This window comes from Sciurus vulgaris, assembly GCF_902686455.1.
Source record: "Sciurus vulgaris genome assembly, chromosome: 15".
NCBI classification, from domain to species: Eukaryota; Metazoa; Chordata; class Mammalia; order Rodentia; family Sciuridae; genus Sciurus; species Sciurus vulgaris.
Genome location: NC_136476.1, coordinates 57,061,219 through 57,202,622, shown reverse-complemented (window position 1 = coordinate 57,202,622; position 141,404 = coordinate 57,061,219). Strand labels below are relative to the sequence as shown.

Below are 141,404 nucleotides of genomic sequence, written 5' to 3'. Positions count from 1 at the left end.
AACAATGCTTCCTCTGAATCTTTATGCTGAGTATATTGTTGCTTTTCCTTCTGGATTATTCCCTCAAGTAGAATGCTTTCTCCAAAATAGAGAGCAGAGGCTGCTAGTTGCCTAATCCGTATTTATTCCTACATTTGCTTTATAACAGAATACTAATTTCTTTCAGGAAAGAAATTCACCCAGGTTAAAGGAAAAAAAAAAATCTCAATTTCACAGGCCCTTGCACCTAGGTAGGACCATGGCTGGTAAAATGTGAGCAGTTATTATTATTATTATTACTACTACTACTAATAATAATAATACTAGTACTATTACTACTACTGAACTGGGAATTGAACCCAGGGCTCACAAATACTAGGCAAGCACTCTGCCACTGAGTTATAGTCCCAGACCTTTTCTTTCTTCGAATTTATTTTGAGACTGGGTCTCACTAAGTTGCTGAGGCTGTCTTTGAACTTGCAACCCTCCTGCCTCAGCCTCTCAAGTAGCTGGGATTACAGGTATGGGCCACCAGGCCCAGACAGAAGTCTACTTTCTATGAAACAGAGTTTGTTTCCCCATAAAAAAAAAAAAGAAACAGATTCATCTCATTTTCACTTTCTTTCTGCCTAGAACACAGTTGCAATGAATGCCTAGAGATACACAGCCTATGATAAATATAAGGGTGACATCAGAAACTAGGGATAGTGGAGAGAAAAAGAAAGTCTTGGTCCTTGATATATTCCTTGAGCAACTGAACCAGCTCTGAAATTATTATTGCTTATTATATGAGAAAAATGAACCTCTTATTTTTTTAACCTTGGAACATTTCACTTCTAGTCATAGGCCCATTCTATTGATTATTGTGTATTTATATCTTAACCTACAAGGTATTATTAATTTATTAATTTATGCCAATATATAAGCTACTGCTAACTCTTGGTGCTCTTAACCAAATAACAATCCACCCCAAAGTTTGTAGCTTATAATAATAACCGTGTATTATTTTTCACGAGACTGTGGTTAGGCTAAGCACTTTCTCTGGTCTCGGCCAATTTAAGCTGATTTCAGCTGAGCTCTCCCATGAATCTGCTGTCAGGTGACAGGTTAACTGGGGTACACAGGTCTGTGATGGTCTAGATCAGCTCCTCCAGGTGGTTTTTTTCATCCTCCAGCAGGCTAACCTGGGCTTGTTAACATGACAGTCCAGAGACCCAGGATAATGAGAAAAAGTGTACAAAACCTCTGGAGTCTTAGATTTAGAACCGTCCCATCATGAGGTGCATTTCCACCACACCTTGCTATTTGGATCATGAATTGAGCCTAGCCCAAATTTAAAGGGCAGGGGTAATATTAAGATATATATATTTTGGTTTTTATCTACGGTTCCTGGCTCCTCAGGGTAGACCACAGAAACTAGAATTTCTCTTCCATGAAACTGGTCATAAAACTAATCTTCCCCCACCTTTCTGTCTTGGAGCTGGCCATAAAGAAATTCCCTGACCTATCTTGCTTTGTAGCAGATCATAAGGCCCCCATTCAAGAAAGGGTCCTGCCCTGCACCCCAGGAAGGAATACTGCAGAATCTGAACAGATAGGCCTTGTTGAGTTTTCCCACCCAGTCCATTAGCAGTGGGTCAGACCTTTTTTGTCCAATCACATTGTGAATAGTTGTTCATGCTTCAGTCATGCCTTTCTTATGAAGTTTCTAAATAACCCCAAAAGACAGGATTCAGAGAGCTTCTGATAGCTGAACACCTGGAATCCTGGAGGGTGGTGCTCCCAGAGAAAACATGGTAGCGCCAATCCTTCCCTCACACCAGGGGCGGGGCCTATGCATCTCTTCATCAGTATCTTTTGTAATATCCTTAAAACAAACTAGTAAACACCATGCTTCTCTGAGTTCTGTGAGCTGCTCTAGCGAAGGAAGGGGCTGGGGAACCCTAATTAATAGCTGGTGTGTCTGGAGCCTCGATAAAACGACCTGGGACTGGGACTGGCATTGGAAGGGGAAGAGGGTAGCATTTGTGAGGACTGAGCCCTCGACCTGTAGGGTCTACTTCTATCTCCCTGTAGATAATGCAGAACTGAATTGAATTAAAGGGCACCCAGCTGGTATTCAGTGCAGAACTGAAGAGTTGCTGGGCGTTTGGAGAAACCCTATACACATCAGGCATCAGTAGCGATCGGAGTAGAGTTAGACTACAGTAGAAACTGCAGTGGAGTTAACTTTTTTCTATTCAATAGGGAAACAGTCCCAATTTTTAAATAAAAAGAACTGAAAGTCCACATTGCAAAGAGGCATGGATGTCAAGAAGAAATAGGTATGTCCACTTTCTTCTGATCTTTATTTCTTTTTACCTCTCAAACTTTCCATCTCAAATCATTTCCATTGGGCCTGAAGTATGTCCTTTCAAATTCCCTTTAGTGGGAGTCTACTAGAGGCATACAATCTTGGTCTTTTAAATGTTAGAAAATCATTTATGTATCTTCATTTTTGAACAATGTTTTTACTGGACATAATTCTAGGTTGGTAATTATTTTCTTTCAACAATTGAAGATATCATTTCACTGCCTGCCTCCATTATTGATGTGAAACCAGGTAATAGTCTAGTGGTTTCTTATTTGTAGGCAATCTATCTTTTCTTTTGAGTGGCTTTTGTTGTTTATTTGTTTTTAATAGACTTTTTTGTTTTTAGCGCTGTTTTAGGTTCACAGTAAAACTGAGTTGAAATTATATAGCATTCCTATATCTCCACTGCCCCTACCCACACACAGCCTCCCCATACTGACTTCCCACACCAGAATGATCCATTCATTACAGTCAACAAACCTACATTGACACCTGAAGTCCACAGTTTACATTTGGGTTCACTCTTGGTATTATAAATCTGATGGGTTTTGACAAATGTAAAAGACACTTATGGACCACTGTCGTATCACATGGAGTACTTAACACCCCTACTCTTAATCAGGAGAATGTCTTCCTACATGTTCCTCTATTTTATACTTTTAGCTTTTACATTTTAAGTCCTTAAGCTATCTTGAATTAACTCTTATGTAAGACATGAGGCATGAATTCAGCTCTTTTTATACTAACATTCAGTTAATCTGGCATGATTTGTTGAAAAAACTTTCCTTTCTCCCATTGAGTTATAATCATTTGTGTAACTATGGGTCTATCTCTGGACTTCCTTTTCTTATCCACTGATCTACTACCTATCTTAATATTATGGTTTTGGCTACTGTACTTTATCATAAGTCTTAAAATCATTTAGAGGATACCCTCCAACTTAGTTCTTCTTTGTTGTCAGTGTTGTTTGGCCTATTCTAAAATATTTATAGTCCCAGGTAAACTTTAGTGATAGTTTTTAATCTTTTCTATTAAACTACAAAAACCTGCTAGGATTTTTATTGTAATTATATTGAATCTATTGAATTTGGGGGTGATTTATATTTTTATAATATTAAATCTTTACATCCATGAGCATGGTACATTTCTTCATCTATTCTGATATTTAATTTCTCTCAACAATATTTTGCAGATTTTATAAGTAGAAGAATTTCCTAACATTTGTCAAAGCTGTTTCTCAGTAAGTTTTTAACCTATAAATAAAATTTTAAATGTGGTCTATTATTAAATTTTATGTTCTGTTTTTTTATGAAGATTTAATTTTAATGATTATATATTGTCCATGTATAGAAGTTTTATTTGAATCTTTCCCAAATCTGTTTCATCTTCCTTTATAGGTTTCCAACTTACCTTGTTCAATTTGACCTTTTTAAAAGACAGTCTAGCAGTCATAGTTATTTTCTAGTTATGTCCATGTGTGATGATTCCAGTATTTGAATTCATGTAAGCCTATTTCTGCTGTCTGTCCTTTGCCATCCACAGTGCGTCTGCATAACTACAGTTACTTTTTACCAAAAACTGCTTATTTTCTTTGAGATTTTATTTGTGGAAATTCTCTGAGCTTTTATATAAAAATAAGTTCTTCTACCAAGTCTTTGCATTTGTGTTTTGCCACCTGGACAACCACCAGTCTCTAATTACTCTAAATTACATTACTGGCTTGAGTTTTTTTCCACTTGTTTGTTGTTTGAACCACATAGGTAATATGAATTTGAGCTTCAAACTCCAAGAGGGACAGATAACTTGTAGTTCCAAATTTTCACTGATGACATTATTTTTCCTTTTTGGTTCAGCACATAGATTCTTGCAATCTCCTAGGGGTAGATGTGGTTAGTAGTTATTTCTGCTTCATCCCTTCATGGGAGTGTAGACCTTTGGGGTTCCGTCTTTAGCGGGTAAGTATGCAGGGGCCTTGGATGGCTCTGATCATTGCCTCCTGATTCCTTGTGCCCTATGAAACCACACAACAGAAACTCAAGTTCATCTGGTTGCATAAATACCCTCAAAGCAACAGCCAGCCCGCCGCAGCGCTCGATATGCCCTGATGAATTCCTTCTTTCACTTAGATTTTTGGCCTGAGAATCTCTTATTTCTTGCCAATTCATAAATGCAGTTAGGAATATATTTCTCCTGTAGTTTCAGTAGTCTGTTTATTTGTAGGGCTTGTTTGTTTGTTTGTTGTTTTTTCATAGGAGAGCCAATCTACTAATTCCCAGGAACAAACTTCTTACTACCTGACCTCCTGCTTTATACAGACAAATTAAAAATCACTACCAGGTTCATTGTTACTGCAGAACACAATTGTAACTATTACAGCGATCCAAGAGGATTGAAACAAAAGCTATTTTGCAAAGAGAGTACCAGAGAAATTCAGCTTCTGGCATTGTCTCTCTGCTTCTCTAACATTAGAAATACGCTCACAGACTGTCTACCCCCACTCTTGTTTTTCAAGCTGGTTCCCCAAATGCTCGCTTTAGGAAAATGTTTTATTTTCTTTTGTTTTGTGTTTTGTATTGTTTTGTTTTCACATACACTTTTGTCATAAATGTCAAATTTTAAACACACTATGGATAAAGAACATTACCTGTAGATAAATATTTGTTTGCTTTAGGAAATTAATTTCTTTTTAAATTTACATTTATTTTTATCAATGTCCAGTGGAAAATAGAAAATGGAAGTGGACCCTAATTTTTGTACATGTGATTTTGTGTGTGTATGTGTGTGTGTGTGTGTGTGTGTAAGTGTACTTAGTCCTGGGAGTTAATTCTTGCTTCTTTTTTGCCTGGTTGATCTGTCAAAGACAGAGGTACCTTAAGCTATTCCTACTCCCCATTGCTTTCCCCATTTTCCTTGGAGGCACATCCTCTGTCACTATCTTCCCTACTCCACTGGAGAGCTAAAGTGAGATGTGGACTTCCTGTCCCCTCTGAGTTAGGGTTAGGGGCCAGTAGTTTGAGCATCTTCCCTCTGGTCCCCAGGGGTGACCCTACAGCTGTAGTGTGTGTCTCTGCATTTCCCAGTGCCAGTTTTGCCTTTGGAGCCTGGACATTCTGCCACCCCAGCCTCCCGTCCTGAACACAGTCTCTCTAGACACAGCCCATGACTAGGTTTCAGTCTTAGGCCCAAAACTACTCAGCCATCCCCCATGTTGTCAATTCTTCCTGGTCAGGCCCAGCCTCCCTCTTATTGTTTCCACTTCCAAGACAGAAGTTTCAGGTCCACACTCAACCCAGAGGTTGAGTGATTTCTCTGCACAGACCACCTTCCTAACAAAGTGTCTCTCTGCCTTTCAAGCACCTGCAGCCGCTCTCCATCAAAATATCTTGCTTCCTCATTAGAGACTCCAAAGCTGACTGCCTGCATGTCACCTGTCAGTCTTCCCTTGTTTGTAGCCTGCCTGACTGGATGCCTTGTCTCACTAAAATCCTACACCTTCACTCCATATTGGTCTGCCCCATACAGTGGCATTGTCTCCAGTAGAGCTTGGCCTTTCTCCTAGTCAATCAGGAAGACTCCTTTATGGTCAAAACAAATTGAGAATTTTCAATAGGTTGCCACTGTTCCTTCCTCTGGCTCAAATTTCCCTTTAATCACCATGTTCTGAAAAGCAGAAAGGGGCACAAAGAAAAAGGGACGAGGAGAGGCCTGTGGCCTCTATGCCAGAGACGAGCACAAATTTAATTTTATAAACATACACACACACACACTCACATGCATATTCAGAATTATACAAACAGCACTGTCTACATTTGATGGCTGAATTTAACAGAAGCACAGCCGACCACAGAGAGATAATCTGCTCTGCTTGGCTAGTCCAGCAGTTAAAAGTAAGCAAGGATAACAATCAAGATACACACGCACAGATACACACTCTTACACGGACAGAGTCCCCTTCTGTTTTCCAGTGTTTGTGGAACATTTACAAAACTGATCATAAATTAAGACAACTCAAGGAATCCCTTAGAAGTAGAGACAGTAATGGACAAATCCGTAGTTCGAGTGAAAATAAAAGATTCGCAAACACTAAAAAGGATCTCTCAAAGTCTCAAACATTTGGGGATACCTGCTTGAAAAAGAGAGGAGGAGAAAATCCCATAGAGCACATGCTGGAATTTAGAGAAGTGGAAAAAAACTCAGAAGCAGAACATTTCTGTAATAACGTGTTGCTGAACAGTTTTTTTGTTTTGTTTTGTTCTGTTTTGTTTTGTTTCTTTTTGACTCCCTTTCATACCCACAGCAGTTAAGCCTGTATTGTGCTGCAACAAAAATTTGACAGTGACTTCATGTTTGTCTGCGCAATGGGGTTGGGAAAGTGGGAAGGAGGTGGGCGGTGAAGAGGGGGCATGAATGAGGGTCCTGGTGTGCCCAGCAGTTCTGTATCAAGGAAACTTAAAGGTGAGCAGTCTCCCCAGCTCCTCTACATCAGGCAAGTCCCAGCCTTCTAGAAATCCTTCCTGCCTAACAAAGGAAGGACAAAAGATCTCATCTTCAACTGATCATGGTGTTCTGGCCACAAGGAGCTTCTAAGAATGCTTTGAGCTCAAGAGGTATGCCAGCTGCCCCTGATGGGCTGCAGAGGAGATCGGAGCTCTCAGGGAAACATCATATAACCTCACCTGAGAAATCAGCCAGAAGGAGAACCAATCTCAGCAGCCTGGAAATTCTCTGCCCTTTCGTTTGTGTGTCCTGAGTTCTCAGTTCGGTCGGCACATCCCACTTTAAAGCCAAATCAACAGGATCCGGCAGTTAAGGGGCCCCACCAACTCGCAAGTTCCCCATGACCTGAACCTGTGCCTTCATGGACCTCAGCATTGGTCCTGTGCAAGATGGGGTAGTAAGGACATGGTCGCAACTCCACCCCAGTGAGAGGAGCTTAAATTCGACTTAATTAATGCCAGGCATGCTGGTTGAGCTGAGATCCTGACTTCTTGCCTGGCCTCTTCTGGACAGGTTTCTCTATTTTTAGGAAGTACAAAGGGAAGTGTGGGAAGAATAGAGTTAAAGCCACTTTCTAAAACCTGGGTTGCTTCCATCCATCCTGAGGAAGAGGCATATTGCTTTCTGAAGGATCAGTGTGGTCAGGATTCCTTAGGTGATGAAAGAAAGGAAGCTGAATCAAAACTGTTTAAGGAAAAAAAAATTGGCTGTCATAACAGAAAAAGACAAGGGCAGATGATGTCACCAGCTCTCTTGTGCCTCACCATTTCTCCCTCAGCCTTTCTTGGAGTGGCCTTGCTCTCTCCTTCAGACGTTTTCTTGCATCTCTTATGGGTAGGAGGAGTGACCAGGGGGCTTCAGGTTCACCCAGGCTGGGGAACTCAGGGAAGAAGACTTTTCTTGCCAGACATTCTTAAATATAATCCCAGGAACAGACTCTGATTGGTGTCCATTCTTAGGATCAGGGTTTCTCCACAAAGAAGCCAGTAGTCTCTTGAGTAAGAGAATTCCTTGTCAGAGGTCACAGTCCTGGGTTATGCTGATGTTCAGCATAACTGGCCACTAAATGCCAGAAGTGCTTCCAAATCATTGTACAGCAACCATCCCAAAAGGAAAATGCCTGCTTCCCATTTCCAATGACAGGGTACGGGATGCAGTGCTGCCTTATGCTGAGAATCATGGCCTTGGATCTGCTCCAGACGCTGGGGTTTTAGGGAACTGTGACTGGCTAAACCTCTTCAAGTGTCTGCCTCTCCTGCAGGGAGGTCAGGACAGGTGGGGCACTACATTTGGCAGCCCCACCAGAACCATATAGCATTGGTGATTAAGGAGAAGTCAGAAGAAGTTGTTCCCAAAGGAACTGTCACCAGGTTCCTATTACCAGAAGGGTTGCTTCGCAGACAGAGAGCCACAGCTGTTGATTGTCACCATTCCTGTTGGGAAAAGAGAGGGATCCCAGGAGGCAAGGATTACCAACCCTCCTCCACCAACAATCCTCCGTGTCTCAGCTACTATGTCTCTTAATCTCAGGATCTATCTTTAAAATAACCCTCAATGATGGGGCATTTAGGTCCTCTGATCTCTTATTTTGTCCCCTTGACATGCTCTCTGAACTACAGTCTCTAATAGAGTCAAGGGCCCTTTTATCTGTAGAGCTCTGCACTGGGGACTCAGCCCAGAAATGTGTTGGACCAAGCAAGAGCCCTAAGGGAATATACGAGGACTCACTATACCCAGGACAAATGAACCCATCATAAGAAGTCACATGACATTTCCAGGAAAGATATGAAAGGCCCAGAGCCCTGCCATCTTTGGATTCTGAGAAGAAAAGGAAGGCAGGATTGTTCTTAAGAGCTCCAGTATCTTCAAAGCATCGTAACTGAGCTATACTGACAAATCATGTGGCTACAGAAGCTGGACTCTGGGATTTATCTCACATGAATCAAGGACAGAGCCCAGGATGCAGTTTTTAGGAGAGATTTCACAGTGCCTGAGCAATGGATGAGCCCTACTTCTGTGAGGTAGACCATGCCAACAACCCCAACTCTGCCCACCAGCCATCATTCACAACCCCACAAAGGACAGTTCTCAGATCCTCCCTTGTGTCCTAGAATGTAACTCCAGCCACTTCCTTGTTTGTAGTAAGATAGTTGAGACACTTGGGTGCTTTCCAAAGGAATTGAACTGCAAAGCTAAGGAAAACAGAAGAAGAAATTGTCTAAAGTCCACCAAATTTACAGAATGAGTGTCTATGCTTTTGGAAGATTCTGCTCTGTACCCACTTTAGAGTTCCATTTACAGAGGACTCCATATTACCTCTTTTTTTAATTTTTAAAATTTGTCCTTTTTAGATATATGTGACAGTAGTGTACATTTTGACATATTATACATATATGGAGTATAACTTATTCTAATTAGGATCCCATGATGTGGAGTTTCCCCGCAGTGTCTTCATATATGAACACAGGAAAGTTCATTCTACTATCTTTCCCATTCCCATCCCTCCTCCCTTCCCTTCATTCCCCTTTGTCTTATCCACTGAATTTCTATTCTTCCCTCCCCTCTTATTGTGTGTTAGCATCTGCATATCAGAGAGAACATTTGGCCTTTGGTTTTTTGGGATTGGCTTATTTCACTTAGCATGATAGCCTGTGAGTCCATCCATTTACTGGCATAAGTCATAAAGTCATTCTTCTTTATGACGGAGTAATATTCCATTGTGTATATGTACAATATTTTTTTAATCCATTCATCTGATGAAGGGCACCTTGGTTGGTTCCATAGCTTAGTTATTGTGAATTGAAAAGAAAAGGCTATAAACATTGATGTGTTGCTGTAGTATTGATTTTAAGTCCTTTGGGTATATACCCAGGAGTGGGATAAGTGGGTCAAATTGTGGTTTCATTTCAAGTTTTTTGAGGAATGTCATGCTGCTTTCCAGAGTGGTTGCACCCATTTGTAGTCCCACCAGCAATGTATGAGTGCACCTTTTCTCCCACTTCCTCACCAACATTTATTGTTACTTGTATTCTTGATAATTGCCATTCTGACTGGACTCCATATTGCTTCTGAGGTGAATTCTTTCCTCCCAATTCCAACAAAAAAACAGAGTGGAGTCGATATTCCCTGGATATACTGCTTTCCCTCTCCTGGCCTTCAAGAGCAGGGTTGGGTGGGAAAGGGCAGGTACCCCTGGAGGGACTGGACAAAATAAAGGATGAATTCTTTGCTGCATCCCTTCTTCTTTCCTCCTTCAAACATTAGTAGAGCCTCTAGGCCTCTCTCTCTCTCCCTCCCAGAAGTTCACAGTTCAGTGAGAGAGAAGGCCACAGTTCGTCACCTGTTCTAGTGTTTGTGATTCTAACATAGCCAACCACCTCCTAGCACCCTCTCATCACCAGGTTCCATCCAAAGAAATGATAGTCAGGCTCCCCTCCAAACACCAAAGGTCATTTCAATTTGGGTTGAAAAGAAAACTTTTAATGGTACCAAAAGGGTTTATAGTTAATCTTCTCTCCAGATGTGGTCTAAGCCACCCCATCCTCTTTCCTGGGTGTCTTTTTCCCTCCAGAGAGGCCCTTGGCCCATTCCAAATAAAATATATCCATCTGGTCTTCTCCTTCCACTTCTCCCACTACCCAGAGCTCCATCACAAAAAGCATGGGAATCTGGCAAGTGAATGGAGACCAGGTCTTGGCAGGCTGCCAGAGGGGAGCAGGAGGGAAGACTGTCCCTATGTGTGCCCGCCATGATGCAGCAGGTAGCCAGGTCTCACTGCCTGCTCTTTGTTCTGATCACGCCAAGCATTAATGCTCCCCAGGCCATTTTTATTTGGCTTATGTCTCTCCCTGGACAACCACATGCTTGCCTGGGACAGACCTGCTGAGGACACCCAAATCTCTGTTTCCTTAGGAACCCAGCCTCTGAGTACCCAAGTGTTTCAAACACATAAGCCGCTGCTTGGAGGGGACCTAGAGCTTGAGAGGGAGACTGTGGTCACCCTTTGGTGCAGCAAAACCATGACTTTCATAAGTGGGTTGCTAATGATGTTACTTAGAAATTACCCTGTGTCTTATCCAGATTGTGGGGGACTCATCTTCTCCTTCCACAGCAATTTCTTATCTGGGGTGGGAGTGGGGTAGACAGAGAATAGCCCTTTTGTGTCTCAGACCAGACTGGGCTTCTCCAAGGCATCTATTTGTGAGATGTCCAGGCCTGTGAAAGAATTTGGTTGGAATCCATGAAAGTTGAATCTCTAGATTGATTGGGTCATGTGCCCTCACCCTCTCACTGTGGCCAGGGAATGACAAGTCCTACTTGGTCCTACTGCCCATCCCTGAATCAATCACGGTGGCAGTGGAGTTGGGACTATGCTCACTGGTTTGGTCCATTCATGGCCACTCCTAAAGGCCCAACCAAACCATGGACCCTCCTGCCATAGGGGAGAGATAGGATAGATGTAGGTGAGCACGCAGCCAGGGTCCTGCAAAGCTCCGCTTGGGCAGTGGCTTACAAACACGTTTTGATCCATAGTACTAAACACATTTTATACTGTGGCCTAAGAAACACACACACACACACACACACACACACACACACACACATGCACACACACCCACACACGACTAAAACAACATTTTCACAAAATATTATTTCTCTCTTGCTCCTCAGAACACGTTCCTGTATTTTGTAACCCCGGCCACTTGACAAGGTCATGCCCAATTCTACTTTTTAAAAAAATTCTAGTCCAAACCCATTGAATTGACTTTCTAACTCATGAATGGGTCATGACCCACAGTTTGAAAAATGCCATCATTCATGAGTGTGTGCTGGGGATTGAACTCAAGCCTTGCGTGTTCCAGACAAGCGCTCTACTACTGAGCTACACACAAACCTCTAAAAATGCCTTTTGTAAGGTTCGAATAAACTACTTGCATTGTCGGAATGGTGGTAAATGTGATCCAGGAATCTGAGAGGGAAGTGTGTAAGGGAGAGGAGGCTGGATTTACAGAGGGCTCTTAAGGGGACAGGAGTGGATGGTGCCAGTCATCAGGAACTCAGAAGAAAGAACTTGAAAGAGATTTGTTGAGCTCCAAATGGGACTGCAGCTTCCTGTAGTAAGGCAGCTCATTAAGATAGTCGCATGCTCCAGGGTGTTTTGTCCCCATGACTTTTGTTACCCAGAACTCAGCTCTATCCTCTAACCAAACTACGTCCACTCCTTGAAAATGATGATGAGCAGGCTGGTTGTAATTGGTCATGTCAGTTTCAAGATGGCGGCCTAGAGGGTGGCTGCATTTCATGTTGCTCCAGGACTCAGGATTCAAAAGAGGAGAAATTGAGAGACTTGGGACCAACTCAAAGCAGCCAGGTGAGTCTCTCCCATTGGGGAGGCGTCCAGGATGGGGCAGTAGTCCCGGAACTCAGGGAACTTGTGAAGTAGAGCTGCCAGCGAGACGCCCCTCCCCCCGCTGGAGCAGTGAACTCGGACAACTGGGAGCGTCGTAAAGGAGGCCACGCAGCACAGCGCTGGGACTCGGAGCAACCACTGGGGCTTCGGCGGCTGCCCAGGGGAGGTGCGGCGAGGAGAGCTGTGTGGACTCAGGACACCGGGGCCTGCCCTGAGGAGGAGGAGGAGGAGCGTGGCCGCTTGGATTTGGAGTGGCTATACCAGAGCTACAGGCGGTTGCCAGAGGAGGGGCTGCGTGGCGAGCTGTTTGGACTCAGACCACTTCTGAACACCGGGGCCTGCCCGGAGGAAGAGGAGGAGGAGGAGGAGGAGCGTGGGTCGTGTGGACTCGCAGTGACTGCATTAGCGCTCCAGGCGGCTGCTCAGAGGAGGAGGCGATTGGTGAGTTGTTTGGACTTAAAGCCACCGCTCCTGAACACAGGGGAGCTGCCTGGAGGAGAAGCGCGGTGGGTCGCTTTGTCTCGAGTGGCCACACCAGAGCTCCGGGCAGTTGCCCAGAGGATGCATGCAGCAGGTCACGTGGATTCAGAGCCACTCAGAGTGACCGCTCCTGAACACCTGGGGGGTTACCTGGAGGAGGAGGAGGAACAGGGAGGGTCATTTCCACTCGGAGTGATTGATTGCCCCGGGCTACGGGTGGTTGGTGGGTGGAGGCACGCAGTGAGTTGCTTGGTCTCCTAGTGACCGCACCGGAATACTGGGCGGCTGTCTGGAGGAAGAGGTGTGTGGCGAGTCTCTGGGACTCAGAGCGATTGTACGGGGCCCCAGGTGGCTGCTCAGAGGAGGGGCTGCATAGCCAGGCGATTAGGTGCAGAGCAGGGTCCCAGGATCTAGGAGGCTTCTTGGTGGAAGAGCCGCACAGAGACAGGCTTAGGGGCGGAGCGAAGGTTCCAGGACTGCGGGCAGATTCTCTGAGGAGGGGCAGCCTAAGGAGATTCATCTGCGAAGGGTGAGGCTCCCAGGCCCAGGAGGTAGGGCCGGGCCTCTGGGAACTTTGCAGAGGAAGGCAGCCCAGCCCAGGCGGTAGCTGTAAATTGAGGGGAACCTCTAGGAGGGAACTGATCAGCGAGACCTCCCCACCAGGTGAGTCTTCCCTGCCGGGTGAGGTTTCCCCACAAGGACGGTAAAACCAGAGACACAGGCCCAAACAGGCCTTGCCTCAGCCCGCAGCCTAGTTCCCCTTTGGATGACCATTGGTCAACAAGTGGAGGCACCTCTGCCCACTAGCAGGGAATATACCCCACCTGAAGGCCACCACTCCTAGAGAGGCAGATTCCTTGTGGAGCACCGCATTATCAACTTCCTCCAAGACTTCAGCCTAATGAAGGCTAAGAGGGGATATATATAGAAATCTTCAGGGACATTGTAAGTCAATAAAGGAAATCTGCAATATCTCAGTGGTCCACTGATACCTGAACAATATGAGAAAACAAGGAAAGAAAATGCTGCAAACAAATCTAGATGTTACATCAATAAAACCCAATGACAGCATGGCAGAAGAAATGACAGAAAAGGAGTTCAGATTGTACATAATTAAAATGATCAGGGAAGCAAATGATGAGATGAAAGAGCAAATGCAGGCATTGAATGATCGCACCAATCGACAGTTAAAAGAGCAAATACAGGAAGCAAAAGATCATTTCAATAAAGAGTTAGAGATATTGAAAAAAAACCAAACAGAAATCCTTGACATGAAGGAAACAATAAACCCAATTAAGAACTCCATAGAAAGCATATCCAGTAGGATAGAACACCTGGAAGACAGAACCTCAGACATCGAAGACAAAATATTTAACCTTGAAAACAAAGTTGAACAAACAGAGAAGATGGTAAGAAATCATGAACAGAATCTACAAGAACTATGGGATATCATGAAAAGGCCAAATTTAAGAATTATTAGGATTGAGGAAGGCTTAGAGAAACAAACCAAAGGAATGAACAATCTATTCAATGAAATAATATCAGAAAATTTCCCAAATCTGCAGAATGAAATGGAAAATCAAGTTCAAGAGGCTTATAGGACTCCAAATACACAAAATTATAACAGATCCACACCAAGGCACATTATAATGAAAATGCCTAACATACAAAATAAAGACAGAATTTTAAAGGCTGTGAGAGAAAAGAACCAAATTACATTCAGGGGGAAACCAATACGGATATCAGCAGGTTTTTCAATCCAGACCCTAAAAGCTAGAAGGGCCTGAAACAACATTTTTCTAATTGGTCATGTCAGAACCAGACTAGCCTGAGGACCTACTATGTGTAAGACGGTGTAAATGAAAGATGGGGGGGGGCAGATGAGGATAAATAAGCCAGGGAACCATTTATATAAAACCAAATGACATACACAGGTGAATAATATGCTCTTAAGAATGTATTCAGGCATAAAGACAAAATTCAGAATAGTGGTTAAGGGACTGAGAAATAAAGATAAATAGAGAAGTGTGGAGAGAAGCTTCCACAGTAACGGTAACCTTGAGTTTCCTAGTCTAAGTGGTGAAACACACAGCCAGTTGTTTCAGTGTGCACCAACCATGAAAGACATGTGGTGCCCACATATACACACCTGTCAGTGTGTATGACAAACAATTTAATAGGCCACAGACTCTATGCTTGATGAGCTCACAGACTTTGCAAGGCAGACATCATCACAACCAAAATATTACACAATGAAATCACAACAAATACCAAGAGGCAATTCATTCTGGCTGATTACATGACCTTGGGTGAGTCGTTTTATTTGTTGAAGCCTCATTCTTTCTATACATTTTACACACACACACACACACACACACACACACACACACAGAGACATGGATGTGTCTATGTTACATATGTATTTTATATATAGTATGCATATACACATATATAATAGGTTTATTATGAGCGTCAACTGGTATACATAATGCATGAGAAAATGTCTGACAAACTGTGAAACACTGCAAAAAATGTGAGATAATATTATCACTTTGGGTATCTTTGCAACTGACTGTCTATTACTTCTGCAAAACTGCTATCCCACACAGTTTTGTGCTCAAGTGGCAGTCTGAAACAAGCAGGTTGTAAGTGACTGTAAATTATTCCCAATCTAACATATTTTGTGTCTAGCACGATGGGGGATAGAAATAAAGATGACGGCCGGCTATTCACACCGGCTATTGCTGAATAGCTCAATTTTCAGAACAGGGACTTGCAGCTTGATGACTAGACTTGGGGGACGAGGACTTTGAACTTATGGGTCTTGGGGGGAAAGGACTAGTGCTGGGAGTAAAGTACTGGGTTTCATTTCCCCGAAGCCCTCAGTGTGGTTAGCAGACCCCACTACCACTATCACCGGGGGCCTGGTGGGGGCTGCTCCTTCTTAGTGCTCAGACTAAGCATGGATGTAAATCCCTTCCCTGGTTCTCATCAGCCCAGGAAGAAGCCCAGGAACCATCTACTTCTGATACCACCGAGGTAGGTGCTCTTTCAAGATCACCAGACCCTGTCCTTTTCCCTCTGCTGCATGAGACACCCGTGCTAGCCAGTCAGCCAGCCAGCATAGCTCTGTGACCTCCTTACTCAGAGTTTGATTTCCTGGCTCCTGGCCATCTCTGTGAGGGGTTCTGCCTTAAGTTCTCAGAGGCTCCATCTCAGGAATAAGGTAAGAACTTACTAGGATTTAGGAGTCCAGGTTCAAGAACCCTGCAGACACACTGATGCCTAAAAGTAGGATCTGAAGAGTCTCCCTCTTGGGGCAGAATATCATCCAAGAGACGGTGGGGCACTGAGACCTAGGATGGAGCCACGTAGTTTACCAGCCAGAGTCCCAGCTGCACAGGTGGCACACTCAAACCAGGTAATTCCAAGTGAGTTTAATAAAGGGATTGTTTTTGAAAAGGAGAGCAGGGTGTGGAGAAGCCTCAAGGGGGAATCCAGAACCCCACAGGACTCATCAGAACACTAGCATCTGCAGGTGCTATGTCAACCCCTGACCAAACAGGTGAGGGGAGGGATGAGTACTGGGCCCAGGACACAGAGTTCTATGAAGTGCAGGAGCTACGGTTTTCAGTGGAGGGATGCAGACAGCATTGGAGGGTCCCACAGAGTGGGAACTGGGCAATATGTACCTGAGCCCACTCTCCTTCTTCCCATCTCCCTGCCTCCAGTTGGCTGAATGCAGGGCACAGCCAAAGGGCAAAGGAAGCCTTTGTTTTAGTCTATGTGGGATAGGTTGTGGGGACAGAGTCCCGGGGGGATGTGGAGGAGCAAATAACCTGCTGGCCTCACGGTGCTGACGAGGACATGGGGGCCAGACTTGAGCAGCACAGCCCAGCAAGCACAATGGGGAAACCCAGAGTGTACCAAAAATGATAAAAACTACAGGTCAAGTAGTCTCCTTGGTACAAAAACGTCAGACCACAGGAATTCAGAAACCAAGAAATCCACCGGAAAGCAAAGGACTGTCCGCAAAGGGATGACCTTGGTGTCTGAATTCAAGACCCCCATTCTTAAGACAGGACAGAGCCACATCTTTACATTATTACAGCTTTGTGGAGATATTTTTGGCAACCAGAAGTGAATTGATGTAACAATTCAATTCAGCACCAGGTTGGAATTTCCCATCAACTGCTTTCAAGGATGTTTAGAAGCAAATTTGCAGCAGACACTCCTTTATTTACTTCATTAAGCCTCATGGAATGACTTGATGACACGATTCTGTGCAGCAATTTAAAAGACCTCATCGGCAGTCCTCACTCTGCCTCTAACTCATCGGGCCCTTTAAGTTGCTCCATGCCCGTCTCTGGGCTGCGATTTCCTTCTCTGGAGTGTGAGAGGTTGGCTGTGATCTCAAGGTCCCTTCCGATTCTGGCACACTAAGACTAATAAAGACTATGATCAGAACAAGTCACGACATTTTAGTCCAGCCGGCTTGGCAGGCCCTACGCTGGTTCACTTCGTACTCAACAATATTGCTTCTTTGAAATCGCCCTTTAAAATTGCCCCATTCCTCTGATGCAGTAAAGAAGCAAGGGAAAATAATTGCTTTCCAGTGGCCGCGTGCCCACAAAAACAAACCCGAGCGTACCGCTACTAAAAAGAATCTGTCTGCCACACTTCCTATTTATTTGGCTTTGGCGAATTGGACGGCACAGGACCAAGGAAGGCGTGACAGGCCGCGCTGAGTCATCACCTGAAGAGGCCTCCTTCTCCCAGAGCCTCTGAGCCCCCTGGACAGGGTAGGGCTGGCCCCACCCCTTCCCCCTTAGTTCATTTCTTCACAAAGGAAGATGTTTGCGCTCATGTCAGTGCAATCCTAGGCCACCCACTCCATTTCTTGTTTAAGTTAGAAAAGAAAACAAAAGCCAGCCTCTGAACACTCGCCTTTTGGGTGCTGGCCTTCCATCTGATTTGCCACAAAGGGACCTGTCCAGTCTGCCCACAGGGCTTCTCACTCCTACACCCTCACCTCCCTGTGGAGACCTGCTCCCCCCCTGGGGAGGTACGACTGCCAATCACAGGTTCCTGCTGCCAGGATACAAAGATGACGACAGGGCCTGGCCCTGACCATGGCTGGCCTGTAGACGTGGTGGAAAACAAACCTCTGATTGACACTCATCTGCTCCTACTATGTGCTCCACATACAGATCACTTCTGTACCCCCAAAAGGGGCGGGGATTTCTCCCCATCAGGAAACAAGCATTTAATTTTTGCAGAACTGGGTGTCCTCTAATTCAGTTCTGTTCCGAAGCTTTCTCTCTGGAGATAATGTGAGGCCCCACAGGCTGAGAGCTCAGTCCCTCAGCCCCACCCTTCAGATGCTAGTTGAAAGCCCTAGGTCATGTTACCTGTGCTTCTGACCATCTGGCAATATATTGGGGTTCCCATAACCCCCTCCTGCAGGTTTGATTATCTGCTAGAGTGGTTCACGAAAGTCAGGGAAATACTTATGTTTACTGGTTTATTACAAAGGATACAACAAAGGATGCAGAGGAAGGGATGTGTATGGTGAGGTTAGAAGAAAGGGACACAGAGATCCCATGCCCTCTCTGGGAGTGTCACCTCTAGGAACCTCCACCTGTTCAGCAAGTCCCTTCTGTTTAGATTCTTCTTGGTCTCTGTGCAGGATTCCTTCTTGAAGGATGTGGGGCAGGACCACACCTCAAATGGGGGGCTTATGGTCTACTATCAGTCAAGAAAGGTCAGAGCATTTCTTTATGGCCAGCTCCAAGCCAGTAACTCAGAGGAAGATTATTGTATCTGACCTGCTTTGGGGAAGAGAAATTCTAGTCTCTCTGGCCTGATATGGGGAGGGACTTATGACCCAGGAACCATGGACAAAAACCAAATATAGTATCACATCCAGCCACTGCGACTGAATGAGGACACTCAAAGCCGGGCCAATCAGCTGGGATTTATATCCAGTCAAGCGTGGGGAGGAGACAGAGAAGCCCTCTTACTGCTTTGGCAGAGCTGAGCTAATAATATGAGCCAGGAGCTTCTGAGGACCACGCCTCCCCTGCCTGTCCTTGCCAGGATGCAGACAGGGAAGTAAGAGACCATGAGGCCCAAGTGCTGAGAGAAGTTGAAGCAACAATGGAGGGTGAGGGGCAAGAGAGGGGAGGAGAAGGATTTGACGATATTATATGCTTATCTGGACATGGAGATGCCCAGCCCAGGTATACCCCCCTCCTTTTTTTTTTTTTTTTTTTTTTTCCTTAGGAAAATTAATTTTACTTGGTTTTCTGCCCCATAATTAATGAAATCGAAATAATACGGAAATTAGTACTTGCAAACAGGAACTTGTAGGTAATTGGAGTGACTAATGCTAGGTGGGAGGAGTCACATGGGGTCTCCTCCTTTTTGGGTGAAGAAGCTGGCAGCCCAGTGAGAGTAAACTGCCACACAAACCTGCAGCAGCTGCTTCGAGAGGTCTAAGGACAAAGATGTGGAGAGGTTGAAGTGTGTTGGCCATTTCCTGTGTCCTTTAATGAGGAACTACCAGAAAGGATGTTTTCATTGAAGCTGGGCTGTTTAAAAGTGAGTGGAGCAGCAAGTGGAAAAAAGAAATTCCTTCTATTTGCAATAAGATCCCAAGAGTGCAGAGGGTTTGATGGCCTTTTTCTTTAAAGAATTGCAAAAGCACCCCTTGCTGACAGGATGCTGGAGTACAGACCTGGAGAAGGAGCTTTGACTGCAACTTAGCCCAGCGCTGGTGTGGGCCTTCCTCATCACTCAGCTGAGTAGCTGGGAAGCAGACAATCCTCTGGGCCCGTGGGGAAGAGCAGAAGTCACTCGGAGATGGGGCCCGTTTTCAGCTGCCTAGTGATTCTCCCATGTGTCTCATGGCAGGACCCATAGGAGAACAGGAAGAACTTACTCCTCTGCCAGCAAAATGCATTTTACTGTCCCCATCCAGAAGGAAAGCATAGAGGTTCTTGGCTGATGACAACTGGAGACGCTTCCCCTCTCCCCTTTTATTTATGCTGATGTGTTTATTTTAATTTCGTTTGTTTTGTTTTGCAGTGCTGGGGATGGAACCCAGGACCTCATGCCTACTAGGCAAGTGCTCTGCCACTGAGCCACATCCCCAACCCTTCTGGCAGTTTTAAACAGAAATTGGGTAAATACACAGAGTGGTCTGAGGTATCACTGAGTCGCAAGCGGCAAGAAGCGCATGAATAGGTCCTTCAGGCTTCTCATCTGCAACCTGATCAAAGGACTGCCTTTTCATTTATTCACCATATATTTAGTGAGCAACTGCTAAGTGGCAGATACTGTACTTGGGACTAGAATAATGAAGAAAACAAAGGCTCAGAAACAAATCTTGCCTTTATGGAGGCATCCCCACACCAGGAAACAGCATCAGTGTCCAGGCAGCAAGCCAGGCTGAAACCCCAGGAATCATTCTCCCGTAACAGACTTCCTGCAGGGCTCCTCTTCCCAGGTTCTTCCTAATCTGTCTGCTCCTAGCCACCTCCTCTGCTTCATCCACGCCCCAGAGGTTGTCTTCTCTCACTACATCATTGCCACAACTGCTCCTTTTGCTCCCCAGTCCTGGCCGCACCCACAAGTTACAGCGGTTCTTCCAAAACAAGGCTTGGTTCACATACTACTAAACGTAATAGATCTGCCAAGAACTAACATCTAGATGGGAACATGTATCTCAATAATAAAATTCATGAGCTGCAGGAGGTAAACGGGTTTGTGAGTCTCTCTTGGGGTGTATGAAGAGTCAGTTTGGTTTTGTGTTTTCTGACAGGGGAAAATGCCATGATGATACATCCAGTTATCTAATCTGCTATCTCCAAAAAAAAAAAAAAAAAAAAAAAAAAAAATCAGATGGGGTTGTGACTCAGTGGTAGAGCACTTGCCTAGCATGTGTGAAGCCCTGGGTTCGATCCTCAGCACCCCATAAAAACATAACTACAGAAAATACAATTGTGTCCATCTACAACTAAAACTTTTTTAAAAAATCAGTTAAATTATAGAAACTCTAGCAATCTCTCAAAGTGAGCAGACATAAAATCTAAAGAACCCATGCTCTGTGGCTGCCTGCTTGCTGAGTTCCCCTCATTTGCTCCTGTTCCAGCTCCTGCTACTTCCTTTTGCTGCGGGGTCACACGAGGCTACTGTGCCCCTCAAGGCCTTCCTGGGACACTCTGCCCAGATTTCTATGAGCCTGCCTCCTTTGCATTGTTCAAAAATAACAGGATGTTCCCTGGGATTTTCCTGTTATCTGAGGATTCCAGCTAAAGCCCAGAGGTGGGACAATAGAACTCTAAGCATGCCACCTTCTCAGAGAGGCACACCATGTCACCCCCACCCCAAGCCTTACGTACTGAACGGTATCGGATATATCCTTTCCCCCTTCCTGCCTCCCTAAAGTTCCTGAGATGGTTGAGAAGTGGGGGGGAGGGGGGGAGTTAGGGTAAGAAACATCTGCCCTGTGGGGACTGCAATGTCTGTGGTAAGGGGTGACCAGTCCCAAATATGTGGGAAGAACAGGACCTTGAAGAGGATGTGGTGGGGGGATCTCAGGCCTGGATCATCTTCCTTTCCATCTTCCTCGAAGTCAGGATCCCAGATGAGGGCAGAGCAAGAGAGAACAGCCGAAAAGGAGTCTGAGATTGAAGTCTTAGAGGGGTGGACTTTCTATAACCAGGAAGCTTCACAATCTTCCTGTGTCTGTCTTGGGCCTCTATGCCACCTCTCCTTTCCACCTTGCTCTGGGGTGGCAGGGACTGTTTCCCAACCTCTGGCTCAGCTGACTCCTGGCTATATGGTCCGAGGCAGGCACAGGCAAGGAACTGGACACAGAAGGAAGGAAAGGATCAAGATACTGCTCCTCCACCCTCTATCTCCAGTGGCCTTGCTGACTTGGGCTCCTCCTTTATGTCCCCAGACCTAGCTCCATCCAACTCTTGGCCTTTGATCCCAGCCTCCAGCTCCAGTAACACATGCTCCTCTTGATAATACCTGGATAGACTTTCTTTCCTCAATTCATTTATTGGCTTTTCCATCACCATGTAATTAATTATCTGCATTGAATTTCCTCTGTTTCAATTACTTAAAGTGCCTTCTGTGTTTTGACTGGATTTAACAAATACACTTCCCTGGATGTCTACAAGGATCTATGCTATACGGGACTATGCCATAGAGATAGCAGAGTTGGGAACAACAGTTACAAGAAATCAAATAGTGTTAAACTTATCCCTAATCCAGACACCTTAGTAAACAAACAACAAACACCTCAACTTAAATGTCATCTCTTCTGAAGTGTCTCTTCACACTGGTGAAGGTAGCTCCCCTGCCCCCATTACACTCAACCCGTCACCTGTCTGTCTTCTTTAGCAGTTTTTGGTATGACCTGAATTCACCTCATCTATTTATTTGTTTGCATGTTTATTATCTATCCCTGATGCTGGAATATAAGATCTTCAAGGGCAGTTCCTCCATTTTTGTACATGTATGTGCTCAAGATATCATTGATAATTGCCAGGCTAGCATCAGGACCTGATTGGTTGGAATTGACACAGCCCCCTCCCTCCCCCAGATGCTGGGCTTGCAGCTGGATGAGAGAGTTGGCTCACTTTGGTGGTCAACCCCTAAGAAGACGGTGAGTGTATTTTTCTTGTCGATGAGTTAGAGCATTCTTGAAATTGTGTTTGTGGAACTGTGTACGTGGTGTTGTCTGTTGAACACCTAAGTGGTGGAATGCAATGACATCTTTTATTTTCACTTGTCAATTCTTTTATCTTGTTTCTGTAGCATCCTTCTTTCTTGGAGAAGTGACTCTTATCCCATCCATAAAACTAGCTAAGAATGCAGAGTGTATGTTATGTCAGGGGAGGAGATTTTTGATATTCTTTTAAATTTCATACATGATTAGTAAAATACTCAGGTTTTTAATTTATTTGTGCATCAAATTTTGATCATCACATTTTTCATAACACATTATCCATTGTGTCTATATTTTAAAATCTAAGTTTATATATTGTATATAGAATATTTTATATTTCAAAATGCCTTCTGTACCCATGGTTTATATCTTTTTCATTATAATTTTATATGTGTGTGTGTGTGTGTGTTTCTTTTGCCAGAAGCCTAGTTGCCAGGTTTGACAGAGGTCTCCTGTATTTGGGGTCCATTTTAAAGTCACCCAAGCCCTGAAATACTGTGGCAGTTGATCTGATAACCAGAGTAGCTACTAAATGACTAGTGGGTGTGCAGCGCATACAGCACTGATATGCTGGACAAAGGCACCATGCACATCCCAGGGGATAAAGTGGGACGGTGTGATATTTCATAACAGGGCAGAATGGTGCACAATTTAAAACTTAGGAATTCTTTGTTCTGGAATTTTCCATTTAATACTTTTGGACTGCAGTTGACCCTGAATAATTGAAATGGCAGAAAATTAAAGTGCATATAAGGTGGAATTACTGTCTAGAACACATGGGGACTTGATAAGAACGGGGGCGCTGGCTGCAGAGTGGGATTATAACAGGTGCCTCCTAGATATGACTCATGCCCCTCTGAGGTCAGCCATAGCTGTGACAAAACAGTTGATTCTCCTCTGGCTGCCAGTGTTCCACCTCAAGACTCACCTCTGGTCTTTCTCCCATTGCCAGTGCAGAAGCGCAGAGGAGTTGGTACTCTGTGGGCAACTCACAAATGCTCCAGGGCCCTGTTCATCAAGTGGACGCTTCGCGAGATATTCTGCACACTTCTCTGAGGTCCTATTGGAACTTAATGCCCACTGCTGACAGTTTGACCTCAATAATATGTCCATAGATGAACTTGTCCTCTTTCTCTGGTTCGCTCTTGCTATTTCCTTACTCTTGTCTCCTATACCAAGACCTTGACTTGGGCTGTGCCTTGGGGGACACCAAGACACTCATCACCACAGCCTGGGAAGGGCTCGATGTGGACACACAATAGGGTTGGTAGTGGAGCTTCCATGCCAGCTGCTCTCCTGCTGGTGGGGGTGACCTGAAGATAACTGCAGTTCAGAGACAAGAGAAGACCCTATACAACTTAGGAGCAACTGAGACCAGGCTGTTTTGCCATGGGCTCTTTGAATGAGAGAGACACCATGAGAGGAAGTAGCCTCCTTGAACTTAAAGAAAGTATTGGGGCATCAATTGGCAGAGACCTGAATCAGAGGTCTGTTGGTTTCAACACTTCAAGTTGGGTTCAAGCATGTCAGAACCCATATCTTTAATACTGCCATGACTTCAGCAGAGTGCTCAGCAGCACCAGCTCACCACTAACAACCAGGGCAGCATGGCCGTCCTGGAGGGGATCTGGCCACAGGGGTACTCCTGGGTTACCATCTCCTGTTAGTTAATTTCTGAGTCAGTATAAGCCATTTGTTTAGCTATATGGCATCCCCAAAAGTTCATTGAAAGAAAATAAAAGAATGTTCAGAAATTAAATGATTGGGTGGTAACTGTAGGCACTCAGAGGAGGTGGTCACCGGAAGTGTGCCTTTGGGGCTAATATATCCTTCTTGTTGAGAGAGCACTCTCTCTCTCTCTCTCTCTCTCTGCTTCCTGATGACCACGTCCTGAGCTGGTTTCCTCCACCATGCTCTTCTGCCATGACATTCTGCCTCACCTCCAGCCACAGCAAAGGACCTGGGTGTCTAGGACTGAGACCTCTGAAACTGTGAGCACCAAACTTTAACATTTCTAAAATTGTCCTTGTCAGGTCTTTTGGTTGAAGCAGTGAAAAAACTGACTAAAACACAACCCTAGAATATTTGATGGAAGAAATTTTGAGTGACTGGACCTCATAGTAATTTCACACCCAGGGGACCAAACTTTTAATTTGGGTTTTAAAAGAAGCATGGATCTGTTTTATCATCACAATTTGGTAAGGTCTGGAATATACTTTACAACAGCATTATTTACAATTATTTGGTTCAACATTTCCCCAAATTCAGTCACTTACTACTATCTTAATAATACACCATTTATACTATTAGTTACCTGGTATTTTTCTTTCAACTAACACATATTTTTTAAAAACTTAGGTACTTAAACTGCATATTAATAAAAATGAATGTGAAATTATGGATTGGGTATCTGCCTATATTTTTTCTAATACATGTTAAAACAAATATATAACTTAAAATAATAACCACTTCAACTCAGATGTGGTACACAGACTACATACTGGCACACATCAGTGTGTACATAGCTACACAAAACTCTGGCATTGTTTCTCATTAGATTTCTAGTATGTTATGATGTTAGATTTTAGTTCTCTGTCAATTTCCATTTGGTTATAATTCTTCCACAATTTGTTTCTTAGTACCTGGGGACTGTGATTCTGAGTCTCACCAGTCCTGAAAGTATCTCTTTTGTTCTCAGATAACAGAATGGGGAGAGTTGTGGAATTTTAACATGATTCTTAATCAACAGGATTATTTATTCATTGGCCCATTATCTAATTTTTATTATTGCAAGTGAGAATTCCAATGCTAGTCTGAATTGCTTTCTGTGTGGAAGTTTGTATGACTTTAAGATTACCTTTAAAATTCTACCAGTTTTGTCTTTGGGTGGATTTTTTTTTGCAACAATTCTTCCCAGGACTCAGTGAACCATTTCAATCCATAGAAAAAGCTCCTTCTCCAGCTTAGGAAACTTTGTTTCATTATTTGGTTAATAGATACTTCCTTCCATTCTTTCTTACTCTATGACTTCTATTATCACTATTGGAACATTGTATCTATCCCTCTTCTTGTTATTTATCTCATGTTATCTTTTTGTCTGTGTTCTGACACAGGCAAGCATGAGAAAATCATATTAATGCTTCTGATTTTTTCTAAGAATTCACTAAATCAGGTTTCAATAGCATAGATGCTGCAATTCTATTTTATTTTGGTTAAGTATGCAGGCATTTTTTTATTTTTAAGGCGTGTTCTAGTATCCCATTTCATGCTTCTTTTACCTTCTGAAATTTCATTGAAAATGCAAATGTGAAGTTTAAAAGGTTCTCTATTATTTTCTGGCATAATTCTTTTTAAATAGAAGCCATTGCTCTCTCAATCTTCTATTTCCCACTTTGAGGCTGCTGGACCCACTTCAATGACTGCCTGGTGCTTGCTGCTATTTACGATTCTTCATAAATACGAAGCCTACACAGACAAGACGGGCAGCCCTTCCAGCGCTGTCAGCAGTTGTACAGGTGTCTGTGAGGGTCCCCAGCTCTTCCCTAGCTTGTCATTGCCTTCAGCCCCTGCGGGCAGTCCATAAGTCACAACACAGTCAAACATAGGCTTGTTCTTTGCTGTGGTTGTGGGATAGCATCATACCAGGTTCATATGCCCCGGAAAGCCCTCAAGGTTTCTGCCTGGTAGATGATGGTCTTCCTTTTTTAACAGCCACATTATAGATTGTCTTCCTTCCCCCTCCTTCCCCTCCTCCCCCTCCTTTCCCTCCTCCCCCTCTTCCCCTCCTCCCCTCCTCCCCTCCTCCTTATCTCAGTAAGATCTGAGGATGTTGTCGTAAGTTCAAATTGTTATCTTGATATCAGGCCTGGTGGTTTCCTGTCAGATTAAGCCTGAAGCAGCAGGCTCCAGGGTGCCCTACCCAAACACTTCCAAATTCGGACCTGAGAGTGTTCTCTGGCAACATGAGCCCATCTGCCAGTGAGTAGCAGACTGGAATTGGAGGCAGTGTCCTGCCCTTTCCTGCTTTTCAGTGACTGATGAGGATGAGCATGCAAGTACCACAACGCCTTTGGCACAACTCTAAGGTGCCAAAATACATGGATCCCAGAGTCTCCTCAGAGGACGGTATGAGCTAGTTACCCACCATGGTAACTCGATGCATACTTGACAATCTGTCTTCCCTTCCCTGTCTCACTTCCTGGGTGTTTCCTAGGATTTCCTCCCACGGAAACTGCTTGTAAAGGAATTCCCATCTAAAGGGGAACCCAAATCAAAACAGATGGAGTGTGTCAGACTTTTTAGAAAGCATCTCTCATGGTGTGGAGAATGACGGAGCAGAGAAGCTGGAGCACAGGAGATGAGTGGGAAGGTATGGGCAGCGGAGCAAGCCACACAGGGTGGGAGAGAAGCCAGTGCCACGTTGTCTCTCAAGAAGACCACCATGTGCAGCAAAGCTAGAGCATCCCAGAATGTCTTATGACATTTTGACATTTAAGAATCAAAGTGGACTGGGCACGATGGTGCATACCTATAGTCCTAGTGGCTCTGGAGGCTAAGGCAGGAGGATCACAAGTTGAAGGCCAGCCTCAGCAACTTAGTGAAGACCTAAGAAACTTAGCAAGACCCTGTCTCAAAAAAAAAAAAAAAAAAAAAAAAAAAAAATTAAAAAGGGCTGGGAATGTGACTCAGTGGTTAAGTGCCCCTGGGTTCCATTCCTGGTACCAAAAGGAAAAGAAAAAAAAAAAAAAAAAGAAAGAAAGAAAAGAAAAAAGAAAAAAAAAAAAAAAAGAAAAGAAAAAAATAATCAAAGTGGTTATTGTGTAAATATCCCAACTTTGCTGGACTCTCTAGCACTTATTTTGGGATTTGTTGTTGTTATTACTAGGACGCACTCAGTCCATATTTGTTGAGTGAACTGACTAGGAGACAGGATTTTGAATATTCCCAGCACAAAGAAATGACAGAAAGCTGGGCGCTGTGGTGATCGCCTATAGTACCAGTGGCTCAGGAGGCTGAGGCAGGAGGATCAAGAATTGAAAGCCAGCCTCAGCAACTTAGCGAGGTCCTAAGCAACTCAGTGAGAACTTGTCTCTAAATAAAATATAGAAAAGGGTGGGGAATATGGCTCGGTTAAGTGCCCTGGGTTCCATCCCTGATACCAATTAAAAAAAAAAAAAAAAAGAAATGATAAATGTCTGAGTTGATGGATATGCCCATTACCCTGATCTGATGGTCACACATTGCATCCATTTAATAAATTGTCATCATATCCATAAATATGTATAACTACTGAATCAATTAAAGATAAAGATTATATATTAAAATATTTATCAAATGAATGAGTAAAGAACTGACTCTTGGGCCCCTGGTTGGATGGTGGTGTCATTCACTGAGAAAAGGAAAGGAGGAAAAGGAGCAAGTCCAGAAGAAGAGGAAGGTGAACAACTTCCTTTTACCAACATATCAGACAACAGGGCACCCTGCCTCCTCCTGGAACTCATGCTCTGAGCAGACTTTTGCAGGGGGGCAAGTCTATGTAGTAATCATTGTGGTGCACACAGCTGCCATTCAGAAGGAACTGAGCCCTGCCGTCAGGGCTGAGTCCTGAAGCCCTACTGGGCCACATGGAAAGAATTTAAATGGTGGATTATAGGAGGGTGAGCAGAGGGTCAAACCAGCCAGGGTGGATCTTGGGATAGTGGATATTTACCAATAGCAGGCACCATTGAGGCCATGTTGAGTCACATCCCTTGGCTTGGAGGTAGGTGGAAAACCAGGCAGACTGAAAGGCACCATCTAAGAAGACTGGAGGAAGAACCCCTTAGCTACTCCCAGGGATACCTGGACAGGCCAAAGTGGGGAACACTGATGAGATGCTTACTGAGAACCAAATCTCATTCCCAAAGTTTCTAGTAAGCCAGCTCAAAGGAGAGTAGCTTCCATGACTGTCCCTATTTTACAGATGAAGACACTGAGCCTCAGGGAAGGGTTGAGAGTAAGGGATTGTTTTCAGTTACATGGAGATTCTTGGTAACTTGCCCATGATTATGTGGCTAGCAAGTGGCAGAGTCAAATTTCAAATAATGGGCATGATGGGTTTAAAAAGTGGGAACATCACTTATCTTTGTACCTCCAAATAGAAACATGGTCCTGGATACAAAATAATTATTCAACAAATATTTCTGGAAGGATGAATGAATAAACAAAAGACCTTCTTGACCTTTCTCAAACATGAATTTGTCCCATCTCTTGCTTTCTTAAAATCTTCTCAAGATGCCCCACCAGTTGTTGAGTGAAAGTCTAAATGTTTTCATTTAGAATTCAAGCCATGACCTCAACTCTGCCTATCATTCTACTATGACAACCCCCATATTCAACCCTTCCCTGAGTGTGGTAGAAATTTTGTTTTTCATCTTCTCAACTTTCTATGCCCTGTTTTCTGGTCATTTCAAACCTCCATGCATTCTGGACATTATTCTTCTTTCTAGTGGAGCTGCCAATCATTCCTGGGCATACAACACAAATGGATCAATAGGAGTCCTTTCCAGGAGTTGATGTAATCCCAGAGGGGAGGGGAAGATCTCCCTTTCCTCTGTAGCCACTCTCTAGGGTAAGACATGTTGGGAGCAGCCTGCAATCACCCCTGACACACAAAGGAATCTTATCCTCTGTTGGAGGGAGGGAACCAGATACTGACAAAAGCAGAAGCAAGCAAAGCAGAGAGACAGGCAGGTAGGTGGAAGCATGTGTGCACATGCACACACACACACACACACACACACACACATAGAATAGACAAAATGACCATGATGACCACATTGCTTGAGTCTCTGCATCCCCCATCGTTCCTGGAGCTAATACATTCCTTTCTTCTTTTTTAATTTTTTTTTTTTTTTGTTACTTTGGGTGTGTTTCCCTTGTTGGCTAATACAAAGTGTTTTGTCTAATACTTAGCTATACAGGGTTGCTGACGGTTTCCAGAATTTTTCTACTTACATCTCTTCGTGATTCAAGTGACACAGTGCAAGCCACATGCGGTCCAGGGAATGTGAGAGCTTCAAAGCAGGTTTTTTTTTTTCTAGTTTTCCTGGTTTTGCTTCAGGCTATACTTTGTGGCCACATCCCGGATGCAGGGGAATTCCGCTAGACCTTCTCCTTCACAATCTCTCCCCCCAACCCCCATAGCTTCCAGGTTCCTTTGCCCCTGTGCCCCACCCAAGTCTGCTCCTCGTGGGCCCTGGTCCCTGATATGAGTTGGTAGTCACTTTTGTCCTGGTACTGTTACTGGATAGGAGACTTTGGAAGCTTGAGGCTGCAGCCTTCAGACCTTGGGGGTCTGCAATATGGACCCAAGGCAAGTCCAAGAGAACTCCAGACCCGGCTCGGCTTCCCAACTTTACGTACACTCGCGACTGTAGGCAGAGGGGTGGCGTGAAGGTGTAGATACCCTTCACCATTGTCTTTGAGTTGTGTGACAAGATTCAGATGTGAAGCAACCGGTGTTTGGAGGGGATGTTGGAGAAAAGGCAGGCAGATTTGGGGGAATGGAGGTGTCACAGATGCATTGCCATCAGGGAGGAGCAGGTCAGACCCAGTGATCAAGACCTTGCAGAGGCAGGGCAGGATATGAATCACACAGCCCTGCAGAGAAGTCAGTGTGGCTTGCCTCAGTGACCACAAGGGCACCATGCCCATGTGACAGGCATGTGACAAGAGCGCTCAGGTGGAGGCCTGTGTTCAGGGAAAGGTTTTAAATAGCAAGCCAGGATTTCCACAGTGGTTCTGAGTCTGTGTGGTGCTGAGGTTGACCCAGGCCTTTCTGTGGGTGTGTGTGTGTGGGGGGTCTGTCTCCTCCAGGGCATGAAGAAGACTGAGAGGCAAGGTCATGAGTCTCATTGGCCTTTCCTGGGGTAAGCACAGGGGGATCTCTTCTCTCCCTGGCTCCTCCCCCAAATTCCATCCCACCTGCCTTTTCAGTAGCCCTGGGCCATGTTGGCTCTGATTAAAAAATGGGTGGCTCCTGTACTTCATGACCATCTGAGCCTCCTGTCCCCCCTCCCCATGAGGTTTCTGTTCAAAACCACCACTGAATGACCCCCTATCATTCCATGGGTGGGCTAGTCCTCAACCATCTATCTCAGCGCTTCCCAACTATAGCGGTCTTCATTCCATGACACATCAGGAGGATTCTCACTGCGCTTCCATTTGTGAAACCCCTAAATGGAGATTCTGGGCTGCCCTTCCCTTTTTTTTTTCTCTTAATTTCCTTTCTTGTTCAAGGATTATGAGGGGGAATTCACTTTGCCAAGTTTCTGGGCCAGCCCAGATGAATAGGAGGAAGTATCCCAGCATGCCTCTTGTCTGGTGACTATGTTTCTCCTAAGAGTCAAACCAGAGCCAGTCACACACTTGGAGCTGGGAGGAGGCAATCAGGCAACCCTGCCCTGTGGTTCCTTGGAAAGATCTTGGGTAGTGGAGTTGGACAGACACTGGGTCTGAAACCGGCCCCACCACACACCAGCTATGTGACCTGCAGCAAATAAGGTTTTGAGTTTCGGCAATTTTTTTTTTTCACTTGTAGAGATCAAAATACCTCCTTTGCAGAATTATTATGAAAAGAAAATGGGAACTCTAATAAGTCTGATGTGTAATAACTGGAGCCAATATTGTGCCTGCCTCATCCCAACCTCCTTGAGAGACAGAGGCAGCCACGTTCACAGTCACACACTGTGGCGGGGCAGATTCACAGCCGGTCCTGTTCCCATTCTGGAGCTCTTCCGCCTGTCCCCCACAAGTGGGAGACAACAGGCAGGAGCAGATCAGCATGATGGGAAGAACTTCAGTTCTCTGATCACCACCTGAGGGCTAGCACAAGTGACAGGATTAGCAAAGCCACCCCAGGTCACTTCCACATCAGTGGAGAAGAATAAAGGAATTAGGGGGGAAAAGTCAAACAGAAAAAAGTGCCTGGAAAAGATGTTTTTATGTTCACTTACATGGAAAAAAATCAAAGTATACAGCATGAAGATGTACGTCACTCAGAAAATTCATCTCTATGAACCTGTTTGTTTCAGTTGTAGTTATAATTCAAGAACTGCCAAATGGAAGTCATAAAACCAGCAGTGGGGGATGGGGAGGAAGGCCACCAAGGGAAAGGTAGTAATTTTGTGCTATTTCTTTTCTAGTTTCAGATAATTTAGAGCTTCAACTTTTCCAGCAACTCAGAGTTATATAAACAGATGCCATACTAAAACATGGTTGGGTGAAAATGTGAAACTTCCACAGCACAATGGCAATAATATTATAGGAGGAAAAGCCCATTAAAGTTTGATACTATAAGAAAGACTAATAGGAATATTTGAGCAGTTCTGTTTCTTGGTATGAACAGCAGTTGCAAATGATGGGTGTACATGAAATAATAAAGCATTCAGTTTGCACATAACTTAGAAAGGGGTAACATTTCTAAACACTAACTTTGCAAGAAAACATGAAGGACATCTTACACTCAACAACCATGGTTAAAAGAAGGACATAATTTCCTGAAGGTCACAGTGGGCAAAAGGCTTAGCCTCTGGCTTTCAACTTGCTCTTAACCTGTGTTGGAATATGTTTACGCTGCACGAAGTTCACTGCAGAATCTAGCACCAATAAATGGATCAGATTTGGTCTTTGATCTGAGTCCTTTCTGTCTTCAGTTTTGAGTGTATTGAGGTATGTTTTCTTTGGTTGTTTGTGAACAAATGTGTAAATTTTAAAAACTGTAATATTTACAACGTTTAAACATTTTAGATTTCAGTGTCAACTCTTCACATAAGAAAAATTGGAAAACTCTTTAACCATCATCAAAAGGTCACTACTTCCTAGCGTCTGTCAAGAAACTGTTTTCGATACACAAAACGATGAGCCTATTAGCACAGCTATATGCTTGCTGGTCCAGAATCTTCCCAGTGCTCAGTGGGGAGGCGAATCCTGTGACTGTCATGTCTGAAGTTCGCCATGCTTCACAGTATTTATCCACAAGACGGACGCCATGGGTGTTGGAGCCATGCCAAACGACCTTCTGGGGCCTAAAAAGTAATTTTGTCATGTTACCTTTTTTAAAAAGAAAATATTTTGTTGTAGATGGACACATTTCCTTTATTTTTATTTTATTTATTTTATTTTATTTTATTTTTATGTGGTGCTGAGGCTTGAACCCAGTGCCTTATATGTGCTAGGCAAGCATTCTACCACTGAGCTACATCCCCAGCCTCTGTCATGTTACTTTTTGACTGACACATCTTGGTAAGCAAGTTAGCATAAGTATAGCGAATCATCTCAAACTCCTTGGCCCCCAGTGATCTACACCAGATCATCTCTCTATCTCCTCAGGGCGCTTTCCCACCTTCTAAACACACTCTAGTCCAGTTGCACCCAGCTTTTGTGAAGTGAATCTGAACCATGGTTCACGAGGTCCTTTTGTCTACAGTGGCCCTGTTTTCATTTTTAGACAAGTGACTCCTCATCTTTCAAAGTCATGTAATGTCTCCTCTTGCAGGAGGGCTAAGTGAAAATGAGTGCTTCCTCTATGTTCTTTTCATCGTATCTGTTTCTCCAGTTCACAATCACAATAATTCGTCTACAAGCACAGTTTACTCTTGTGTCTGTCTTCCTTTGCAGACTGGGAGCCCTTTAAGGGTAGGGGCCGTGTAGGTTTATTACTGTGCCTTCCAGGCCTGGCAGGCCCTGTTCTAGAGTAGACACTGAGGAAAGGTTTGCTGATTTGCTCTATTCTGAAAAGCACACATAGTTGGAAAGAGGTAATTCATAGTATAGAATTATCAGATCACCAGGAGTTACATCACTTATCACATAAGTGCCCACTGCACAATGCATTTTCACACATATTCATTTTATCTGCACAACAGTCCTGTGGTATAGACATGGTTATCTTGCCCATTTGAGAGGCAAGGCAGCTGAGGCTTAGAGAACTATAGCACTCTGCCCACCATCTCAGATTGAGCTACTGGACCCAGGTCTTCTGGCTCTAAGGACCGGGCTATCTCCACAGTCCTCAGCTGTCTCACTGTGGCTTGACATTGGCAATAACCCAGGGGGACAGTTGATAAAGGCATCCTACTGTTAGACTGCTGCCTAAAAGTGTCTGTGGTACTGCTTAACAGGGCCCACCCCACTTACCAAGAAGGATCTGTCATCACATCCCGACCATCAAAGGAGTATATTGGAACATGTGTATTGAACTGACCTCCTTGGCCAGAAAATATTGAGTCCCAATTATTAAAAAGTACTTGGCCCTATGAAGAAAAATAACACATTAGAATTATTACACATACCATTGACCTGCAAATGGACTACTTTTTACTCATTCTTCAAAGCCCAGATGCCACATTACACTGAAGACCGAGCCCTAATCCCAGAGCCTGGATGGAACAGGAACTTAAAAATGGTTGTGGTTTGACTTTACTATTGGTCCTTGGACCCTTCTGGGTTTACTGTCTTGTTTCATGAAGCAATTTCTCTTATTATATGTGTATGCAAATCTCCCCCTCAACAACAGTCTGTCTTAGGTCTTTATTTTATCATTGTTATTCAAAAATTTGTGTACTGAACTTTGAATTTGTGCCAGGCCTTTAGCCAGTTTCCACTGGGCATGACGTGGAGATGAAGCTCAGTTCTTCTCCTGCAGGAAGGAACCTGGCCTCTGGTGGATGGAGGAGAGAATGGCCCCGGTGGGGAAGATGGTAGGAGAGGACCTGGGCCAGGGGATGAGGGTACTGGCTGCAGGGTCCACATGGAACTTACCAGCCTCCAGGCTCCAAACTGGGAAACTGGGGTTACATGGACCAAAGGGTCCTGAAGAACTTTAGAGAGTTAGTTAGTCACCAGGATGTGTGTGAACAGCAACAGAGCTGTCCCTCTGTGGCCTTAAAGGACTCAGCTATTTCTAAGGAATAATCCAGGGATCCTATGTGTCTTGCCTTGCCATCAAATGGGGTGGTGAAAGATATGCCAGGCTTTGGCAGGCTAGGTGCTCAGAGAGCACCAAACCAGAGTCTAGGACAAAGCGCCTCTGCCTTGCAACCAGTGCCCCCACTGTGCGCGAGAGGTGCGCATCAGATGCCCTAAGAAGCATCTGATTTCATCTTCCTCAGGTGGAACCAAGAGCCCCAAGCAAGGAGGTTGACTATAGTTTGCAGTGACTTCCGGCAAACTTCTTTCCTCCTCTGAGTCTCAGTTTTCTCATATGACAAACTGGGAAAAGAGCAGTGCCCATTTTCATTAGAAGTACCCAGTCAGATAATAGAAACAAAGTGTTTTATAAACAAACAAAAAGCTGTTTTAATGAAGAGGTTATAATTCTTCTTCCTGTCTACTCGAAGAGCCAAAGACCATACAAGCAGGAAGGAACACTGTGTAAACTGAGGGTAAACTGAGGTCCAGAGAGAGGAAAGGGACCATTCAAAGTCACACAGACAATCAGTAAAAGCAATGGGCCTTCATGATTGATGTCATGGGATGGCAACTGCCTTGGTCCCTCTGGAGTTGGCTGCATCCACAGGCAGTGAGACAGCACTGATTTTTACCTTGAGGTTCACTATTGGAAGGTTGTATCTCTCTGCTTTCCTTACGATTGTGGAGAGATCTTGCAAGTGGGAAGATAAGAATGCTCGGAAGGTGGACAACAGTCCTGCAGCTCTGGCCTGCTGGAAGCACTGAAAATCAGCCCGAATGTCCCCAGAAAATGGTGTGTTCAGAGCAACCAAATGTAGCTGGGGGAAAAAAAAAAGAGAGAGAGAAAAGATGGGTCATTAGAGTTGCAGGCCAACTCCAAGTCCTTGGCCATCTTGGGTCCTGAAGACCCTGGCCGCCTTCAGATGGGAGGCAAGTCCCAGGTAGTCTCAGTCTGTCTCTGCCCCACATTGCAATCACAGTCAGCTGGACCCTCCCCAGGGAAGGAGAGCCATGCTGTCCAGAGTAGTCTCTTTCCATTCTCTGAACAGTCATATGACTGGAAATGTCTTCCTTAGATGAGAAAAGAAACCAAAAAGTTGCTCAAGTCAATTAAAGCACTTCTGAGACCTGCTTCCAACCTGAGGAGCACATGTTTGAGACCTCTGTGTTCGCCCCTAGCTCAGTCTTCAATGGGGACTCTAAGCTGGCCTTGGTCCTGGATCCCAGAGCTTCCTGCTACCAGTCCATCCTTCCTTCTCCTGGATGGCCTGGGGCTGACCACAGGAGAGCCAGGGGAAAGGCATTGAGGAGGGAAGGACATGGCTTTATTACAAAGGCTGCTTAGTCTTGGATCGGGCCTTCTGGAAAGTAGGGGTCATAGAGCAATTCCAATCTTACATCCTTAACACCTTATTCAACAGCCAAAAATAAAGCCCTTCTGTAGCCTCCCATGCTTTCTCTGCCCAAACTCAGCATCCTCTGCTGCCCTCTTTCCCAGCCCTTTCTGCAACCCCTCTAGAATACATTCCATGACTGAGGAACCCTCATCTCATGCTAGTCCGTCAGTCTCATCTCAGGACTAACTTTCATCTCAGCACCATAGAGCTGGGGAAGGCCAGTGCAGGACTGGGGCCCAAACCATCAAAGAAGGGAAACGTTTTAAAATATCGTAAGCCAGGGGACATGACATGGGCCTTGCGTGGTGGGAAGGAGGGGGCTGGTGTTTCTCTCCCTGTTTCTGTGCTACCTCTCAGTTCTGAACAAAGCCTCTGCATGTCACAGCAATCTGTGTCACCAGTTGGTATCCTAGTGGTTTTCAAGTTCCCAGCTAGTTGGCCACAGTAAGCCATGAGCTACAGCGCCCAGAACGCCCACGCTGTCCTTCCACTTCTCTGGACATTTCCCTCCAATTGCCACCCCTCCCATTCTGCTTACGACAGATCCAAGTCTGCTGCCTCCCTGACTCTACCTCTTTATACTCCTTCCTGATTCTGCCTTCCCCACCATGCTAGATGGTCTGCCCTGGTGGTAATGAGGCTTCCCCAGCTGGCCTCCCAGAAGGAGCATTTAATGGTGTACATTCCCAGCCATTAGGATGGGGAGGGGCCTTCATCAAGCCGCCCACCATGACTACTTCTGGGTCCCCAGACTTCCGACCTCACCCCACACACAGCCTGGCCTGCAGATGCTCTCACCATCTGGCTATACTGTTTTTCTCCTTCTCGTACACCTGAGCCTCTGGCACCCGAGGCAAGGACACTGTGGTCTCATCATGTTATTCTTTAGAAAGCAAACGTCCCCCCCAAAGCTCCTGTGTTCATTCAGGAATGTGCAGAGTTAAAATGATTGGATTATGAGAGCTATAGCCAGATCAGTCCATCCTAGTTTGAATGGGCTGAATGGGTGGCAACTGTGGGCAGGAGGAGTGTGACTGGTCACTGGGGATGTGCCTTGGAAGGGTGCATCTTCCCTGTGGTCCTCCCCCCACCCCCCGCTTCCTCTCTCTCTCTCTCTCTCTCTCCAGACCCCACTGTGAGCTCAGCAATTTTCCTCTGCTGGGTCCTTCCCCCATGATGTGCTACCTCAACTGGGGCCCTGAGCAATGGAGTTTAGCTGTCTATGGACTGAGACCTCTGAAACTGTGAATCCCAAATAAGCTTTTCATCCTCTAAGTTGTTCTTTTTGGGAATTTTGGTCACAGTGACAAAAACAGCAGACTAAGACGCATCACCTTCTCCCCAGAGGGCTTCTGGTGCTACGTCAAAGGGCATTCCCAAGAGGCCTTGATGGAAAGTCTTCCCCCTTACCAAGGGTCGCCTAAGAAAGATGCAGGGCAGGTTCAGGGCTTCCCTGTTGCACCTCTAAGCCCACCCTCTCCTCTGTCCTTAAGGAGACACAAGAAAGAGGTCTGGAATTACGGTCATTTGTGAATGGTGAGGCTGGGGACTTGTGCCCGCCTCTTTGTGTTTCTCTAATTTCTGGAGCATTTTTGTAATGAATAGTTACCACTTTTGTATAGACAATGATGTTACAATCATCAAAAACGTTAAAATGGCTATTTTGTGGGTAGTCATAGTTTTGGCAAAATTATAGATAATTTACTATTTTGTTCATCCTTCCTAGAAATTGTCAAAATTTACTACAATAAACACACATTACTTTTGAATTGACAAAATACTACTTCAGAAACCTTAGTCACTGCCCTAGCTTTTGGGGGCTCGTTGAAGGGTTACTTGTGCTCCCTTCTCTCTCTCCTCACCCCTCATTTAATAATCAACTAGGATCTCATGGAAATGCTGTATTTTTCTAAATTCAAAGGACATCTTCTCATTCTTTCTGTGTGCCTCCTGCACCCTCTGACTCTGATGGCTACTCCCTGGCTGGGCCGCCTTCCCCTCTGGCCAGGCCATCTCAGTTTCCTCCTCATAGTCCCTCCTTTGATTCCTTTTTGGTCTTGCTCTGTATAGTCCCAGTCCATTTCACTATCTGGTTTCTTTTTCAGGAGCCCTACATCCCATAATGGTTGCTCTACTGAGTACTTCTGAGTCTGTCTCTAGACCAGATCCCACTGCAGGTATTGGACCTTCATATCCCACTTCCTGTTGGTCATCTCTACTTGGGGTGTCCTGTTAGCACCTCAAACTCACCATGCTTCTTCAGTGCATTCCTCCCTGGTGATGCTGGCCCTGCAGGAAGCAGGTTTCTGGTGTCTTTCAAGTCCCTGCCTGGTCTTTGACACAGCCACACTAAAAGAGTGGCCTTGGGCCTTTGACCTCATTCTCCTGGTCACTTTTAAATGGACTGAGAGTGGTCAGTTGACCCAAGAGAGATCACAGAGACTATCTCTCCCAAGACTCTGAATTGAGTCGGGTGTTGTTGGGCTCTGCAGCCAGAAGACTTGGAGCAAGGACAAATGCCACAGCCCCCCAGGGCTGCATGACAAGCTCATGCAACCTTTGTCTCTGTGTGGAGAGGGCTGGAGGGGAGGCAGGGAAGAGACTGTTGCAGAAGAGGTCTGTGGAGAAAGTAAAGCAGACTAAACATCAGGGACAAGAGTCCCCGGGTCTGGTTACACTTCCTGCGATAGAGTTCCATGAATTTCCTCTATGATGAACCATGTCAGTTATCCATGTTCTGGTGAGGCAGAGAGTATCAAAAATCAAATAAGTGATTGTTTATGTCAATCAATGAATAAATGAAAACTTATGTCAAGCTTTTAATTTAAATTAACCAAGGAACAGAGTGAGGGTCTCTAATCTGAGCAGTGCCAGTGATCTCTGGGAAAGGCCCTATGCGTAACTGATAACCCACGCAGAAACCTGGGCCTCGTTCCTAAGCTCTCCCATCCTCACTGCACCATGACCAATTGGTGACCACACTGGTCACTCCTGTTCCCTTCAGGTTTCTCTGGCCTGCCACTCTTCCATATATTCACTGTTGTGACCCCTATTCAGATAATATAGGATTCACATAAAGGGTCTTTGGATGCTGGTTCCTACACTTTCTGGTTCATTTGTACAATGTAACCAAGGTAATTTCTGAAATGCCAATCTTATCATACCCCTTTCCTGCTTTAAATCCATGATTAGTTCCCCACTGCCCACCAAAAAAGGTCAAAGTCCTTATCTTGGCTTACAGGCCTTTGATGACTATCTCTAGCTGACTGCAGACTAAACTTCTCCCTTTTCTGCTTTGAACTCTTATTATTCCTTCAGCCAGACCGAAATACTTGCAATTATAGGAATGCATAGCACTTCCCTGCCTCCCTCTGTTGCATCTTTCCTGGAATTCCTACTCTTTTCCCCACCAGACTCACTCACAAACTCTAGTCCTTTAGGTCTTAATTTAGTGGTCACCTCCTCTAGGTGGACCTCTTTGACCTTCCTCTTAAATCCAGCATCTTGTGTTTGCCTCTTGCAAACAAGCTGCTACACTGTATTGTAATTGTGTCTGTTTTATTTGCCTCTCTGGCTAGTCTAGAAGCATCTGACAGTAGAAACTATGTACTAAGTTCAGGGCCTAGCACACTGTAGACAAGCAATCAGCATTTGAATTGTACTTACAGCAGGATTCTCATAATTGGCACTTAAAATAGGGTTCAGTGGAGGCTGGTGCTGATATGGCTGTTACATAAAAGAGGAGAACAAACAGTTCAGAATATGCATTCGATCTGTTCTTCAGAGTACCATGAGGTGCAAGTTCAATGTTTCTTGGGAAGATACTTTAAAGAGCCTGACTTTGTCTTTAACTGGCTCTTAACTGTGAAGAGTGTCATGATCAAATGAAAAAGCCATCCTCAGAAAAGTAGAGGATGCCTTGAGCCAAGGAAGCAGAGGACCCATGCTTAACAGCCAGTGGGTTCACTTAGTAGAGCAAGTCACATCTTCAAAGCCTCATCATCTGCAAAGCAGAGTTGGCAGTAGCAACCTCACTGGGAAGTAATAGGGATTAAAAATGAATCATGTCAGTTACCCATATTATCATAAGGTGGAGAGTATCAAATATTAAATAAGCGATTTTTTATGCCAATCAAAGAATAAATGGAAGCTTATGTCAATCAGTGAATGCCTAGCCAATTCAAGAACTGAGTAAGCCAAAGCTAAGAGAGGGAAGCCCTTGCCCAGAAAGATTCAACTGCTCGGCAGGAACAGGAGGTGTCCAGCCAGTTCTCCTTGCACAACGGAACATGAGAACATTCTGTTGGCACCTGGTAACTTCTGGGTTTCCACCAGATGCTAAACCATGCTCAGCTGGTTGTTAAGAGTTTGGAGAGCTTGCTGTTGGATACCAAGGGGGACTCGGGAAGTGCTGATGAATGCAGAAGCAAGCAGCAAGGCAGAGAAGCTACTCACATTGCTGGAAAGTGCTGGGGGTGGAGGGCTGTCGGCAGGAATGGGGATCAATTCTCCCAGCTTTACGGAAAAGAGTACATTGAAAACGAGACATCAGTTAGAAACTGCTTATCTTTGAAACAGAAAAACGGTATTTAGAAGAGTAGATTATTATTATTAGAGGGTATTTGTTAAAGGAGTTTTAAGAATTACCTGTAATTTCTTCCAGCCATCTCGAACGCGAATGAAAAACTCAGCGCTGTCCCTCAGATAGATGAAAGTCCCTTCTATGACCAAATGTGCTTTCTGTAGCATGTCGTTCATATTGCTGAACGCGGTGACCTGTCAGATCATTTTAAATTCCAAACTCTGCTGTTATCATGAGAAGAGTGGCACAATTTGATAAACTGGCCTCTGTAAAGCCAAATGGGAGCCGTCCCCTCAAATTCAATAAAAAGGCTATTGTGCCATATAGAAATCTACAGCTTCACTAATAACTAATAGGCATTCTTTTTTATTTAAAAAAAAACATATCACTTTGAGACCCAAATCTAGATTATAATAAGTGAATTAAAACACAGAAGATAATATTCTATGAATGCAAAGATATAACAGAGTCATCTGTGTTGTTGGGCTGGGGTATTAGCAAAATCATCAGTGAGTTTAGCCATTTCCATTTGTTTTCATGCTTCTTGATGGTGTCCTTCCATACCACTCCTTAATGAATTTCAAATTTACTTTCATTTATAATAAGAAATACAAGCAAGTGGGCAATTACACTTAGGTCTTAAGTTTTTGCCTAACTGGGTAGTTACAATATTAAATACAGAACAGAAAACATGGACTGTGGTTGTGGCTCAGTGATAGAGCGCTTGCCTAGCATCGTGTGAGGCACTGGGTTTGATCCTCATAAATGAGGATCAAATGAGGGTTTACCTCATAAATGAGTAAAATTAAAAAAAGAAAACAGGGGCCAGTGATTTTTCTGTTCTGAAAATTACCAAAGATTAGACAGCCATGTAGCATATTTTGAAGCTGACTTAGAAGCTGCAGAATAATCTATCAATTGGCATCCCACTCATCTGAACAGATAACAAATTACCCTCTAGTGTTTGTGGAGTTGCACCAATTCTGCTGCCATGGAGTCCTAATTCCAAAATAAAAGGAGTGCCAGCCCCTGAACATTATAGTCAAAGTCTTAAGTAAACCCATCCAAAGAGGGATGATGATCACACAGTGATAATGATACTGACCAAGTTTCTGGATCCTGGAAGCCCTGGCTGTCCTGGAGGGCCGGGTGGACCCGGAAGAGCCACGGCTAAAACAAAGCAGAAAAGAGAAGTTACAAAAAACATACTCTGAAAAATGGCCCAGGTGTCAGCTCATCATCCTCAGCGTTCACAGCCCTCTCCAGTGCCAGAAGGCATCCCACACTGCAGCTGTGTCCTGGTGCTCTGGACCCTGCATGTAACATAGGTTTGATTGGTTTGGGGAAGAACTGAGAGTCTTCACTGTCACCCTGGATTGAGTGAGGCCTAGGACTCTTCAGGTTTATACATGAGTCAATCCTGTTGTTGTTGTTTGTAAAAGCCAGTTTAAGTTGAATGGTCTGTTACTTGCATCCAAAAATATCCTGATTCATACAATGTGTTTCACCCAAGAGACATGCACGTGACTTCTAAATAGAGGAAGTGGACTCAGAAAGAGGAAGAGAAGGGGTAAGGCTGTGGGAAGAAGCTAGGTAATGCAGTAACAGGAGCCTGGGCCTTGGGGCCAGGAGTCATAGACATGTCCCTGCTGTGCAGCATTGAGCAAACTGCAAGCTCTCCCAGCCCACTTCCTCATCTCTGAGATGTAAATAGGCATTTCTTCTTTATGGGTTCTGGCAAGAACAAATAGAATACAGACTAGAAATATGCTTTGCAGATTATATAGCATTAGGCCAGGGATTTTTAGCTTTTGAAGAGTCACAGTGCCTTAAAAATCAGATCAAGATTACTGCCCTCTTCCTCAAAAAAATGTGTGGGCGCAGACACACATGCATGCATACACAGTTACACCAAAAATGTTAGTGGATGACAACTTCCTAAGGCATATCCTCGAACTCTCTAGGAGTCAATGATTCTGCAACCAAAAACCCCTTGCTTTAGGCAAACATAAGGAAGTGTTATTACAGCTATTCCTTTGTTCTTCTACCTTTCTAAGCCCCTGCCAGCTCCCCACACACACCACCCCAAATCTGCAAAGCCCTTGGCAGAATTAAGAATGTTTTTGCAAGTCCTAGTAAAATTATTGTATATGACGCTTTAGGTCATTGCAAGCAAACCTTCAGTTCTAATATAGAACTTGAACATCCATACAAGTGTCTAGTGGGCAGAGGTCAGAGGAGAACTTGCACCTGGATCCCAGCCAAGACTCCTTAGTATGTGTGACCTTGAGCAAGTAAGTCTCTTCTCTGAGCTTCAGCATCTTTAGCCATGGAATGAAGGTCATAATAATATCCATTCCATCTCCCTCCAGGGATAATGACTATGCAAGTGTATTTTAAACTGTGACTTGCCATATATTATGTGAGGGGCAACCTTTGTTCAATGCAGCAAGGTGTCTTGGGGCCCACAAGTGTAATATTAGATGGACAACAGACTTTGTATGCTACACTCTGTCCTTTGTCTCCGCCTCCTGCACCTCTGGTTTGATCCACCCAGTACCTTCTTTGCAGGAGCAGGGTCCTCATCACCTTCTCTGGAGGTCCTCCCCTTCACCTCCTCCAGAAAAAGCTATGGTCTCATGTGATTCTACCTCCTGATCACAAGTGATTTGTTTACAATTGGCTCCTAGCTCAGAACAGACCAATGAGAATCCTTCCCTGGACTTGCCTCACCCTGAGACTTTTCAAAACAGAGAAAGAAGGTCAAGATTTCTAGCTGACAGTGGAAACTATAAGTTGTCAGTGACCATATTTCTCTCATGCAGAGGATGTGGTCTGTGGTGAGGAGTGTGAAGTCGGCACAGAGAAGAGCCCAACAAGGGTGGCTAGAGAATCCTTGCAGGGGTCCTGGTTTCTCCTGGGCTCTGGCTGTTCTTTATCTTCCCTTCCCATGAATCGAGGGCTCATCTTCTCTTTCACGGTCAATACATTTTCTTTTTGCTTGAGCAGTACTTTGCTGTTTCTTGCTTACAACCAAGAAAGCCAAGGCTAAGTCAAAGCCCCAACCTCAAGGTCACCTGTGTACAGCTCTTCCTGCTGGACCAGACTGTGGTCTCTCCCAGGTGTGCTCTCAGCACACCTGGCTCATGCCCACCCAACCAACAAAAACTTATACATTCATGCTGTTACTGCTGCTATAGTTTGAGCATCTCACCTGAAATGCTTGGAACTAGAAGTATTTAGGATTTCAGATTTTTTTGGGGGGGGCGGGTTTTGGGGTATTTGCATGTACATAATGAGATATGTTGAGGATGGGACCAAAATCTTAATATAATATTCATTTATTTTTATGTATATAGACTGAAGGTAATTTTATATAATATTTTACAAAATTTTGAGCATTAAACAAAGTTTCATGATGTGGAATTTTCTACCCATACCATCATGTCAGTAATCAGAGTTTCAGATTTTGGAACATTTCAGATTTGGGGTTCAGATTAGGAATTCTCAACTCATACTAATACGTTTCATCATGTGCATAATAAGAATAATGTAGGCTTTGGAGATACACCGATTGAGTCCTAATCCTGTTGGTGCCACTTATTGGCAGTGTGACCTTGGAAAGTTTTCTTAATGTCTCTGGGTATCAGTTTCCTCACCTGGAAAAGGCGGGTGCTAGTACTTTTCTTGAAGCATTGTTGTGAGAATTCAACAAAACACTGTAGTAAAGTGATTAGCAAAATGCCTGACATGCTCAGTACCTGGATGTTTTCTTCAATTTCAGCCACTTTGCATTTGAGGAACTGAGGAACCAAGGGATGAATAGATTTTTAACATTGACGGTTACGATCAACACTGGTTCTTAGCTGGTCAATTCCCTAAGGCATCGACAACACAGGAAGGTTCTGCTCTACATGAAAAGATGCTCAAGGTCATTAGTTGTTATCAGGGAAATGCAGACCACAACCATAGTGGGTACTACCTCACACCCATTAGGATGGCTGCAATAAAAAGATAATAAGTGTTAGTGAAGATGAGGAGAAATTGCAGTCCTTGCACACTATTGGTAGGAATGCAAAAAAGTGTGGGTGCTTTGGAAATGGTTTGGCAATCCCTCAAAAAATTAAACATAGAGTTACCATAAGATCCAGATTTTTTTTCTTTTCCTTTTTTTTTTTTGGTACTGGGAATTGAACTCAGGGCACTTGACCACTGAGCCACATCCCCAGCCCATACTTCATATTTTATTTAGAGACAGGGTCTCACTGAGTTGCCTAGTACCTCGCCATTGCTGGAGCTGGCTTTGAAGTCTCGATTCTCCCGTCTCAGCCTCCCGAGCTGCGGGGATTACAGGCATGAGCCACCCAGATATTTTATTCCTAGGAATATGCCCAAGAGAACTGAATACTTACATTTATATAAAACCTTGTTCACAAATGTTCATAGCAACATTATTCATAATAGCTGCAAAGCAGAAGCAACTCAAATGTCCATGAACAGGTGAATGAATAAACACAATGTATATGCTTCAATGAAATATAAAAAGGAACAGAGTACTAATACACACTGCAGCAGGGATGGACGTTGAAATCATTAGGGTAAGTGAACGCAGCCAGACACAAAACCTACATACTGTACGGTTCCCTTTGCAAATCCAGAGAGAAAGATCAGTGGCTGCCAAGATCTGGGAGCGGTTGTGGGGAGGGACAGGTGACTGCGAACTGGACCATTTGCTTTTGTTGTGATGAAATGCAGAATCGGTGGTGAGGGCTGCACAACCTTGTGACTGTATGAAACGCCGCCGATTGCACCGTTTCAGCGGGTGAATTTTTGATATGTGGATTATAGCCCAATTTTTAAGAGAGAAAAGAAAGAAGGCTCCACCCAGAAAACAGCCTGCTGTTGGATGGTGTGGCACCAACGTGCCACCCAGATGGTGACTCAGAGCAGAGGTAGGGACCACAAAGTGAGGGCACCACTCACAATACTAACCTGCGCCCAGGATCGCCGGAGGTCCTGGGGGCCCCGGGGGTCCTGGTGGCCCAGGAGCACCAGGTCTTCCAAAGCCAGGGGGCCCAGGCAGTCCAGGAACTCCTGGGGGTCCCTGGGGTCCAACGACAGTCTCCCCTTTCTGTCCCTGTCAAGGCAAACACACAGGAGCGGAGGAAAGACCATTAACCACTACAAGTCCCACCTACTGCTTTTCCGTGAATTCCAGCTATTGTCATCACTAGTCACAATCCTGGGCACAAGTCCAGATAGTATAAGCCCCAAGGAGCAGCTGTGCAGTCATGTCACCAGAAAGCACGCAGAGAGCCCTGGAAGGGCCCCTGGGGAGCATCTCATCCGGCCTTTGCACTTCACAGGCGAGTCTTTGAGAGGGGAAGGGACTTGCCCTAAATCACAATGCAAATTAGGGGCACAGCTAGAAGTGGAACCCGAGTCTCCAGCTCTGCTGGTTCTAACATCATAGTGAGCTCGAGTCAGCGTCAATAATCTGGTCCCCAAGGTCAATAATCTGGTCATATTCTCATTGGGGACGTACCATGATTTTCTCTGTGTTGCTTGGAAAACTTTAATCCTAGGAAGCCCAAGTTTATCTAGCAACTCCATCTTTAGTAGAAATAAGTTCCTCAAAAATATTATCCACACCTTCCATTCTGCTTCTATCACCTGCTGTGCTCACCATCTATTGAATTCTTCACCATGTGCAAGAGGGAGGCAGTGTGGATAGTGCCTGGAGGTTCACTACCTGCACATAGCCTGGAGGTTCCTTCCCTCTGTGGGCCTCAGCCAGCCTCCCCAGCAATCAGCAAGTAGCAGGGAGAGCAGGCCCATCCCTGGGTCCTGTCTCCCCCTGGTGGTCCTGTGACTGATCCTTGACTTTCCAAATGCCTAGTCATATTGGGGGCCTTAGGGAAAGCTGAAGTTCTTGGGGAAGATGACATGGAAGGATCACTACTCACAACCAGGCCTGGATATCCTGGCAGTCCTGGAGGCCCAGACACAAAGAAGTTGCCATCAGAGTCTCCTTTTTCTCCTTTGAATCCCCTGTCTCCATTCTCCCCCTAGAAGAGAGAACATGGGAATAACTCAGTAGGACTGGAATGAACTGTCTCTAGCATAAACCCAAGAAATTGGAAACACAGGCTCTTATGATTTCCATGTGTTGGAAACTTGATTCCCCAAATCATATATTAATGGCATTTGGAGGTGGGTCATGGAGGGCTCTGGATTAGTGGACTAATGGATCATCTAGGAGTGGCTTCATTGTAAAAGTAAGCCTGTTCTGGCATGTGTTTTATTTTCCATATGATGTCCTACACCACCTCAGGGCTCTGCAGCGTCCCTACCAGCAAGAAGGCAGATGCAGCCCCTTGACCTGTCAAGCCTGTAGAACGGTAAGCTGAGTAAACCTTTAGTCTTTGTACATTACCCAGTCTGTGGCATTCAGTTATAGCAACAGGAAACAGACTGAGATAACATGCCAGATACTTAGTAGAGGATACCCACCTTCAAGCTATTCAGAAAATGTCTCAGGTAAGTTGGATCAACTGGAGGACCTGAAGAAGAAAGGCTTCATGAGATTCACAATCATAATTTCAAAACAAGAGCCTCCCAAGTGGTAACCATGGTTACTTCCTAATGGAAGTGACTCTGCATTGGTTCAGTTAATCAGGCTGGTAATGGGCTTGCTTGGAAGTGGCTACAGCCCTAGTCTGGGCCCAGTCACCCAGAAACAGTGGGATTCTGGACAAATCCCTGGGCCTCTCTGGGTCTCATTTTGTATACAAAACATGAAAAGTTGGAAATTCTGGTTTTTCTTGACAGTGTTCCATCTTGAATATGCCATGCCCATGACTGGGTCTTACTAGAATTCAGAGAAGCTTATGGCCAGGGTGGGATGTCATTAGTCTTACTCTGTGATTCAGCTGCATTGCTCAGGAACAAAGATCAAAGACAAGACTAAAAGAACAACAGTTGCAATACCTGGTGGTCCTTGGGCTCCTTGGTCACCTTTTTCTCCTTTTGAGCCAGGAAGACCCCAGGATCCTTTCTCTCCTTTAACACCTGCCACCAAACACATGCACATTTAAGAAAAAAAAAATAGTGGAAAATCACCTTTATTCTATATAAAGCCTTTCATAGAACAAGTTTTTAAACTGAGCCCTTTTGCAAAGTCTACTCAAACAAAGATAGGCTTACTGAGAAATCAGCAGGTATAAAATTCTTTGGTAAAGATGGGGAGGACTGAGGCAGATGCATTGGACACAATTCCTGGCCTTGAGGAGCTGCAATGGCTGGGGAGACAGACCCAGTTCCTAATAACACAAGGCAGGATGCAAAAAATGCTATTGTGGAAAGGTCAACAGGTACCACAGGAGCCCAGCAGGGGCCACCTAGAACTCTCTTTCCTTGGACGGTTTCATGAACATAGACTGAGGCTCAACACTGATCAATCTTCCAAGCTCTTCCCACCCTGGCCTGTGCAGTGTGGGGGTGTGGGGAGCAGAGGAATCCCCCAGGAGAGCTAAGGGAAGACCAGAGTGGGGACTAGGGTGCTAAGTACTCTTTCAAAGGTGGGAGAATGAAACCAACTGTGTGTGACACCCCTGCAGCCAGAACAACAGGAAGGGCCTCTTCAGCAGCAGCGGCCGCACACCCCAGCCTTCTCTTTCAACTCTTGGTAGGGGTGGAGCAGAGAAGGGGGCCTTGGCAAGGGAAGTGATCCCGAGGGGTTAAGGACTATGAGCACCAGAGGTGGACAGTGCCTGGCGAGGGTCACAGGGAGGCGTAGCCACATCTCTCCAGGTCTTTCCAGTGCTGAGGAAGCTACCTGAGACTGTGGGCCTGAGAAGTGGGGACATGGGCCACCACTGTCCCTTATGAGACTGCAGCCAGAGGTGACACAGACAATGTTCTGGTTTAGATCTGGAATGTCCCCCAAGAGTGCACGTGTTGAAGGCTTGTTCTCCAGGCAGCCATGTCCACAGGTGGGGGTTGGGGAAGTGATTCATCACAGCCTCATCAGTGAATTAATCCATGGGTAGCTGAATGGACTACTGGGGGGCGGTGGAGGCGGCACAGTTGAAGGAAGTAAGCCAGCTGGGGCATGCCCTTGGGGGTCTGTATCTTGCCCCTGACTGCTGCTCCTCCTTCTCCTTCTTCTTCCTCTTTTTCTTCTTCCCCTCCCCTCCTCCTCCTCCTCCTCCTTCTCCTTTTTCTCCCCGCCCCCTTCCTAACTGCCCTAAGCTGAGAAGCTTTCCTTCACCACGCCCTTCTGCCGCGGTGAAGTTCGACCTCACCTTAGGCCCAAAGTCATAAAGCTGGTCAACCATGAACTGAAACCTCTGAAACTATGAGCCAAAATACACCGTCCCTCCTCTAAGTTGTTCATGCAGGTATTTTGGCCAGCAATCAGAAGCTGACTAACACAGACGATGAGCTCACCGCCGCCGCCAGGGCTGCGCACCTGAGGGAGCAATCTCTTCCACAAGGAAGCAGGAGGATGACCACTCACCCACCAGGGCTATCATGTCCAGAATGTTCTCTTCCCTCCCTCCTCCCAGAGGGGTCCCACAGGACAGAGAGAGCAAATCCAGCTCCTCCTCCTCCTCCCAAGGTCCACCGGGCATCAAGAGAAAGGAGGGCCTTGAACAGGCTCTGAGCACCGAGTTTGAAAACAGGTTAGACTCAGCAACTGGAAAAACCATAGGGCCAGACATTGTCAGGGTCAGGGTGACCCGAGCAAGCCAGAGGGCGAGTACGGGGGGCAGGGAAGGACCTACTAATTGAGCTGCAAGTGTTCAGACTCCTCAATTGAAAGGGGGACACAGGGCCATTCAGAGTGTGTGGAGGTCAAGGGAACCAGAGTGACCTGCAGGCCCCCACCTACTGGGCCCTCTCTGATGTGCCCCCAGAAGCTCCCATATGTAGCCATGAACATGCAGACATTTACTAATCAAGCCCTCAGGTCAGCGCTCCTTATACTTTCCCGCTGGTGAAACTCAGGTTCTGATTGGGTAGGTGCAGGGCGAGGCCTGAGGGTCTGCCTTTCTAAGGAGCTCTTCCTGGGAGATGTTGATGCTGCTCCTTCACAAATGCTCTGAAGCAAAGGTCTCCTGAGCTCTCAAAGTTCTTCCCTGTATTAGTGCTCGGTATATTATGCTACCATTAATTTTAATTTTTTTAAAAAATTTTTCGACACCTTTATATTATTTATTTATTTTTATGTGGTGCTGAGAATCGAACCCAGGGCCTCACGCGTGCCAGGCAAGTGCTCTACCACTGAGCCACAACCCAGTGCTATAATTAATTTTTAATAGTTGCTTTCATCTCACACATTGTAAGGGCCTGAGAGGCAGGAAGAGCACAGAATTCATCTGTCTCAGCCCAGGGCACATGATAACACTAAGCAAGGGTTGGCATCAGTAAATGCCTTACGAACCAGTGAACAGATGAGTGAACCGGTGGAGTGCTTCATGCTACCTAGGAGGCTCCGTCAAGTCATGCAGAACAGACAGATGCATAACAAAACCAAACAGAGGTGACCGTGTGGCCTTGACTCAGCTGCCGCCCCTCCCACCCAGTCACACATCCTTGACCACCTCCTCTGAAAGTGCCCAGTACTGGATACATGCAAACAAGCCTCTTCAGAGGCACTAAGTCAGGAAATGTGTCAGAGAAGCACACAGTGAAGAAAGGAGTGTGTACCATGGAAGGTGATGAGCTCTGAATCCCCAGGATGAGTGGTACCAACCTGGAAAGAGAGAGAGACTGGGTCAGACACTGCGAACCCTGTCCCAACATGTGCACACCCACAATCACTGCCCTGGGGTCATGTGGCAGAAGAGGTGATACCATGATTCAGACCTTGCTTTGGCTCTGGAGTCCCTCCTCCAAAGCCCTGAGCTCTCCAGTAGTCCTGAGCACACAGAAATCCCTGGACTTCAATTGAGAGACCCATTGTGTACTTGGGCTGGGTAGACAGAATCGAGACCCACAGGCCAAAAATCTCAGCAAAGGAGAAGTCCAGGGTTTTCAGATGACAAGTCATGGCAGCGTTGGTTTGGCCACAGATGAACTCTCTTGCCTCCTTTCTTATCAATTAGGATTGACTCAGACAAGAGATCAAGCAGCCAAGCCACCAACGCTGAAGCTGGGCCAGTCATCAGAGCTGCTATTGTGCCTTATCAAAGATGAAAGTAAGGGACGGGGGCTGACAGAAGTGAGAGTCAGTAATAGGAACTCTCATTAGATCAAGGATTATTCTGGACTCCCTAAGTGCCAGAGGGCTGGGATGCAAACAGCTCTTTCCCAGAGTCCCATATTCCCTTGTCTGGTAAGTCGGAGTCACCTGCAGCCTGGCTTTTAGTAGCCCACTTTCACTTTCTCCCCAGGTGATACATGGAATCAAAATGATCCATCTGGCACCTGGATCCTTCTGTGCTTATGTGTGGGAACACAAGCTGCTCAGGAAGGTGGAAAGAGGGAGGAGGGACTCTTCCAGCATTTCTAAGTTAAGGTGGAAGACTGAGCACCAAGGTGATATTTGCGGCGATGCTGCTAAGTTACCCTGCTGCAGGTGTGAGCTGCAAATCGTTATGGTGTTGGAAGGGCTGAAATCAGAAGGGTGGGTGAAACGCTGGGTATGAGAGGAAGCACTTCTTGAAAGTGGCCACTCTGATAGGAAATATCCACTCCCCAACCCCACAGTATCCAGCTAACAAACAACCGAACAAAAATGCTCTAGGCCAGTCTTTGGCTGAAGTGGCTCCATGACTCCTAAAGGCCATGGTTACTGCAAAGGGTCCTAGAACCGGTCATGGTAATCACTGCAGCATTTCCACAGCACTCTACAGTTTGTCCAGTGCTATCCCAAGGCTGGCCCATTTGAAACCTGCAATCATGTGTGTTGGGAGGGGCACTCACATGCTGAGGGACCTGCCTCCCAAGGCTGTGGTCTCTCCTGCGTGATAAGGAGGTGGTCCTGGTGGTTCCTCAGGAGAGCCTCTCTAGCACTGACACTTCCTGGTTCTCACTAATGTGAACACACACTGGGCTGGGTTGTCTTCACAAGGACCCAGGAGCCAACGGTTCCCTTAATCACCTTTCACAGGGGGATCCCACCTCTGTCTTCCAGGCCAGGGCTACTAGGCTCTGGAGTATACAGCTGGATGCCTCAAAGTTCAAACACAGATGCTGGGAAAAACTGGCTAAACTGCGTCATTTTGAAGCCTCTGAGCCCAGTCTCATCGCCATCTCCAGCGGCATCAATTATGAACCCACTTCAAAGAACATTTTTAAATTGTTATTTGCAAACCTCAGGGAGCGGAGGCCACGCCTGTCTTGTTCACCCCTGTTTCCCCAGGGCCTAGCGGAGTACTTGGCTCCAGGTACGTGCTCAATAAATATTTGTTGAATGAATGAGAGACTCGTCATGCACAGTTCTGTGACTCAGGACTGCACAGGCCACCCTCCAGGGCATCCCCACAGAAACATAAAGTGGGTGAAACCCCAGAGACAGTGCTGACTGGCTGGGGGACCAGGCAAGGGCCTGACCCCTTGGAATCACAGCATCTACACTGGCTTCCGGGGTGGTCAGATAGGAATTGTGGGCCCTACTCTATCATGTCCCGAACGAGACCTTGGACAAACCGGTGAGCTTCTGTGAGTCAGTCTGCTTCCTCATTACAGAGTGGGAGGGATTAGCCCTACCTCTCAGGGCTGTGTGCTGCGCTGTGCCCTGGTGGATTGCTGGGAGGAATGGAAGGCGGTAGTTACAGAATGTAGTCCTAACTCCTAGTGCAGAACCCACAGGCTGGCTTTGCATGAAGCTAATGTGATTGTACTAATAAAAGACACTGCTTTATTGATGATATTAAAGACCAGTGTGAGCACCCAAGACAACCCTGAGAATTTCACTGCCACAGTCTGAAACCTAAAAGCTTATGTCCTAAGTGATAGCAGACATCAGAGGATGCTCGCGGGTAGAGGGCCCAACACAAAGGCTGATCTTCTCTGAGATGCTGTCTGTGCAAAGCCCACCCTTGAAGGCAAGGGCCACCTGCTACTCACCGGTGTTTTGCAGTGTGGTCGGGCAGGTACTGGGAAGACGGCCTGTGGGAAATAGGAGAGAGGTGAGGCCGTCAGAGCACTGAACTCCAGCTTGGCAGGCCTGCTGCCCCCACCAACTCACCCCTTTGATGTTCACCACAGCTCCAGGTGGTCCAGGGGGTCCTGGAGGACCAGGTAGACCAGGTGGGCCCTGAAGGGAGAAAAGAAAAGCCATCGCTGAGATGGGACTGCTGAGCAGGTAGAGGCAGCTGCAAGACACTTCCTCCAGGCTTTGGGCACACAACAAGGAAAGCCACCAGCTTCTATCTCAGACAGTTTGACCTGTCCACAGAGCACTTCTACAGCTGTGACCTCACTGCATCTTCACAGCAAACCACCAGGGAGACAGCAGTATTGTCCCTGGCTGATACATGTAGATAAGGAGGCCCAGAGAGGGGAAGGCACCTGCTCAAGACCACACAGCAGCTTACAGCAAATCAAGATTGGAACTCAGATTCTGACTGGCAGAGAGTGTTGAGCTGATATGAAGCCTGCCACCTCTCTGTCAGTGCATCCCGAGCATGGAGCGGGCTGGAGGAGAGCCTCGGAAGTGCAAAATTAAGGACAAAGCTCATGTTAAGCAGCAGAGTCCATTTCATCCTGGCCTTAAGATCATGCAAAGTCTTCTCATCCCAGCCTAGGGGATGATGGGCTGCAGGGCAGTGGGTGCTGATAGGCAGGTGCCAGGTGGGCTGCATATCCTCTAAATGAAGGCCTGGGGTTACCAATGGCTCCAGGGCTTGATGAGCAGGAGACAGACCCCTCATACTTTAGGAAAATCGGATTTCTTAACACATAAAGTGAGACGGTATGGTATAGACAGAAGCAGCAAGGGATGCAGAGCTCTGTTTGCCTCTTGGTTTGGTGCTGGGTGAACTTCTATGGGAGCCTTAACTTCTATAGGCCCCAACCTCCTATGTTCTTTAAAAAAAAAAAAAAAAAAATATATATATATATATATATATATACACATATATATATATACACACACACACACACACATATATATATATATTTAGTTGTAGGTGAACACAATACCTTTATTTTATTTTTATGTGGTGCTGAGGATCAAACCCAGGGCCCCACACATGCTAGGCAAGCTCTCTACCACTGAGCCACAACCTCAGCCCTACCTCCCATGTTCTTGAATAGGCAGAATCAAAATTATTAAAATGGCCATACTAACAAAAGCTTCATACAGATTCAATGCAATCCCCATCAAATTGCCAATGACATACTTCACAGAACTAGAAAAAGCAATTTTAAAAAATTTATTTGGAAAACAAAGAGACCTAGAATAGCCAAAGCAATCCTGGGCAAAAAGAGTGATGCTGGAAGTATCACAATATCTGACCTCAAAATATACGACAGAGTTATAGAAACGGAAACAGTATGGTACTGGCACCAAAACATGAAGACCAAAGGAACAGAATAGAAGACTCAGAGACACACCCACGTGAATAAAATTATCTGATACCAGACAAAGATGCCAAAAACATTTGTTGAAGAAAAGATAGACTTTTTAACAAATGGTGCAGGGAAACTGAAAATCTAAATGTAGAAGAATGAAACTGACCTCTATTTCTCACCCTGCAAAAAAGTGGACCAAAGACCCAGGAATTAGACCTGAAACTGCAACTGTTCGATGAAAACATAGGTCCAACACGCCAACATGTTGGAAGAGGAACCAACTTTCTTAACAAGACTCCTAAAGCACAAGAAGTAAAACCAAAAATCAATAAGTGGGATGGCATTGAATTAAAAAGCTTCTGTACAGCAAAGGAAACAGTTAAGAATGTAAGAGTGAGCCCACAGAAAGGGAGATCTCTGCCATCTGCTCTGTAGATACGGTGTTAATATCCAGAATATATAAAGAACTCAAAACACTTGACACCAAAAAAAAAAAAAAAAAAAACCAAAAAAAAAACAAAAGACCCAAGTAACCCCATTAATAAATAGGCAAAAGAACAAAACAGACACTTCTCAGAAGAAGAAATAAAATTGGTCAACAAATACATGAAAAATGTCCAACATCTCTGGCCATCAAGGAAATGCAAATCAAAACTACACTGAGATTTCATTTCGCTCCAGTCAGAATGGCAATTATCAAGAATGCACATAATAACAAGTGTTGGCAAGGATGTGGGGAAAAAGGTATTCCTACACTGTTTGTGGAATAATGTATTAGTAGCTACATTAATTTGCACTAATCACTCTGGAGATTTTTCAGAAAACTAGGAATGGATCCACCATGTGACCCAATTATCCCACTCCTTGGTATATATCCAAAAGATCAAAAATTAGTATAGGGATATTGGCATCTCAATGTTAATAACCAAGCTGTGGAATCAAGCAAGACACCCTTCAACAGATGAATGGATAAAGAAAATGTAGTCTATATACACAATAGCGTATTACTCAGCCATAAAGAAGAATGAAATCATGATGTTAGGTAGAGAGAGAGAGAGAGAGAGAGAAAGGGAAAGCAGGGAGGATTCCGTCAAAAAGGAAGGATGACCAGTTGGCTAGATGCAGGGAACCGAGGGGGAGGGAAAAGAGAGAGACGGGCCAAGGGAAGAAAGAACAGAGGAACGAATCCAACCTGACTTTTTAATGTACATATACGAATACACAACAGTGAATCTCACCAACATGTATATCCACGAGAAACAAGAAAGTAAAACGTAAATAGCAAGATCAGTGAAGTAGAGGGAAGGGAACAGGGAGAGGGAGGAGGAGAGGGAAAGGGGAAGTACTGGAGACTGAATTTGAGCAGATTATTTTCCATGCCTTTAAAAAATTTGGTCAAAATGAGTCCTATTGTTATGTATAACCAAAACAGAAACCTATAGCTATGTATAACCAAAACGAAACAATACAAAAAGGGAAAAAGAAAATATTTAAAATCTGTAGAAAACAGGTTTTGAAAAAACTGTATTTGTAAACCAGCATTTCTTCTTTTGTGACATACTATTAAAACACATTTTTGGAAAAAAAATTTCCCCTATGTAAAAACAAAGACCCTGCAGAGTGTCTCACGGGATGGTTAGTTATCACCAAGATGATGCGAGCTACTGCCCTTCAAACACTTGGCGCACTGTCTGGCACTCCAGAGGTGCTCAGTGAACACTGTCTTTCTTGTCCCAGAGCCTGGATCCTGCTGCCGCCCCCAGCATCCGCCACCTTGTGAGGTCCGAAGTGGCTGGTCTGCCTTCCATAATCACTCACAGGCATGAACTGAGCCTAGTGATATGAGCTGTCCCTGGACTGTGTTCAGCGGGGAAGAGCGGACACCACCCTGGAGTCAGAAGCTCTGGGATTTGCAATCGCATTTCCTGAGCACACCCAGACCCCTTTTCCCTGCCCTGCCTTTGCGGTCTTTACAAGGAGACTGATGGCCCACTGAGATCTCTAGGTGGTGGGACCTCCTGAGAGTGCACCAGAGGACTGTGCTGTGTGGAGGACCTTTGGAAATGGCAGTGGAGACAGAAGAAAAACGTTTCTGAAATGTCAGTTCCTCTCATTGAGCACCAGCTCCCAACCTTGCTCTGGACACCAGTTCCCAAGCCCCCTGCTCCATCCCTGGGGTGACACAGGAGGGGACAGTGGTTGTAGCACTCACCGGCATCATGATCCCTCGATCTCCCTTGGCTCCCTTGAGGCCGTTCAGTCCTGGGCGACCCTGAGACCCACAGGAAACACTTTAGTAAACCCCTGGCCACAGGCCAGCCTGGCCACGCACCCCCTTACCTCCAGGCTGAGGAGCACCCAACCTACCGGTCGCCCTGGGAGGCCAAATTCTCCTTTGTGTCCTGGTGGTCCTTTGGGTCCCTAGAGGCAAAACAAACCCCTGACTAGAAACTCCAAGTGCAGAGAGATGGGGAAGGGAGGTCGCAGCCTGCCTTTGTGGGGTGGTCAGGATGAGCAGGGGAGGCAGGCAGGCAGGGAGCAGTTTCGAAGCATCCACCTGCCCAGCTCCTTGTCTCCTGCCTCTCCTCGGCCAGAAGCACTTGCTCAGTCCCCACCATGCTCCACTTGCCTGCAGGCTCTGCCCCAGCCCAGACGCTGGACCCAACTTCTCACAGTCAGGGCTAACTGCAGAGCAAGAGATCAGTTGCTCAGGGCCTCAGCGCTCACAGCCAGGACCTCAGCCCCAGGTGGTGTGTCCCAGGGTCCCCACAGGTCCCACTATGAGTAATGCAGCCCACATCCCCATCAGTGGGCCTGCTTGGTTACCTTCTCCAGGACTTGGCTCCTGCCTTCTTTCTACCTGTCCGGAGGACCTGTCTTGGCCTGGCACCCCACTTCTTTGCTTGGTCCCTGACCCAAAGACCCTATTTCAGTGCTGGCTTTCTTAGTCCATTTCTTGAGCCACTGCCCTGTTTCAAGCCCCTGCAGGAATCACCGTGTCTTCGAGCATCTGAGATACAGGCTACTTAGCCTACAAAACCATCACTGATGTACCTCTTCCTGGAATATGCTCTCCCTCCTCTTAAGGCTGGGTCTGCTCTTTCTCCCACAGGAAAGGCAGGTTTAAATCCAGGGCCCTCCAAGTACGTCCTGCCACCATTAACATAGATAGTCATGCCCCCAAAGGTGGCAAATAAAGACTGCATTGAAACAGGGTGCACATAAAGTCCCTGGTCCATATTGCTCTCACAGAAGGAAAAGTGAAGAGAGAGTTAATGGCACAGGTCACTTGGTTGGCAGGTGGCAGCGCAACACTTCTAAAAGTCCACGTGCACAGGAACCACCTGGGTCTTATTAAAATGCAAATCAAGTGTCTGGGCTGGGCCAAAGTTCTGCGTTTCTAATAAGTTCCCAGGAGAAGTTGGTGATGCTGGTACGTGGACCACACTTAGAGAAACAAGACCCTAGTGAATTTGAAAGGAGATGGAAGTTACACTAATCACTAGGACCACAGCTAGCCCATATGGCATCTTTATGCAAATTAAAAGGTGCCCTTACTGACTGTCTGGCAAGCTGTGAGCAAGCTGGCCTTCAGTGGGACAATCTCCATGCCATCTGCAGTCGCCTGCTGGCTCCCACTGCTGTTTGTATTTCCCATGGTATTGGAGGTTACTGAGTTGTGAATGAGACTCTCTCAATTAGCCTTAGCTCTCAGCTACCCTACTCCACAGTGAGGTCTACCTGACTTTAGGGACCAAAGACCTAGAAGGTCTTTATGTTTTAATTTGTTCTTATTAGTTATACATGACAGTAGAATGTATTTTGACTATTATACATACATGGAGTACAACTTTCCATTCTTCTGGTTGTACATGATGTGGTTGTGTATCCATATATGCATATAGGAGAGTAATATCCAATTCTACTGTCTTTCTATTCCCATTCCCCATTCCTTCCCTTCCTTCCCCTTTGTCTAATCCAAAGTACTTCTATTCTTCCCTGCCTGCACCGCCCCCCTTACTGTGAGTTAGCATCCATATATCAGAAAGAACATTTGTCCTTTGATTTTTTTGGGATTGGCTTATTTCATTTAGCATGATATTCCCCAGTTCCATCCATTTACTGGCAAATGCCCTACTTTCATTCTTCTTTGTGGCTGAGAAATAGTCCATTGTGTATCTCTAGCAGGTTAAGAAATGCAAATTAAAGCTACCCTGAAATTTTATCTCACTCTAGTTAGAATGGCAATTATAAAAAATACAAGTAACAATAAATGTTGGTGAGGATGTGGGGGAAAAGGTACACTCATACATTGCTGGTGGGACTGAGAATTGGTGCAACCACTCTGGAAAACAGGATGGAGATTGTTTAGAAAACTTGGAATGGAACCACCATTTAACCCAATTATCCCACTACTCAGTTTATACCCAAAGGACTTAAAATCAACATACTACAGTGACATAGCCATATCAATGTTTATACAGCTCAGCTCACAACAGCTGAACCATAGAATCAGCCTAGATGCCCCTCAACAGATGAATGGATAAAGAAAATATGGTACATGTATGCAATGGAACAATACTCAGAAGGTCCTTGGAAGGATGCACCTTGGAGATTATGAGTCATTCATCAGGGACACATGACTTACACAAACATGTGATTCTCTCTCCTCAGGTCTGAGATCCAACTTTACCCAAACAACCCCATGGACAATGCTGCTGTCCACAGTGTTTGAAAGAATTCAGGGCAGCTTGCTCTGTGGAAACAGTGGGGCTCAGTGGAAGGAGTCTGGATGTAGAGTCTGAGAGGCTGGCCTTAAATTCCCCACCTGCCACTTAAAAGCAATGTGACAGTTCCTTAGCCTCTTGGAGCTTTGGTTTCCTTGTCCATAAAACAGATGCTATTCACATCTTAGGGTTTTGAGTGTGAAATGAGATGAGCCATGTGAGAGACCAGTATAGTGTCTGACCCAAACAAATGTTCTCCACCTGAATTTTCTCAATTTAGAGGGAAGAAATATGTGACAGGGAAGTTTAGGGTTCATCCTTGAGAGAAATAACAGCTAGGAAAATAGTGCAAGTCCAGCTGTGTTACAGATCCCTAGAACAGAAGCATCTAAAATACTATCTAGTCTTAATCCCATTACTTCCTCATACAGATGGGCAAACAAGCCCAGAGAAGAGGGCATGCTCAGAACAAGAGAGTAGCAGATTCGGGACTAGAATCCAAAAAGCCCACAGAGATATTGAGGAATTTCCTGGAAAATTGCAATTTTAGGTTAACAACTGTGGTATAACTTTGAGCGTTCACCACCATCTGATTCCCTCTCTTTCCTGGACACACAGCTTTGCTACATGTCTGAAGCCCCAGGAATCTGAGTTGTGGCCCATGGAGTGCACTCAAAGTTATGTTCATTATCCTCCAGTCTTCCCTGACCCCAAACTCAGCCTGCCAGGTGGAAGATACTGGTGTAACTTTGAATCCACAAGGTCGTAGAGTCACAGCATGGACTCTCCTGGGTCCCTGAGTCACTGCCTGGAGGAGAGAGGCCCGATAGGAAATAACCACAGTGCACTTGGGAAGAGTGAGACTCAGCTGCTACTGTGCTGGGCCCTGAGATGCTTATGCCACTGCAGTTCACTTTTCTAATATGAGGATGCTTTGCATGTCCTTTGTATTTTTGCAACTGGGACAACTACTTCTAAGTAAGGAAACTGTGATCACTTTGTCATACCCCAGTCCAGGCTCAGCTGAGAGACACTGTGGCTTACCATGGGTCCTGGAGTCCCGTGCATTCCAGGTTCACCCTAAAATAGGGAGATACATACTTGTCACTCAGAGGAATCTGTTAGAGGCACAAATATGGAAAGCCAAAGTAGATTCGTGGCTTTAGAATCTGGTGACATAATTACCTTTTTTCCCTTCAGCCTTTCCAGAGGAATATCTCCTGTCAGGATGGCACCAGGCTCTCCCTTCTCACCCTGCAATGCAGAGAGTCTTTCAGTGAAGTCATGCCTCCTCCTGCCATCTTGTCCAATCAAACACTAAGACCTCTCAGTCCTGCCCTCGTGATTTCTCACCTTTGTTCTACCTTCACAACACCCTTCCAGCCTCCCGCTCCAAGTTACCTCTCACTAGAGTATTGCAATAGCCTCCTATGTGACGGACACTCCTTCTGCCAATCAGATCTATGGTCCCGTAGCACAAGCCATAGTCTTCCATGGCCCTCCAGGGCTCCCACTGATAACAGATCTGCACCCATTCTCAATCCTTCAGGACCCAGCCCACCCAGCATGGTCCTGCCCACCTCTTGCAATATGATACCCCTCTAGGAACTTCTGGCTCCTTATACATATGGTGACTCGACTTCCTAATGACTTGAGATCTGTCCCTATCAAGTATCCTCATTCTTGTTAAAAATTCCTGAGATTGAGAAAGAGATGAAGGTATAAACTCTAGATGCCTCTCTCAACACAGGGGCCCCATGTGTCCATGGGCAACTTTGCCTCCAAATTCTGGGCTTCTATGAAAAAAACTTACTTGGTCAGGCAAAGCTATCCCTGACAGACATTAGGGAAGAGGAGATGGGAGACCTGGGGTAAGGATGGGGAATCCCACCCCGAATCCTGTCCTCAACAGAGCCACCCACTATCCCCAGAGGGTCCTGAGAAGACATAAGTCCAGAGAGCAAGACCAAGTAGAGAAGCCTCTGTCTCCCTGTGAAGTCTCAATGTTAGCTCCTGGGGAGCTGGGCTAGGCCACCCCAAAGCCTCCTTTCAACAGGGCTGGAAGCAGCCAGGCCAGTGGTACCAAAGCGAGCAGCGCAGCCTCTTGTCTCCATCCCCCAAAGCCCATGCATGATACTAGGGTCTTACCACTCCGCTGGTGAGGAAAGGCAGTCCTGAGCACGCCAGCAGCGAGAAGAAGCAAGCACAAAAGCATTAGAGGCAAAGTGAGAGGAAGCACGTGGGCTGCAATGGCTGGAGCAGGGCCAACTGGGGCATCTGTCACAGCGGCAGAGAGTTAGGTCCTGCTAGGTCCATCTGACCTTGTCACATCGGAAACAGCACCGAAAGCAAGAACTGCTCTTCTCCCAAGCCAGAACTGCCCTGGCACTGTTATTTCTGCAGGCCCTTGGCAGCAAAAGCACCCAAGTTATTGACACCATGTGGCTCCAAACCTCTGCACAGCATGCCAAGCCCTCCACCCCTGGAGCTGTGGTCCCATAGACACCGGAGCCTCTCTCCTCCTCTTTGGAAGCCAGTGTGGCATGATGGAGGAGGAAGAGAGATCTTAATCCTCTCTTCTCTCAGAGAGCACACTACTGACTCCCCACAGCAGGCTTAGGGGATGCTCAGGGGCCCCTGGCTCTATGCAGATCTCCATCATAGGAGGGCACGTGCCTTCTGCCATCTCTCCTCTCTGTTCCCCAAGTCTTATTTCCACACCCCTACTGCTCAGTATAGGAAACTGCTGGCACACCTCTGTGGGTAGTGGATGAAAAAGAAATGAAAATGTAAATAAGCGGGCTGGTGATAACTCAATCTAGATTCTTTCTGATCGTTTATGGATGTCACTCTCCCCCTCATCTATAAAAATCAACTGGGAAGTTCATTCTAAGAGGCAAATGTGGACAGTACAATGACTGGTTCTGTACCCTGGGAGCTCTCAGGAAGTGCTCTGCATGTTAAATATTTATCTCAAAGATTGTGGACCAAGACCGTCATCCAGCTGCAGAATGCCCCAACTCATAATTTCTAAATATTGGCATTCATTTTATTCATGAGCTATACACACTTGGATCCATCAAGTGCTGTGAGTGTCATCTGTGTAGCAGGTCTGTGCTGGTATCAGAGCTGGAGAAAAGCCTGTCCCTGGGGAGTGTCCATGTTCCAAGGAGGACACCCAGCAGGTGATCAGACCACCCACTGCATTCAAGGGGGCGCTGAGTTGCATTCTTCTTCCAAATTATGGTGAAACTCAATTTCATGCCCTCCTGGCTAATCTGTGCCATGAAGAAACCCTGAGATAATAAAAGGTAGGAGCTGGAGAGTGACAGCTAAGAGACACAGCATTTCTTTTGGACATGGTGGTAACGTCCCAGAATTAGATAGCGCTGATGGTTACGGAACGTTGTAAATCTAATAACCATTGAAGTGTATGATTGAAAGGAATTAATCTTATGGCATCTGAATTGTATCTCAGAGAAGAAAAGAGTTAATAGCCAGTCATGTTCAGCCCATTGGAAATGGTTAGCAAATTCCAGAGCACGATCCCACCCAGACACCTGGGTCCCCCTCACCTGCTCTCCTTTTAGTCCTGGAAATCCAGGCACACCAGTGTCACCTTTTGGTCCTCTAGGGCCCTGGAAGGAATTGTTGGAGAGTATTGTGTTGTTTGTTAAAACACTTTAACCAATCAGAAAACTTTTCCCCCCAATAGTAGAAAAATGGAACATGCCATTCCCCAGGTAGGTAGAAGCCATGATTAGCCGTGAGATTTTCTGAAATTTAAGAGGTCCAGAAATTGTGGTCTAGAGAAAGTGACCCTGAGTGGGAGAGGCCTGAGGTCCTGGGCTTCTTTGAATGTTGGTTTCCTCCAGCAGGGCAGCTGCTTCTGCTGGCGCCCTGCTCCCCTGGGCTGCCCTGCTGCCCACTCACCCAGCACTCACCCTCCACGACGCCCACCCTTTTGCTCCCTGTGAGGTGGGACCCAGCATCCTAGCCTGACTCCCAAACCCATTCCAGCAGGCCTCACACCTCATCTTCCACACCACCGGGCGACCCCTTCCCTCGACCGCCCTGCACCCCCATTGCTTCTGTACCCGTGTTCATGCCACCCCTGCAGGGTTGGCATCACCCCTCCACAGAACCAAATTCCACACACCCAGCCAGAGGTGACCTCTCAAGTCCCACAGATACTAGATGTCTGTGACAGTGACAGTGACTCACCACAGCCTCTCCAAAATGCACTTCAACACTTTACTGCTAGCTTTTCACAAGCCCTGTCCAGCCTTTGGGGTGAAAGGGTGTTATCTAGCGTAGCAGAGGCCTTCAAATACTGGCTATTATTATTGTTTAACAGTGAGGCTCCTTTCTTTCCTTTCAAATAAAGTCTTAAATAAAAGCTCAATATATAAACATGTCAAGTGGAGCTTCCCTTGGCAGAGGTTGGCAGCTTGGATCCTGCCTATCTGGCCCCTCCTTGTGCCCTGTGGTGGTAAACAGGCTCTTTCGAGGAGCTTGGGGCTCCCTCAGAACACGCAGATACTCTTGAAAGGAGGGTGTGTTCTGGAACATGCTTTGGCTCTGGGCACAGCGGAGCTGGGGTAGTGCTCTGGACTCTTCTGCTCACCAAGGCATTAACCAATGGCCAGCACTCCCTACTGTTTTCTAAAGTCTAGGTAACATGTATTTTTAGTATCACAGTAGCTGATGCTCCTTTAGAAAATACAAAAATGCTCCCAAAAGTAAAACAGAGATGACCTATAATTCTCCTGTGAAGAACACATTTCTATTACATTTTGATAAATTTCCTTCGTTCGTCCTAGAAGCAGTGTGTGTCACCTGTTGGCATTAGGACTTTCAGAGCTGCAGGGTCTTGGAGAAATGATTCACCTCCTGCCCTGGGGCCAGACTTCAGCACACGCTTAAACTTTCAGATGTAACTAATCACTCTTGATGAAGAAGTGGAATTCCCCCTCCCGTGCTGAACGTCCCATAATGGCAGACGCAGACTGTTAACCATCGGGAATCCTATTCCATGGTTTCCCTCCCTCCCCCACTTTCCATCACCACCATCCTATCCCTTCAGGGACTTCATCTACTTGAACTTTTTCCACCTGGAATGCTGAAGCACCCACTCTCATTCATGGCCAGCCAACCACTGGCTCAGGCTTGGGTTGGTCCTGGGGTAAGAAGACATGAGTTGGACCCAACCCTCCACAAGGCGTTCATAGACCAGCCAAGAAAAACCAAACAAGACAGAAAAGGGAACAAAAGACTATTACTTAAGGCAGAAAAGAATCACAAGAGTGGTGATAATAAAGCCCCATGAGACTCAAAGGAGGGGATCCTCCAGGTGGGAGCAAGGACACAAAAATTAATGAACAAGATGGTGCTGGAGCTTGGTCAAGCAGAGATGGAGGAAAATGTCAGTCCAGGTGGAAGAAACAGAATGAGCACAGCCATGGACACAGATGGAACTTACTGGAAATCCAGGCAGCCCAGGCAAACCATCCGGTCCCTGTGAAACACCAAAGACAAAGCATTTCCAAACTCAGCAGGGATACTGTGCCCCAGTGCTTTCCCAGGACCTGAGCCTGTCCCCCATGGAAGGCTTAGTAGTCTTGCTGCCCCATTGTGCAGAAGATGCTGAGTCTGGGAGGGAAGGAACCCTACAGTCACACAGCTAGTTAGTGCTAGGGCAGAAGCTGCGCTTGGACACCCAGAGTTCCACTCTGTTCCCCAGAGACAGAACTCTGCAGCTTTCTCCTCTCTGAGATCCCTCAGCACTTGAAATCCTTGGGGGTGATGAGGACAGCATGGGGACCTACACAAACAAACTCTGAAGAGTGGGTCAGGAGGCAAGCTGGGGGGCTGGGAGGATGGGGATGCACGCTGGTGGGGTTTGCTATTTTCCCTTAACAAGAGAGAATTATAAAGGACTAGCCATTTAAAGGACCTGAGATACCGAGCGTTTGTGCTGTACTATGCTGGGGGCCAGGTCCCTCTTCTGTCTCCTGACAACTTCATATATATATGATGATGCAGTGCAGAAGAGACAGTGAGACAACCCACAGACAGACATGGCTCCACGGGAGAAGCCAGTGGCAGAGGAACCTCTCAGATAACAACAGAAATCTTAGGGCAGGTACTGGATTTTTCTCTAGGGCATGGATGGACAGAAGTTGGGGCCAACTTCCCTGGGATCTGTAGCAGCAGCCCAAGCAGCCCTGGGCCTTATACAGCTGCAGAGGTATAAGCCTTGGTCTCCATGGGACTCACAGTGCCAGAGTGCACAAAGCAGCTTCACATCCCTCACCTCCTATGAGCCACTCCAAGGTGGCAATTTGCTATCAGAGAGGAGGATCCAGAGTTCAGAATGGTGTGTGGTGGAGCTGGGGCTGGAACCCCAAGGCTTCTAAGCAAGAGCTTCCCTCCTTCCCAGCTGCCAGCAGATGCAATGAGGATTTAATGCACAGGAGGGAGGAGGAGGGAGCTTTCTTCCTTTTAGGTCCCTCCGTGCCATGGTCAACCCTGCAGACTTGCAGAAGTAATGTCACTTCCTCCTGTGTTAATTTCCTCATCTCTAAAATGGGATCAGAAAGACTGAAGCAAGTCACATTCCCACCTCGTGCTTCAGTTTCCCCATTATCACAACCATATGTCTCTCTAGGCTCTTCCTAGAAATGAGACGATGCGGATAAACGCAGGCCCAGAGCCCGGCACAGATGGCAATTTCTCTGTTACTAGGATTCCTTGATTTCTATTACACATATTTCTGATGCATAGAACTAGAAGCTTCCACTGCAGTGGACACAACTGTCTGCACGATCAAATTAACATGAATGCAACTTTTCCAAAATGCAAAGTTGTCTTTCCATTTTACTCTGATATATTCTAGCTCAATTCTTCAGCAGCTGAAAGGACCCCAAACCAACATGACATTGTTTCAACAGGGCATCTGGGTAGGAACCTCGTTCTAGGGCAGCTGTGGATACAAACCGGAGGCCCCATGAGCTCAGGAATGTCCGATAAATTCATGGATCCATGGGTGATATTGATCAAAGACTGAAAAGAGAGAAACCATACCATGAGGACAAAGGTGGCATGTGCTCTGTCTTGCTTCTGACTGTGAGGTTTTCATTGAAGTCACCCAGTGCAGCACATATTGATAACACCCCAAGGCCCCTGTCAATCACACCCATCCCTCCTGCTTCCTATCACACAGCCCTGAGCCACCTTGTCACTTTCCTTTTTTAATTAACTTTAAAATGGCACAATAAGCAAATGCCTTCTCTCTTTTAAAAAATTTAAATATATATGTGTATATGTCTACGTGAATATGGATGTCTATCTCCCCACAGAAGGCATACAGTGCTGGAGGTGGGTGTGGGCATGTTTGCTCATGTGGTTACTTTACATAAATGGCATCAGGTTTTATTCCTGAAATTTGCTTTATCCACTCAACCATATTGTGTGGAGATCTTTCCATGTGGAAATTTTGTAGTATGCCTATTTTTAGTTTCAACAGATTGCCAAAGAACCATTCAAAGAGGCTGCACAATTTACACTTCCACAGAAGCACACAAGATTACTTATTTTCCCACATCCTTACCCACACTTGATTTTTTAGTCACGGTACTTTTTTTTTTTTTTTTTTTTTTTTTTTAACTCTGGCAATCCTTTTCCCAGTTATTTGGGACTTTTCTGTCTCTCTGCTGTCCATCAGCATGACGCTATTTCTCCCAGAAGGGTCACTGTCTTGTATGAATAGGATGATCTACTATTAAAGGGGCCAGGATCTGATCCCAGACACATTCCAGTGTCCTCTCCAGGTTCCCAACGCTCACCCAGGCCTGCTACCCTGTCCATCAGCTCCCTGTGTCTTGGGCCAATTGCACAGTGCTACTCTCTGCTTTGACTCAGGGCATTGCTGCCACTTCTCTGTTCCAAGTCTACTTGGTAAAAGCCCTTCCAGTTTTCCAGGCCCTACCCAAGGATACTTCCTCCAGAAAATCTTCCTTGATTTCTCATATCCCAAACCAGCTTTCCTCCCTTGTTCCCCTACTTATGTTCCTTGGCCTCTGAGTTACAGCCATTGCCCTGACTGCACTGGGGACCCTGCCTCTTTAGAGTCACATGGCTGACATAGGAGCCGATGTAGTGTGTGTGTGTCCTTGATATCTATGCCAGCGTGTTGATGATAGAAATAGAAAATTAAATGACAGCCCAGGTCTCATCAGCTGATGCTGATGAAGCCTGCCCCATGTGCCAGACCACGGGGATACGAGGAAGACAAAGAGCCCCATGGGCCAAATGGAGGAGAGAGACATGTTACCATGTCATTACTGGACAATGAGGATTTTCATGATGTAATTAAAAAAAAATTACATGTCACTGATTTCCCTGTCAGTGGGGGTCAGAAGGGAAGGGGACACTTCCTCCACTGGTATGGAGAGCTTTCCATGTGAAAAGTATGGATATTTTTAGTTTTAACAGATGGCCAAAGAGCTTTCCAGAGGGGTCATCCAAAAAATGTTTCCTAATGAAGGGGGTTCATTTGGTGTAATCCTTGGCCTCTCTTGATCCCTTTACTCTGGTCCTGGAAGGAAGAGGGACCTTTCTGATAACAGTTTGGGACACCTATAGGGACATGCTCAGCAGAGCACCACCCTTCTTTCTTTCAGATCTTCCTGCTTCTAGGAAGCACGCCCACTGACTGGTAGGCAAGTCTGTGGACTCCAGGGTTAATGAGCAGGAACACCTGGCCCACCCAAGGGGGCCTAGGCCTTCAAAGTGACCTCTCTTGGATGAAGTCCAGAACAACCTGGTTGTGGAAGAGGGGAACTGCTTAGCTGGGGTTTCTTCAAGACCCTAATAGCTCTCGTGCTCCTAGGCTGCCTTTTGAGTTGACCACAAATGCTGCCAACCAGAAGGAAGGGTTCTGGAGGGGCTGTGTGAGGCAGTGGCATTCAAGCAGGGCCAGTCAGGTGAGGCATGCTGGCAGGTGGAAGCTCCCACACCGTAGGCTGGCTCTGTGCCCTGCGTCCCCAGCAGCCCTGAGGCCCTGCAGGGGAAGACTACCTTGATCTCTCCTTTGCAAAGGCAGAAAATACATAGCCAAGCTCCGATGTGGATAATACTCACACTTGACAGGACCTCGATACGCCCAGGTGGCCCCCGGGGCCCAGGGGGTCCCACAGTGCTGGCTCCATCCATCCCTCTTTCACCCTGGTTACAGCAGAGAGAAGTGGGGGGATAGTTCATTGGGCATGGAAAATGCTTCTAGAACCAGGTTGGAAAGTTCTTCCCCCACACATCTGTGACCTTACCTTGGGTCCCTGGTCTCCTTTTTCCCCTTTGGGACCCTGGCAAAATACACAAACAGGAAGATGAATGGACATTCTTTGGCTTTCTTGGATTTGCTTTGCTCACTGCCCCAGCCTCGCCTTTTCATCCCATGCAACAGGAGCAAGGGATGAGGGGAGACATGCCCCTTCCAGAAGGAGAAGGAAAGAACTCCTCACAGAGAGGGAGAGACTCCGAGGCCCTCTCCCAGCACCAGCTGAGTGTCCCTTTGAGACCCCTGCATCTGGGGGAGGTGGGAGGTTTGCATATTCGGCCACAGGAAGGGCCATGCTGCTCCCTCCTAGTGCTCAGTTCAGGGTCCCATGAGACAAAGCTAATGAAATCCAGGGGGTGGGCCTCATGAGAGCATCACAGTGGACATGGACAGTGCCTCTCAGGAATGGACGCAGCAGGGAGGATTGCCTGTCAGGAGCACAGGGTTTTGAAATGGGCCGAAGTATGAAGCTTCAGTGGGGCGGCTGGAGGGAGGCAGGCAGAGATCTTGTGGGCAGGGGAGAGATCAAGAGACAAAGATGAATTTCAAGTTTCCCCAAGTGATATTTTGGGCAAAACTGCTTCTCCCTGGAAAAACAGGCTATAAAGAGCCCCTTCCAAGGTGCAAAGCTTCCCCATTGCCCAGGTGGGGGCTGAAGGATTGAGAGGGGCAGAGCCAGGATGCACCCCCGACACAGCCTCCTCACTCCGGTGCCACAGCAGGACAATCACCAGAAGAAGGTGTCAAAAGTCAACCTACACTTGAAGCAGTTGGCCTGGAGAGTCTGGGCTCACTCAACAGCTGGATACTTCCTGAGCCTTCAGTATCCTAGGGAAGGAGGAAGAATGGGATTTTCAGATCTGATTCTGGAGCACTCTCTTATGCCAGGGGCGATTTGGGGTGCTGGTGGCTCAGAGGCAAAGTGGACCAGCGTTCAGTGGGCTGGTCTTTCCAGTGGCTCCTAATGCATATCATTCTCTAACCATAGAAAGGGCGGGGAAAGTACCTCAAATCCAAGTCCTGTTGTACATCCAGGGCCTGGGGGTCCAGGAGGGCCAGGAGGCCCTGGAGGTCCCATGACTCCAGGGGTGCCCACTTGTCCATTTTTCCCAGGGGGCCCTGGTAAACCTCTACTGCCGGGGTCACCCTGTAAGGAAGAGGGTAGGCTCGTGACAGGCCCCGGATTCCCACATGGAAGGAACAATGCACACACATCTGAGTCAGAAAAACATTCACAGAGGTTAATTAGGTGGATGTATTCTCTGATCTGTGCTTAATAGCACAGAAACAGCTGTCTGGCTAGTTGACATTTCTCTTGGAGAGAAGCTGACAGGCCCTTGGCAATGAGTTTGTAGGTGGGGGTGAGGAAGGGGAAACATGGCAGGTTTCTGTTCCCCCCTGCCCCTCCCCGAGCCATTCCTCTGAGTGTGCTTCTCTCTGCTCTGTGACATTTATGTGTTGGATGCTCCAGCCCAGCTCCCCAACAATTGCAAACCCAAGGAAAGGGGAAGAGGGAGGAGACACTTGCTTTCTCTTACCTTTTCACCAACTGAGCCATTAGGCCCTCTTTCACCCTGGAAAACACAAACATCCAAGAGCATATATTTCATTAGATATGTTCAGAAAAAAGTGCAGAATTATTTTCCCTTCAGTAACAGGACATTGCAAGGGGACCCATTCTGTCTTGGTTTGGCTGGTGTTTCTAAGATGAGCATATGGCCCAAGGGGGCAGTCTGCTAGGTCAGTCATGCCCAAGCTTGTGGACCCATTCTTCAGCCATTAGCTTATTCCCTGCCTCCAGAGTAAACCAGAGAAGTTGGGAGAGATCACAATGTCCTTGGAGGGTCCTCGGCATTGGAGACAGTGTCCTTCCCCACCCCTTCCATGAGAGAGGTAAAGGGGTACTTCCCTACCTAAACCAAGGGAGGGCTTCAAGAACTTGACATGCATCTCCTAGACTTTGAGAGATTTGGTGGATAATGACTGACTCTCTGAAAAATAAGAGTAGAGAATACCTTCCACCAAGAACGATTAAGGAGGAAACGCAGGATGCAGGGAACAATTAGAACGTATTCTCAGACTTCTGTATAATTGAAAATTAATTTTAAGGACCATCTAAGGTGGGATTGCCCTGTCCTCCACCTCGCAGCCTCATGGCACTTCCACAACGTCCATGGCTCTGCCAGATGCAGGAAACCAGGAAGCTAAATAACCTTTGTTTAGGTTCTTTGCAGCTGGGACACTTTGGGACTGTCATTGAGGATGAGCCTAAACAAAGTTCTGGAGGTTCATAAGAAAGGTAAGGCCATGGTATGTCCTGCAGAAAGACCTGCGCACCTGGGCGACCAGCACACCACAATCTCCCCTGTCCTTTCCAGAGCTGGAAGAGTGACGGTAGAGTGTCCCTGAATTGCTACACTCAAACTCCTGTTTAGAAGCACCTTAGGTGCCTCCTTGACCTGGGAGCCAGGGGGGACACACTAGCTTTCTGGAGAGGTGGGAGGAGGGTGCTGGAGGAAGGAGGAGTTGCAGCTGGGACCTGTCACCTCTTTGGCGAGACCTACCAGGGAGAAACTGAATATGACCTTCCACCTGGGGTGGAAACAAGACTCAAATAATTTGGGCTCCCATCATGCTGCCTACAGTTTTTCTGTCTTCCTCTCTTGGCAGTGGGATCATGGCCTGTTGCCTACTACCATCCCATCTTGAGGGAAGTGCAGACATTGTGCATTTTCTCAGCAACAAATCAAACCACCACCAGGGCTACTGTGAGACAGAAGCTAAAGTGGCCCCAGCTCTGATTGCCTTACAGCTGTGCTGCCAGTTGACCCTGTTCAAAATTTGTTCACAAGTAAAGGACTATCTTTTCAATTGCCTTTCCTAATTCTTTCAAGTCAAGAATGCATCTTAGAGCAGTTTCAAAGAAAGTTCTAGAAGACACCTTGGATCTTGATATCTGCCTCAGAAATGATTTCATTCAGCTTATACAGGGTGGAGATAGAACTTGGATCCATTTACTGGCTCAAAGATATGTAGACTCAGTGCAGAACACGAGGAGATTAGCCTGGGGATAAAAGAATTCACTTACTGGAATTTTTGAGAACAGGTAGGGTTAAAAGTGGGAGCTTTGATGAAAAGGTTCAGGAAAGACTCCATACCTCCAAAATGGAGATGGTGGAGGTACTTCACAATTAGTGAGAGAATTTTTGTGTGGTGGGGCCACACACTATCCCAGAATTCCAACTCGCAGAACTGCAAATTTGGCTGTGAGTGAAGAAAGAGGGAGAGCTCGGCTGGAGAACAGCCACGCCTTAAAGGCAGGAGCTGTAGTGGTGCCCCGTGCTGTAAAACCATCAGATCAGAAGGCTGTCTCATCAGGATGAACTGGATCTGGAAGGATATCACTCGACTTCAACATACGAGAACTTCAAAGAACTAAACAGAACCGAGGATCTCTCTCTATTGAGGCCTCTGAGATGCCTCATGGGTGTCTGCTGGCTTTGCACGGGGCGTTTGCAATCCTGATCACTGCAGTGTGTATCCACTGCCATTGACCATGGTCTGTTTGGTTTTATGGAGGCCTGTTATCATCTAGATGATGTGCCAAAGACATCTGATAAGATATAAAGCAAGAAATCAGGCAAATACTGTGAGGTTTCATTTAACATTTAAACATGTTCTAAGCTCTAAACCTATAACTGGATCCTAGGTAAAAGTAGCTCACTGCTCAGATCCTTTTTTTTTTTTTTTTTTTTTTCAGTAGAGATCAAACCCAGGGCCTTAGAGAAGATGGTAAAGATTTAATTGCATTTCTCTTACATCTACAGAAAAGACAGAAGCTGATTGTACAATGCCATTTTGGGCCCAGTGAAATTAGTCAATGTCGATTCTGGGAGCTCAAGGTTCCTCAGCAATTCTGGGTACAAAGAAAATTTCAGACTGACTCTTTCCTGCCTGGCTGTCCTAGTACCTTCTGAGACTGAAGAAGAAGCTGAATGACATAGACTCTGAAAGACTACCGTTAATCCTAGGAGAGCTGGAGGGCAGAATAAGCAGTGTAAAAAGCAGAGAGATGGTTTTCAGAGGGTCACGTTCTCCAACAAGTTTTGTGGCATCCTTTCCCGAGCATTCTGCAGCTGAGAAAGCAGGTCACTCCCACCCACCACTTCTTGAGCTACAGATCTTAGAGTTAGCTCCTCATCTTAATATCATTGAATTATTCAATGACATTCAAATCTATCATAGAATATTTGATACATTCTTTGTGCATATGTGTGTAATATAAACCTATTCTGTGACATTTTCTTCACTGGAATATTTAAAAATAGATGCAAATACATCAATATTTCATGAGAAATACTTAGATGAATCTAAATAATATTTATAATAAAAACAATTGGACCCTGAATAATCTATTTTTTCATCTTAAACATCATTTTTTAAAAAGCAACATAAAATGATAAGGATTGCTATATTCGTCACATATCCTGAGTCTCATAAATTGAAAATATGAAACACTTCCCAAATTTGCATATCACACAAGTGTAGGGGCCATGTTCATCTCTAAATGGTTCCAATTTTTAGCACTGTGCCACCCAAGTGAGCACTATTTAATACATTCTTAACATCCATTCACACTTAGATGACAACATCCACATTGAAAACAATGATTACATATTTTAAAAATTTCTAGCTAAATAAACTGAATCTTTTTCTTTGGGGGAAATCCCACTTTGGGGAAGTGCCTAGATTGGTCTCTGTGGCCTGCTCACGGCAAGGGTGGCTGAGGAAAGGCTCCCCTACACATGGATCCCTCCAACTGTGTGAGCCGAGTCAGGGCAGGGAGTGAGGTCCCTATACTCTGGAGGTGTGTAAGCTGACGGGCACTCTGGTGAGTCAAGGATCAAAGGTGTCATTGGACAGTAAGTTCTTCAACATCCCTGAGCTGGCTTATCTCCTTCAGCCCATTTTTGTTATTTTACATTCAGTCTGTGCTCCTTGATTTATTTTTCTTTTCTTTTTTTTTTTCCCTTTCTTTTTTGAAGGTAAATGTCATGTGTAAAGTTTCTCTCCAGCTGTCCAGATGCAAAGTGCAAAGTCCCTTCTGCTTTTACTTGACCAGAAAGTATCATAAACACACAGCGCAAAAAATTGGGATGTGGAACAAATTTCTGGAACAAATCAATAAACATGGGATTGATCTCCAAGTCATCCAACTGCCAGTCATCCTGGGCAAGCCTGCCCCCTGCTCCTCCTCCAGAGCGCTGCTGAGTCTCCGCATGGCAAAGCACCCTCTGTGCCTCTGTGCAAATGTGGGCTGGGTATGGTTAAGTTCCACAGTGTAGGACTGTGTGGGGGTCGGGGAGGTTGCAGGGGAAAGATCAGGCAAGATAGAGTGTGGGTCGGTGGTGGTCTCCTGCGAAATTTAATTGCTTATGAAACAGCTGGTACATGTAAAATGAGTTCTCTAAAGCTCAACAGTTGATGCTTTTTCTGAGAAATGTGCTTTCCACGAAAATCGGGTTAGCGCTTCAATTAAAATAAACATACTTGAGAGCTGATGGAAACAGGAAATTTAGTTCAGTGACGCTGGTGTCCAGGCTGTTGACATTTCCACGTTCATGAGGGAGGAGGTGCACGGGGGCCCTCAACTCCACCCAGGAGAGAGGGAGGGACCCTCTCTTTTCTCAACACTAGTAAGCCCCCCTGGCCACATTACTAGTACAAGGTTCCTTGTCTTTATTGCCTCCCTTTGCTGGACATGGCTTATCTCATAAAGCAGGCCACACCCGCACCAGCATGGGGCTTCCAGTTGGGAGACAGGACAGCCTATGGACAGAGAAGGAGGGATGGAAGGGAGGCTAGATTTCCAGAATGGCAGATTAAAATGGTGTCTGAAGGAAGTTTCCTTCATTCTTCAAATGCTCATAGAGGCCTGTGCTAGTTTCTAAGGGCACAGAGACTGTGCTATGGGCTCCATGGCCAGGTGGACATGGAGGACAAACAAGGACGCTGACATCTTCAGTGTCATTGGTTCAGAAGGGTCCCTGCGGCATAGATATTGTGCCAATGGGAAGTGGAGGAAGGAGGGATGCTTCTGCTCATAAACCGGCCGGGAGAGCTTCCCAGAGGACACTGGTGCCCCCCCCTGTGTCTGATCCACTACCTGCAGTTTCAGTCATCCAGTCAACCATAGTCTGAAAGTAGTGATTGGAAAATTCCAGAAGTAAACAATTCACAAGTTTGAAATTGCATGCCATTCTGAGCAGCATGATGAAATCCCACTGTCCAGCTCCATCCTGCACAGGACATGAGTCACCCCCTTGTCCAGAACATCCATACTGAATACAAGGCCCACCATTAGTTGTGTAGTCAACCATCTTGGTTGTCAGATCTGCTGTCATGGTATCTCAGAGCTTGTGTTCAAGAAGTGCTTGTTTAACTTAATAAAAGCAAAGTGTAAGAGTAGGAACGCTGGCAATTTTATTACAATTATTCTATTACTATTTATTGCCATTAATCTCTTACCGTGCCTAATTTATAAACTAAACTTTATCATAGATATGCAGAAAAAAACCAGTAAGCACAGGGTTTGGTACTATCCATATTTTGGGGCATCCACCGGGGTCTCAGAACATACATCCATAGGATAAGGGGGGACTACTGTATCTGAACTGGGTCTTGGAGGATGAGAAAGGACTTTCCTAGAAACAGTGAGGGGAAGGTAAATTATACTACTTCCTGCCAGGAGCCATGTGAGGGGGGAGCAGATGATGACCTAGAAGGGCCTCTGGTGTAAATGGGGAAGGGTATCAGGACTTTGCCCTGCAGAAGAGAAGTCACTGATATTTTCTCAGTTGACAGGGAAGCGACTGATGAGGGCCCACTAGGGGAAGGTGCACAGGGCACCGGGTGGAGGATGGACTGTGGCTGGAGAGAATGGAGCCCAAAGTCCCAGTGTGGATGAGAAAAGAAGAATGTCTGATCAGGGTGCAGAGAAAGGTCGGTCTTGGAAACTGACCTTTGGTGGCAGGGAAGGGAAGGAAAGGAGGAACTGAAGAAGACTCTGTCTGAGTCCAAGTCACTGGGTAGATGGCGACATCATTCACTGAAGCTGGGGTAGGAGAGATGCTGAGTTGGGCATAGTGAGTCCCAAGATGAGGACATCCAGCAGAAGTGACCAGCAGGCAATTACAGAAGAGGCAAGGTCAGGATTAGGGATTGGACAGTGGAGCTCTGGTGTTAGAATCCACCCCTCCCTTCTCCATACCTTCTCCCCTTTCATCCCTGGAAGACCAGAAGCTCCACCAGGTCCAGGCTGTCCCTCAGGACCCTGCAGAACATCAATGACAACCAGTCACATTTCTGCTAAGAATCACACACAAACCCATCCTGGAAAGGAGGGCAGGGTCCAGAGGTGGGGGGAGGCCAGTGGGTCCAGGTCCTTGTTCCAGGGCCAAGACAGGAATGCCATTCCTGGTCCCAGCTGGGCCACTGCTGGCTGTGCCACCTGGACCAGCATCTCTCACTCTCTGGGTCACTTTCTGATTTCCTCTTCTGTGGGGGTGTCAGGAGCAGGACTAGACTGAATGGTCTCTGGGGCATCCACCCAGGCCCGGATCTGGGGTCCTCTGGTTTTAAGATCTCAGCAGTCTGTACTTCTTACACTGGCCATGATAGAGCAGTAAAACGATGCACAAGATGATATTCTTGGCGCTACTTCCTGGGAGTCTTAGCGATGGCTCAGATGCGGAGGATTTTGCTTGCAAACCTTAGCTAGCTGCTCTCTCCCCAGTCTTAGACAATGTGGTGTCTGCAATCTGCACATCCCTCCCATGGCCACAGAAACAGGCACAGAACTTCAGACACTTACTGGGGGCCCAGGTTCACCAGCAGCTCCATCCTCTCCAGGAGAACCAGGGGGCCCATTAAATACATCAGTTCCTGGTTTTCCTGGAATCCCCGGCGGGCCTGGGGGACCTGGAGGGCCTGGTGGACCCTAGAAAGCAAGGAATTCTGTTAGAAACAGTGAGGGGAGGGTAAAAATGTACAGAGCATATATGTTCATACCTTCTTTTCATTCCTCAGAATGACCCTACATGGAAGGTTTGATGTTCCCACAGCAGATGGGGACAGCCAGGTCCACGAGACCATGTGACTCACACATACAGCTAATCCATAGAAAAATCAGGATTTGAATCTAGGTCTTTCCAACCCAATTACATCATATTTTCTCCCAAGCGCTGTATATAGTAGAGGTCCAATTAGCTGGCACGCCTGAAGAGCTCTGGTTAACTGAGTCTTCTTATTAACCATGAGGTCTATACTACCTGTTGCCTGAAACTCATCCTAAAGTGAACTGCTTAGCCTCTTGTGAGTTGGCTGGTCCCACCAGCCTGGAGGTCCCAGGAAGATCCATTCGGCTCCTGCTTGACTCACCCAATGAATCCAGAGCTCTTTCAGCCCTGGTCGCATGGTCATGAGGAGTGGGCAGTGGGCCAGCTGAGTGCAGCTTCTAACTGGGGGTCCATGTTCAGGGCTCAGGGGAAGGACTGGGGATGAGGCTGGGGCCTGGGGAAGAGGCAACAGCTGCAGCTGGAGAAGGGAGGCGCTCCCCTGGGGGCCATTTACAGAGAGACTGGTGGAGCCCAGCCTTGGGCAGGAGGCCAGGGAACACAGGCGCCAAGGAGGGAGAAAGGGCTGTCTGGAGAGCTAACGGCATGGGTGGGGGTGCCTGAAGGCAGGGAAGACTTCAAGAAAGGTCTGGAAGTCAAGGTGTGACAGCTATTTAGATAGGGAAGAGGCCAGGAGAGACGTTTCTTGAACAAGAAGTGATATGGGGGCAGTGGGATCAAAAGCCAATGGAGGAGGTGGAGGTCCATGGGCAAGCCTGCCCAGAGCAGCCTGCTGCAGAGGGCAGTCAGGGAGAAGAGGGGAGGGGAGAAGAGGAGGTTCTGAATATGAACCCATTCCATACTTACTTCAAACCTAATGAAAAAATGACCAAAGTGGAAAATGTCAAACACATAGGAGGAAAAATACACCAAGTCCCGTGGACTCTGCCAACAGCCCTCAGCCCCTGTGCTCCTCCCTACCACCCACCCCTGCACTCCTCCCTCCTGGTCGCAGACACCAGGCCATGTCCCTTCACACTCACTCTTAATAGCTCCTCACTGCCCACGAGGTCCCCGGAACCAGAACCAACATCCAGGCCCCAGCCTAGGCCGGAGCCCTCAGCCTCCGCTCCCACCTGGAGAGAGAAGAAATCCCCAGAGCTTGGATTCAACGGTCTCCACAGACGCCATCACCCTGGAAACTTTCCCAGATTCTATAGCTGTGTAACCTCTGATGCCAACTTCCCCTTTCTCTGGCTGCCCCTTCCTACTTCCCTCCTCTCTTGTAGCCCCCTACCCATCCAGCTCACAGGGGGCCCCTTTCTCAGCCCCTCTGCCTGCCTTTCAAACCTCTCTCATCTTCAGGCCTCATTCTGCAGTGGCCTCCTCCATGAAGTCCCCATTTCGCTGTTCTCAGCAGAATTCCCCTCTCCCTCCTCTGTTCCCTCGGGGCTCTGCCAAAGGCTCAATTTGGTGCTAGGACAACCTGACCTAAAGTCAGCTGCTTATGTGTCTGTCGGCCCCTCCAGACAAGGGGCTCCTCAAGGGCAGGCCCAATCATGAGACTCCCTGTGTGTCCAGGGACCAGCATGAGACCTGGCTCCATGACACCACCAAAGGCCTCCAAAGAGGCAAAGGGAACTTTCAAAATACTTCCTGGTCCCTAGTTCCTGAAGACAGAAACCAGGTGAGGCTTCCTTCAGTCATTAAATGGATGTGTACCAAGCCTGGGAGGCTCCAAGGAGCACTGGTTTGGGGTTAGAACTGGGTGCAGGAAAGCCACGGTGGGGATGGGGGTGGGAGGAGAGGACTGGTGATGGAGGCTGTGGGCCTCATCGGAGAGAGGAAGAAGCAGCACATAACTATGATCAGGGGACCTGGGGACTGCCTGGGTAGGGAGGGGGAGGAAAAGAACCTCTTGGGGAGGTTTCCTGGGTTTTCTCTTGGTGGCCAGATAAATAGGGTACCATTCCCCAAGATGGTGAACTCAGGGGGAAGAACAGGACTGGGGCAAGCGGGAGTCCCGTGTGGGATGTGCTCAGTTGAGGAACCTCTGGCCATTCAGGGCACAGGACATAGATTGGACATAAATGAATCCTGATGCTGAGCACCCTCCGGGCTCCTCCTAGAGGCAGAGAGCCCTGAGGCTGATGGGATGGTTCTTTGGGGGCGACTAGGAGAATATCTTCAGCCTGTGGTGTATCACACCGTGTGTGATAAGCTGGATGGGGAACCTCACGGTGGGTTCAGGAGCCCCAGAGGGTCCAGGAAGCCCTGGAAGGCCCTCCCCAGCACCATTCGGAAGAGAACACGTGGTCAGTGAGGTTCCCCTCCAACTGATGCTTTTCTTTCGGTAGAAACTGTGCTCAGTGTCAAGATCTGATTACACAGAAGTGAAGACAGACATCGTTCTTTAGAGGGACAACCCATGGGTCACCCTGCCCCCTCAGAGGTCAGGAGTCCTGTGTTCCTGTGCCATCTGGTGGGAGGAAAGACATTGGGGGAAGAGCTGAGCGATGTGGACATGCATTATGTGCAGCTCCTTATCACCCGGGGCTCCCCCAGTCCTGGTCTGGGCACTGCCAGAGTCCTGGCATCCAGCCAGCCCAGCCTCCCGAAGCCTGTCCTGCCCACCTGCTTCCCCCACCAGCCCCTGCCACCGTTATGGGTCTTTATCATTCAGAAGCTGCTTCCCTAGGCTCCTGGCCGCCTAGGACACAGGCGCATTGCCGGAATCACCTCCAGGTCCCAGCTCCCTGCACAGGGCTGGTGCTCAGGAAATACCTTTAGAATGACAGAAGCACCCATGGAAAGGAGGAGGAAAAGAAATCAGAGAGCTGCATCCCAGGACGCGTCAGCTGCCAAAAAGTATCCAGAGAAATGGCTACCCTGGCAAATAAGGCAACAGAATGGTCGAGCGACCAAAAGAGGGGTAGGAACATTGACAAGGAAGTCCCCAAATATCAGTGCTGTGACACAGCCCTCAGAGTCACCAGAGCCCTGCTGTCCACTGAGGTAGCCAGAGATAGCAGCTTCCCTTCCCTCACTTCAGTGTGCAGATCTGGGGTTCCAGGGCTGGGGCATCTGCCTGCAGACTGCCTCCATGCAGCCCAAGGGAGCTAAGCAGGGACAGAGGGCCAGGGCCACGTGGAGATGGGAAGGCCCCCAGGGGCAGCTGGATTGCTGCCTATGGCCAGGCAGGCTCCCTGAGCAGGCCTCCTCGGGAGCACAGGCCAGGGTCACCGTGCTGCAGCCGCTTCGCCAGACTTTGCCATCAACAACCATTTCATTGAGAGGAACCAGTTCTCTTTCTGTGGTGACTGACATGAGATAGCATTTCCATAAACATCGCCTCATTTTGTCTGGGCTAGGGTAATCACCATCAGCTCCATTTGACAGATGAAGAAGTGGTAAAGAACTGTCCTGGGGGCCTGCAGCCCTGAGGCAAACCCAGGACCATGGCCCAACACTTTCCCAGGAGGAAAACCAAGGGCAGAGCTTAGACAGAACGCCTGAATGGGAAGGAGCCTTCCAGGGCAGACAGGCAAACGGAGGCCCGGGGAGGACAAGGACTTGGACAAGGTCACCAGCTGGTAAGAAGAGACCACCAGAACTGCCCCCTGCCATCTTCATGATCCCCCCTCCCTGGAGCAGAGCCTGTGAGTGCCCCAGAGGTCCCAGCACAAACCTTTTCTCCTTTGGGCCTTGCCTGTCCTTCTACTCCCACATGAACTCGTTCAGCCTAAAACAAGAAGATTTGGTTAAAACTTGGTCACAACAGGGGCTGGGGATATAGATAGTTGTAGAGTACTTGCCTAGCATGTATGAGGCCCTGAGTTCCATCTCCAGTACCACCACCAAACAAACAAACAAACAAACAAACAAACAAAAACAACCAAAAAGCCCAAAAAGAAACCCCCAAAGCACAATATCTTTGGGACATATGGCTGCTGAGCTCTGATGATATTCCTGGGCGTGAGCTGGTGGCCAGTGCTGGGCTAGAGTCCGCAAGCCCATGGAGGGGATGTTGGCAGATCACAGGTCTCAGTTCCTACGCACAAGCGGCTACCAGGAAGACCATGGCATTTGAAGTCACCCAGACTTGAGAGTCAGTCCCATGTTTTGCTAGCGTTCCACAACACAGATTTTCAAATATATTAGCTCATTTTAGAGGCAATGTTCTTCATATGTTCTAGAAAAGATTCTAATATCTAATCAGTCCTTAGAAATGGGATGACTTGATTTCGACCACTGTGGCTCATGTCTGAAGGTGGTGACTGTGGACAGTGCAAAAAAAAACCAAGACAGAAAGTCCAGAGACCAAGGCTGCCACCTTTACTTGACCCCTGGGAACTGTGTGACCTTGAGGAAAGCTGTAATCTTCTCCGGGCTTCATCTGCAAAATAATCTGTAGCTGATTTATTGAGTGCATACTATGTGCTAGGCAAAGTTCTTCACATATTAACTCCTTTAATCTTCATGACAAATCAAGAGATAGGTACTTGGACAATGACTCCCCCATGTGGTGCAGGAAGAGGTGAAGAAATGGGCCACACACGTGTGGTATGCTGCCTCTCACCCACTAAGCTACACTGCCTTAGTGACTCTGAGAGTCAAAATCATCCTAAAAATGTTCCAGAGGGGATGCCCTCCTGACCATTCTTACTGTGCTTTTAAACTACTGCTCAGGACCTGGGCTGTCCACTTGAGTTTCCCACAGGTCCCTAACACAGGCATGGGGTGGTGATCTGTCCTCATCGACTGTGTGCTGAGATGACATGGTGGATTCATTCATTTCTCCCTTCCTTTCCCTCTCTCTCTCCCCCTGCTCCATTCCCTGCTTCTTAGAGCTTTCCAAAAATCAACTGTAAAAATCATAAGCCCCCATGCAGAAAACTCCAAAATGTATCAAGGACCTAACAATCTTCCAGTTTTTCAAGGCAAAACTGAATATTTAGGGAAGGTATTTCCTTTCAGGGTTCTTTTTTTTTTTTTTTTTTGTACCTTAATATATTTTTTATATTTTTTATTTATTCTTTTTAGTTATATATAACAGTAGAATGCATTTGGACACATCACACATAAATGGAATATGACGCCCCATTCTTGTGTTTGTTCATGATGTGGAGTTACACTGGTCGTGTATTCATATATGAGCATATGAAAGTGTTGTCTGATTCATTCTACTTTCTTCCCCATTCCCATCCCCCTTCCATTCTCCCCATCCCCCCCATCCAATCTGGTGAGCCTCCACTCCTCCCTCATCCCCACCTATTGTGATTCAGCATCTGCATATCAGAGAGAACATTGGCCTTTGGTTCTTTGGGATTGGCTTATTTCACTTAGCATGATAGTCTCCAGTTCCATCCATTTACTGGCAAATGCCATGATTTCATTCTTATTTAAGGCCGAGTAATATTCATTGTGTATATATACCACATTTTCTTTATCCATTTATCTGGTGAGCGGCACCTAGGTTGGTTCCATAGCTTAGCTATTGTGAACTGAGCTGCTATAAACATTAATGTGGCTGCGTCACTATAATATGCTAATTTTAAATCCTTTGGATATATGCTGAGGAGTGGGATAACTAGGTCAAATGGTGGTTCCATTGCAAGTTTTCTAAACTTCCAGGGTTCTTGCATGTGAATATTTTTAAATAGTTAAGACCACACAAGTTCATAACCAGCTTCTTTCACTTAATGTATTTCCCCATTATTAAATATTAATAATAATGTTAATAACTGTTTGTATTCCATTATTTGAATATACTTTAACTCAATCCCCTATTGTTGGCTAATTAAATCATGCCCAATTTTTCTCTGTTGGACAAAATTGAGATCAACACCCTTCTGAACAAGACCTTTTTTACATATCAAACTATCTTCATTAGAATGGATTCCTAAGATAGAAGTTTCTGGTTGTAGTTTCATGGTGGTTAGTTTATGGTTGCTAATATGTAGTTTCATGGTCATTAATAGATGTGGACAAAGTTTCCCAGAAGTAGTAAATCCTCAACACTGCCAAGAGCATGGCTGGCCCCACCACACCAGTTTCCTACAGCAGAAAACACAGGATTTAGGACAACCAACTCAGTTTCTTCAAGAAATCAGCAGCAAAAAGAAAAAAGAAGGTGGGAGATAATCAGAGACTAAAAGACACCTGAGACACTTATTAACCATATGCAATGTGTAGCCTTGGTGAAAAAAAAGGCATTAGAAAAAAAATAACTAGCGTATTAGATAATATGAAGGAACCATGGTTGATTTGTGAATTGAGCTGCTATAAACATTGATGTGGCTGTGTCACTGTAGTATGCTATGACAATACAAAACAGAAAGGTTCCAGATCAATCTATTAGCAATGTGCGCAGAATTGTTTACAAGTTAAATGATACGATGTTTGAGATTTTAAAAATATAATCCAGTCCTCTGCCCCTCTCCCCTCCCAAAAGATGGTGGCAGGGGTGGAACAGATGAAGCAAAACTGGCAAAAGTTCAGCGATTGTTCAAGCTGGATGATGGCTATGCAGGGGTTAATAACGCCATTCTAAGCCCCTTTGTGAATTTTTTAGATTTTCAAAAATAAAAAGTACCACAGCTCGTCTTGCTCTGAGGGCTTGTCACCTGGGACCATCCCCTGGGGTCCTGGATGCAGACTCTGGTGCTAGAGGCTGCCTGGGTGTGTCTATAGCACAGCTGGGTTAAACCTGGAGTCCCTTCTTGCCTCCCGCCTTTACCAGTGACAACGAGGAGGCCTGGGCCTCCAGGAGTCAGGGGCATCGCTGTCAGGAACCTCACCCTCTAGCTTCCCACTGAAGGTCTTTCCCGCTAGCCATGCTCCCATGGATGAGAAAGGTGGCTGAAGCTTAAGGGCAGGACTGTGTAGGCAGCAGGCCTGGGGCCAATGCCAGCACCACCCCTGGAGGCCTCCACAGCCACAGGTGTCTTGACCTCCCAAGCGCCTCCTCCTTCCTGTAGAATGGAGACGGCTCACCTGACACCAGAGGCTGAGGTGTAAATAGGATCAGGTAAGGGAGGCACAGGCAAACTCCACCAATGTCCCTTCAGGAATCTTGTTTCCTGCCCCCTGACTGTGAATCCCTCAGGGACAGGAAGAAGGTCAAGTTCCTCTGGACTGAGGGCCCAGAGATGCCATGTGCCCAGGCAAGGGATAAGTCAATGACTACCGGAGGGAGGGACATGCTGACTATAGGGATGGGACCAGAGGGTCATTGGAAGAGGCTCTTGACCAAGGGGCCTTCTGGACTCCCAGCAGGCTCTCTTGCCACACCTGCTGCAGCCCCTCAGATTCCAGGTCAGCCCTGGAGCACTGAAGCAGATGGGCCATGTGACTGGACCTTCAGCCAAAGGTCACTTGGATAACCGAGGCACCCAAGCAGGTCAACAACTGGGGGCTGCAGCGGGGAGTCCTCTAAAAATATATTCACCTTTGAACAGTAATTTCATTTCCTGCTTCACATACCTCCAAACTGAGGCCCAGCTGTGGTTTTCCTATTTCTAAAAGACAAGTTACAGCCCTTGAGTGGTGACAACCTCATGTGTGGGTACAGTGTCCCAAACACACGGACTTGACCTCACTGCTACCTTCTTTCACAGACAGTAAACAGTCTCAGAGAAACTAAAGGATTTGCTTCAGGTCACATAATGGCAGTTCAGAATCCTAGACGCTTGTGCTGGAAGGGACTGGAGGGTCCCACAAGGTCCATGCTTCCATCCCCTCTACAGTCCCCAAGTCACACAGTCAGTGTGTGCGTCTTCCCACAGCACCTGTTAGAAAGGTCTCGTTTCAATTAAAAAGGGCAGCAGGGACCAGGGCTAGCTCCACTCACTTTTTACTTCTTGCTCTTTCCTCCCTAGGTTCAAAGCCCTCAAATGTCTAAATGTACAACCCGAAATGAGATCCCAACTCTGAAAAGGCCCGGGGCTGCCCTTGCTCTTCCCTGAAAGAGCTCCAGTCACGTCTTCACATCTCCCAGTCACTCACCGGAGTGACTTCTCTCTCGGGAGCCGTCGTTGTGGGGACCGGGAGCGGCAGCCCCTCAGGGGGAGCACTGCTGGATCCCTCACCCCCAGTCACGGCAAGGGGCTCCTCTGTGGAGGCTGTTGCCCAGTCTTCATCGCCAGGTGCCTGGAAAGGAACCCCGAGGAGTGATGCTACCCCATCCACGTGGCTGTGGTCACTGCCATTTCTACAGCACTAGCTCAGTTTCAAGGAACCTTTTCACCGACAACCTCCATTAAACACACCCCCACACACATACACTCATACACAGGCTCAGCAATCTGTCTCCTCTCAGGGCTCAGCTTCCCACACCGGTTTCCTGACCACTCATCTCTGAGAGAGTTCTTTTGGGCCAAAGCTGGGAAGTAGCAGATTGGGACAATGTCCAACCTCTCTGTCATGCTGCTGTGGCTGCATCCCACCCACCCAGGTGGTGTCCCCCCAGACCCTTTATAATGAAGCTGAATGTGCCTGTGTTTCTGCAGAGGCCACTAACTACCCTGACCTAGGATGCTGACCTCTCTCCCCCACAAGCCAAAGAAGACACTAGAAGACACTTACAGGAGTGACCACTTGCCCAGGGGCCACAGTGGGTGTGAGGGTAGCCAGACCCTCTGTGGGGGCACCACTGGCTTCCTCCTCCTCAAAAGTGCCAAGCGGCACTTCTGAAGCAGCTGCGGCGGTGGTTGAATGTCCTTCATCCTTTGGACCCTGGAATGACACTGGAATGAGGGATCAGGTGGTGTTGCCCAGGCCCCTGCTTCAGTGGGTGCACATGTGGCCGCAGGGAGGAGACCCCTGGGGCCATCAGACAACCAGCAGCTCCTTACCCCCTTCCCTTTGCTTATCAGGAACTGCACCTGAGCTCCAGACTCTTGGGGCTTGGGTTAGAATGCAGCTCTCAGGGCATCCCCAGCTTGCCCCAGGAAGCCCTCTAGCACGTCTCTGCCAGGGACTTACCTGGTCTTGATTGGCATAGCTCCAATAATGGGAGCTCCTCACCTCTACAAGCAGGCCTGAGCTCACACAGTCCTGCTAGCCAAGCCCGCTTTCTACTATGCTAAGACTTGGTAGACCTGACCCGGTTTTCGCCTCATGATAAGTGCTTTGTCTTTAAAGAAAAGGGAGGAGGAGAAAGGGAAGCGGAAGAGGGAGAAGACCACTTTTCGTTCACCAAAATGATCCATGCAACTGCCAAGTGGCATGGAGAGCTCTGTCACTTGACAGTGCACATCTTCCCACTGTGGTTTCCCTGCATGGACGGCAGACCAGAGCTGGACACTGCCAGAGCAGCATGACACAGCCCAGGAAGCACAGTGTGGACGGCCTCAAGGCCGGGTAATGGGCATTCACTCAGCAAACACTCGGCGCCCGTCCCTCGGCAGGAGTGATGCACACCCAAGAACAGGGTGCCAGCGAGCCCTGTCCTCCCTGAGCCTGTGATCTGCTAGGGAGCCAGGCATGAACTAGAGAGCCGTTTCACTATGGATCACAGTGATGATGGGGCCTTCCAAGGGCAAGGATAGCGCTTCCTGAGGAGGTAGTGCGGGAGACGACCAGTGAAGGACACGCAACAATGGAAGGGACCAGGCTGCCAGCAGAGAGGGGTGTGCGAAGGCTGCGAGCAAGAGGGACAGGCCAGCTCAAGAGAATGGAAGAAGATGGGAGCGGGAAGCAGGGGCCAATGCATGAGGGAGGGGAGATGGGGACCAGAGATGTGATCAGCAAGGGTAGCTGGCTAGACCCTGCAAGGCCTCTCAGCTCTGTGGGTCAGGATGATCGGAAGCCTCCAAACATTGGGCTGATACCCCAGAGAGGACTGGAGAGAGAGGACAGGGAGGGGCCTGGGAAACACCTGAGCTGGGGACACAGTTTAGTCCAGGGGCTGGCACTGGAGGACAGTCCAGGGAACTGGCACGGGAGGACAGAAGTGCATGTGTTTATAGGGATTTAGGTGGAAAAATCACGTAAGACTCCATACTTGATGGGATGTGGATGTTAGGAAGCAGGAAGGGAATTCTGCACTAGGCCACTGGGAGATGAGACGCTGCACATCCTGTGAGGTAGAACACAGGAGTGGACATGGGGAGTTGGGTTTGAATCCACCGAGTGAAGAACTTGAAGACATCTAGCATAGGGACGCTATTGGGACAGTCTTGCCCAGTGCCCTGGAGGGCTCGTGCTGAGGCTTCCGGAGCTGGGCAGTCTCGGCTCTGCAGGCAGATGTGGCTGAGGAGGACTGGTCATGCCCTCCACCCCTGCTGGACCTGGTGTGCCCGAACCCTGACACCCTGCAGCCCCTGCTGACAGCCAGCTACAACTCCATCTCCTCTTGCACTCACACCTGGCCACTTCCCCGCTGGCCTCCCGGGACCATGCCATACACCCACTCAACCTGGCAAGCTCCACCCCTGAGCAAGCACGTAGTCAGAGAACTGTCCCCTCCACACAGGGGGTTTGCTGAGTGTAAGACCCATTGAAGAGTGGGTGGGGGAAGGCCAGCACCTGCTCCCAGCACTTCATGCTCCTTACCAGAGTGGCATCTTCCCCCGAGTCTTGGGTGAACGTGGAGAAGGCCGGCTCCCCAGTGGGCACGCTGCCAGTCTCTGCTTCCCTAGCAGTGCTGACGGGCACCTCAGCCTCCCCTGTTGCAGTTATTGCTAAACTTTCATTATCCAGACCCTAAACAGAAAGACACGCTGGCAGTGACCCATGGCAGTGACCCTGATCTGAACCATGGGTCTGTTGCTGGAGGGAGCGGTCAGATGGGCCCCTCTTGCACCTGCATCCTGTCGCTCCCCTTCCTTCAAAGCAAGTGCACACCCAAGGCGGCACCTCACGCCCATGCCCTCAGTGTGGCATCAGTGTGGGACCCTGGACTCCCACCCCCGTCACCCGAGTTCTGAGCCGTGATATTCATTCAGCTCCCCTTGCTTCCCTCGGGTGGCACTTGCTCTCCAGTGTCCCTCCCAACTTCTGCCGCCAGTCCTGGGTGCAGAATTTCCACTGGTACTGAAGTCCTTGTGTGGGGGTAAAAACCCAGGCCTTGGGCTTCTTGGCTTTCTTGGTGAAGGAGTCACTTGACCACTCACTGTCGCCTGCTCTTCCTGGCAAAGTGCCATCTGGCTTCTGCCCCTCCAACATTCCAAAACTGCTCCCCCAACCTCACAAAGGGTCACATTTAGAATTCGGTAGAGGCAGGATGCCCCCCATTCTTTCTCCACTGGGAAGGCGGGGTGGACTTTCTAGATTTCCAAACTGACTACATCTCTTCCTTGTTTCCTACTTTTCAGTGGTCCCTCACTTCCGCTGGATCCTCTCAGGCTCCTTGACAGAGCCCCAAACCTGTCTCAGGAGGCCTGCAGGCCTTGCTTCTGTTGTCCCCCTTCCCATCTGCCCAGTTACTTACTTCCTCTCAGCCTCCCAGGTTCACCTTCTACCTTCTTCACCCCAAAGCTGGTCTCTGGGCACCTATTCTGTGCTCATCAAGCAACCTGGGTTTCCTCTCTTGAAGCCCTTAATACTTTGTTTCCGGGAACCAGGCCTACCTACTTACCATCAGACCCCACTCCAGGGCTGAGAGCCCAGCAGGGCCCAGCCCTCCACAAACATTTGCTGAATAAGTCAAACGGCACCTCAGCCTCTTACTCAGATCCTCCCAGACTTGGCCTCACAGGGCTTCTCTCTGCACTTTGCTGAGAGATGAGGAAGGCTAGTGTCTGCTTCAACTGGGATGACCCCCGCCTGCCCCGCCGACAGCAGGTGAAGTGCAGCATGCACTTGAGTTACTTACTGAAGTGACCCCTTCCCCGAGATTCTGGGTGGACGCAGGCAGGGTGGATATTCCGGTGGGTGAACTGCCGACCTCTGCTTCTGGGGGAGTACTGACAGGCACTTCGGCCTCCCCCACTGCTGTTGCTGCTAACCCCTGCAAACAAGGACATCTCAGGAGACCACGTCACTGGGCCCTTGGTCCTGATCAATGTGGACAGAACAGACAGCCTGCTCCCCTAAGCAACCTGCATTTCTGCAGCTCCTTTACCCGGGGCACTTCCACATCTATGACTTCACCCCAGCCCCATGATGGTCACAGACCTGCAGAAGCCAGGGACAGGAGAGATTGCCTGGCACCTGGGTCTTATGTTTGACTCAGTGTCTTTGCCCTCTGGTGAGGAGCAATCGCTGCCTTCTGAGTCCATATGCTCTGCCTCTGGATGTTTCTGCCTGAACACAACAACCTTCTGCCACCCTTGCCCACACATGCCAGTCCAGACAAAATGATGGCTTTGCCCCGACAGCTTCCAAGATGTGCAAGCAGCACCTGCGTCCTCCTCAGCCTTCTCTAGACGCTCCTCGGTCCTCTCTTTCCCATGACTCAGTTTCCCTTGGGCAATACAGAGGCAGATTCCCGGAAAGTGACACAGCAAGTGGGGCAAAGGGATCAGAGAGCAGCTCTGGCTACTGGGGTCCCCAAGTGGAATATATGTTATTTCCATTTTTCAAAGTTTTTGGTATTTTATTTTATTTATTTTTTTGCTTTTGGATACTAAACACAGTAGGCTGATCAAAGACAGATTTCCTGCTGCAGGACTTCTCAGGGGCTAGAAGAAGGGAGAGACAGAGCAGAGCATTTCCCAGACATCTTTCACACGACATAGTGTCCTTGCAGACTATCCTCTCCCCATTAAAAAAAAAAAAAAAAGAAAGAAAGAAAGATGATGTCACAACCCATAAAAACAAAATAAGAAAGATGATGTCACAGGCTTATCAATTGAGACTCTCTGTCTCTCTCTGACTCAGGATCAGCTAAAGCCCCACAGGGCAAGTACAATTCCACAGGCGTCAGGTAACTTCCACATGCTAAAAGAAGTGGCCTGCTCACTCATGCAGACATGCTAATAGGCAATTATGTGACAGCAGTTCTACCAGCTTTAGGCCATTCTACCTCCCTGATATTGAGTGACTGGAGAGGAAAAATTTCTTGGGAAAGAATTTTCAGAGTGCTGTTCTTTTTTCTTTCCTCACGAAAATCATCTGGCAAGCTGGATATGTATTCCCTGGAATTTGGGAGACATAGGGACTGCTGCGATTCTTTCCAGGGAAAGACAAAAGGGCAAAGTAGGGGACCATCTAGATCCAGAGAGGGAAGGGAAAAGGGAAGGGGACAGAGGAAAGGGAATGGGGGGAAGGGACTTAGGAGACAGAGAGACAGAAGGAATCTGTCTGAAGCTGTTTTACTGGACACAGACAAGACATAATCCCTCCAAAGGGAGCTGGTTAAATTCATCAAGCAATGGCCTCTACCCAAAGGCCCAACCGGAGGGTGAGGAAGCCCAGACAGAGGTTAAAAGGCCAGCAGAGGGACTTTGGTCCTAGGTCTTCTGTGGGAGGACCTCAGAGGACTCCCAAAAGCCACCATGGGAGAAAGTTCCAGCATCTTTCCCACCAAAGGCCCAGATCTTAATTTCACCCAGCAAGGATAGCTGGGCTTTCTCCAGGTGCAGCAGACCCTGCAGATGTTAAAAGCAGCTGCTTCAGGGGAGGGAGAGACCACAGGAAGTGAGGGGGAGAAAGAAGGAAATAAAAAATCCCTAAATGTGCTTCCTTCCCTGGATGATCCTGGTCTGCACCAGACCTACACCTGCAATGGGAAAGACTAATTTGTATTTTTGTTAAAATTTTTCATAGTATCCTGGACTGGCCAAGTAAAATACCTGTGAAAATTGCCTGCTACCAGATGACTGGGAGACATGAGAACTACCTGAGCTTTCATCCCAGGATAGGGAAAAAAATGATCTGGCACCGTGGGTTTTTAGCAGGGGTCACTGTGAGAGAACTACATTTGCTTTAGTTTTGTACCCTACTGTGTCTAGCATTTCAAATACTGCTGGCATTGCGGGGGGAAGAACCGATCACCAAGCAATACCATGGGCACACCTGCAGTTAAAGTGATTCTGTCTTAAAATGGGCTCAAAGGAATGATGAGTCTTCATGATGGAGCAGGAGGGAAGTGGTTACCATGGCGAGGGTCTGGCATCCATCACCAGGCAGATGTGAGGAGAGCTGGGGTTGTACCTCCTACACCTTGCCTGGTGCATCCCTGGAGCCCAGGGAATCTTGCCTGTTCATATCACAAGGACAGGGACAGTCTTGAAGATGGTCAACTAAAACCCTCCTAGTTCTCTATGGTTCCCAAGTCACCAAGGAGTTTGAAATAAGCAAAGTTCACCACTTACTTATCAAATGAAATTTACCATTCACTCACCATTTCTTCAGTGACAGGGAAGGCCCCACTCCCTGAGCCAGTCTCAGGAATGGGATCACCATCCACAGGAGGAAGCCCCTCCAGGGTATCATTCAGGATCTCACCAGACCCTACAGGAAGCAGGCATTCCGTAATTATTAACTACATTTTCCATCATTGGAAAAGAATGCGCTATCTCTTTACCTGCGCCCTTGGAAAGTTGTAATACCAGTTGTAATAAGAAGAAGAAACCAAGTTGCAGAACATTGCCGCAGTAAGGCGATATTGCCTGGTGGCTTCCATCACCCGCTCTGGCACCTCCACCAGCCTGGAATTCTGCTTTGCCACCTACCAGGAATGTGACTATGGCAGATGGTGTAACTATGCCTCAAGTTATTCACCTACGAATGAGGGATCATAATACTTCCCACCCCATAGGGTTGTTTTGAGGATTGTGTATCACAAGGATTAAATAAATTAATGCAAGAAAAGCACTGAGAAAAGTCCACAGCATAGAGTAGGCAACTGGTAAACATTCATCGCCATTGTGGTTCTGCATTTGTAAAATACAGAAAACAAAGAGAAACAAACCAAACTATATATCATGACACATGTTTTATCATTGTTACATATATTCTATATAATTCATGTTATATAATAATGATATTATCTAACATATATATGTATATGTGTGTGTCTATATATTTATATACATACTTGGCTAAACTGTGCTACTTAATATTTGCTTCTTGCAGGGGACAGAAGTGGAAAAAGAGGAAACTATTATTGTTCATATGACTGTGTATTGATTGAATTGTTACCACATGCACACATTTATCTTGCAATTTAAAAAACAAATGGAGACCTAAAGCAAAGAAAAAGAATCATGCTAAAATAAATGCATGCCTCTTATCCACCCTGCCCCCGCCCCACCGCCATGCATGTCTCACGCACCCCAGGCCTCCATTAATCCTCCTGCCAGTCATCAGTTCTAACAAGGACCTATCTCCACCACCAGGCTGCCTGGGTAGAGCGGGGGCAGGAATCTGCCTCCCACCTATCACTAGAGCATGTGTCTTGTTCCCATGGGTACATTGAAATCTTTCATTATTCATTTTCAGAGTAGTGTCTGATCCTGTCTGATCCCATGGGTACATTGAAATCTTTCATTATTCATTTTCAGAGTAGTGTCTGATCCTGTCTCCAGACCAGGATCCTTACACATACACAGAGTAGTGTCTGATCCTGTCTCCAGACCAGGATCCTTACACATACACAGAGTAGTGTCTGATCCTGTCTCCAGACCAGGATCCTTACACACACACAGTGCTTATTCAAGCCACTGGTCAGAACAGTGCTAGGCTCCAAAGAACACTGAGCCCCCAGGACCAAGCGCAGGCACATCACTCGCTGGTGTCCTCCCTGCTCTGACCACCAGGGGGTGCTGTGCAAGTGGTCTGAGGGCCCTTAGCCTCATTTCTGACACTCTGAGAACGGGGGTGGGGTTAGATGCTGTTGGGGAAGCATGTACTGCAAGTACTGGGGGGGCCTTCCCTAGTCAGGGGTGGCACTCGGGGTGAAGGCTCCCTTCTCCCCATCATCTGGGTTCTCTACGAAACAAGAAGAAAAGGAACATTTTAGCCAGTCTCTGGTGTTCTGTTGGCCTTTTGGGGACAGGATAAAAAGTAAGGCTGATCTCAAGCACAGTGAGCTGTACTGGTATCCAAGTTCAAGAGTCTCCATTCCAATCTTGCCTCCTCAAAATAGGAAAGCCCTCGCCCTGCCCCTCTGCCCTGCCAGCTCCTTCCTCAGAGATTGCAAGTACACCAGAACAGCACTTGCAACTCAAAATCCCTTCCATGACGCATCCAGCTGGGAGGCAGGGTTATTGACACTCTTGTTAAGAACTCTAAGGTTGGGAAAGCTCAGCTCCTTTCCCCAGGCCCTCAGCAAATAGGCTCCTGAGCAGCGCTACCATTTAAGCTGTCTCCCAGGATCCTCTGGCTCTCCATGGCTACACCTTCACTTCTTGGTTTTAGTATAACTTTATTAAATTACTATATAATTTTCTTCTGTCCAATACTATATGCCATCTCTTACCAACTTCCCAAATCTAGTTATTAGAATAGCATTCATTAACTGATGGCAGAAGAAAAAGGTGTACTGGTAAATATTATAGAAGACTTGTAAAATACAACAGTTCAACAAAGAAAATAAAAACCACCTATAATCCTAACACCCAGAGTCAACCACTCCTAACATTTTGTATATTACATCTCATAGCTTATATATCTAATACACCCACATGGATCTACATAACTATATATAAATGGACATAAATAACATATATTCAAAATGAGGTCAGCACAAAGGTTTGAAATCTGCTTTTTCAATGGAATAGACCAAGGGCATATTCCTGGGTCTTCCATCATTGGTGGAAGACATGAGTGACGGAGTTTGCCCACCCATCCTTATGATGGGCACTCTGGGTTGTTTTTGCTATTGGGAACAGTGCTGCTAGAAATGACCCTGTGCCTACAGGGCTCTGCCCTTGGTTGTAACAGTGGCTGAAATGGCCTCAGGCTGACAACCGGCAACCACTCAAGACTTGCCTGGTTCCAGGTTGCTGTGCTGGATGACACTGGAGTTGGTTTCTGAGGTCTCCTCTGGAACAGCTTCACCAGAAAGCTCTGTGTCCTCAGAAAGAGTGGGTGAAGTTGGAGGTATATTTATGGGGTCCACTTTTGCTTCTTTAGGCTGAAAGGATGAAAAACGAGACCCAAAAGGATTCACTTGACAGTAAAACTAAAAAAAAAGTGACAGTGACTTTCAGTGGAGAAAATAATTTATATACACAATGCTGAGTAAGCCAAGAAAGCTTAAAGCCACTTGCTGAGACCCTGGGCAATCACCCTGTGCCTCCCAGGGCCTTAAGCTGCACTCGCTAGCTTACGCTAAATTCCCTTCAGCTCACAGCAACACTCTGCTCATCTCAGCCAGGGGTCTGAGCACAGGGACCACAGTTCTGTGATCCCGGAAGCCGGAGCACAGAGGAAGTGCTCAGCGAAGGTGTGCTGGATGAGGGAATGAACGAGGGGACCAGCGAATGAGCCCAGCGGCATTGGAACCACCTCGCAGATCCAATCCCAGATGTGCCCTGCTGGTGAAGGCCTTCAAAAATAAAAGATGCAATGGTTTCCTTCCAGGGAAACTCCAGCACCTGTGCAGCTTTTCCAACGCCAGCCAGTGCCCTAACCAACTCACCTACCAGGGAAAGTCAAACACACAAAACCTCAACAGCTGGAAACAGCAGTTCAGACATCCAAGCAGAAATCCTGATGCAGGACCAAAGGGTCACATCACCCCTAGGCCCTGGCAGCTGCCCATGAGACCTCGGGCTCGTTGGCATCCAAATGGTCTCGTCACTTTCTAAGCAGAAGGGTGCTAGGGGAGGAGGGATGAGGGGAAGGGTCTAGTGTCAGAATTGTGACATGAATAAGAAACAGACCTTTGCTTTGTTAAGATGCTGAGATCTCAGGGTTAATGTCTTCCTGTAGCATCACTTATCTATCCGAGTAACACAGGTTCTTTCTTTATTGTCAGACTCTAGTGTATACATCATGAATCTCTGACCTATCTGAACAGGGAAGATTCTTAGGTGCCCCATAATTTAGGATTCGATGACTCCATTCTTATAGTCAGAACTGAGTCAAATCCCAGTTCTCTGCTATTAGCTAAGTTATGTTGGGCAAGTCAATTAACCTCACTGGGCCTCAGCTTCCTGCTCTGAACAATGGGGACAATAATATGTATTCAAAGGTTGAGAGTGCATGGAAATGCTCAGCACATGTGCTTTATTTTTAATACACCAATATTCCATATTAATTACTGACAAATCTGCATGGGGAGATGAACAAAAACAGACTATAATCGCTTTGGATACCAACACCCAGAGAAAAATTACTATCAATTTTATTGTAGTGTAAAATCTCCAGGGTGGAGGTGGGAGTGATGGCTGAAAGGACCTGGGCCTTGAAGAGTGAGCAGCTATAGAAACGGGGATGGAAGGAAGGGTTGACAAGTTCAGGGCCTGACTACTGAGCTTGGCAAGAGCCCAGGGTTGGAGAAGAAAAGAGGCAGGACCAAGCCTGAGAGGCAGGGTGAGGGAGGGGCTGGAGGGAGGGGCTTGGACCAGGAACAGTGGACAGTGTTCCGCTGAGCAACCCAGGCCAGGTTTTTTTTTTAAAGACCCCTTCTACCTGCCCCAACCGCCTTCCCCATCATATACACATTTAGGCAAGGTGACTTGGACGCACCGCCAGGATTGAGAGGGATGTTAATTCTAATTCAGCATAAAATAGAAATTTCTGGAAATGCAAAAGTGGAGCCCATAAATTTGCATACACAAATTTGCCCCTTCAGCAGAAGCTAATTCAACACAAGAGGCAGGACGAAGGAGGAAGGTGAGGGACTGAGTTTTTAAGTCCCTGACCAGGCGGACAGTTCGCGGTTCAGTTCAATAGTTATGGCTCAGGTCTTGGAAGGTGCAGGCAGGAAAGGCAGAGGATGGGGAAGTGAGCTTCACTCCCAGAAGGAAGCCAGACAGAGAAAAGAGGGACTGTCTGAGATGAAGGGGCAAACTCCCCACCTGGAGGGGTGGCTCCTAGAAGAAGCCATGGAGCCCTTCCTGGAGATGGTAAAGACAGAAGTCCCAGCTCTGGGAGATGTGACTGCGAGCACCCTTCACCCAGACTTGGAGACGTGGCTGTGCCACTTTCAGGCTGAGCAGCCCCCAGCTAAGTTCTCACGGCTCCTTGCTTTTGTGCCTTCTGGAAAGTAGATTCCAAAACACCTCCCTGCAGACAGAACTAAAGGAAGTGTGAACATCTGGCCAAGCGTAAAGCCCGCTGGGATGGGGGTGCCCCTGGAAGGGATCCTGAGGCTCAGAATGGACCAGTCAGTGTCAAGACCTCCAGGCCCAGAGCCATGGTGGAGGGCAACCCTCAACCACAGAGGGCAGCCCTGGGTCTTGGCAGCCCATGGGCCCCAGCCACCAGCCAACCAGGAAGCAAGTGGCAGGAAGAGGCCCCAAGAGGAACGGACATCTGAGCTGTGCCAGGCACTCTCCCAGCCTGGAACTGAGTGGTCTGAGGCCTCGCCTCCCTTAGTCCTCGCAAGAAGCCCATCACTGCACAGCAACCCCAGCTAGCAGGCACCACAAGCTGCCAGTGCCAAGTACTGAGTTCACCTGAGTCCATCTGCACAAGTGTCACACTGACCTCAGGAAGCACATGTGCTCAACAGAGGAGGAGGCCAAGGCTGGAGAGGCTAAGGTCGACAGCCAGGAAGTGGAGGAGTTGGGACCCACACTTAGTAGGACTCTTACCTGCACCAGTTCTCTTAAAATCATTAAGAAAAGTGGGGTGGGGAATCTGAGAAAGTATTTGGGATGTCCCGAGGCCACCAAGGCCATCGATCACTTCTCCAGGTCCTCTGGGAATTTATTTCAAGGCCCTTTGCCCATGTGTGCCCCACATCTGCCCCTGCAGATGGTACTGCACTTGCAGTACCAAGTCCTGAGAGGGGGCCCAGGCAGGGTCTTGACTCTGCCTCTGTGTGTCCCTGCACGTGCTCATCTGCACAGGGGAGCTGCTGCTGCCTCCCTTATAAGGTGATTGCAAGAAATAAGTGACATCATGTGGGCAAGAATGCCAAGCTCACAGTGGGCGCTGAGAAGTGCCACTTCACTCCCTCCCCGCCCCAAGCTGCCTGGCTCCACTGAGCCCTCCCAAGCTCCCCTCCCTGTGACCATCTCACATCCTCAGACTCTCTTCTCCTTTCTTGCCCCTCTGAGGCTACCCTGGGTTATCATCAAGGCTGCCTGAGTTGGCCTCCCTCCAAGTGGGACTGGTACACTAGGGTCAGCATTAGGCTCCAAGCCCTGAGGGACCACCTCTCTGGGCCCTGCTGTCCTGTAACCTGGACAGAGTGGCCCAGGGCTGACAGGGGCATGGGATTACAATACTGCCCAGAGCAGCCACCCTCCACAGTCACCAGGTGGGCAGTCCCACTGGACCCTTGAGTTCCCCCATCCGAGCCAAGAGTGGATCTCCACTCTGGGGACGGACTTTCACAATCCACCCTGGCCATGAATGCATGGGTGGGCACCAGGAGATCTATGCTCTAACCCTAGTTCTGCCCAAGCACCCTTGGGCCAGTCTCTTCCTCCCTCTGGACCTCAGTTTGCCCATCTGTACTAAGGGCAGTTTGCTATACACTCCTGAACAAGAAGAAGAGACCATGAAGTCCCTCCAGCACTAGTAGACTACAGTCCCATTCCACAGCATCCACATCCCTGTCACCCCTACTCTGCAGTTCGTAGCCTTAGTTCACACATTCCCCTGTTTTTTCTGTAAGAGGTGAGCTCACAAAGCAAGCCAGTCCAGCCCAGGAGGTTGCTGGAACTTTCTGTGCTCAGTGGTGTAGATGCTGCTGGCTAAGTCACTGAGCACAAAAACAACCCGGCCACAGGCCACCGCGGGCATTCCCACCGCGGGCAAGAGGCCGAGCTCCAGGCGGGCTGCCCTTCCCATGGGGCCAGGGAGGACTTCGCAGCTCCCAGGAGAGGGGCCCGACTCTGCTCTCACAGTCCTTGCAGCTGGAGTGCGGGCCCCAACTGTGCTCTCCCCTAGCAAATGCCACAGTGGCCATCAATCAGAGCCACTTCCCTGGAGCCAGGCACTAGGCTGAGACTCATCCCTGCTGCAGCCGCTGGCTCTTGCCACACCCTAGGAGAGAGGACTCCCAGTGCTGCCATTCTGGAGAAGGGATCCAAAGCCACAGTAGTACACGACGTCTGCCTTTGCACAATCTTCTCATGGTGACACGTACAAGGGAACCAGGAGGTTGCCAAATGCCCGTTGGCTGGTGCCCTCCTGGCCTCCCCAGAGTACCCCAAAACTATCCTCACAGATTTGAAAACAGATGTCAGACCCTGGGCCCTGGCACCAGCCCCCAACGGCTGACCCAGCTCAGAGGGCACAGCAACCTATACTCACCGGGGCTTGTGTGTAGGTGATGGCCTCCACTATTTCAGCCACTGTGTCTGGGTCCTGAAGTCCACTGCCCTCTCCAGATGCCTGAGGAGAAAAACCACACAGTGGGCAGGGAGAGCCATTACATAGGCGCGACTATGTAATGACTGGGCACAGCAACTGGGCAGGTCAGACACTAACAAGACTCTTGCAGAGGAACTATGAGGTGCGTGTGCGCACTGGTGCATGGCTATGTGTGCATGCGTGCAGCTCAGGGACAGTGGAGTTGAAGAGGCAGCATGTGTGTCTCATGCACGGTTGGTTCCTCTCTTTCCCTCCACATCTTACCACTCAAACAAAATCCATCATGTTTCAGTATCTCTAACACATCAACTTCCATTCTGTCCAGGTCTCCTTCATTCCCAATCTGCAAGACTGTCACTGGAATCCCACTTTAGGAACCATTAGCCCTGAAGTAAGACTTCCTGTTGTTACCTAATCTGGTAATCAGTCGCCTGAAGGCAGCCAAGCAGCCTGTGCACTGAGATTTTGCAACTGAACCCTTGCTCTCGGGTTCTTGGGTTGTTTCTCTTTCTTCAATAGTAATGGCAGTGCAGAGATGAATGAATGGCAACATGGAAGCTTCCCTCTCTCCCAGCTTCCTGTGAACGCCAGGCCAGGTCACAGGCTCAGGGAGCATCAACATGCAAGCAGAGCCAAATTCCTCCTCTGAGTGGCTTTCCAACTCACTAATACCTGTTTCTTTCGTTCTTTTTTTTAAATGCAAAATTAATGAAATCAACCTTGTGATTTGTTTGGGGGTTGACACCACCCAGACAGCAAGAGAAGTCCTAGGGAAACGCCTGCCTCTGCCTGCCTCTGACTTTGGCACCATGCTGTCCCTTCTGCCTAGAAGGCCTCGCAGACAGACTTCTCCCTGATTTGCTTCCAGTTCCTCCTCCTGTTTCCTCCTCCTTAGCCCCCTACATGCTGAGCTGGGTCTGAGGACACACTCAGTTCAGTCTCTGCATCTGGCTGTGTAAGTGTGCAAGAAGCTGGAGGAGGGAGACAGTTCCCGGGTTGTCTCTCCATCCCCAGCCTCTACCAACCGCTGTTCAGCAACCCTGGGGGAAGGAAGGAGAAGGGAGGGAGCCATCTTTTTTCCCCTGCCCCCTACCCCACCCCCAACTTATTCACTTGCCAGGCATAAAACTTATCTAAATTTAGGTTCATTTTTATAGGAATTTACACCCAGAATATCTTAAACTCTTAACTCTGATTTTAGAATCTGACACTCTTCTTGGCAGGGAAGCTGGAAACCAGGCCATTGACTGCACAGCCATGGAAGAATTTAACACCTTATAAGACACACAACCCCCCATACCAAAGGGATGGCTACAGCTCTTTAAAAAGTGAAATAAAGCCAAAAGCCCAAAATAGGACCTGGGGCAGCGCCTGCCAAGATGAGAGGTTTCAGAGTCTGTGACACGGGGATGACGGATTGCCTGGGCGCCCGGCACTCCCTGGCTGAGCGTGCTGGGGCTCACGGTGGGGCACAGTGGGGGAGGGCTCACCGACGACTCTTGGGCTTCGCACAGCTCCTCTGGAGTCCTGGGGTCAGAGTGGATGGTGAGCTGCTGGATGGAGCCCTGGGGATAAGCAAAAGGAACCAGAAGCCGTGGCTTGATTACACATCCGCAGCAACACCGTGGAATGGGATTGTTTATGTAACCAAGAGTGAGAGAGAGCACGGCCACCTCCTGCCTGCTCTGTGGGGGGATTCTCCTTGGACCAAATAACACAAACCTCCCTTAGCTGGAAAGGCCCTTGGAGAGCTTCGTGCTCAAGCATGGACGACCACAGCAACCTCCCAGCTAGCAGAGGGCCCCTGAAGAGCCCATCCTCCTTTCCCAGAAAGTCTTTCCTCCAGCTGGTGGCCTCATTCCAGAAAGAGCCTCAGGCAGCCTCCCTGCCTCTATGCTCACCAGCTCCCCCACCTGGTAGCTCATTCTCCATCAGACACCCCAAGTGGGCATGTGAAAACCACCCACCAGACTGTAACTCCTTACCCTTTTCCAGCGACTTCCCCTGTGTAAAATTAAACAGAAATGCCTCTCCATGCCACTGCTCGCTTGCCAAGGAGGGATCAGTAAATACCTGTGCCAACTCAAGGAATCCCTACAATAACTCAGCAATTTTCTTTAGAATGGCTTATCCATAAAAGCTCATTCTAATAGTAAAGTCCGTTTTATTGTTGTTGTTGTTTTTGATGTTTTGTATCAGGGCACATGATCCAAAAGGAGAGAGAGAAGTTACCTCTCACGTTGGAATTCTAGATTAGTTCATCTCTGCAGAAATTACTTAAGAACCATTGCTGCCCATGTTCAAAGATAAAATCGTTTAAGGATATAACCTTACTCCTCTTTAATCATGGCTTAAAATGTACAAAGTGCTTCCCCTTATCTCACTTGATTCTACAAGCCTGTGAAACGGGTTTTCTTATCTCCATATTCAGATAAGAAAACAGAGAGGCTCAGAGAAGCCAGAAGTATCTGAAATCATCATCTGAAAATGGAGCGCTGGAATCTAGGTGTCTGGGTTCCAAGCCCAGCATTGTCCTCACCATAACAGGCATGCTTTTAAAGAGCACAAGGATCAAACGAGAATAGCTGCTGGAATTCAGTGCTTGGGGAGAGGACGTCCACGGGTCCCCCTGATCTGCTGGGAATGGACTTGAACTCACGGTGAATCTTTCCAGTCCGGTGGCGCCTGCGTTGCCCACAAAGATCCCTGCGCTGGGCTCGAAAGCCAAAGGCCGGGAGGACCGCCGGAAAAGGACGTGGCTGTGCTCCTCGCAGTCCACCAGGAGCGTCACTTCCTCGCCCTGGACGATCACAGCAAAGCGGCTCCACCTGTTGGTCATCACCGGCAGGGAGAAGGCGGCAGCTTCCTGGGACACGTGGGAGCCGGGCTCCGTGTAGTAGAAGATGACCCTCTGGCGGCCGTCCTCCTCGCCTGAGAGCCGCAGGCCCAGGTAGATGACCTTCTGGAAGGCATCGGTAATGGCAAAGAGCACCCCGCCGCTGGGCCTGCTGGGCTTCACCGTGACGCTGACCGCGAAGTCCCTGAAGAAGGTGGGTGGGATGAGGGTCCTGGCCGGGCGGCCCACGTTGGCGCCAGGCCCGAAGCTGTAGGCGGGAAAGCCACCGTAGCCCGTGACAAAGGACACAGACGAGGGCAGGGGGACACCAATGAGCTCCGTGAGGTCCAGATGGCTCCGGGGGGCCAAGTCTACAGGGAGGGAGAGAGAGGCCATACTTGGACACATGCACTCTGTCATGCTTGAAAACCGGAAACCGCCAGGCCACCTGGGATTCCTTAGGAACCCACTGAAACTTCACTGTGGAAATTGTTTTCAAATGTTTTTGACAAGGCCAGGCGTCCTGGCTCAGGAGTCTGAAGCAGGAGGATTGCAAGTTCAAAGCCAGCCTCAGCAAAATCAAGGTGCTAAGCAACTCAGTGAGGCCCTGTCTCTAAATAAAATACAAAATAGGGCTGGGGAAGTGGCTCAGTGGTTGAGTGCCCCTGAGTTCAATCCCCAGTAACCGGCCCCCCACAATTTTTTCTTTTACAACAATCCACCAAGTGGAATGCATATACATTGCAACCTAAAATGGACATGTATAGGTAAATAAATATCTGTTTCAAATATTCTTCATAAACCACCATACTGGCTTCTAATACTTGCCAGTTCCTTGAATATTTTCCCCTTCAATTAATTATTATTTTTCTTTTATTAAAAACATGTTGACAATAACCTACTAAATTGACTTCAACATCCACTAACAGGTCATGATGTGCAGTTTGGAAAACATTTATAAATAATTCCTTGAATATTGCCAGAATACATGATGTTCCTCTGCTAATGTGGGGATTTCTTGTCCCACTATAAAACTGGATGGATTTGTTTTGTTTTGAATAAAGTTTAAGTAGCTCAGGATGTGGGGGAAAGCAAGGCCAAAGTAAAGTGTTCCCAGACCCCAGAACAATTGAAATTCACATCATTGTTCACCGCCCTCCATCAGTCACCATCATCACCACCACCACTGCCATCTCCATTCTGTACCAGATACTGCCCTAAGCTCTTCATCCCCATGGCAACCCTATGGGGTTAGATACCATTATTCCCATTTTATTTCCAAGAAAACTGAGGCTTATAGTTAACACATTTGCTCAAGGTAAGTTCCACGCGGGATCCAAACCCAGAGCATCTGTGCCCAGAGTCTGTGTTCTTAACCACCACACCTTGGGGGAGAATTGATAAAGCACTCTTATAGTGAAAAGGACCCCAGAGCTTCAGGTGAGTCCTGGTCCATGCAACCAGGGTGCCAGGAGAAGGCTACAGGCTGGCCCACATCCTCCAGAGCTGATCTCCAAGGAGCTGCAGTGAGAAAGGAAGGTGGATCCTAGGGAGAGGTGCACAAGTCCAGTGCAGCCAGGAAGCTGGACAAGCAACAAGCTTGACCTCAGAAGCAAAGCCAGATCCTGGGGATTCGGCCAGGGGAGGAGGCCTGGAAAATGTGAGGATCGGAGTCCAGCAGTGTCCTTCCCTGGAAGCCAGAGGGCAGGGCAGACTTACCTGCTGGCTGCCTGGGCTACAGCTAGAGGCCAGAGGCCCCTGATACCCTGAGTAGCCTCTGGGGACTTGGCAGGCTGGCATCCAGAAAAGACCAAAGCCCCTCCAGGGCACCACCAAGTCGAGCCTACCTGTGAAATCAAGCCTGTTTCTAGTTTACCCACCTGTCACTCATTACTGTGTGATCTGGGGTGAGTCATTTGACCACTCCAAACCTGAGTGTGAGGCAACAGTATGGGCTCCAAAAACACAGTTAAATGAGGCCGTCCACGCAACCTCTGCCAAAAACAGCAGCAACACAATGAGCGTGCGCTCCGCTTTCTTTTCTATTACATTTTCTCAATAACCCCAGGAGGTGGGTGGGCAGGGATTGTCGCCCGCACTGTGCTGAGATAGGGCCTGCCTCTGTGCCCTTGAGCTCCCTATAAAAACTAATAACTACTGTGTTTTCCACGTACAATTTTACTTTTCACAGCAACCCTGGGAGCTAACTGCTATTGTTCCATTGTACAGATGAGGAACTGAGGCTTAAGAAGAGGAAATGACCAGGTTGTATAGCTGTGAGTGGCAGGAGATCTTGGAGCGGTGGCTGCTGAGTTTCCACTGGTTTACTGCTCCAGCCTCACTGAGAAGAGGGACCTTGCAGGTTCTGTGGGGGGCTCCAGCTGGTCTGCCAGCCATGCTGAGGACCTGGAGCAGCAAGGAGAAGGGAATCGCTTCCCCAAGGGGTCTAAGAACTCTAGTTCCCCACAGAGGTGACACATGTTCCCCCAGGAGGGGACAGAGACACCCTACTACTCTGTCCCATCCCCACCCACAGCACCCACAGAAAAGGTGCGACATACACATACAATTATCATGAGGTATTTCTGTCAATACAAAAAAAAAATAAAGAGTAATCAGGGGCACTTAGTTTTAAGTTAAAAGGGCAAAGCTTAAGCGTATTTTATCACAATAAAAAACACAAGTAATTAGCTTACAGAGTTGTTAGGGTTAAATGAGATAACACAAGGCACTTACACGTGGCAAATGCTCAGAAAATAGTGGATATCAATAACATCAGCGTTGGCCTTCTCTTCCATTTTTCGGATTCATTAAGGAATCTCAGAGGTCACCTGACACAACCTCTTCCTAACATATGTTGGTCCTGCCCTGTCCAGCATGATAGCCACTAGCCACATGTGGCTACTGAGTGCTTGAAAGGCAGGTACTCCTAATTGTGGGGTGCCATAAGTACAAAATGCAAACTGGATTTCAAAGTTAATTCAGAAGAAGGAATGGTAAGCACCCCATCAATAATTTTTATATCGATAATGTGTTGACATGACAATTTGGGAAACTATCATGTTAAACGTTACTGAATTTTGTAAATAATGAGGTTGCGGTCTTGGCATATTGTGTGCACATATGAATATGTAGCAACAAATCCCATCAGTATGCACACCTGTAATGCACCCACAAGAAAACAATAATATGAGGACAGGCATGGCCACTAGTCCTCTTACAGAAGAAAACACTAACTCGGTGGATCCTCTCATGTGCTCCCTCCAGTCCCATTCCTCTGCCAACACCCCAAGATAGCCATACTCTAGGGGGTTTGGCGTTGATCCTCCGTTTGGGTGTTTATTATATGAGGACGTATCTTTAACAGAATGTGGACTGCTGTGCATATTTCTAAACCCCACAAAAGCATTGGTGTGCTGTGTGTCTCCTTCTGGATCTTGCTCTTTTTTTTCATTTAATATTGTATTTTTTACTTATCCTTGTTGACACACATGGCTCTAGTCTTCTAGTTTCACAGTGGAATTCTGTGGGGTAAATAAGCTGCAATGGATCGCATCCCTTTTTGGGTGTAGAGAGCAAGGTTTCCCCATGACAAGCAATGTCGCTACAGCACCTTCACGCTCATCCCATTCTGCTTACCCGTGCAGGTCATCCCCACCTGGTGGTGGAATGATGGGACAACGTGGGTGGGTGCACCTGCCACTTCACTGGATGCCCTGCAGATGTTCTCTGGAGCAACTGAGCCGTTTCATGCGCCACTAGCAGCACATTCTTGCCGCATTTAGGGAGGCTTAGGAGAGGCGCATGGGGCTTCTCAGCTGCAGTGATGAGGTTACTTTTCAAATGAGGTCATGTTCCAAGGAAGTATTCCTGGCACTATCCTCACAATAGGAGGAGACGATTACTCCCTCCTCAGGAAAAGAGGACACATTGGTGCCCTTCTTAGAAGCCTTCCATGGCTACCCATGGCCCTCAGGGTCGGGGCTTACAGCTGTGGCTGCCGCCTGGCTTGAGAGGCCCTTTGTGGTCTGGACCTGGACCTCTCCCTGTCCTCCAGGATGCCTCCACATGGTCCTGTCACAGATCCTCCACCTCCACCACGGATGCCTTCCCTTCTGCCGCCCACCCCACCTGCCTCGTTATTTTGCCAGAAAAACTGCTGCTCATCATCCAAGACTCAGCCCAGGTCTCGCCTCCCAGGCAATCCTCATTTTACCTCCCTCACCCACACCCTCTCCCTCCTGGAACTGCACTAGGAGCTCCCTCAGGGCACCTCGGGTCCTCTGTCACAGGATGGAAGGATGGACGGACGGGTGGACAGATAGATGGATGGATGAAAAAATCCAGTCCCCTCATTTTATAAAACACTAACACCACAGATTAATAGAGAGGAAAGATCTATTGGTCATGGACTCAAATTTGATTCTCAACTGAAAGCTTGTCCTCTCTAGTTCATTGCTTTAAAACAGAAATTAATTTTAAGTAATTTGGGTTTAAGACTCAAACTCCAAAAGGCATGAGTTAAAGCACTGATAAATTTGGTCAAATTTGACAATATAGAAATAAATTTCTGCATAGTAAATAATCATGATAGGCTCCACAATGTCAAATAAAACCCAAAACTTGGGGAAATTATTTGCCACATATATCACAGACAAACAAAACAAAACAAAACAAAACCCTCATTTTCCTATATATACAAAGCAAATGAATAAGCAAGAAAGCAGCAATCCAACAAAAAAAAAAAAAAAAAAATGAACAAAGAACAGGTGATCCTCTCCACCGTAAAAGAAATAAACATGGCTCTTAAATACATGGAAAATACTTGACCGCACTCATAATGAGAAAAATACAAGTTAAGATTACAAAAGATACCAATTTCCCTATCAGACTGGCACAAATCATAATGTCAGATAACATTCTAGGCTGGCAAGTGATTGAGGCAATATGGGGCCCTCTCATTCACTGCTATCAATTGCTATCAGGAACATAAAAATCAATGTGGGGGAGACATTGGGACATTTATCAAAATTACAAATGTATATGTATTCTTTGAGCAAGAAGCTAAAACTTCTATGAATTTTTTAACAAAGTTCCATTAAGTGAAATATAAAGCATCACACAAGAATATTCATTGAAGCACTATTATTATCTTTATCTTGTTTGATATATTTATTTGCTGGGAACTAAACCCAGAGCCTTGTGCATGCTAGTCAAGAACTCCACCACTGAGCTACATCCTCGACATTGTTTAAAATTTACCTAAATGTCCATCTTTGGGAATGGTTAAGTAAATAATAAATTGCAATATAGTCATACAAGGACATATAACGCTGCCTTTCAAACAATGTGATTCCTTATGTATTAAAATGAAGCAATCAACAAGAAGAATTCAGTAAACACAGACAAAAATAACAAGATACCAAAGGGAATCGCTACCAGTTACCTATACACATAAAGTATATGTTAAATACATAAGTGTGTACAGTATATTTAAATACACAGTCATGCCCTGTGTAACAACATTCTGGTTATACATACGAGGGTGTTCCCCTGAGATGGTGTTGCCTAGTGATCATGGCCATCTTAGTTTAAGCACACGCTTTGACGTTCCCACAAGGACAAAATTGACTAAGGATGAGTTTCTCAGAATGCACCTTGTCATTAAGCGATGCATGACTGTGCATGTATTAGAATATCTCAAGAAGAAAGCACGAGAAACCAGGGCTAGAGATGGTCTCCAAGGAGGGGGCTGGTGGTTGGGGGATAAGAGACTTTCTTCTAACAATGCCCTTTCATGCTCTTTCAACATTACACCCTCTACATGGTATGAAAAACAAAGACAATTGCTTATTTTAAGACCTTAACCCCTTGCATCTGCTTTAAAAAATTTAAAAGCCTATTCTTCTTTTGCCTCGCTTGGATATAGCACATCTTTGTACAGAAACAAAGAGAAAATGGAGGTGTGGGAGAGAAAAGCAAACATCCCACTGAGATTTATTTTCTCCCCTAAGATAAAAACAATAGCCATGAGCACCCTACTGACTGCTCCTTATCTAATCCAGTAGACAGCTTTCCCTCCTGCTCCTGTCTCTTCTGAGAACAGGGGGGAAGCCCCTGTCCCCTTTCTGGTGGGATGCTCTAGGTTGGGAGCATTCCTGGCTCACCTGGTGCAAAGGAGTCAGAGGCTCACATTCAGTGGCATGTTTCCAAGAGGTGTCCCTTCAGATTCCAGGGCCAGGTGATGGTTCTGGAGACACAGGGGGAAAGGGCTGATGGGGTCCCACTTAAAAGGCTGCCCAGGGCTGCTCAGGGGCCATACAAGTGGCAATTCTGGGAATTCTTATTCCCAGGAGTTGGTTTAAAAAAAAAAAAAGTCTATCCAACTTCCTTGTTTTGCAGACAAGGAAACTGATGATCAGGGAGATGCCTGGCCAGGAGACCCGGCCAGGAAGCAGCAGATGGAGCATCAGAGCCAGGGAGACAGGGACTTGGAATCACAAGTGCCCAGGGCTGGTACTATCCCACCACCCCCGGCTACTCTGACCCTTCCAGGTACTGGCCATGGGCCAGCTGGAGAATGGGCAATGGAGGCAGGATGCAGAGGAATGCTCTTAGGGTTCAGGCCCAGCCTCTGCCCTTCACCAAATGCACAACCTTTGGGCAGATGGCTTCCTGGCCACGAGGGGGATGCTCCTGCCTGCTTTCCACATGGAATTCCACAAGAAAACAGTGGGAAGGGCAAGTGCTCCACAAATTCAGCGACTGGTTTGTGATTTGACATAAAGACATAAACTTCACAAAAACTAAAGTCTGCAAAGCCTTCCTAAGCCTTCTGTCCCTGTGCCCAGGCCCCAGACATTCCAGGAGGACAAGTGGGCAGGCACTGGGCCGCAGGCCTTGTTTCCACTGGTTCCACCATGGAAAGAGCTGAGCTTCCCATCTACAGGAAGCCCAGGCCAGCTCTCAGACCCTGGCTCCCTCCACATGCACGGTCCCAGGGCGCAGTATGCAAGGAGCGGGAGCGACCCCTGGCCTGGAGTCACCCCTGCTCAGGCTGGCCTGGGCTTGCTGGCTCCTTTCCCCTTGGCCTCTAGCAGAAGGGCCACCTGCTCAGGAGGCCACCAGAGAGGCGAGGAGAAGCCAGGGAAGCCAAGAGAAACAAGCCCAGTAAGTGTGGCCATGGGCTTGTCCTGGGATGGCTCTGTGCTGGGAGGAAGGGGGAGGGTGCAGATCACAGCTGGTGGGAAGACAGCCCACCATCTTGTGGCAGGGGCGGGGGGAAGACCTGGAGGCTGGGGAACACTGCTTGTGGAGGCTCTCATGGAACTCTCCAGACTCTGGTTCCTCAGAGAGGGCCTACAATTCTCCACAGAATATGATACCCACCTCATAGGACAACTATGTGCCTCGAATAAAATCGGACACCTAAAATGTTTAGCACACTGCTTAGCACATACAGTGCCCGACAAATGGTAGCTACCATTTCTCTCATTGTTATTATCCTGCTATTTCTCATACACTCGTCATGCTGGGAAACTAGAAGGATCTTGAATGAGTCTTACTTTTCCACCTCCAAGCTTTTATATGTGCTGTTCCCTCCACCTGGGGTTACGGCTCCATAGCCCTCAAGACCCAGCTTCACTATCATCACCTCCTCCATGAAGCCTTCCAGGATTCCCCCACCTGCCAGCCTGGGCATCCTCCCTCCAGCACACCACCCTGATTGTAAGTAGCATGCATCACGTCACATTATAGGGGTGTCAGGACTCAACATCCGTGCAGCTCCTCGAGTGCTGGAGCTAGAGTCACAACTGCCTATCTCCCCAGTCCCAGGCTGTGATTCTGAATGTTCAGCGGCTGAACTGAATTAATTCCAGGTTCAGAGCTCAAGGCCCTGGTGAAGGTCAGTGAAGTCAGGCTCCGACCCCACCTCCAACAATGACCTGACTGCATGCTCATTCATCACCTGGGGATCCAGGTTGCCTCCCCTCTCCCAGGCCCTGGGCAGCGAGAGAGTCCCAAGCAGGGGAGATAGGACTCAAGTTCAAGTCCCAGTTCTGCCACTGATTTGGGCAAACTGCTCCTTTCTCTGATCCCAGCTTCTCCATCTGCACAGGATGAACAAGGAGGACCCTCAGAGCTGAGTGCTTTGTAACATTCTGTGTATGTTCATGACCTTCAGATACCTCCTGGGGCTAAAGATGACCTCAGTCTTATACTTTCACTTCATTAATTCATAGGAATAGCTGCGTGTTCAACTTCTCCAAGTCAGGAATTTGACAACACTAATAAAGCCCCCACAGGTGCCTCAGGTAGTGCTGGAGATACGGAGCTGAACCTGATATGTGCTACCAGGCTCACTTCTAGGCGACAGCATCATCCACTCATGTTACTTACGAGCGTCAAAGCCTTCAATGGCTCCCCAGTGCCTTCAGCATCAAGTCAAAATCCCATGCAAGGCTTCTGCTTCATCTCATCTCCACCCCTCCCATCTGTCTTCACTCCTGCTGTCCCTCCTATTGATACTGCCCCCATCTTCTCATTGATGAGTTTTCCCATGCTTCTCAGGACACCACAATGTATGGGGGCTCCACACCCACTCTGTAAGCACAGTCCTCTACAGACCCAAATAAGAGCCTGGCGGGAGCAGACACTCTGCAACGTGGCCTGGAGGAAAGGAGACAGAGGCGTGCAACCTGGGCCTCACCCGCTCCCTCCTGCCAACCCCTGGAACCTCTGGTTCAGACTCCACAGCACAATTTCAGGGTGGCCCCTCCCCAGGCACAGGGAGGAGACAACAGACAGCTGTAGAGGTGGACCAGGCAGAGGAAAATCTGAACAGTCCCTGCAGGGTGCGACTTTCCTCCCAAGGGTCCAAAGTCAGTTTCCATGGAAACCAGAACAGAATCCTAGCAGATGAAGAAACAAACAGGGCTGGGTTCAGGTTTTCCTCCCACAGGGAAAACAGCGACCTTGCCAGAGGAGGTGAAGAACGGGAATCCCCGCCTCTCCTCCTCTCTGCCACAGGCTCGGGACACCTGGTGCCTCCCCTTCCCCATCCGGCCTCGGTTTCCCCTTCCGGGCAATGAACGGGCTGGGTCAGCTTTCCCATCTGTGGAGTTCTGAAGCAGTGTCCAGGGCTGGCCTGGGCTTTGGAGCCTTGCCTCCCCAGGGAACTCTGCAAAGTGCATCCCACAGATGATCGTCTGGGACCCGAGCCCAGACCTCGCGCTTGTTAGCATTTAAGGACCGAAGAGGCTAGGGAGCGTCCCCCTGACTCCGGGCCAAAACGGGTCAACAAGGGCTGCGGAGAAGCCCCGACAGGACACTAGGAAGGGAGGACGCCCGCCACTGCGCGGCAGCGGCCCCCCAGCGGTCTGTCGAGGAACTGCGCCTCTGCAACCACAAGGAAGGCCTGCGCTGGGCTGAGGTGCCCTGCCGCTTGCCAGGGGAAACGGGGGGAATTGGGATCCCAACCACAGAATCATGGTCAGAGGTCTGGAAGGGACCCAAGGGAGCAAGTCTGAGGTCATTCAGTGGGCTGTGGCCAAGCCAGGCCTAGAACCCAAATGTCTCCCTCCTCTCCTCCCTTCCCTCCCTAGGCGGGCTGCCTGGGTGGACCAAAGGCGCTCCTCCCACACCACTCCCGCTGCCACCCCTGCCTAGGAAAACCAACAGAAGCCTTCAGTCGGCCTCACGGTGGTCACTGTATCCCTACTGGGGCCAAAGCTCAAGGTCCTGATGATCCCAGGTTGGCTGTGGCCTGGGGCTGAAGCCAGGAAGCTAAGTACATAGGGGGACTATCCTGGAAATCCCAGCAGGGCCTCTCTGGCCTGAAATTCCCTGCACTTAGCCCCCAGGAAAGAAAGGCAGTCTTCTATAGCCCTCCTCTGCAGCCCGCAGGGAGAGCTGGGGGGCCTCAGAGAACCCCAGGGCCTCCCTCCTTGCCCCTTCTCGGGGGTCCTGCCTGGGAACAGGAAGTTCTTGCGTCTTCTCAGGACTGTTCTTTCTTTTCCCTTTGGACACTTCTCCAGAAAGGTGGCCCCTGAGGACTCTGGGTGTGCCTAAATCAGACTCCTGGCATGTGGCTTCCCTTTCCCTCACCTCTCTAGAGAGACAGGAAGCTGGGGATTCCACAAGCCTCAGCTGGTGACACAGAAAGCAGCTCACCCCCTGGGGAGTCTCCTCCATTGCACACTCATCAAATGTCAACTGGTTTCTGCTTGTACATCTCCACTGTTGGAGAGCTCCCTCCCTCCCCACCAGCCCTGCCCCTGCAGGAGCTCCTTCTCCTGAGGAACAGTGGCAACTTCCCTGTATCACCCACTCGCCCAGCTCAGCCTAGCTCTGCCCTCTGGGATCATACAGTAGTCAGCCTCCACTTCCACAGCATGGCTTCTCCCATGAGGCACATGGCAGACTCTGCCACCAACTTGCCATGTGCTCTCAGCAGTCCCTTCTCTGGAAGCCTCAGGTTCAGTACCTATAAAGCCAGAATCCGGAACTGAATGTTTTTCCAAGGCCCTTGCCAGTCTCAGAGCCTCCAGTTCTGCACTCTCCGTCTGCGTCCCAGTTTTCTAGCCACTCAGGATGACCTGTTCCTTCAGCCCACAGCCTCAGGCCTGGAAGGAATGACTGCACCAGGGACCAGGCCAAACCAATCCTCCCCACAGACTTCCTCATCCCAGGACAAACGTGGCCTGCAGGGACCGGGAATGCCATGCCCAGGAAACACGTGTGTCTGTGAGGAACCTCAGCGCCCCCAGGGCTGGAGTCTCCAGGGGCTCCTGGTGCTACCTGACCCCCTTCCCTAGGGGAATGAACACAGCACATTTCATGCCACACGACCGACATCAGTCTGCACCCAGCGCAGAGCGAGAGGTTCTTAGAAAAACCTACCATCCAAAGCATTTCTTAGAAAAAGAACTATTTCCTTGCCAGGGAAAAATCCTGGACCAACTTAGAAAGGAGACCTGGTCGGGCAACAATCAAAGACCCCATTTTTCTGAATTACAGAAGAGCATTTTTCTACATGTAAACTTAGAACGCCTCCTTCTCTTTTCCGGTTTTCATATATAGCATAGGAATTTTCCTGCTCAATGAAGTTACTGTGTGAGTTCTCTCTCTCTCTCTCTCTCTCTCTCTCTCTCTCTCTCTCTCTCCCCCCCCCCCCCCCCCTCTTACTCTGGCTCTCTTTCTCTTTCTCAGACCCCTGTCCTAAGCTAAGGAGAGGATGTTTTAGAGGGGGCCCTGGAGCTGCTGCCCAGGGCTGCAGCTTGGCCTTCTTGGTCAACAGCGGGAAGGCGCTGGGAGAAGGTCTCACCTGTGCTCACCTGTGCAGCCCCCTATACAATTTCCAAAGCATCCTCTCACCTGTTCCTTCCGCCAGGAGGGAAGCAAAGCAAAGATCATTCTCTCATTTTGCAGAGAAGAAATCATGTCCCAGAGAGGGGATGGAACCTACTCAGAACCTCGGTACACGAACCAGCACTGAAAACCCAAAGCGGGGCTCTGCCTGGCCAGCCCACACTACCTTCCTGGAGCTTCCCTGTTGGTTCCCCAAGCCCAACCCATCCTTTCACCTGGACACCCTCATTGTCTGTTCTTCTGGTGTCAGTTTCCTGTCCTCTCCTGGGATTCCAAATGGGTTCCTGGGTGTGGACCATGCCAACTCATCTCTCAGTCGCCAGCACAGAGGTTGGCAAAAGGCACCTATGAATGAATCAAATGACAAGAAACAACAGCATCTGCAGCTGAGGGTCGCTGTGGGCTTGCCTCGTGCCAAGTGCTGTTCACAGAGCTTGCCGCGGATCAGCTCAACCTTGAGCTTGACTCCTTTTGAGGTAGATCTCACTGTTATCCCCATTTTACAGTTTAGAAAACCAAGGCTTGGAAAAGTTTGATTACATTCTAAAACCACGGGGTTAACAGGTGACTGGAGTCAGGATTCAAAGGGAAATAGGCAGGATCACTTGGTGTGAAGGTTCTGGCTCTAGACACATATTCAAGTCACCCAGCTTTTAAAAAAGTCCAAAGTCTGCCCCTTCTGCCTGGCCCTCTGGAATCAAAGTGTCCTCTGTGAGTCTGATGCCCTGTCTCAATTAACTGCCTGGGATTCAGCATCAGACAGGCCTGGACATGGAGGCCTGGGTCTGCCATTGAGTGGCTGTGTGTCCCTGAGCAAGACATTTCACCTCGCTGCTGGAGACTCCAAACCTGTAAAGTGGCAAACAGCAATAGAACCTGGGTCACCCCAAGATGACTCAGAGCATAGGACCTGGATGTAGTGAGCACTTTCATAGTATTGGGCCAAATTAACCTGATAGGAGTTGACTAAGGTCTAGGCCAAGTTCTCAACTCACACCACCCCAGTTCAGCCTCCATCTGTAGCCTCCATCTGTAGCCTCCACCTGTAGGCTACAGTAGAATATAAGCAGAAACATGGAGCCAGGGAGCAATGAATTGAGTTTGGCCTGGAGATGGTGAGGCATGAGTCCCTCAGGCTGTGACCTGGTGCTCACCACCCCCAACACACACACACACACACACGTCAGTCCTGGAAACCAGCTTCAGTATGACAGCCATATCTGAACCTCAGGAAGGATTTGGAGGTGCACCCTTACTGCAGGTCCCAAACCTCTGTTCTGGGAGCCTGGGTACAGAGCTGCCCCAGGGACCACACAGACCAGGCAGCACGGTGAAGTCCGCAGGTATGGGCAGGCATGAGCAGCCATGGGCATGGGGAAGAGTTCTGGAGTGAACTCTTCTCGGTTTCTGGACTTTCCTTTTCCATTTGGGGAACAAAGACTCTTTGAGCCCGTTGAAGGCCTTGACTCCCAAGAATGACATCAACTGAAATGAGTCACCACCCCAGCCAGGAGGCTGCTCTCGGCTCAGCTCAGGGCTCTGTGAGAAAAACACATGGAAAACGGCTTGGAGGAGAAGGTCCTGTGGGGGCATGTGAGCTGCACCCCCGGGAGCCACAGAGGCCGCCCAGAGTGGACGCCACGCAGCCCTCGGCTCCTGAAACCCGCCAGGGGCGGCATTCGGAGGGGACACAGGCCACCAGCTGGCAGGGCAGGCAGGGTCGGTGTAGACATCTGGACCACAGGGCTTCCAAGGCATTCTCCAGGGCAGAGATGGGAGGAAGGGGCCTCGAGCCGGCCGCTGGTGAGAGGAGCCCAGCCACTGGGTTCCCTCACACACATGCTCACACACACACATACACACACACACTCACCACACTCTCTCTCTCTCTCCAGTCATAGATTCACACTCTCACTTGCAAATACGGACACTCAGTCACACTTCAGCACCAACACACACACATTCACACACTGATATAGCTCTCCATGCACGCAGACGCGCCCACATACACAGACGCACACTCTGCAGCCACACTCCCAGTATTCACACATGCACACGCTTGCACACTACGCAGCCACACGCATGCTATCTCCTCACACGCTCTCACATGTTCGTCCGTGGATCCTTTCTCACATGCTGACACGCGTTCACACTCACAGATACCCAGATGCACACTCGCACCCAAGCACTCAGACCTAACTTGTTTAGTATACCAGGGTCAGTGACAGATCTGCGGCTGAACACGAGCACGTGGCAATCCCTGCAAGACCCCCAGGGTACGGGTGTAAAGCTGGGGCACGGGGCTAGGGGCAGGTCCACCCGGGGGCCGCTCCTGTCCTCCCTCCCTGCCTCCTGAATGATGGGACTCTCTGGTCGCCCTCCCCCATACGTGGCTTCGGCTGCTCCGGAGGGTGTGTTTTCTGTGATTCTCCCCCTTGTTGGTGAGCCTCCTCCTCAGAATATCAGACTTGGGGTCACAAAGCATGGAGCCCTACTTGCCCATTCTCTTGGACACAATACTAACAAGAGCACGGGAGTGAATACGCACAGCGGGCATCTGGGGGGTGCCTGGCGCCTGGCCCAGCACAGGCTGGTGCGTGATACACGTCTGCCTCGTGGTTGAAGGCGTGAAAGGACAGCAATAGCCCACAGATCCTGAGCCCCGACTCTGTCCTGGGCACCACATACTCCACGCACACAGCGCTGTTTCTCAACCCCAGGGCCACACAGCACGCTCACCTGGGGTGATACTTTCAGTAACTGAAGCCTGAACCCCAACCCCTGGGATACTGATTCACTTGGTTCACTCATGACCAGGGCATGGGGAGGTTGCATGAGCACCCCACGTGATGCTAATCAGCCCCCAGATACTCCTCAACAACCCCACTCTTACCGCTCCCAGTTCCCAGAGGAGGAAATGGGACACAGAGAAGTTAAATAACTAGCCCAGTGGCACACAGCTATCCAATCCCAGAACCAGGGAATTTAAATCCCCCATGTCTGATTGGGAGGCGTTTTCTCCTCTGCTCTTCTCCAGGAGTGTCACTTAAAGGCTGACCTCCTCCAGGAAGTGTGGCCTGATGGCCCCAGCTCTCTGTGTCCTTGGGCCCATCTATCTCTCTGTTCTCATAGCCTGGCCCTGCCTCCCCCGCCACCCTCAGCTCCTCCCTGCCAGCTAGGAGCAGGCTCTGCTGACAGCGAGGCCGTCTCTCAAGAGCTTTGTCTTCTGACCAGTTCTGAGAGGGCAGCAGGCTGTAGTCCTGGGGCCACCTGGCAGCCACTGATCTCATCATTTTGTGGCGGGCAGGTGTTGAAGGAGAATCTTTGAGCGGCCTGGTATTATAGACTCAATCAGTTCCGGTTCTGCCTTTAAAAGCTATGCAACTTCAGAAAAGACCCTTCAGCCTCTGATCCTGATTCCACGTCTGTGACAGAGGAATATACCACCTCCTTCAGAAGAGAGTTTTGAGAATGACCTGAGACAAGAGACATAAAACCCTCAGCAGAGGGTCCAGCACAAATGTACATTTAATAAACCACAGTGGTGGTTGTTACCATTATTGTCCATCTTTTTCCTCCCATGGAATGCTGTCCAGAATCAGAGTGGAAGGTAGCTTCAAGCAGCTTTCCCTCTGGCCCTCAGTCTTCCCACCTCCAAAATGGGAAGCTACAACCTCCCTCATTAGTCTGCAATGAGAATCAAATATGGTTGTGACTGTGAAAATCAGCATGGAGGGGCTTGGGTTGTGGCGCAGCGGTAGAGCGCTTGCCTCGCATGTGTGAGGCCCTGGGTTCAATTCTCAGCACCACATATAAATAAATAAATAAAATAAAGATCTGTCAACATCTAAAATAAAAAATGTATTAGCAAAAGTTTTTTAAAAATCAGCATGAACAGAGGGCTCCAGGCAGAGTCTGGGGACGGGAGTGTTTTTCTCAGATTAGTGAAATCTGAACATGCTGAAACGCTATAATGTGGCTTATGCTATAATGTGACTTCAGAAGCACAATTTCCCACCCCAGCCTGTGAATGGGCTGTCATGAGTAAAATGGGGCCAACCAGACGCTGGAACCTGGAAATCAGCTTCTCTTCCTGCCTCAAAGGCAAGAAGCTGCAGGCCAGGCCCAAGTGCAGCTGCTGGAAGAAATCCCAATTCAATAATAGAGTGAGCTCAGTAGTGAACCCCAACATGTCCACAACCTAGTTCCTGGAACTTGCAGATATTACCTTATCCAGACAGTCTCTGCAGATATAAGTTAAGGATCTTCAGGAAAGAGATTATCCTGGATTCGCTGGCTGAACCCTAAATCCAATGCTAAGTATGCTAATAAGAAACACAGGGGAATGTGACAGAAGAAGAGAAGGCACGTGTCCACAGAGGCAGACCTTAGAGTAAGGCAGACACAGGCTGAAGAGCTCCTGGCAGACCCCAGGAGCTACAAGGAATGGATTCTCCCTGGAGTTCCACCTAGATTTCAGACAGCTGTACAAGAATAAATTACTGTTTTAAGCTACTCAGTTGGTGGCAATTTGTTACAGCAGCACCAGGTAACTAATACAGTTCCCAAATGCTTAGAGTGCCAAGTGCCACTGCATGTGAGTTACCGAGGTTGGGTCATTCAATATTCACTGTAACCCAACGAGGAAGGTGTTACTGTGACCTCTGATTTATAGAGAAGAAGGCACAGAGGAATTAGGTCACACAGTTAGTAAGTGGCAGAGGCAGGATCTGGACCCTGACAGCCTGGGTTCAAACACCACAGACCATGTGCTTATCCAGTGGTTCTCCAAGTGCGTGATCTGGACCAGCAACAGAGGCAGCAGCAGCAGCAGCAGCTGGGAATTTACTGGGGATACAGATACTCAGGTCTGTTCCAGACCTCCATCAGAAACCCCAGGCTGAGCAAGGCACAATGGTGAACACCTGTAATCTCAGTGGCTTGAGAGGCTGAGGCAGGAGGATTGCAAGCTTGAGGTCAGCTTTGGCAACTTAGCAAGGCCCTAAGCAAGTCAGCAAGACCCTGTCTCAAAATAAAAAATTTTAAAAGGGCTGGGACGTGGCTTAGTGGTTAAGTGCCCCTGGGTTCAATCCCTAAAATCCTAGTATAAAGAAAAGAAAAGAAAGAAAAGAAAGGAAAGAAAGAAAAAGAAAGAAAGAAAGAAAGAAAGAAAGAAAGAAAGAAAGAAAGAAAGAAAGAAAGAAAGAAAGAAAGAAAGAAAGAAAGAAAAAGAAAGAAAGAAAGAAGGAAAGAAAGAAAGAAAGGGCTGGACCCAGCCCCTTATGTTTGAACCAGCCCTGCAGGTGTCTCTGAAGGACACTCAGGTTTGAGGGCTCCTCTGCTGCTGGGGCTAAGGTGGCATCCTAGCACCAACCATGGGCAGTCAGGAGAGGGATCTGACAGCCAGAAGCAGAGAAGCCTGCTGCAGGGGCCACAGACCAGGCCCAGTGCTCACAGGAGGACACCAGCTGCTTCCACCAGGGGACAGACCCAGGAAGGTCTAGATAGGAAAGATGGGACTTCCCTGCAACAAAGCAAAATGGTCCCAACCCTTCCAGGAGGAACCTACAGCTCACCCCGATCTTCTCTTACTGGGCTCAGGAGTGGGAAGGCCCACAGCTCCACTGGGGTGTGAGCCTGGTGGCCTTCCATTCTCCACAGGACACCTTCTGCACGTCTACACATGAGTCACATCATCTCCCCAGGAACAACCCCAACTCTGCAAGAGTTCCCAGGAGGCCCAGTTGTCAGTGTTGTCCTCTGGCTGCAAGGCAGTCAGGGGACAGGCCACATATTCTGTCCTGTCTCTGTATCTCCCAGCTTCATCCTCAGCTCTGTACCATGGGGCCTGGACCCAGGGTTGGAGAATGTTGAGCATTTGAGGAAGGAAGGAAGGAAGGAAGGAAAGAATAAAGGAAGGAAGGAAGGAAGGAAAGAAGGGAGGGAGGGAGGGAGGGAGGGAGGGAGGAAGGAAGGAAGGAAGGAAGGAATAATTTACATGGGTGTAAATGAATGCATCTACACCAAGGGATTCTGGACAAGACTGATTATACGCCCATCTCAGGGCAACACATGTGTTATTACTGATCATAAAGAACCCTCCTGGCTGCCCGTAGTAGTCACCATGATCCCACCAGTACCATTTTGCTTCCTATGTGCTCCCTTCGGCTGAGGTATAACATTGTGTTAGTTAATATAACACGAGGCTTGATAGTGACTTGGGAGCTGCAATCCCACCCTTTTAGCTGACCCTTAAGCAGGAGGTCTTTAAACAACCAGCTCTCAGCCGCCACTGAGCTGGGTGTGCCTCTTCTAGACACACTGGCTTCTCAGACTTCAGACTGAATTCCAGCCGCCTCCACTGTCCCCCTCCCTGAAACAAGGGCCCGGTGGGGCATGTGAATAACAGATGCTTCCCCTTCTCTGTGACACACTGTTAGGTTCTTGAGGTTTGGCTGGAGGCCCCAGGAAGTCTGCTCATGGCCCATCCGGGTATTAGAGCCTGAGCTAGGGGCGCTGGGCAGGACGGGATGGGACAAGCAAACCCTCCAGGCCCCAGGAGCAGAACAGGAAGGTCCTTGGTCCTCCTTCATGAGTGAGGCCCCACCCCAGGGAGGCACTGAGCGGGAGGGTCATTAAGTAGTGCTGAGGAGCTTGAAAAAGCCCTGTGATTCTGGAACTTTCTCTCACTAAGTCTTGAAGTGAAACATCTTGGGTGCTTCTCAAATTCTTTGGCATGGTTCATACTATGTGGTCAATAAAATATCTTAAGAGTTGCTATCCACAGGTCTCAAGGTAGCCGTCATTGATGTGATCCTTGTCCCTTGGAAATGCAGTCACAAGGGGAGTCTAGATCCCAGGAGAGGAAGTAGGCGTGGACTCCTCGTCTTTCACTCTGTCCGGGTTCCACCCTGGCCTTCCCACTCCAGCATCCATGGGCCAACCTTATCTGGACTTGGCCTTGACTGGGTCTGGGAGATGGAGAAGATGAGGAATTTGGTTTCTGACTGGTTCTCAGCCTAGTGGAGGGGACCAGACACCAACATACAGTCTTTTAAAAGGTGGCCTGAGCTTGAGGCCATGAGCCTTAATTACAGGCAAAGGGCTACAGGTGCTCCCTGCTCACTGGAAGTTCTGGGACAGGACCTGAGACGGGCTGGAAGGCTTTAGAGAGGTGAGCACAGTGGGCGAGCACAGCACAAGGCCCACCCCCAGGAACATGTGAATGGTTCTTGAGGAGGAGAAGCGAGACCCATAGAGGACCACCAGCATTAGAGCAGGGAGGAGGGAATTGTGGGTCCAGACAGACAGGCTTGGAGATGCTCAGCTAACAACAGGCCAAGCTCTGAGCTAAGCACTTAGATGCATGGGGAGGAGGGTTTTAGTTATTCCATCATAGATGAGTGGACTGAGAGTGAAGGAGTTCAAGGCCACAAGCTGGCAACTGGCTAGACTTTCCAGCTCCTTCTTTATTTCTTTCCCTCTTTTTTGGTACAAGAATTGGACCCAAGGGCATTTGACTACTGAGCCACATCCCCAGCCCCTTTTATTTTTTTATTTAGGGACAGCACCTCACCAAGTTGCTTAGGTCCTCACTAAGTTGCTAAGGCTAGCCTTGAACTTGTGATCCTCCTGCCTCAGCCTCCCAAGTGGCTGGGATTACAGGCATGTGCCATCCTGCCTGGCCCTTCTATTCTTATTCACTTTTTCACTTAGGAGATGAATCGCATAGTGGGGAGACTCTGAAGTCAGGCCCAGGAGACTAAAATTTATGCTGTAGTCAAAAAGGCACCTCAGGAAACTTCTAAGGAGGGCTCAGCTGACCATTTTAGGAGGAATCACCACTTCACCTCAAGCAGCTGCTCCTGGCACTTGGGTTCCTTCCCTGTCTTTGCCAAGGAGAGGGTGAGACTGGGCGTCTAGGAATGTGGAGCGCAGGCGGGAGTCTGGCAACCCAGGAGACGTGCTCTCCTGCAGCCTCTCAGCGCTTGGCATGTTGTGCCCTGGGCAAAATCGAGCCACCCTGGGAACTGCCCAGGGCATCCCAACAGATGAGCTGCTGTGAATTCAGCCAGGGCAGACAGGCAGCGGGCAGGATGAGCTCATGGCTTCAGCAGCCACCATGAAATCGCGCCTACACTGGCCGAGGCCAATGAAGAAACAGTAACCTTCGGAGCCAGGAAGGACCTCAGAAAACACCTGGACCAATGGCCTCCAGAGAGAAAACTGAGGCCCAGACTGATGGGATGATCTGCACCCCGACTGCCTACAACACATCATGTCCCCAACTATCCATGCCATGCCCCATCATGACCCCTAAGTAGTGAAGCATGGGAAAGTGCCTCGCGAAGGGCTGGATGCACATGGGGAGCACACTGGGTGCACACGGGGTGCCTGCTGCAGGAGCGGAGCACTCGCGTCTGCAGCAGGTGCCTGTGGTCCACAGGCGGGGACTTTGAGGCTGCTGAGCAGGTGGAAATAAACAACATGAGAAATCTGTTCCACGGCTGTTATCAAACACACTGCATCTTCCTACAAAAATCTCTGGCTCAGTTATGCAGAGATCTGCTCTCTGCGGGATGCTGGAGCCCAGTTTGGCTCTGAAATGGGATTTGAGTTTAAGGGAACCACTAGAACAGATGGTGACCCTGAAGTCATTATTTTGAAACAGGCTGACTCTTTTTTAATACAGATGAAAGTACAGCTTGTCAGTTTCCAAACCATTTGCTGGAGGAAGAGTCTGAGGTCTCCAGAATAATGTGAGAGAATCGGACTTTCCAAAGTGAGAATCCAGGAGATACCTCCTTATTGGACAATAGAAAGTGGGAGGGAGTGACCTTGAAGGGATCTGAGGGGGACCGACCTTGCCCAGCCTGGTGTTGGCAAAAGGACACAGAATTGGGCACCAACAAGCCTGCAAACAGGTCCCTGCTGGAACCCTTACTAGGCTGGTGACCTTGGGCACATTCTGTAACTTCTCTGAGCTTAGGTTTCCTCATCGGAACATAGATATGGCAGTAACCAGTTCTCAGGGTTGTGGTGCAAGATGAACGTCAGGTTCTGAGCACATCCTGCTCCTTCATTCATTCATTCATTCACAAATGATGATCAAGCACCAAATGATTACATGTGCCTGGTGCCATGACTGCTGGAGACTTGGGGTGAACGGATGTGACCCTGCTTCTACAGTGTAGATTATCTAGTACTGAGCTCTGCATCTCTGGCTGCACAGGAGAACCAGCTTGGGGGCTTTAGAACACTAGTGTCTGGCCCCCACCCCCATCAGAATCCCTGGGGATGTATATTTTAAAACTCTCCAGGGCTGGGGTTGTAGTTCAGTGGTAAGAGCTCTTGCCTAGCATGTGTGAGGCCCTGGGTTCAATCCTCAGCACCACATATAAATCAAAAAATTAAAAAAAATAATAAAGATCCATCGACAACTCAAAGAAATTTAAAAAAAAACAAAAAAAACAAAAACCAAAAAACTCTTCAGTAATGCAGCAGACTGAAGTCCAGCCTCAGGGACAGCTCACATGACTCAACACTTGCTGCCCTCGGGCTCCATCCAGTGCACTCCTCCCAATTCCCTGCTGAGCATCTCACATGGTCCAGGGAGGCAGGACTTCTACCACCCTTCTGACCAGATGGGGACACCAATGTTCTTATTGAGTGTGTGCCCAGGTCACATAGCTGTAAGTGGGATTTGAAGTCCTTCTGATGATTCCAAAGTTCAATCAACTCTAGCCATCACGCTGTCCATCCGATCCTTGAGACGGGCAGAGATGACAACACAGCTATGGTCAAGGGCACTCGGGAATTTCAAAGTGGTGTGACGCACTGGGCATCCGCAAAGTCCTAGACCCAGGTCTAAAATCACACGCCTCAACAAGCTCCCGTTCCCTCTGCGCCTCCAGCTTCCCATCTGTTATCTGGAACAACTGGAACAGATACTCCCCAAAGTCCAGCATTTTCTGTCCTCAAGTTACCAGTGGGTTCTGATGGAAGCAGGGTGCTGGGCACTTGTAGGCCCATGAGAAGTGAGGCCCTGGGGCCCAGCTGTGCAAGGTGCATTGTTGGTGAACTCTGCCTTCACCCGCAGGAGCCACTATGCAGCACGGACCACACTGGGTGGGAGGCTGCCTCCAAAGGGCGATTCTTAGAAATCTTGAACTTCAGCAAGACTACCCAGTCTCCCGCATGCATATGCATGAGCGGCATTTTTAACATTCCACCCAAGTTTCCCATCCAGAGCAGCCCCACGCACTTATTCCTGGAAAGGTAAACACAGATGGAGAAAGGCAAGCTTCTTGTAGCTATCAACACACACAATGCTATCCACACAGTAAGCATTTATTGAGCACCTGTTGGATGACAGGCACTGTCCTAGGTCCTGGGGATTCAGCACAGACAGAGAAAGGCAAATTCCCTCCCTCCTGCAGCTGATACCCTCCCCACTAAAGCATCCATCATCAGAGAGGGTCTCCACCTGTGGGCCTGAGTCCAGTCAAAGAGACCCACAGAAACCTTGAAATGGAATTGAAATGCCTGGAAGTGCTTCCCTTTCCACTCCATAATGTACTTGCATGTGTTTCTTTTAATAAGGTAAAAATGTTCTAAACTGTTCCCAGTCGTTACTGATCTCCTCACCCCAACTTACCAACCGCTGAGTGAAATAGACGCTCCAGGAAATAAACAATGTGGCTCTTTGCCGGCTGCTGTCACACAGCCAAGAACTGCGAGCACAGCCCAGTTTGAGAAGCAGGTCTTGAAAGGAGCAGCTTAGGCAGGAGGAGGGTCATGCACCACTTGGATCCCACTTGTGCAACCATCTCTAAAGGAATTGCTCCCCAAGGACAAACATCTAAAGCCTTCCCACCAGACACCGTCCTCCCAAACCCTCATTCCTGTTCCTTGGCAAGAGCATTCAGCATTGTTTATGGATCTACATGCTCAATACAGAGATCCAGAGAGAGTCAAAGAATAAAGAGAGACCGTCAGCACTGGTCCAACCCTATCAAGGCACCCAAAGGCACTTCTGCAAAGCCTGGACTGACAGCCTCACTGCAGAGGGGCGGTTCTTGAAAACTCTTTCTCATAGCCATTCGCTGCCTCTTGACAGGCAGCTGGGTTGGCCTATGAGGTTCTGGGTAGGTCGGAGGCTCCTGGTGCTGGCTTTGGCTCTCACTTGGGCCCCGCTTCCTTAACTTTTGCTGAGCCTCTAGAGTTCCCTTCTCTTCAATCATACAGAGGTGGAGCCCCTTGGCCCTCACCTGGAAGCAATTCACTCTGGTAAGCAGAGGAACAGGGCAGGTAATAGAACCCAGAGTCCTCTCTATCTTGTCCTTCGTTTGGAATTCTCAGCTGGTGCACCCCCGGGCTGTGAACACCACATGGGATCCAAGCTACCGAGGCACCGAGGGCCTGGTGAGGGACAGCAGCTATTGGATGCAGTGTCTGTTTGCGTCCCGATGATTCCCACCTCTGGCCATTCTCGAGCTGCTTCCTCAACCCTCTCCCCTTCTGCTCCGAATCTGAAGTTCCACTCCTCCGCCAAACCACCAGCCCCACCCCTTTCCTGGCTAAATGGATGCGCCCTCCAGTCTCATTTTCAGTGTCACTCCCTGGGGAGACTTTCCTGACACCTGGTACAGCCTAGTGTGCCCCTGCCTTCCTGGACCCTGTACTTCTCCACAACACCATTTGCCACTTATAAATACTGAGGGTTTTTTGTACAGACCTTCATTTAGTGTTGCCACCCCCCTTAGGAGGCAGAAACCAAGCTGGTCTCGGTCACCATTTTATGCCCAGCACGTCACATCTTGCCTTGTGATCAGGAGGCAGTCAAGACATGTTTGTTAAGTAAAAGTGAGTAAACAAACGGACAAATGAAAAGCTGTAACAGGCAAAGTGGTCATTTCTACTACAGCCAGAAACTGGAATTTTCTATTAATTCTATCCCACCCACCCACCTGGCCAAGTCCTTTTTTAGCTATGTGTCACCCTTCTCACATCAGATTAGGGTTGTTTATCTCCCTGCACTGGAGGGTCACTGATTCCAACCTCCTGGTCCTTGGACAGACCCCTGATGGAAAGATCTAGATAGAAGCAACACTGAGAAAGCCTCCGGAGGACCTAGGGATGGCATGGGTAACACTGACACTGAACCTGGTGACTGTGGCCAGATGAAGAAAGGGAGGCTTCAAGGGGATTAGTAAATCACCCAAGGTGGCCAGCCAGTATATGCAGAGCCTAGATCCCAACCAGCTCTGCCCAGGTCCCCACCCCCATGCCACAGAGCACTGCAGCTCACCTAGGAGGTCACCTCCACCACTGAGAAGTGGCCAAGTCCATATTCTGGGCTGCAGGCCTGGGGAAGGACAGGGGACCCTCCGTTTCTAACAAGTGGGTGCTGCCGGTTCAGGGGCCAATTTGCAGAGCAAGTCTATAAAGGGGAAGGTGGGTGCGGATTCGACGGGAACACACGATGGTCAATAAAGAGACAGCAAGCAGTTCAGCGTGGCTGGAGCCAGGGCGCGCGAGGGATGTGAGAGCAGAAGAGACCTTGGCACCAGCCAAGAGTGGGGAACTTTCTGTGCTGTAATGGAAAGCTCTGAAGGGTTTGAGGAGGGCACAGGGCAGGATGAGACCTGTGTTTTAGATGAGCCACTCTGCAATGAGAAGTTGTGCCAGAGGTCAGAGAGAGAGGAGGTCCTCCTAGCAGAGGAAATGCGCCCACAACTGAGAATGGAGACCCTGCATGGGCTGAATTGGGGGTTGGGCAAGGGGACGGAAGGGAAGGGACTGCATGTGACAGACAACACGGGAGCAGAATCCCTGTCCTTAAATCAAAGCTACAGTACTCTTTACAGGTGCTAAAAATGTCTCACCCATTCCATGCACCAGAGCAACATGCACAGACTGACTGCAAAAGCTGCAGGCAGAGATGAACTCAGCTGCACACCATCCCAATATGCTCTCAAAATGGCCCAGCAACCACTTCTTCCAATGCAGCCGCACCGTCCTCGTGGCCAACCAGCTTCCTCCTCCCTGTGCAGATTAAGTGTCTGCATCCAGAGAGTGGAAGTGCCTTGGCCAAGGTCCCTGGCCAGCCTAAAACCAAGAACTCCTAACCACTAAGCTGTTCATCTTTGAGCAGAGAAAATGAAGATGTACAGGGATAATTTGATAGCTGCCCACACTTGCATGTATTCAACAAAACAGAATGATTCTCAAACTGGAAGCTCATGTCCCACAAGGGGGCGGGGGAGACCCTGAAAGGGTGCCATCTACTGTAGACAGTTTAACCTGAAATAAAATTAGAAAATGTGTCACATGGAAAATCTCTGCAGTGAGAAATGGTTTCTTTTTTTGTCCCCCTTTTTTCTTTCTGTGGGAGAGTGAGTAATTTGGCATTTTAACTAGACAGGGCAGCTGGAGCCTCTGTTTTGTACCAAATATACACAGTTGTTGGGCAGTTTTATGTCCCAAGTCAAGAATGGGCTGCCAGTGAAGGACGTGTTCAGAGCAGGATGACCAGGGCTGAGCAGCACTGAGTTGAATCACTTGGCCATGAATTTCAGCCAAATGGAACTCAGATGTTCTAGAACGTTCTTGCTAAACAATGATTTTAGGGTTCACCTGGTTTGACCTCTTTGTTTCCCAGATAGGGAAACTGAGGCTAGAGAGTTATAGCAATTTGTCCAAAAAGCAGAAGAAGAGAAAGGAAAATGTCAAAACTCAGGCTCTGGATGAGTCTACTCTGCATCCCTCCCTGTGATGGGCAGCAGGCAGGCTCTCCTGGGCTGGGGGTGAACTGAATGTAGCAGAGTTCCATGGGTTATTCCTTCAGCAAGCCTTGTCTCACTATAGCCCACAGGTTGGGCACAGTGCTAGATGCTGGGAGTATAGAGAATAGCACTTCTGGATCCCCAGTGAGTCCCTCCCCACCCTCCAGCCACTCCAGAGGCCCTTTTGGTGAGAGATCAGGGTGCAGGGGGATACTCTGAGAGAGAAAGCCAGAATGACACTCAGTGGGACTTCTGAGGGCCTCAAATGTTGCCTCGAGAGCTGTCTTCATCTTTGATTGCTGCTAGAGTAAATTACCACAAACTCCGTTGCTCAGATCAACACAGATTTATTGTCTTACACTTTTGGAGGCTGGAAGTCCAACACAGGTCTTACTGGGATAAAAATCAAGATGTCAACAGACTGTGCTTTCTGGAAGCATGAAGGGAAAAATCTGTTCTCTTGCCTTTTCCAGCTTTTAGAGCCTGCCCTCACCCCTGGGCTCCTGGCCCCTTCTACCAGCTTCAAAGCCAGCTGGTCAAACCCTTCTCAAGCTATGCTGCTCCAGCCTCCTCCTCGGCCTCCCTCTTCCACTTGAAGGGCCCTTGAGCTTGCATTGGGCCCAACTGTATAATCCAGGGAACTTCTCCCTTCAGAATTTAGCTGATTGTCAACCTTCAGTTCACCTGTAACCCCATGTCCCCTTTGCCATGTAGCTTGATGTAGTCCCCGGTACTGAGGGTTAGGAGCAGGCAGACACCTTGGAAGGCCATCACTCTGCCTAACACAGGTGGTTGTCCTGGGACGGGTTTCAGGCAGGGGCACCATAACCAGAGCTATTCACACAGCTGCGTGCATGGGAATCACCAGGGATCTCCTTCAAGCACAGATTCTGATTTGCTGGGTCTGCGTGGGGGTGGGGGGAGGCTGGAGGTTCTGCATTTCTACTCAGTTCCCAGGTGAGGCCAATGCTGCTGGTCCACGGACCACAGCTGAATGGCAAGAAGGCAGAAGATGACTGCGGCTGCGCTGTTGGGGCAGGGCTGTGCAGTGGGGAGAGCAGAGTCCGTGGTGCTGACCTGCAGGCTGTCGTCAAATTGTGACTTCACAGGGCAGTTGTTAGTTAGCTATATCAAACACACCCACAGATATATACATGTACGATTTATATATATATATATATATATGAAACGTGTACCTACATAAATATAACTGAAGTGTACGTTTAAAATGTAGAAAGTCCTATATTGTTACTAGCACAAATCATATTTGTGGTATTTTCTTAGTCCATGAGAAGCCCCCTGGGCACCACAGCAGAGGCCTGGGTGTCAGGACACCTGGCTCTAGGTCTGGCTCTGCTGCCAACTTGCACCATGACCTTGAGCTAGTCACTTTCCCTCTCAGGACAATAAAGACAGGAGCAGCCAGCACTGCTGCAGTGGCCAGAAGAGGAGAAGCAGCTGGCTGAGCCAATTTCAAGAGTTCAGTGTGTGATGTTGTCAAAACTGCATGAATTTAGGTTCGGTCGGCCATCAGCTGGGATCTCTGCCCCTCTGCTCCACGGGATGCAAAGGTTCTAACTTCCCCAGATGGGAAAAAACTTACCTAATTTTTTTTCATGAAACATACTCGAATTCCAAATGTCTCTGTTCCACGAGCCCCTGCTCCCACCCCCTCTGCGCCCACCATCAGCCCCCATGGTGGGCGGCTGCAGGGTGGTCTTCCAGTGGGGCCGGAGGCGCACATGGACTTCGCCTCGACCAAAGGTTCATAATGCTGGGTTTTCACTAAGATCTCCACAGTCCCCGGCTTTGAATGAGTCATTCATGGACGTATTCAAATGCTCATTGTGTCCATTCGGTGCCTTGTCAGACACTGGGGAAACATGGGTAAATAAAACAGGGCTCCTGCCCTCAAGGAACCCACAATGATGTGGGCTTGGGAAGTAATGAAGCATTCAACTGGTCACTAACTTTCCATCCTGTTGGCTCCAGAACCGACTTCCTCAACAAAACTCCTAAAGTGCAACAAGTAAGATCAAGAATCAATAAATGGGATGGAACCAAACTAAAAAGCTTCTTCACAACAAAGGAAACAATCAAAAACGTGAAGAGAGAGCCTACTGAATGGGAGAAAAGCTTTGCCACCTATACCTCAGAGCACTGATCTCCAGGATATATAAAGAACTCAGAAAACTTAACAAAAACACAAATAACCCAGTCAATAAATGGACAAAGGAACTGAACAGACTCTTCACAGAAAAAATACAATCGATCAATAAACATACGAAAAAATGTTCATCACCTCTTGGGATTAGAGAAATGCAAATCAAAACTAAGATTTCATCTCACTTCAGTCAGAATGGCAATTATCAAGGAATACAAGTAACAATAATGTTGGTGAGGATGTGGGGAAAAGGGACACTCATATATTACTTGTGGGACTACAAATTGGTGCGACCACTCTGGAAAGAAGTATGGACCACTCTGGAAAGAAAACTTAGAACAGAACCACCCAGTTATCCCACTCTTCAGTATACACCCAAAGGACTTAACATCAGCAGGCTACAGTGATGCAGCCACATCAATGTTTATAGCAGCTTGATTCGTACTAGCCAAGCGATGGAACCAACCTAGGTGCCCTTCAGCAGATGAATGGATAAAGAAACTGTGGTACATATACACAATGAAATATTACTCAGTCATAAAGAAGAATGAAATTATGGCATTTGTTGGCAAATGGATGGAACTGGAGAATATCATGCTAAGTGGAATAAGGCAAGCCCAAAATACCAAAGGCCAAATATTCTCTCTGATATTTGGATGCTAACACACAATAAGGGGGAGGGAGGGAAGAATAGAAGTTTATTCAATTAGACAAAGGGGAATGAAGGGAAAGGACAGGGGATGTGAATAGGAAAGATAGTAGAATGAATCAGACGTAACTTATATGAATCCACGACCAGGGAAACTCCATATCATCTACAATTGAGAGAATGGGAAATTATGCTGCGTGTACGTATAATATGTCAAAATACACTCTACTCCCATGTATATCTAAAAGGAACAAATAAAATTTTTTTTTTTTTAAAAATGGTCACCAATGGCAAGCCTGATGCTCATCTCATCAGTTTTTGCAAATAGGAAATACTGACCTGATTTACAACTAAGAAGAAAAGGATAAGAGAGGAAACTGGTCCCAGATCACCCAAGGGAAGCAGCAGAGCAGAGACTTGAACCCAGGACCCTGAATCCCAGAGCTCGTGGGCATGGGCTACATTCCTGAAACCTCTCCCTGGGAGCCAGCTCTTCCAACTGTGTTGGGACGTGGATGGGCATGTTCCACCTCTGGGACTCAGGACCACCACCTTTAAAAGGAAGCCTTTGGACTGAACTGGATTGCTCTCAACCCTGCTGCATCTTAGAAAGGAGCTTTTAAAACCCACGGGTGAGGAAACTCACCTTGGGTGAGTGAAGACTCCTGAAGAGGAGAGCAGAGGCGTTGGCTCCCTCAGAATCCCCAGGGTGTTTCCAGGACAACCACCAAGGTCCCTGGGTGACTGAGCTCTCACGTTCTAATTTCCTGGAATAAAAGCTCATTCCTCCACCCTCACCTCAAGGCGCATGCAAACTCATTGGAGGAAGAGTCCACAGACCCGCTCCCCGAGGCCACAGTGGAGCAGCCACGCAGTCAGGCCCCTCTCACTGTTGTCGCTTGCCCCTTCTGAGTTAGAGAAGTAGAGGCCATGAACAAGGCACTCGGAGGCGAAAGAGGCACTCTCCGAGACCGTGGCCTTTGTCAAAATCACGATGAAGCCTTGAAGGTGACATGCTCTAGACCCATCGCATCTTTAGCACATGTGCACTTGGAGATAATCGCAGTCACAGTCAAATACGGAGCCGCGAGAATATGCTCATCATAGCAGGGTTTACCGTGGGGAACGAGGAGAAACGGCCAACGGGGCTCAGAGAGGGCTCGGTTAGTTAAGGGATAAGCACACACCCCAGGGCTATTTCAATTTCAAAGAATATCGGAGGAGGTCATTTAATGTTCCAGAGGAAGTGTCCAGGTGATTGATAAGGGGAAAAATCAATCAGAATATAACGTACAGGGCTGGGGTTATGGCTTGGTGGTGGAACGCTTGCCTAGCACATGTGAGACACTTCACATGTTTGATCTTCAGCACCACATAAAAATAAGTAAAATAAAGGTATTGTGTCCATCTACAACTAAAAAAATCATAGAAAATATATAATGTACAGAATGACCTATTCATCTTCTAATATACATGCATATTTAGAACTGGAAAATAAATTTGGAAGACATTTCAGCAAATGTTAGCAGGGTTTATCACTGAGTTATAAGATAAAATGTGATCTTTTCAAATTATTTTTTGCCCTAATTTTTATAGTGACTGTGCATTAGTTTTACTATAAAATGTTTAATATTATTAAAAAATAAATCTCTTCCTTCCACCCCCATTTGGGGTGGAAATGTATGTCCCTACCCAAGCAGCACCCGGGCTGGCATGCCCACTCAGGATAAGCTCCTGGCACGTAAGCCAGCTGCTGCACCCACCTCCACTGCTGGGTTGTGAGTCCCTCCAGGTGGGCACTGGGTCCAGAGCAGCTCGTAAGCCACCCAGGGAGCCCCAGAGAGAGTAGGCAGCCAGGAAATATAGAAGGAAGACAGACATCTGTAAAAGCAGCCACACCACCAAAGAGGACAAAGTTTTTAAAGAAGTTCTCTGCAGGAGGAGGCTAGTTACAGAAGACCTTCTAGTGGGTGGGGATGGGACTTTTAAGCTGGGCCACATTTGAATCCCTCAGCAATGAAAGAAATACTCCTACAGAGGCCTAAGGCCAAGCTGCTGGCTGCGAGTCAGACTCTGGCCACATTCTCCAGGTCCAGGAAGGGGCTCTAGAACTCTTGAAGTTGGAGGGTTCTGGTCATTTGAGAGAGATACCAGGGCCCTCAGTACAGTCTTCCTGACAGCCCTGTCCAACCCATTAAATCATCCATGGCATGCAACGCTTGTGAACTGGACTGAACTGGATTAGTTTGGGTTGGGTTGAGTTGGGTTGGGTTAAGTTGAGTTGGACTGAGTTGAGTTGGGTTATGTTGAGTTGAACTGAGTTGGGTTGGGCTTGAGTTGGTTAGGGTTGGGTTGAGTTGAGTTAAACAGGTTGAGTGGAGTTGGATTGGGTTAAATTGAGCTGGGTTGAGTTGAGTTGGGTCGGGCTGACTTGGTCAGGGCTGGGCTGAACTGGGTTGAGTTGAGTTCTCATGAGAATGAGGACAGATGCACTGTATCTCCCTCCTTAGGTTCCCAGGAAGAAGTCTGAACTTTCTCCCAGATTTTGTCCTCACTCTAGACTATTTCTCTCTCTAGTTGGGATGGAGCAGAAGAAGGCAATCAGTTGGCAAATGTGGTTCCTCCAAAACCTCTTATACCATCTCCGCTCCCCTGGGTTCTGTAGGGCCTGCAGCTCAGGCTTCACAATCTGTGCTCTGATTTGAAGGCTTATTTCCTTATCCATTTTTCTCAGTGGCCATTAATGCCTCACACTGAGTCTTTCGTAAGATTGCCTCCCTCTTTCCAACACTCACCTGCCCACCTCCATTAGCATACTCTTAGTATCCAATCACATCATGATAAATCAATATTCTATAGAAGGAAGAAGGGCTGACCTCTTTCCAGGTTTTAAAACACAATGCAAAACAATAATCATCAAAACTATGTGGATTTAAACACACAATGAACAAGCACAAGAAAGCGACTTGTGGTATAAGGAAGGATTACAGAATTAAGTTTACATTGTTAAATTAAAATTGATTTAATAACAATGATGAGTCAATGGTTCACATGTACTTGGTATTTTTGAGACTACTAGGGACTACTTGGATGAAGAACTGACTTCAGGTGATATCTTAATCTATGACCCATTTGAAATGGATCAAGCCATAGGCATTAAGAGAAAACTGGAAAACAAGCTTGCATATTTAGCTAGAAAAGATAACTGCAACCTTTGACAAAGTGTAAGCTATTAGGTATAAGATGAGTACACTCCAGAAAATAAATTGTTTATACAATTAATATAATAAGGAGCAAAGTAACATTAGTGTAAATTCCAGCCTACCTAGTTACTAAGTTATTAAAGAAAACTAAACGCCCATCATGTTCTGTGATTACTCAGCCATGGTCACTCCACAGTCGCAGAGCCGCTGAAGAGTTGGGATGACTTACACACTGCGGAGGATGTAGGAAGTGGGCACATTAAACCACAGGCGAGACAAACCTGTCCATCCCTTCTTTGAAAAAGTGTGCTGAGTGTCCACTTGTGCCAGGTCCTGTGCTAGCTTTTGGGCTTCAGAGCTGGACAAAGCCCATCCCTGCCTCATGGAACTTCCCATGCATTGGAGACACAGGAGTCATCAACCGCCACCACACAGTCTGAGTAACCCTGTGACTCGGAGACACCAATTAATCTGGCAGGGGAGGAGTGGCTTTCTAGAACACAATTCCAAAGGATGAATGGGGCTTGCCAGGTACATGAGGGGAGGGGCATAGTCTAAAAGGAATTGGCCCCTCCAGACGCAGGTGTTGGACGTCACACATCTCCTTCAGAAAACTGCCAGTGGCTTGGTGTGAGCTCAGCGTTAGTGGGGGAGGGACAGGGCCCTTTGCAGCAAGGAGCAGGACTCCATCCTAGGAACCATGATAGCCCAGAAGGGGCAATTAAACTAGGAAGTGGCACAATTTAATCTGTATCTCACAAGGATCCATCTAAATATAAAATAAGTACTGTCCTGTTGTTTGGTGTGTGAGTCCATTTGAGGAAGGATAGCCAAAGGAAATAAAAAAGAAAACAAAGGTCATTTGTCTGAAGAGGCTCCCAGCAGCACTGTTTATAATAATGACAACATGGCCAAAGTTCAAGTGCTCAATGCTGGACAATTGTCCATTGGGCGATGGAGAATGAATATCAATGATGTGAACTCTCAGGTGTCATTGCTCTCTCTCACTCAGGAAAGCACATTAGACTGCCAAGGACCAAAAGAGACATTATTACAGGAAAATCCTGAACTGCTCTGATTTATATGCTTAAGTTTAAATCAGAATTTCTACAAAGAAGATTTACAAATGGCCAGCAATCTCTTGAAAAGGTGATTGGAGTCACTAGTTACAAGAAGATGCAAAACAAAACTCTGATCAAAAATCAGGCTTTCCTCCATCACACCCTTCTGCCATGATGTTCTGCGCCACCTCAGGCCCAGAGTCATGGACCTGGCCAACCATGAAATGAACCCCTGAACCCATGAGCCAAAATAAACTTTTCCTCATCTAAGTTGTTCTTGTCAAATATTTTGGTCACAGCAATGAAAACCTAATGCAGAAACTGGTACAGAGAGGTAGGATTGTTGCTGGGACTAGGGATCATGTAGATTAGCAACCTTTTGAACTGGTTTGTGGGAGGAGTTTGGAAAAGTTTAGAGACACAGGCTGGCAAGTCTTGGAATGTTGTTAGAAGCTTAGTAGGCGTTTCTGGTGGGAGCTCAGAAGGCCCACAGGAATGTGGACAGTAAAGACAGCTCATGAACTTTCTGTGGGGAATGAGGACTCTATTGGGAATTCTGCAAAGAATTGTACATTGTCCTACATTTTGGGCCATGCTCTAAGACTCTGTATGAGGCCAGATTTAAAGATTATGGACTAATTAATCTAGCAGAGGAAGTTTCAAGGCAGCACAGTATTCAGGTAGTGGTATAGATATTGCTATCAGCTTTAGGCCAGGTTCACTGTGAAAACCAGGGCAGAAAGATTTTTAAAACTTGCAGTTTGGCCAGAAAAATGCAATAAAATTTGGGCTAAGGAAGATGTGGTTATTGAAGAGATTACAGGTACTACAGAGATGCTAAATACTTTGCACAGAGACAAACAGAAAGATGCTTTGAAAGCATCTCAGGAATTGGCAAGACCACAGCCATCACAGACTCAAGGGTGTAAAAGCAAAAATTCCTTTGAGAAGAGACCATGGGACGTTCTGCTCACATGGCAGGGGGGCTACGAATTTGTTTTCCCAGGATTTGTTTCACTATGCTCAGCTGCCCGGCACTGAGCAGCCATAGCAGCCATACTCCAAGGGGGCCCAGCTACTACTCAGATTGGTGGCAGACCTCAGCATCATCCACATGAAGCTAGTTTTGCAAGAATGCAAAATGCTGGAATTAAAGAGTCACGGAGGCTTCCACCTAGATTTCAAAAGAAAGCCTGGGAGGCCAGGCACAGAGTAGTGGGGTTGGAATCCCTGCAGGAAGCCCCAGAGGAGGCATGTGTGAAGCTATGAGAAGGAAGCCAAAGCTGCAATGAAGACCCCTGGGATTAAGAAATGCCAGCAACATGGACCGTCTGCCAAGGAAAGCAGCTGGTTGTGGGAAAAGTCAGCCTAGGAAATAGGCCATGTGGGCTGCAACTGGCAAGGTCGTAGGGGCAGGGCTGCCCAAGCCCTTTGGAGCTCACATCACAATGTCATTGCCCCAGATGCTGGTGTGGAACTCCAGGACGTGTTTGCACAGCTGGATTTAGGTCTTGCCCTGGTGCCGCCCCTTCTGTCTATGTCTGTATCCTCCCTTTTGGAGTGGGAATGTTTACTCTGCACCACTGCATACTGGATATATGTAACTTGCTTTTGATATTTACAGGGGATTACAATCAAGAATCTTCCTTGAGTCTCAGAGAAGACTTTGGACTTGGACCTTTGGGCAATGCTGGAACTATTAAGATCATGGGGACTTTTGGAGATGGACCAAATGCATTTTACATTGTGAAATGGAGTTTTGGGGGACCAGGGGCAGAATGTTATGGTTTGGATATGAGAAGTCCCCCAGAGCTCCTGTGTTAATGCAGGAGGATTCAGAGGTGAAATGGTTAGATTATGAGATTATGAGACTTGTAACCTAATTAGTCTACTTTGGTTTGAATGGACTAACTAGGTGGTGACTTCAGGCGGGTAGGCGTGGTTGGGGAAAGTGGGTCACTGGCAGCATGAACTGAAAGGTTCATCTTCTCTGTACCCTCTTCCCTCTCTCTCTCTGCTTCCTGGCTGCCAGGAAGTGAGCAGCATTCCTTCACCTCACCATTCTGCCATGATGTTTTGCTTTACCTCAGGCCCAAAGCAATATAACTGGCCAACCATGAACTGATCCCCTGAAATTGTGAGCCAAAATAAACCTTTCCTCCTCTAAGTCGTTCTTGCCAGATATCTTGGACACAGCAATGAAAACCTAACTAACATAATGGATTCACTTTGCAACATTATGCTAAGTGAAGAAGCCAGACATAAGGGTCACATGTTTTATGAATATTCAGAATCGGCAAATCTATGAGGACAGAAAGCAGTTTAGTGATTGCCAGGAGCTGGAAGTGGGGGAAAAGGAAGGGTGACGAAAATGTTTTGGAAGTTAATAGAAATGGTGATTGCATAAATACACTAAATGCCAATGAACTGTACATTTTAAAATAATCTTATGTCATGAATTTCACCTCAATAAAATAAATAGTATCAAAAAGGTTCTTAACATATGAAAAGGTGATCAACTTAATAATCAGGAAAATGTAAATTAAGGCTACAGTAAGATTTTCACATGTACCCATTAGAAATGCTGAAATTAATTTCAGTGCCAAGACTAAGCACTGGTGAGAAGATGAAGAAATGGGGACTCTCATTTCTTGCTGGCCATGTGTGTCTGCACAGCCATAGTGAGAACATGCTGGCACTGCCTCTCATGAGAAAGGTATGTACACCCTCTGACCCAGACTCTATTCCTAGGTTTAGACCTGATATAAATTTAGTCACATGTGCACCAAAGATATACATAAGAATGTTCAGGGCCACATTAGCCAAATGTGGTAAGAACCCAAATGTTGCTGGAGAAAAATAGATAAAAAATATTTAGTGTATTCACAGAATGGAATATTATACAGCAATGGAAATGAACTAACTGCAGCCATATACAATGACATGAGTAAATCTCAAAATCTTAATATTCTGTCAAGGTACCAGATGTCAAAGAATATACTCTGCATGTAAAAAGTTCAAAACCAAGTGAAATCGAACTTCAGAATTTAAGGATATGTACTTAGATAGTAAAGTTATGTATTAAATGCAAGTAAGTGTTGGCTACAAAAGTCAAGGTGATAGTTACCTCTGAGAGGAGGGAGGGAAAATCCCAACACAGGGCCTCACTGAGCCTCCGGGGCTAGCCCGCTTCCTGACCGGGGTTTCGGGTTTGTTCTGTGATAATAATAGGGCTGTACTTTCTGCATGCACTTTTCTCAATGGATGTGATATTTCACAATAAAACAGTTCAAAGAGAAGCAAATAACTTACACATACGAGCACCTGTCAGCAGGAACAAATTATTTATAACCGCACCACCCTCCCCCAACAATAGCTCATCTTCCAAAGCAGCAGGTATTCCAATGACACTGTACCTTCACAGGGAAAGGACGGGATAAGCTGTCCTGCAGCCCAGTCCTGACCCATTAGGAACACAATGAGTTATGTGGCGATGCCCCACTGAAGGGGTCTCTTTAAACAGGATGGCGTAAGAGGACGGATGCTGAGTGCGGGGTGGGGGGCAGGACTATTGCCTGTCACCCTATGTTTCTGCCTGTGCATCACAAGCCCCTCAGGGCAGATCTGTGTCCAATTCCTTTCTGTCCCTGGTCAGCATGCAGGTCGGCAAAGTTGGTGCTCAGTTGGTATTTGTTGAACTAAACTGTGTGGAACAAGTTAGCCCTCCAACCAGGTAAAGGTGGTTATTTTCCAGGGTTTAAACTAGAAGGAATACAAACATGGATGAATCTTGCCCCCCCATTGCATAGACAGGAAAATTGAGACTCAGAAAGGGAAAGGCGACTCAATGAATTCACAGAGGGAGCATGTGATGAAACCCAGATCTCTCAATGCTTGACAGTTAGAAGGGCTTGAGGAGCCAAAGGAATAACAAAAAGTTTACAAGGATCCATTTTTTCAAAGCACCATATGACCATGCCCTGCCTCTAACCGGGAGCCTTCCCCTGGGTCCACAAGGACATTCAGGGATGCTGGGGACAGGTGAGCTGGAGACCTGGAGATGCAGGTGGACCTGAACTTTCCAGCTGGAACTCAGGACCCCTTTTCCCAGTGTACTCTGAGCTGGCAGCTTGCAAGTGGCCAGCTGTGTGTCAGGCAAGCCCTGGGCTGGAGCCCTGACGCCTGGTGCCTGGGAAAACACTTGCTTGTGTTTCTATAAATACCTTCACTGAGCACAGTATAGTCTCCTCAAAGACCACCACTTCAGGTGTACAGTTAGGTGAGCTTTAGTAAATGCAGACCTCTGTACAACCACCACCCCGGTCCAGTTTCAGAACATCTCCCCAGAAAGTCCCTGAGGCCCACTACAAGTCCGTCCCTGCTTCTGTCCCTGGCCCAGGCAACCGCTGAGGCTTTCCATCTCTGCAGTGTCGCCCCTTTAGAAAGGGGTTATGAATGGGCTCTGACAAGGCACAGTTAGTGCCTGGCTTCTTTCACTTAGCACAATGTCTTTAAGGTCCACCTGTACTGTTGTAGCAAGGATCTGTGGGTCAGCCCTCTGTCATGCCGAATGGGACTCCCCTGAAAGGATGGACCACATCTTATTTCTCACCTGCGATGAATAAATATTCATCCATTATGAAGAACATGGCTATGAACACACAGGAGTCTGCCAGTGGACATGCAATCTTCTTTCACTTGAGTAGATATTTAGAAGTGAAATCACAAGGCTGCAGAGTGTTTGTTTACCTTTTTAAGAAACTGCCAAACAATGCAACAAGCTCATAACAACCCACTTACAAACAGGCATCAGAAGCCACCAAACAATGCAACAAGCTCATAACAACCCACTTACAAACAGGCATCAGAAGTCACCCTGCTGGAGGGGTTAACTTCGTGGTTAACAGCACAAATTCGGAGGCCAGACCCTCTGGTTTCAAATTGAATTTCTGCCACTGAAGGCCACACGCCCTTAGACAAATGACTCTGTGCCTCAGTTTTCTCATCTGTGAAAGGGGATGGTAAGCGGGATTGTGAAGATTGAGGGAGTTGATTCACATAAAGCACTTAGAACACTGCTGCTTCACCTTGGTGCTGTAAAGTCTTAGCAGTCTGTTTTTTACAGCCAATTGAGCAGTAGTCCCATGGAAGAAAGTGGCAGTCTTAGAGTTCACAAATGTGTACGGCTACCTTGGATCTACCCAGGAACAACTGTGTGACTTCAGGCAAATCGCACACCCTCTCTGAGCTTCCTCTGTAAGATGGAGCCCAACTTCCCAGCACTACTAGATGGCAGATGCAGCGACTTGGTGGAAGCTAAGTGCTTGATAGACTGCACAATGTCATGCAGATGCAATGAGCTCATGGTACAATTGTGACATTCTGATTATGGGGTTCATTAGAGACTAGGGGGCCTCTGAAAGGTCCTTCTGTCTGAGAAGCTGCTCTAACAGGTAACATTCAGCAAGGACACCAGAGTCACACTCTCGCATTCTAATTCTACCCCAGACACGTGGAAGCCTTGTGACCCTAGATCTCAGTGTGTTCATCCGAAGAACAGAAAGCGTAAGAGTCCTCAGTCCCCACCTCCTGGAGACTGTCAGGAGTGGATGAATGAAACAGTACCATGTTCCCACTCAACCTGAACGTACAGTGTTTTATAAGCGTTAGCCACAGGAAACGACGTGCAAACTTTGGAGAGTTCACATTTCCAGGAACTGACTTCAGATTCCGCAAGGGACACTGAACAGCATCAGTTGTAAATGGCCCTCCTGAGGAGTTCCTGGACCGCCCGCTCTACGTTATGGATGGAAACAGGACTTCCTCTGTGTTAGAAACAACAGTCCTGGCCTGGCATCAGGGCACCAGGCTGCAGACTCAGGAGGAGAAAGAAACATCAGTTCCCTTCCCCAGACCCCTCTTCCTTTGGGGCAGTAGGAATTACAGCCAAGCTCTCAAAAGACCACAGAATCCAAAAGCTGCCCTCTACCACTGAGTTGGCAGTGCTCTGTAGCACACGCAAAATTGCAGCGTTCCAACATGGGCCAAAACTATGCTCCAGCTGCCCTTTGATCGGCAAAAAAAAAAAAAAAAAACCGCCAGGCTGGATGCTCTGGCAGGGAAAGCTATCATTGCATTCAAGTCTCACTCCCTAGGAGTCAAGTCTGAGCTGCCCCAGGCTTCAGATACAAAGAGTTAACCAGGGCCACCCACTCCATCCCTGACTTTCATCAGGGGCCGGGGAGTTATTTCACAGTCTTCTCACTCTCTACTCAATCAGTGCTGTATACTAATCCTCTAAATTCAAAAGGGGTCAGAAGTCACTGTTGAGAGCTGGATTCTCCTATCAAAGTGCCTCGGGAAATGGCTGAGCAGGATCAGGAGTCTAGGGACCTGAACTCAAGTTCTAGCTTTCAGATAATCACTTCTTAAGCCTATTTCAGTGTTGCAAAAATGTCTGCAATGCTTTCCAAACAGTTACTGCAAGGATCAAGCAGTTCTACCACTTATTCTGTGCCTCATAGGTGCCAGGAGCAAGGAAGGCGCCTTCCTTAGTTTTCCCTTGAATCCTCATAGCATCCCCAGGAGACCAGATTATTGAACAATTCCTCCGTTTCAGATGAGAAAACTGAAGTACAGAGAGGTGAAATCCATCCCCAACATTGCAGGTGAGCCACGATTCACACACAGGCATCTGACCCTAACCTGCTTAGCCCAGTTAATCATCTAATCTCAGACTCCACTACTCAGCCAACCACCTCTGAATCCTAGTAGGGAAGCTAAAGCCCAGGGGAAGGAAAGGACAAGATTCCCCAGTTCCGACCCACAGCTCTTTCCACCGTCCTTGGTGCCACTGTTCACGATAAATGTGACCTCCTAGGTAACGTAAAAGCTAAAGCGTGAGAAGCAATTCAGTTCCGTTATTTCTGGCGCTGCAAAGGCGCCAGGTGTCCCTGTTGGTGCTCATGCTTCCGCACCTGTGTACCAAGAGGGCATCAGACCTGCCTTTCCAAAGAGCCAGCCAGAGCGCACAACCTGGCGGCGTGCGCTGGGTGTACTGAGGCCAACTGTTGCCTCTGGCGCTGGCAAAGTGCTTCCGAAGTCCTTCTGTGCCGAAGATTGGAGGGGCCACGCCCAGCTCAGACACTTTGGGCGCCCAGACAGCGCTCTACTGCCCCGGCTGCCCAGGGACCCCATTTGCGACTAGAACCCGCACAGTGCCCTGCGGAAGCTGCGGGGAGGACCGCCAGGGCGCGCGTAGTGGCAAGGACTCCCTTTTATGTCCAGGAATGAGGAGCGCACCGCAGCCGCGCCCGCCGCCCAAACCAACTTCCCCGGGTCGTGGAAGCAGCTAATGCCATCCTCAGGCTGGGTCGCTTACCTGTCGAGGCGTGTGTCTGGGTGACAGCGGAGAGGAGCGCGGAGATGGAGAGGAGCAACAGCACGCGCCAGCACTGCCCGTTTCTCCTGCAATAAGTGGCCGAGGGAGAGACGGTGAGGCGGCCGGTCTGGTCCGAGGGGGCCGCGGCGCGGGAAAGAGGGTCCCACCTTGGCGCCATCGCGCGTGTCTGCGGAGCCCCGGAGTCGCGAGGCGGGCGGGCAAAGTGGCGGAGCGCGGCGGAGGACGAGAGGCGCTGAGCGCTAGCCGCCGCGCTCGCCCTTCCTGCAGGGAACAAAGGCGGCGCTCGGCGGCGGCGGGCAGGATCCCGGCCCGCGCCCAGAGTCGCCCGCGCCCGGAGTCGCCCGCGCTCTGAAACCCGACTCCGCCGCGCCCTGCGCTCCCCGCGCGCCGCGCCCCACCTCGGGCAGTGGCGGCGCACTCACGCCCCGGGATCCCAGCCGCACCGCGCTCCCCACGCCCCTTTCCCCCCACGGACGCGCGCTCCCCGCCGCCGCCTCCAGCCCAACGGCCTTATGTAACCTGGGAGGACAGCCCCGCGCCCGCCTGCTCCCGGCAAGTGGGATGCACCGCCCCTCGCCCGCCCTCAAGCCGGTGCCTGTTGGGGCTGCCCACAGATAAAGCTTTTCCTTTCGTCTCAGCAACTCAGAGAAGCCGCAATCACTGTGATGACCCTACGTGACAGATGAGGAGTCTGAGGCTCACAGGTAGAGCGAATGAGCGAGGTCGCACAGCTGCATTGAGCTCCTGAAGGCTGTGCCGCAACCAGGCGCACCTACCCCATGAACCCATTTGGATGTCCAGGAGTGGCCTTCTCGAGGGTACATTAGCGATACAAAGAAGAGAAGGTCACATGTAACCATTGGCGTTCCCTCAGCATTTTGGATTCCCAGAACATTTACTAAGGACCGAGAATTTACTAAGAAATTCCCACCTATCTCCATGTTATTGATGAAGAAACTGAGGTCCAGAGAGGTCATGCAATTTACCAACTCATCTACCCAGTGAGTGAAGGTTTGTCAAGGAAGGAGACTCATTTGAAAAGAAGGGAATAAAAAGGTCTTCAAATATTGCAGTTTCGCATACAGTCAGAAGATTTTCATAAGATACAGAGTCCCCTGTCACTGTAGGAGACAGTCCCACTAACAAGAGGCAGCAGAGTAGGAACTCTGAGCTTAGGCTCTGGGGTCACCCTGTGTGGACTGAATCTTAGCTGTTATTGTAGGAAACGTGGGCAGATCTGTAAAACGGGAATAGAAAAGTTTCTCTCTTCCTAGGTTGATGGGAAGATTGGAGGTGTTACTGAAATAGAAAGCATTTATCAGAGCTCCTGGCCCAGGACAATGCCCATTGGATGCTAGCTTCTGATAGTGGCGCTGGCAATGATCAGAGCTGTGGCCTGGGGAAGGGGGAGCAGGAGAGGAAGAGAAGCAGACCGGGCTCCT

At 47.8% G+C, this 141,404-nt stretch overlaps 1 protein-coding gene across 1 annotated transcript; it reads right to left on the bottom strand.

Moving 5' to 3' along the window:
- Positions 1-31,428: 31,428 nt before the first annotated feature.
- Positions 31,429-140,356, bottom strand: COL15A1 (collagen type XV alpha 1 chain). The gene is made up of 40 exons (XM_079112224.1): positions 139,942-140,356; positions 100,150-100,697; positions 98,981-99,055; positions 97,431-97,511; positions 92,985-93,129; positions 90,394-90,503; positions 87,922-88,056; positions 86,661-86,810; positions 84,690-84,839; positions 84,111-84,254; positions 79,792-79,845; positions 77,147-77,239; positions 75,863-75,988; positions 75,260-75,322; positions 69,528-69,563; positions 68,996-69,136; positions 68,749-68,817; positions 67,979-68,014; positions 67,794-67,877; positions 65,649-65,714; positions 64,132-64,167; positions 62,225-62,287; positions 59,835-59,903; positions 59,694-59,729; positions 56,290-56,343; positions 56,135-56,194; positions 52,595-52,663; positions 52,474-52,515; positions 50,110-50,155; positions 47,386-47,466; positions 46,909-46,958; positions 46,362-46,463; positions 45,388-45,532; positions 41,501-41,565; positions 40,461-40,589; positions 40,269-40,328; positions 39,480-39,539; positions 35,049-35,234; positions 33,643-33,758; positions 31,429-32,531 (listed from the first exon to the last, which is right to left on the bottom strand). The coding sequence occupies exons 1-40, from the start codon at positions 140,117-140,119 to the stop codon at positions 32,318-32,320; spliced, it is 4,167 nt and encodes a 1,388-aa protein (XP_078968350.1). The 5' UTR covers positions 140,120-140,356; the 3' UTR covers positions 31,429-32,317.
- Between the last annotated feature and the right edge of the window lie 1,048 nt (positions 140,357-141,404).

Excerpts from the sequence above, each read along its gene's own strand:
- COL15A1 (XM_079112224.1), bottom strand. The coding sequence starts at position 140,119 with ATGGCGCCAAGGTGGGACCCTCTTTCCCGCGCCGCGGCCCCCTCGGAC. Across the intron at positions 68,015-68,748 it reads CCAGGCCAACTGCTTCAAGT|GGTCCCAAAGGGGAAAAAGG; the intron begins GTAGGTTGACTT and ends GTATTTTGCCAG. Across the intron at positions 47,467-50,109 it reads AGAGCTCATCACCTTCCATG|GTGTTAAAGGAGAGAAAGGA; the intron begins GTACACACTCCT and ends GTTTGGTGGCAG.